The sequence below is a fragment of the Aythya fuligula genome, chromosome 13 (genome assembly GCF_009819795.1).
Source record: "Aythya fuligula isolate bAytFul2 chromosome 13, bAytFul2.pri, whole genome shotgun sequence".
Classification (NCBI taxonomy): Eukaryota; Metazoa; Chordata; class Aves; order Anseriformes; family Anatidae; genus Aythya; species Aythya fuligula.
This window is the reverse complement of record NC_045571.1, coordinates 11356173-11472334: the sequence shown is the minus strand read 5'-3', so window position 1 is coordinate 11472334 and position 116162 is coordinate 11356173. Positions and strand designations below refer to the sequence as shown.

Here is a 116162-nt window from a genome sequence, read left to right as displayed (position 1 = left end):
GGCTCTCCCCTACCCAGCTTCCCTGCCCTGGAGGGGGTACGGGGCTGGGGGTGGCGGTGTGTGGGGTTGGGGTTGTGTGTGGGGCTGTGTGTGGGGTTGGAGCTGTGTGTGGGGTGTGTGTGTGGGGGGGGTGGGGTGGGGTTGTGTTTTTGCTGGGGTTGTGGGGTTGGGTGTGTGTGTGAGGGGTGTGGAGGGTGTGTGGGGTTGGGGTTGCGTGGGGGATTGTCTGGGGGGTGTGTGGGGTTGGGGTTGTGTGGGGTGGTGTGTGGGATTGTCTGGGGGGTTGGGTGTGGGGTTGGGGCTGTGTGAGGTGGTGTGTGGGGTTGTTTCTGGGGCTGTGTGGAGGGTTGGGGCTGTGTTGGGGGGCTGTGTGTGGGGTTGGGTGTGTGTGGGGGGGGCTGTGTGGGGTTGAGGGTGTGTGTGTGGGGGTGTGTGGGGTTGGGGGTGTGTGTGTGGGGGTGTGTGGGGTTGGGGGTGTGTGTGTGGGGTTGGGGGTGTGTGTGTGGGGTTGTTTCTGGGGCTGTGTGTGGAGTTAGGGTTGTGTGGGGGGCCGTGTATGGGGTTGTTGATGGAGTTGTGTGTGGGGTTGGGGCTGTGTGGGGCGGTGTGTAGGGTGTCTGGGGCTGTGTGTGGGGTTGGGGCGGTGTGTGGGATTGTTTCTGGGTTTGTGTGTGGGGTTGTTTCTGGGCTGTGCTCGCTCCCGTTGGGGCCGCGCGGGGCCGCTGTGCCTCCCGCTCCCCTCAGCGCCCGGTTTCCGTTTCCGTCCCCGTCCCGGTGCCGCCACCGCCTCAGCGATGTCGGACTCGGAGAGCGAGGAGGAGGCGGATGGCGGCCGCGCCGAGCCCTTCTCGCTGGCCGGCTTCCTCTTCGGCAACATCAACGAGGCGGGGCAGCTGGAGGGGGACAGCGTCCTCGACAAGGTGCGGCGGGGAGCGGCGCTGAGGGGAGCGGGGCGGCGGGGGCCGGGGCGGCGGAGGGGCCGCTCCGAGCTGTGTGGCGGTGTCCCTCTGCTGTCCCCAGGAGTCCAAGAAGCACCTGGCCGGCCTGGGGGCCCTGGGGCTGGGCAACCTCATCACCGAGATCACCGCCAGCGAGGACGACAGCCCGGAGGCGGACGGAGCCCACCTGGACGAGGAAGGTCGGGCACCGGGCACCGGGGGGGCTGTGGGCTCAGGGCCCTGCTCGGAGGGGAGGAGGGCAGCGAGGTGGGCACTGCCTCGGGTCCTCTGCCAACGGGCTGGCCTTCCTGCGGGTACCTGAGCGAATCCCACATCATCTCCCAGCCCCTTGTGCACACATTGTCTTTTATAGTTAATATTTTAACTTCTCTTTGTCTCTTCTGGCTCATAAATATACGTATGTTTTCCCCTACATTCAACTCCTAAGCCTAATTGAGTAATTGGAAAGCATTTTCTTTGTTAAAGCTGGTTACTTACCAAATTCAAGGTGAAATTCAGAGCTCTTGGAGATTTTGGGTGGAATAAAGGGGAAATGTTCCCTTGGGAAAAGTTAATCAAATGTTTTTATTCCTCTAAGAAAAAGAAGCAGAGGGGGAGGATTCATAAGTACGTAGCAAAGTCAGGTGTTAGTAATATGCATTAAGATAAAGCTTTGTGTGACTAGATGTTTTTCTTCATAGGTTGGGTTAAGAGCACAGAAGATGCTGTTGATTATTCAGATATTAATGAAGTGGCAGAAGATGAGAGCCGTAGGTATAAGCAGGCAATGGGCAGCCTGCAACCAGTTCGAAGACCAGGTAAATGGCTTTAGCATTTAGCATGTACAGCTCTAGCTAGTACAGTGTGTTTTGGGCCAATTGGTTTAACACTGGTTCTGTTAAATGTGTGTTGTTGTGCCTTTTTGCTCATTGTTTCCAGAATCCAATATAAGCTTTTGTGAAACCGTATTCACTGGATAAAGCCACTGCTTAAGACTTCCTTTTTTAAGAAATGAGTTTTTCATCAGAGTTAAACTACACTCTGAAGAGAAACTAGCGCCCTTCTTTTGCCATGGGGTCTCCTGCAGAGAATGCTAATACCTGCTGATATTTCTTTAACCTGTGTTCTTAGGAAAAGAGTTATGTGGGAGGTCAGGTATTTCTCAGAGATAATCAACGAGTTGAGGTCCTGATCTCTTGGAGAGTAACTTCAACCATAACCTCTCTCTCTCCTTTTACCCCAATTTCTTTTTCTAAAGCGACTTTCTCCAAAAGGCACTTCAGTTCTTCTGTTGGTCCCAGAGATCTCTGTCTAACAGAAACAGGCTTTTCCCTTTTAGGAGCTGCTAGTGCAAATGCTAAATCTTTGCTTATTCCTGAAAGCTGCTTTACGCTTAACCTTTCTGTTGTCATATTGTGGCTGGTTGGGTGTAAGGTTGACCATGTTTTTCTTACATCTTTAGCAGCTGTTTTCTCTCTACAAAGTGTGAATAGCAGAATATATATACATATATGTATTACAAATACTGCAGCCTGCTTTCTGTCAACTTTTTCTCCCCTGTCCCACTCTTTCTTAAGTTCCAATATTGCAAATGAATGTGCTGAACTGGTAAGAGGTTTGCATCTAGTTATGAAATAAGAATGGTCTCCTTGCTAAGCTAATGAGGGGACGTGGTCTTCTCAACAGATTGGGACACATGTGAGATTGTACAGGTGGGGAGGTTGTCTGGTTCCCTTTTATTGTCAGCTTAATGTGCAGTCTTGTCTTCTGACTGGTTAGATGAAGATGAGGATGATTATGATGCCGACTGTGAAGATATCGATTCCAAGCTGATGCCACCGCCACCACCACCTCCAGTACCTGGAAAGAAAGAAGATGAAAAGGATGCAGCTTCCACTGGTGAGTGAGGACTTTCTTCTTCCCTCTGGCAATGTGAATGTCTGAAGGAAGCAAACGTTGCTGTGTAGCAGTTCATTCTGTGGCAAGGACCCATCTGTCTTCAAAATTCTGTCTGCAGACTGCGTCTGAAGGTGGGTCTTTGTCCTGTTACACAGTGTTATAGGACTGTCTGAGATGAGCTCATGTATAAAATACGGGGTAAGGTATTATATTTCTAATGACTGTTAAAATACTGATTTTTCACAATCAAATTGCTTTTTTTTTTTATCTCATCCTATCAGTTGTGGCTGGGAAATTCACCTGGAACGCTTAGGATAAAATGAAAGGTTATACCAGAATGGTACTCGTAACACCTACAGAGGCTTGATTTTTGCATAACTTGGTATAAAAAGTAGATGTGGCATTATGGGCTTGTACTAGGGGACAGGGAGGAAACCTGTTTGTTTATGAGGTGCTTGTTCTATTGTAGTATCTGAAGATGGAGACGGTATCATTTTGCCCTCCATCATTGCTCCTTCCTCTGCTGCCTCCGACAAGGTGGATTTCAGCAGCAGCTCTGATTCTGAGTCAGAGATGGGACCTCAAGAAGCCAGGCAGGCAGAATCCAAGGAAGGCAAACTCACACTTCCTCTTGCAGGAATCATGCAGCGAGATGCTACCAAACTGTTGCCAAGTGTTACAGAGCTCTTCCCGGAATTTCGGCCAGGCAAGGTATTGTAAAAAAATATATGAAAGTGACAGCAATTCTTATCATATGAGTCCTCTGAGAATAAATCGTATAGTATTAAGGGTATGTAGTAGGAAATTGCTTAGATGGTCTTGCTCATCTTGATAGTTTGTGTTTCAGTTTCTGTTTCTGTGTCATGCTGTTTCCAGATTGCTTAACACGTAATGCTTTTCCTGACATCTCAAAGAGCCTCTTTAAAAGTGTCAAATAAATCAGGGTGTGAAATAATGTTTGCTGCTCTCTAAGACCACAGTTCAGACCTGTTTGTGAAAAATGTTTTTCTGCTTTCTGGCATTTCTGCCAAATCTGTGCCTCCCTTCATGCTGTTCTGAACTTGTGGACTTCTTGAAAAAAATTTGCAAAGTCTGTATCCTTTACTTAATTCTCCCTCAAAACCTCTCTGAGTATGGAACAGAGATGAGAACAATATCAAGTTGGTTGAAAGAATGATTTTAACTCTTTGCTTTTAACTCTCAACTCTTTGCAAAATCTAAGCTCTTTCCTTTTATTACTAAGCAAATTTATTCCTATACTTTTAAAAATGCTCTCAAATAGCAAATGTAGTTGTTGTATTTCAATAATTATTTTTGAAACTTTTAAAGCTGTCAAGAGGAGAAGAAAAGTTGGAAGGAGAGTAAAGACAAGCTTATGATTGCCAAACAGATGGTTGTCAGCTGGGATAACTTGGATTTATGCATGCCTCCATTGTAGTCTTTGTATAAGACAAGCAACTTACATATTTAAATATCATGTTTTAATGAGTTAGATAACTAACCTCTGTCTATTAGAAATCCATGTGAATCTTGAACACAGAAGTTAGACCTTATCTTCCTCTGAAGCTCTTCATGCTGTCTTAGCTTTAGCATATTTGGTGTTTTCTGTTACCTTTTTTTTTTAAATCAGTTATTTGTATATTAATTTATTTGGTGCTCAGCATGTAATGTCGGGGGCTGATTCAATGTTGAACATGCCCAGTTGGTGCAGAAATCAGCGCGAGCTGGCAGTGTTGCAAAATTTTCGTAATTAATTCTTGATCACTACTAGGACCAGGAAAGCTTGAAATCCTATACATTTGTCTGTGAGGATTGGTTGATGTGTGAGAAGGTGTGTGTTGATGTATCACTGTTTTTCTTGATGAAACCACTTAAAATAGCGTGTGGACAGAGAAGCACACTTTGTTTCATTAAACTGTTGGCAGCTTACCTGTCTCTGAGATGTTAGCCCTTGGCTCTTTGAAACTGGCCAGAGGGTAAAGAAGTAATCTGGGGGAGTCTTGGAAAGACAGATAACAAAGATGTGGGCAGAGATGGACAGAATGGTCATATAATTAATAGGATGTGTTTTTACAAACCTTTGGTTCTAATTCCCATTTCCTAAATCTGTCAGTTAATTTGGTAATGATGTTTTCCCTCTTCACAAGAGTGCTCTGAAGAAAAAATTAATGGCGCTTAAAACCCAGCAGTCATAATCATAGCAGGAAAAAAAAGAGAGTTTATCATTATCATTGGTGCGGTTTATGGAGGTTCCTGTATGCATACAGGGAAGCTGCATTGTGATGGAAATAAAAATAAATGCATTTTTTCTGGAGTATCTGTTTGTATCTGGTTGCTTAAGAAATCTCTGCTTTATATAACTGCCTTGTAGCTTTACCTGTTTTGCTTATCGTTTTATCATGTCGTCTTCAATCTCCATATGTCTTTCTGAAGGTTGTGATTGTTAAAGATGAAAATCAGAATTTTCAGGTGGTACTGTACCACATGTCCAATATGTAAAGGCAATCATCACTGTGTTAACATTCCTTTGTGTCTGGAATTACCTTCATTTTCAAAAGTAATTGTTCTTAATGTCAAACAGATGGATCAGAAACTTATTTTCAAGTATGACAATGAGATTGTTGTTTGCAGTAGGAGCTGGAATTGTAGAACAGGCCAAGCCTCTGAATTTGAGTGCTTTCCTTCATTATTGGTTTTTCAGGTGGGGAAAAGAAAGACAAGCATTCCACACTGTTGTGTTGTTTTTTTTTCTCCTCTGACCCCCTTCTGTTTTTTTCCTATTCTAGGTGCTGCGTTTCCTCCGTCTCTTTGGCCCTGGAAAGAATGTTCCATCGGTGTGGCGTAGTGCCCGAAGGAAGCGCAAGAAGAAGCATCGGGAGTTGGCACAAGAAGTGCAGATACAGGAGGGTGAAGTTGTAGTTGAGAGTGGAATGGAAGGAAAATCTCCCTGGGAATATGAGTTTGCTGCTCCTCCCCCTCCTGAGCAGTGCCTTTCCGATGATGAGGTGGGATATCTGAGACTTAGGGAGGGTCGCCAGCTAGCACTGGGGGTAGTAGTGGATTGGACAGCAACTTCTAGTGTAAAGAGCTTTTCCTCCGAAATAAAACTGGAGGACAGGGTTGGCTTGTATTCCAGCTATGCAGAAGCTCCTCTCCAGATACTAGTCAGTGACTTCAGGTGATTGCTTCTTACTGAGAAGGCCGCGTCCATGGTAAAGGATCAATAGGAGAGCTTATCCTCTTTGTATCGAGAAGAAATCTGTGTTCTTGGAAGTCTAATTGCAGAACGTTCTTAAGGCAGCTAGTAAGTATGGAAAAGCACCTCTTAGAAATACTTTGCTCCGCTGAGAATGAGCTGGGAAACTTGGAAGGATAAACCTGTAACTGATACTTAGATAGACCATCAGTGTAACTGCTCCCTCCTTTGCTGTGCTTCAGATTACCATGATGGCACCTGTGGAATCCAAATTTTCCCAGTCAACTGGTGACACAGACAAAGTGACAGATACGAAGCCTAAAGTGGCAGAATGGCGCTATGGCCCCGCGCAGCTCTGGTATGACATGCTGGGAATCCCCGAGGATGGCAGCGGATTTGATTATGGTTTCAAGCTGAAAGAGAAGACAGAGCAGGAGGTTAAAGGACAGGCAGATGAGAGGGTAAGAGGGGAACTGTGAGGGAAGGAGGGGAGATGTGTGTGGCTCTGAGGATTTCTGATGTCAGAGCTTGGTGATGGGCTGGTGGATGGCTGTGCAGCATACAAAATGAGACTTCTATTTTTTCTCCTTTAAATTGAAAATATAAGGGCAATACAGGTCTTGAAGTATTCTTTTCTTGCAGGATGGAGAGTTGACAGATGAGAAGGATGATCTGTTAGCTGATGAGCACTTCCTTATGGTGACACAGCTCCAGTGGGAGGATGATGTTATCTGGAATGGAGAAGATGTCAAACACAAAGGAACTAAAACACAGCGAGCAAGTCTGGCAGGCTGGCTGCCATCAAGCATGACTAGAAATGCCACTGCATACAATGCCCAACAAGGTAAACAATGATCTGATACAAACTGTAACTGAGCTGTCTCATTGCATGCTTTCCTCTCGAGTACAGAATATAATTCTATCAGGAAACATTTTTGACAAAAGCACAGCTCTGCTCAGAATTCTGAGTCTCTCTTTCTTTCTTAAAACAGAGTAGGTCCCTACTGTTAAAGAAAATACCAACGCTGGCTTTTTTCTCTCCATTTGGAATACAACTCTTAAGTTCTGATTTAAGGCAATGCGGCACCCCTCTAACACTGATTCAAGCTAATGTTACTTTTGTTTTCCTCTTCTCTAGGGTTGAACCGCAGTGGCTCTTTGCTCAATCCACCTATTCCACTAGCACAGAAACCAAGCGTAGCAGGAGTTCTAGGTATAGCAAAGGGCAAAGAGAAGCAGGCCCCCGAGCAGCAAGGTAATGAAGATGTTCATCTTCACCCTATGAATAGGTGCATGTAACGTACTTCTCTGTAGAGCTGTTTCATGTAATAGTGGGGTACTTTTTTGGTAACAAGCTGTAGATAAAATGGGTTGCATGTTTGCTCTAAAACTTTGTAGAGGCCCTTCTATTTCATTCTTAGACATTTTGTGTTTCAGTGGAGCAAAATCTCTAAATATTGTAGTGTCTAAAACTATGACTTACGATTGTTGCAGTTTCCCTGGATGAAGACAAGCCCTGGTACTCCATTTTCCCAATTGATAATGAAGAGTTAGTGTATGGCCGTTGGGAAGATAATATCATCTGGGATGATCAGGCAATGGAAACCTATTTGGATCCCCCTGTCTTGACGCTTGATCCAAATGATGAAAACATAATTCTAGGTATGTCTATGGCATCCAGAAATTTGACTCATATGGGAAAATGCAAGGGGGAGGAATGTGGGAGGAGGATAGTCACCCCAGAAACTGAACAAAAAGGCTAACAGGCCTTGACCAAGCTCCAGTTTAGTATGAAGTTGTGGTGCTGAAAAGAGAACGCTAGGAAGAGCACCCTACAGTGTGTTTGCTTGTCTTTTAGAAATTCCTGATGAAAAGGAAGAAATGACTTTGAACTCTCCATCCAAGGAGAACAAGAAAGAATCTTCTTTAAAGAAGAGTCGAATCCTGTTGGGAAAAACTGGTGTCATCAAGGAAGAACCACAGCAGGTAGCATAAGCTTTAGCATTTTGCAGGTTGGGAATGACCTGGAAGGAGTGTGTTTCTTTGTTTTGGGGTTGTTCTGTTTTTTTTGTGGTTTTGTGTGTGTGTTTGTTTGTTTGTTTTTAAACTCTCTCTCTCTCTCTCTCTGTTTAATATTGAATTAGAACATGTCTCAGCCAGAGGTGAAGGATCCCTGGAACCTCTCCAACGATGAATTTTACTACCCCAAACAGCAGGGGCTTCGAGGAACTTTTGGAGGCAACATCATACAGGTAGTCACAGTATTACTGGATATAGAGTGAGAGGGGGAACGTCTTGGTAAGGAAGTTTCTAGCTGAAAGTGGGATTGAGGATTTGTAGAAAAAATAGAACTTAGATTACAGCAGGTCAGTTCAGTATTCATGTGAGATACTTTTTAATGTTAATCAAAATTTTTAGAAAGGAGTTTGAACTAACTTTTCTGGACTGCCCCATCAAAGTGAGGTATATATGCTGTATCTTGCTTTAACATACTTGTCTTACTTCTGTTTAGTGTTTCTTTCTGCACTATTCTTTCTGAAGCCTTTGTGGGAGGGAGAGAAGTGATGCAAATAGTCAAGAAGTGAAGCTGTGCTTCTTCTAGTGTGTTTTCTAATCTGGGTATTATAAAAATAATTCAGATAATGATGAATTTCAGCTACTGCTTACTAGCTTTTGGTGAAGAGGTCATGATATTTTCCTCCTTAATTGTGGTATTCAGGGAGGCTGTTCTGTAATGGAAAAAATGTATGTAATCCCAAATGCGCTTTTTTGCCACTGGTACAGATAATGGTTTGCAATCATCTCGCTGAGTATCCTTTAAAACAAAAGTAAAATAGTCTCTGCCCTGAAAGAAAAGATTGAATATATGGGCCTAAGCACTTCTTGTCAAAGGGTAACGTGATTTCAAGTGAATTTGAGTGCACTAGTATTAGTACTATTACTTCCCGCAGACCTACAAATATTGCTAGGTTCTGTTATAAAGGTCAACAGGATTAGAAGATGACCTTGGTTTTGCGATGATACGTGTCATTCTTAATACCTAATTTGTTCCTGTGCCAGCACTCTATCCCAGCAGTGGAACTTCGCCAGCCGTTCTTTCCCACCCATATGGGTCCTATGAAGCTCCGACAATTTCATCGGCCTCCCCTGAAGAAATACTCTTTTGGTGCCCTGTCCCAGCCAGGACCCCACGCTGTGCAACCTCTGCTGAAGCATATAAAAAAGAAAGCTAAGGTACGATTATTGCTCTTTGTATGGGATGTCTGCTGTGGCTCCATTTTCATGGCAGATCTAGTGAATGTGCTGTTTCCCTAATGCTGTGTTTTCACTGGCACAGATGAGAGAGCAGGAGCGTCAGGCTTCTGGCGGGGGTGAAATGTTCTTCATGCGCACACCACAGGACCTAACTGGCAAGGACGGAGATCTTATCCTTGCTGAATACAGTGAGGAAAACGCCCCTTTAATGATGCAGGTTGGCATGGCAACAAAGATTAAAAATTACTACAAAAGGGTAAGTATGTAAGTTTTGCTGTTGGACACAGATTTTCTTCTGCTTCTTACTGAGCACTAAATGCACTTTCACTGCATGTTGCAGAAACCTGGCAAAGATCCGGGAGCTCCAGACTGTAAATATGGAGAGACTGTTTATTGTCACACTTCCCCATTCCTGGGTTCTCTGCATCCAGGCCAGCTACTGCAGGTGAGAAATACAGGCATGCCAGATTGAATTTCATTTCCTGTTTTAAGTCTCCTTGTTTACTAATAATAATGCAGTTCTTCATTTTTATTTTTTCTCTCTGTGTTGTATGGTTTTCAAAATTTTATAGGAATGATAGGAGTTGCAAGAAATGAATCTTTCCTGTTTTTCTCAGTAGTGGCATTAGAAATGCTGCTGTTAGAGAGGCCTTAATAGAAGGCCAAAACTGTTTGAATGTTGGGGAGCTCAGTTAAGTCAGTCAGCGAGGGGACAGAAAAACATGGATTTATCATGGTCGAGGATGTGTAAGCAATACCTTGTGTGTTCTTTCTGAGAACTGCACTGTTAATTTTCTGCTTTATGCCAGTTGGATACTAATCAGGTGAGAATTCTGCTATCACGAGCCTTTCTGTGTTGTTGAAATGCATACAGTTGAGATGGGGAGACGAGTTAAAAATGTTTTAAGGACCACATCGTTACAAAATCCATGATAAATGTGAAAATAAATCAATTCCAGTTAATGCTAGCTGCTATTGCTGCAGGAATAATTCTGTCCACACTGTACCACAGGAAAAAAAAGAAGTGAAAGTTGGTGGTAGAGATTCATCACAGAACTGACAATGTTAATTGTTCAAGCCTAAGAGGACTTCATTGTGGATAAGCCAGGACTTCTTGAAGTCTCAGTCTGGTGCCTCCTTGGTGCCTGTTAAAGCTTTCTTACCTTTAAAGGCAGAAATCTGCTGCTCTCTGCTTTTCTGGTTAGGTTCTTACAACCTTGGTTTCTGAGCATACTCTTCAGTTTTGCTTCTATTGCCTTCTCATTTTCCCAGGTTGTAAGTGTATCTTGGGATATATTCCATGGTTATAGCGTTCTTCTGCATGTGTGTTCTTTCTGTCCTTTTTAAAAGGTCAGTCCAAAGAGCCCTTCAAACTCTTTCTGCATTTATTCTAGGTTTTATTATGCTTTCTTGCTTCATCTTTGGTTATTTGTTGAATAAGCAAGGAATGTTCTGACTGCATGTCTCTGTATATTGTGTTATAAACGATGGTGTACCATTAGAGTGATTGTGTATGTTTTTGAAATCTTTTTCATAGACGGTGTTAAAGAGAATTTGATCAAAACCCAACTTTCAAACCTTGATTTATTTCTCTTGTTAGGCATTTGAAAACAACCTTTTCCGGGCCCCTATCTATCTACATAAGATGCCTGAAACAGATTTCCTGATTATCCGGACACGGCAAGGCTATTATGTTCGAGAGCTAGTGGATATTTTTGTAGTTGGCCAGGAGTGCCCACTTTATGAAGTACCTGGTCCAAACTCTAAACGTGCCAACACCCATATCAGAGATTTTCTGCAGGTATGTGACAGGGACAGTTTGGGGGCTCTGGGGGGTCTTTGAAGAAAGCCCATAGCGTAAGCCTTACTTGGACAGCCTTTGTTTCAGAAACTCAGCCTGCTATGGCTGCTTTTTTTTCTGAGGTGAGAGATGTTAACCATACAGAGAATTTTCATTGTCTTTTAACTAACAATTTATAGCATAATTCTTCTGTTTGTGTCTGTTAAATATGTGATAGAGGCCTTTTATTAGCCAAGATAAAAGCTGATAACATTATATCAAAGTATAGGGAAGTGAAGAAATTAGAATAAACACTGAAATTGTTATGCTCTATAAAGTGACAATTACATGGATTTTTAAGGGGTGATTATGAGAGATTGTCGTGGTACTATCAGCACAGAATGAAAATTGCTTTGTCAGCCTTTGTTAAGGCAGTTAACAAAAGAAGTTAAGCTTTGAGACTGTTAGTGACCATTCAAATAAGTATCCCCAAATTTAGATGTTGGAAAAAAAAATCTAGTCATTTAGAGTTAATTAAATTAAAAATTACAACACAAGAGGTATTCTCAGAGCTGCAAAAACCCTGCTATTCTCAGAGTTCAAGTTTCTGTTCCAAAGCACGAACATTCCTAAAGGGATAATACAGAAAATTTCAAGACAAATATGTGTCTTGGAAAACTTTACTAGGTAAACTTATAGGAAACAATGGGTTTTAAGTAGGAATTCTGAAGTAGTCCCTGTAGAAATAGCATTGTCTTTGCAGCTTTATTGTCTTCTTTCTTCAGACTTTACGTTTTGTTCTGTAGGTTTTTATTTATCGCCTCTTTTGGAAAAGTAGAGACCGTCCTCGGAGAATTCGCATGGAGGATATCAAGAAAGCCTTTCCCTCACACTCGGAGAGTAGCATCCGAAAGCGGCTAAAGCTTTGTGCTGATTTCAAACGCACAGGTATTTCAAGATTTCATGTGGATGTTGCTAATTGCTTCCCAGCCAAGCCATTCTTTGCTGATCTTGGAGTTTCAAACAAAGCAGGAGGGGGCAACATGTCATGATAAACCATTTATGAAAATACCTATTTGAAGATCTAAAATGTAATCTGATTTTTTTTTTTTTGTTCCAGTTTATAAGAGTGCACTTTTGGCACAAGTGTGCTTGATAGTAAGAAATGAATACAGCTTGGACAGTTTTTGTAACCCCTTGGGTAATGATGTGTGCACTGAATGAACGTGAATGTATGAGAGTTTGGGGTAACAGCTGCTGAGCTAGGGGGAGTGTTGATTTGGACAAATGCAGAACAAATAAACCCAGCACTTTTTTTAGTTTAAGTGTCACAGATTTGTAATACTTGTTCCTTTTGCCAGCATCACAACAAGATAACAAATCTTGAAATACAGTAAGGATTATGATGGCATTTAACACTTACAGCAAACTATTCTGTTTGATCTCTGCATCTTTTCAGGGATGGACTCAAACTGGTGGGTTTTAAAGCCAGATTTCAGATTGCCAACAGAGGAAGAGATCAGAGCAATGGTATCCCCAGAGCAGTGCTGTGCTTATTACAGCATGATTGCAGCTGAGCAGCGCTTGAAGGTAAACATTCCTTGTAGGCTATAAGGCAAGTTACTGACAAGTAGTTCTGTGAAGGATGCTGCTAGGAAACACCTACCTAAAGCTAATTTTTGCTATGCAGTGGGCAAATTAGGCCCCAGCCGACTGTGCAACTTGCTGAAATTTCTGCTGCGTAAAAAGGAAGTTCTCAGTGAGCCATTGTGGTTTTATGCCTATTATTTAGATGTTGTGTTAGCTATGCTTAAAGGTAGGAAAAAGAAGTTGGGAGCACGGGCTTACTTTTCTATCTCTACAGCAGAAAGTAAACAATGTATGATGGGATTGGGAAAAAAATGTGTTTGTTTTTTGAAGTAAAGTATAATTAATTTCTTTCTCCAGTAACCTTTTTAAGACTTCGGGTTCTCTTTTTTTTCTAATATTTTTCTGTAGGATGCAGGTTATGGGGAGAAATCCTTCTTTGCACCAGAAGAAGAGAATGAAGAGGATTTCCAAATGAAGATTGATGATGAGGTCAGAACAATATAATAGGCATATGTGCTCATACATTAGTCTGCATGGCAGTAGAGAAATGAGGTATTTAAAGAACTAATTTCATGTAGGGTTTGGTATATCAAATGGTCGTGCAGCTCTCCTGGGAACTCATATTTGCGTAAGTTCACCTTTGCTTGGGTATCCTTCTTGCCATATCCTTTTAGGAGTAGGCTTTTTGCCTTAAATGCCTGTTAGGAATTATCTAGCACTTTGGTTCTCCATAAGGGCAGCTGAAGGATGAAGACATGATGAATTCATTCTCCTTATGTCAGTTGAAAAATTCTTAGTATGACTTGAGAAATCCAAGATAAAAAACTTAGGAATTATGCTTGGTGGTAGGATTGTGAGAGCATGTCTCTCTTCTTGCTGGCAGGTGCGCACAGCCCCGTGGAACACCACACGAGCCTTCATTGCTGCTATGAAGGGCAAGTGTCTTCTGGAAGTGACTGGTGTAGCAGATCCTACTGGCTGTGGGGAAGGATTTTCTTATGTGAAGATTCCAAACAAACCAACGCAGCAGAAGGTATCGTTCTCAAGCTTGGGTTGGACAAGAAGCAGTAAGTGAGAAGTCGTGCAAGATAAATATGGGGTATTGGGAAGAGAAAATATCTGAAAATGATCTTAGGAAAGATTATTATGTGAAGACATTCATAGGCTGTACCTTTCTCTGAACAGGATGACAAGGAACCCCAGCCAGTGAAAAAGACAGTGACTGGGACAGATGCTGATCTGCGTCGACTTTCACTGAAGAACGCTAAACAGCTGCTGCGTAAATTTGGAGTGCCTGAAGAGGAGGTGAGCACGACCCAGTAGTAAATAAATATGGGGTTCTCTTCATTGCTGGATTCAGCAGTAGATGGTGGAAGGGACATATACTTTTCTGCTCACATGGAAAGGAGTTGAAATCCACAGTCAGTTACCTCAGATGCATGCCTCTAAGGCCATTTCTGTTGTGTCTTCCTCTTTACAGATAAAGAAGCTGTCCCGGTGGGAAGTGATTGATGTGGTACGCACAATGTCTACGGAGCAGGCTCGTTCAGGGGAAGGTCCTATGAGCAAATTTGCACGTGGATCTCGGTTTTCTGTAGCAGAACATCAAGAGAGATACAAAGAGGAGTGTCAGCGCATTTTTGATTTGCAAAATAAGTAAGTTCTTATCTGATGCTTACAGCCTTGAACCCCACCCTGTCCCCACCTTAGAAGTCCAGAACTATGAATGCCTGGGGCTCTCTGATATGTAGTCGTATAGATGTTGATTCATCTGTTTGGGTTCACAAAACACAGAGAAAGAGGGCTTTGGTTGTTACTGTTAACGTAAGAGTTAGCTGTAATGTTTGGCTGTTACAGACCTTTTGAGAAGGTAGAATGCACAGCCTGCCACAGAAATTAGCATGAGATGTTCCACAAATCAGTTCACCAGTCATTTTCCTTTCTTTCTTCCCTACTTCTTTTTTCTTTTTCTTTTCTTTTTTGCCATAGCTCTGTTGGGTAACAACTACCAATTTTATGTCCTATTCCTTAGAACTGCCAGACAATTCATGCATTATTCCTTGCTCTGGCAAGCTAAGATTGTAGAGAGCATATAGTACTCTTGATGAAGAGATTGAGTTGGAACAATTGATCATTTGGACATGGAAATTACAAGAGGACTGAGAGGGGAATACATTATGCTTATTAGTGATTTGCAACATGAACTTTGAAACCTTTGTGTCACTTTTACTTTGTGTCCCTGATTTTTCTGGAGTAACTGACTTTCAAGGTGCCTCCTGTTCCAGGGTTCTGGAATCCACTGAGATCCTCTCAACAGACACAGACAGCAGCTCAGCCGAAGACAGTGACTTTGAAGAGATGGGAAAGAATATTGAGAATATGTTACAGAACAAGAAAACTAGTTCTCAGCTCTCTCGGGAAAGAGAAGAACAGGAACGCAAGGAATTGCAGAGGATGCTTTTGGGAGAAGACAGTGGGAATGACAAAGAGAGGGGCAAAAAGGACAGGAGAGACAAAAAGGGGCTGTGTAAGTAACTGCAACAACCAGAATATGTCTGAAAAGGATGTTGAATGCTGTCAGGCTGCAATGGGTGCTGATCCTGCCTCTCAGGAAAGTGTGGATTCCTCAGTATGAATGTACAGCCATGCATATCTAGGTCTTTTTGCTTTTCCTGAGCAGTTACTGTCTGAACATAAGTTTAAAGTGTTGTCCTTGTCTGGTAGCTTTGGTTATTTTGAAGTATAAGCTCACTCTGGTATTTCTTTAGGTATTTACTTCTGCTTGTTGTTGTTGTGTGTGTCCCCTCGTTTCCTCCCCCCCGCAACACTTATTTTTGAAGTAATTTTCCGAAGATGGGTTCAGAAGTAGAAGAGTGTTCTTGCAACCAGTCTGTGGTACTCTAATTGGATCTTGTGTATACGCAGCTGTATTTGTCAAACAGATAGGCACAGTACGTAGGCTGATAGCAATGTCTGTGATACTGTGTGCTGTAGCAGTGTGTAATTTGTTAATTGGAGGTAAATGAGGTAGTTGGACAGCTGCCAGACTTGGATCTGCTGTAGACTTGTGTATTTCGTGTGTTCTGAGAGACAACTTGACATGTCCCTAGCTGGCAGCAGAAGTGACCTGTGAGCGAGCTGTGTGAAGGTTGCTCATAACGTCAGTTCCTTTGCATGTGTGTGAGCAAAGTGGAGCTCTGCTGAATCTGGGTCAATGTTATTTTTGCCGTTGAAAACCCAGATTGGTAATTGTGATTTGTGGAAGATTGAAACACGTAGGTTTGCCTTAAGTTTTCTTGAATTTGTATCTTGGAAGTTTTTAAGCTAGAGCTGTCTTTACCATCTTTAATCAATAGTGTTTCTAAAGCATGGAAGAAATTAAAAGCAAATAAAACACTCTATTTTAACATCAGCTTCAGGAGCTTCAGCAAACTCTCACAAAGATGATGACACTGCCTCTGTAACCAGCCTTAATTCCTCTGCCACTGGCCGCCGCCTCAAAATCTATCGCACGTTTAGAGATGAGGATGGAAAGGAATATGTGAGGTGTGAGACAGTTCGAAAGCCCTCTGTTATTGATGCCTACTGCCGAATACGGACTACAAAGGATGAAGAGTTCATGTAAGACCTCTAAGATTTTTTTCTCCTTGCCTCACTTTTCTGTGTCTAAGTTTTAAAATACTGGAAATCTGATTTAGAAGCACATTCTCTTCTGTGTCTGAAGTCCTTGGAGTTTGCACTTTTGATATATGAAATTCAAAACACTGTGCAGAGTGGCACTAGGCATTCTATTTTTATGGCATCTAAAGCCATGCAGTTTTGGTTAAAGATTGAATAGCTGAAACAAGGAGATTATTTTATAACCTTAATGTTATTTATAGTATATTTATGCTAGAAAACTGTGTTTTATTGAAGTCCGAACAACTTGAATCATGTTGGAAGCTAAAGAACTTAACCTTAGATACCCTGGCTCCTCCAGTGTTCTGTGATAAAGATTTAAGTCCCAAGAAAATTCAGTACCAGGTGAAAGGAAAACACCTGGTAAATCATCAACTCAATTGAAAAACTTTTGTTTTTGGTTTTTGTTTTTCCTCAGACGAAAGTTTGCTCTATTTGATGAACAGCACCGTGAGGAAATGCGGAAGGAGCGGCGTAGGATCCAGGAACAATTAAGACGGTTAAAACGGAACCAAGAAAAAGAGAAACTGAAGGGCCCTCCAGAAAAGAAGCCCAAGAAAATGAAAGAGCGTCCAGACCTAAAAGTAAGCGTATCCACATGTTAAGCACGCTAACGAATCTTGGGTATTGGAGAAGTGTTTTGTTCTGACTAGGGGATTTTAATGATCCTCTCTGCCTCTAGACTGGGAGTCTGTGTATAAATTCTGATCTGTCACCTTTCCTATATCTTTGTAGCTGAAATGTGGAGCGTGTGGTGCAATTGGCCATATGAGGACTAATAAGTTCTGCCCTCTTTACTACCAAACAAATGCCCCACCTTCTAATCCTGTTGCAATGACAGAAGAGCAGGAGGAAGAGCTGGAAAAAACAGTCATTCACAATGATAATGAAGAACTCATCAAAGTAGAAGGAACAAAAATTGTCCTTGGAAAGCAACTGATTGAGAGGTAAGGGAAGAAAGTTACAGATAGGTAGTAAGAAAAAACAATTTAGAGCTTAGTGCAGAATATACACATGCATATTAATCACAGCATTTTGATTGTATTTTTGGTGTTGCAGCAGGTGGGATTTTGATTATGGTTTTGGTGTTATTTTGGTTGTGTCTTTGATGTTATGGCAGATGGGACCATGGCCACTACTAAGGGGGGGCTCATGGGTTTGATTCACAGCAGAGCTAGAGGAAGTTTTATACTGTTTTGTTTTTACCTAGTGCGGATGAGGTTCGCAGGAAATCACTGGTTCTGAAGTTTCCTAAACAGCAGCTTCCTCCAAAGAAGAAGCGGCGAGTAGGAACAACTGTTCACTGCGACTATCTGAATGTGAGTGAAGGTGTTCCTGAGCTGATTGTGGCATATCTGCTTCTGTTTGTATCAGCTGCTCAGTTCCTTTAATACTCCTGTGTGTCCTCAGCATGCAACTACAGACACTTACTAAATACAAAGATTTCTTTATATTAATGTTTTGCATTTTAGAGCTGCCTTAACAGTTCTGTCTCTGGTTTCTTTAGCGTCCTCATAAATCCATCCACCGACGGCGAACAGATCCCATGGTGACACTGTCATCCATCTTAGAGGGCATCATCAACGATATGAGGGATCTTCCTAATGTGAGTCTAAGTTAAGAGGCCAAAAACCTGCCTTAAGCAGCACAGCTGAAATGACACCAAACTTATGCTACCCTTTCCTCAGATGAGTGTGTCACCCCTTTTTCCCCTGCACTGACTGTGCTTCCTATGGGGACTCTAAACTAGTATTCCTTGATGGTTTTATTCCTGGTTTTCTATGTTACTCTATTGCAAGTGGTGGTTGGGAAAACTGAATCATGTAGGTTGTCTCAGTTGTTTGCTAGGTAAGGCCTCTGAGCTTTGCGAAAGTGGTTGTGGTGTTTTAGCACAGAAAGAATCATGTATTTGCTTTATCTTTCTGCGTCAATTGGATAGATTTGGGAAATAGCTTTTCCTCAGAACTTTGTACGTTTTTCAGATTGCTCTCGGCTATTATGAGCGTGTTGATTTCTCCTGCAGTCGACAGAAAATAGTTCTCAGTGTTGATTTACCACGTATGCTTAACAGGAACACTGTAAATCTTGTTCATAAATGCAACTCATGTTGTAGTCTTCCACCTACAGAAAAAACACTGATTTCTTAATGTCAGTAGATGGGCTTACGTTTGTTTCATATTAAGGGAGTTATTTTTTCATTTATAAGAACAAGGAAATTATTTTAAAATACAAGAATAAAGCTTGCTTACGTATGAGCAATTCACATTAAGGTAGCATAATCAATGAGAACAAATTGCTAAGAAACTAATGCATCTTTATGTCTGTTTATTGGAGGACAACTTTATTCCAGTTCTTTTGTGTTACTTTATAATTTATTTCAGTTCAGAATCTTTTTGAGATGCAAATGTCCATATCAGAAAATAACGTTGAATAGTTCTGTATGGATACATATTCAAAACCTGGGATGTGTTTTTTCAACAAAACTAGAAAAAAATCTACAGCACTCTTTGTAGCAATATGGACTTCTTTTTGTGTGTGGCAGTGGCAAAAGCTGTTAAGAGTGCTTCTCTGTTTCTTACTTCAAATTTTACCAGAAATTTGCAAAATCAAAAGGTTAAAGTGAAAATTTGTGTTGAAATGAGAATTTAAAGGTGCAGTTTCTTGACTACTGTTATGCATAACCAAAAATTTCATCTGAGTCATCCGAGAATACTTATCAGAATGGTATTAAAGAACATTTTTAAGAAAAAAATGATAGCCACCATGGAGCTGAGCGCATCCTATTTTCCTTGGTGCAATTAAAGAAGTGATTGCGTAAAAGCTTTATACGTTAGTACTTGTTAAACTATGCAAGTTAAACTGAGATTAACTGTGCTAGTACTATGTTAACAAGCGTTCCTTTTTCTCTTTTCATCCTCAGACATATCCCTTCCACACACCAGTAAATCCAAAAGTTGTCAAAGATTATTATAAGATCATTACTCGGCCTATGGATTTGCAGACACTGCGTGAAAATGTTCGTAAGCGGCAATACCCATCACGGGAAGAGTTCAGAGAACACCTGGAACTAATTGTGAAGAACAGTGCGACATACAATGGTAGGCTATTAACAACGTAGGGGAAGTCTGTTTCTGCTAATGCTTTTACTTTTAGAAATAATGAGAACAAGAGAAGAGCAGAATAAGGTAACTGTCAGATGACAACAGTAAATAACGTTTTCCAGATATACATGAAGGACTTCATAACTGTCAGTGGACTAAATCATAAATAAGAAAGTGGGCTCCATCACTGAAAAAAAAAATCTGAATTATGACTGTAATGTAGTAATTGAAGTTCAGTTAATAGACCTACAAATGGCTGAAGAAATTGGTGCATGCGTTAAGTCAAACTGCACTGAAGCAAGGTTCTGCATATCCCCTTAATATAGGGTGAAGCTAAAGAAAGCATCATTTTCAGTAGACTGTTATGAGCATCTTTTCTTTCTTCTTTCAAGATATGGATTGGTGGGGAGATACTTGTGAACTTATGTTCTCAATATTATGCTATATTGAAGCAAACGCTGAATCTTTCAATAGAAATGGGAATAATTCATGCTTTTTGGAGCCATTGCCTTAGAACATGCAGCTCTGAGTATAGCTTACTGTAATGATTTTGCATTTTTTAGTTCTTAGTTGCAATTTTTCCTTATTTGGGAAGGTCAGAAAACTAGCTTAAAAAAATTAGAAGCATAGATTCTGCAGTAGAGCATGAAGCTGCTGGGAAAAAGTGCTGATTCATTGAGCAACTATAGATCAACTGTATTCCAACTGCTAATAGAAAAGTCTTTGTCCAAAAAGTATTCATTTGGCAGCTAAAAATCTCCCAGCTGTGTTGAGTCTCTCTCTGGGCTGCACAGCAGTCAGAGTGATACTGACAACACTGGTTTTGTGCTTTTATTGCTTCCTTGTCATTATTTTTGACAGCTAAGTCCCTGTTTTATCCTAATTACAGAGATTTTTTCATAGCTCTGTTGCAAATACTTTTTTTTTTTGGTCTGAGGAATCATTAAATTATTTAAATATCTGTGGTTTTCTGAGTATTCCGTGAATGTCCATCTCACTTTCCTTAACAGTTCTGCTCTACTGACTGGTTTTAATGAAACAAACAGATATTTTAAGGTTTATACTCTGAAAGCTCAGAAGAGTTGGAGGGCTTAGTGGCCAGTCTTCCATAGCCACAGCTGCTTTCCCATATGGTTTCTAAAACTTAATAAAATGTATACCAGAAGTGTAAATATTTGCTACAAATAACTGTTTCCTGTCATAAAACCCATTCTGAACTTCGATAATTAAGCATATTGAGAATATATTTGAGAATAGACTGCTAACTGCAACAAAAATATAACCTTTATTCCTAAGCATTACTGGTTAATTCTTATTGTTGGTCTTTCTAATACTTTGAAATATTACACTGTCAGAATGTATTCATTGATGTGGTTTGGTGGTTTTTTTCTTACTTTTCTCCTTTTGGGTTCTAAAAGCTTCCATCGGGGCCAGAGTTGTCTCACTGGACTTGCTGTGTATTTGCAGGGCCGAAGCACTCGCTGACTCAAATATCTCAGTCCATGCTGGACCTGTGCGATGAGAAGCTAAAAGAGGCAAGTCCTGTGAATGAGTTGAGATCAGAGTGGAGAGGGAGGGGTGGTCAGTGTGTTTGAAGATAGAGGGCATGAGTAGGCAAAAAATGGGGCTTTAAAAAGGAGACAATAAGGGAACTTTGTTTTTCATAAGGCATATTTGAATTTTTACAATTTTAAACAGTTCATGTTGGAGTCTCTCTCAAAAAATAGTTGTTCGTTCGTTACTCTAGTTACTTTATCTTGTGTGCAGGCTTATATCTAGGCTGTTACCCTCTGTTAAGTACAAGGGTCTTTATAAAAAGGTGAAAGGGAATCTCTTTGTAACAGTGTTCTGATATTAACCGTTATTAATCTAGGGTCAGTCATTGGTATTCCGAATTTCTATTGCAGAAGGAAGATAAACTGGCTCGATTAGAAAAAGCAATTAATCCCCTCCTGGATGATGATGACCAAGTGGCCTTTTCCTTCATTTTGGATAACATTGTCACTCAAAAGATGATGGCAGTTCCAGATGTATGTAGCTTAACTAGAGAGAGAGTGTGTGTGTGTGTGTGCGCGTGTGATGTGCAAAATATTCTGATTATAGTCTACTGGCTGTGTAGTCTAGTGGCATATACATCTTGTGGCTGTTAATGCACTGAAAAAAAAAAAAAAAAAAAAAAGTGCTGCGTCAGGGTGCTGGCCTGTAATTTTCTGGCTGGCAGACATTCCTGTACTGACCCCATTCACTGGAGTAACGGAGCAGAAGTGAAAGCAGGGTTCCTGTCCTTTTTCCTGCGGCTCTTACTCCTTAATAATGCTTACTTCGGCCTCTCATTAGTAGAAAGTTACTGGCTTTCATTAACAGTTTTTATTGTAGAACACATTTTTCTCCTACTGATTTCAGCACTTTCTTTTGTCAATTGCAAAGTGCTCTGTGCAGTTTGCAGGTGCAAACCAAACACAAGCTGACTTCTCATTGATCAAGTCCACCCAGTGTTGTACCAAAAAAAACCCACTTTAACCAATAAAACTGATTTATCTATGATGTATACTCTGTATGGAGTAAAAAGCAAGAGACTGTAGTGATTAGTCTGAATGCCTGTTTCCTTTAATACTTTGGTTCCATTCTCTGTTCATTTCATTTCTGATGTTTAGAAAAATATTTTAGAATTTTCCTGTGCCATCATGCCATACTGAGCTGTACAAACTATTTATAGCCCCCCGTTGTGAGATTAGATCTGTTTGTTTACTGTACAATGATTTTTCTTGCTGAGTACTCTAGTTGTATTGTGAAAGAAACAGTGCTAGTAAATAGAAAAATCTCTTGTATGATTATTATTTTGTATTACATATTACACTATCAAACAGGTATCAACAGGCCTAGTTAAACTAGTTACTAGTTACAACTAGTACATTTTTATTCTCTGTCTCCCCTGAAGTTAATTTATTGGATTCAAGATGCCATGTGGTAAATACTTCCCGTATGCTTTGAATGTTAATCTATTCTGGAGACTTGCTTTATGAAATTTGTAGCTCAAACTGTAATAAATTTACATGGAAGCTTTCTAACCTTGTCTGTTTTCTTTCTTTCAGTCTTGGCCATTTCATCATCCAGTTAATAAAAAGTTTGTTCCTGATTATTACAAAGTCATTGCCAATCCAATGGATCTGGAGACCATCTGCAAGGTGTGTAGCATGAACTGAACAGGCACTTGAGAAATGTTTAGACTTGATTACTTACTGAGTGACGATCTCTTGCAGAATATCTCCAAACACAAGTACCAGAACAGGGAGACTTTCCTGGATGATGTTAACCTCATCCTTGCCAACAGCATTAAGTACAATGGTAGGTGGTGAAAATAAGGCTTCAGCCTTCTTCTGTCCTTAAATGAATATATCTGAGCACCTGTTTTCTAGTGTTGTCAAAGCCTGAAACTATAAATCCTGAGCTTGATTGCTTCTTTCCTTTCTTGGTGAGAAAGGAGATGCTTAAACAGTAATGTTTTTGCTGTCACATGGTGCCTTATTTACTATTTTGCTCTTTGGGGTAGTTACATTTCGGAAGGATTTCCTGCTTGTGCACTACACGTTTCTCTTTCAGTGATTTGTTTCTGGGAATTTACTTGAAGCTGACATGGTACAACTTTCCCAAATAATATTTTTAATGCTGGAACAAACTGGTTGCTCTTTGTTAGCGGAATGTGAACCCTGCCTTATGTTTCTCCTTAAATCAGAAAGTGGTGGGATTTAGGGACCTGTCTTATCAGAGCTGTGTAACCAAAAACAGTCTTTCTGTCTCACCAGCTGGCACTGAGCAAATGTCAGAATGCATAAAGAGATTTGTTTATTACTACAGGGCCAGACAGTCAGTACACAAAAACAGCCCAGGAGATCGTAAACATCTGTTATCAAACTTTAGCTGAGGTATGTGGACGAGTCTATTGTAATATTTTTGTATGTTTGAGTTTTCTGTTCTGTAACCTTAGCAAACTTCTTTGGTCTTAGTACGATGAGCACCTGACTCAACTTGAGAGAGACATCTCTACTGCTAAGGAAGCAGCGCTAGAGGAGGCAGATCTGGAAAGTCTTGATCCTATGACCCCTGGTCCCTACACTCCACAGGCAAGTGATCACACAAAGTTTTCTTTTTTTTTTTTTTTTTTTTTGTTTCTATGTTTTTAAGTTTCAGTTTCCTGGATATTTGATCTTGAGGTGCTTCTTGTTTACTGTTCTCAATCAGTCTGCAGTATATCTTTTAGGCTTTTTTTTTTTTTCCTTTAGTTTTTATTCTTGACTTGGGCTGTTTGGCCGTTTTTAATACCATCAGCAAAAATTTTCTTTCACTTGGAATGACAGACTCATTCCTGAAAAACAAAATTGCCTTTGTGGTATCAAGGTCAACTTAAATTCTTATTGCTGGAAATGCTTATTGCTTCTCTGATTTGGAATCTGCCTGATAAATTAGGAAACAGTTCAGGGAATGTCATCCTAGTGTCTGAGGCGTGTCTTTTGTTTCTTCAGAAAAACTATTGAAGTTCACAAGCCCTGGATGATTGGTTTGCTAATATCTGAATGATCAAAATCTGAATGTTGTATTCCCAGTGTAGGAAGGCAAAGCTTTTGTTGTAGTTATTCTGTATGTACCACCTGTGGATGACTAATTTTTCTATTCTGTGCATGTCTGATGCGATTGCATCTGGAAAGTTGCATTTAATTTTAGTTAAGTCAGAGCAGAAAAGAAGGTCTTGATGTTCAAGAACAATTTAAGGACCTATGAAGATTACGTTTAAGAAAAACAGGTTTAAAATTTTTATAGGCAATACATAAACAAAGGTTACATGGCTGGAGCCAGAATAGCAGTCTAAAAATTGTGGGTAATATTTAGTGTAACCAGCCTTTCCCACCAAAACAAACAACAAAAAATACAAACACAACCCATGTCACCAAAAAAAACAAACAAAATAAGTGCCATTCAAGAAGCTAGAAGGAAATTGCTAGGAATGATGATTTTATTTAATGGGGTGGGAATACTGAAACTGAGTGACGCAGAAAAGACCTCCTGGGCAGTGCGAAGTGCCAGGCAGCAACGGAGTCTTTGGAGATTAGTTGTTGGAGCAATACTGATGCATTTCAACCAAGATTAAACGGAATGGAGAACTATCCCGATGCCTCAGAGAAACAGGGGCTAAAATAGCATTCTCCTCTCCGTCTGATGGTTTCCTTCCCACGAGCAGTGTTATCTGTTCTGATTTTTTTCCAAGTTGGTGATCAGGAGAGAGGAAGAGAGGCCTGAGCAGTGAATTGCTTATTAGTTGTCTTTTCTCCTGCTCCATCTCTGAGAGCTCCTTCTCTCTGCTTGCTGAAACAAGCGCCTCCCCTGAACTTGTCATCTGATGGCCACCCTTTCCCCGTGCTTCTTGGCTGAAGGTACATTCTTGCTTCCCACACTCCCAAACTTGTCACAGATGGCAGGTCTGCTGATGGTTGCTTGGCTTTCGTTCAAGTGTAGTTGTGATGACTAATACTTATCTCCCCATATGTGTCTTCAGGAGATGGACTCCAGGATATAAAAAGCAAATACAGCAAGTAGAGAGCTGTCTATGGTTTACATGTCTGTTTAAATTCTTAGGAAGCCTGTTTTGCCTAATTTAAATGGTATTACTTCTGCTTTTAACATTTGTAGGGTTGTCATGATATTTAAACTGTGTATTTAAAAGGGCATTGCATCAAAATCCTAATCTGTACTTCCTCATTAACTGTTCGAAGGTCAAATTGCATGCAAACTCCAGGCTTTTGGAGCACTTTATCCAAACCTCTGGTTATCTCTCGTGTTAGTTTTAGGGAATCTTGAGACAGTGATTTACACAGAATCGATTGAAAGTTGAAGCTCTGCTATTTCAATATGTGATAAAGTATTTTTTTTCCAGTTCCGATAGCAGTGTTTGTGGTTACACCACTTCCATTGTAGACACATAAAAAGGGCCATACTGAGTCAAACCAAAGGTTGATGTAATCGAGTCTTCTGTCTCTGGCAGGGACCAGAAGTAAGTGGATGCAAAGGTACGGTGGTGATTCTTCTTACAGTGAGGCCCTTCTGGCAATTGGCAGCTCAGGCACCTTAAACTGGAGTTGTGTCTGGACCAGTCTTTATGAGCTGCAGAGAGGCCTATTCTCTATAAACCTGTCTAATCCTTCTGGAGTCCATTTACAATTCTGGCCTCTGCAGGACTGCACTGCATAGAAGTACTGCCTTCCATTTTAAAATCTGTTATTTGGCAAACTTCAAACCTGAGGTTGAGAGCCATGCGTTTTACCATCTTTGATCTTCTAAGGATAAATGTTTATTTTGTTGAACCAGTGTTTAGTAATATAAACACTGGAAAACAAACACACTTTGCATTTAGTTCTGAAATCCCGGTCTTGCCTCTCTAGATAGTATTTTAGTGCCACTTCAGTGCCTGAGAACATAATATGTCCTGTTTCCCTGTGTTGGCCACTTCATTTGTATGATACCAACCCTTTCCTCAGGATGCTTCAGTCTGTCAAGATGAGAGCAATTTGCCTGCTATGGACACTCCTTTCACAACCCCGGAGAAGCGAGGAACTCAGAATCCTCCATTTTTTCCTGTGCTTGGAGAGTTGGGTTGTATAAGCAAATTACTGAAAGGAGGCAACTACTTGGTAGGAAACAGGTGACAAAAATCATCAGGCTTCCTGAGCAGAAAAGGGAACCTGTTTCCAAAGCTGTGTAATTTCCTTCATTTTGAGTGCTCTGATGGGAAAGCAAACAAGTAAAGAGCACTGGGAAATTTGACACTGTAAAAGAATCTGCCTAAGGCCAGATATTTGTTTGCTTCACTACTTCTGGGAGTAGAAACCTGGTGACTCACACTGCGGAGTGCTAATATGCAATCCCTTATTGATTCTGAATAGGGAAATGGTGAAGTATATCCTACAGTTTTGGAGGACGATAATTAGCTTACTGTGGTTTCATCCTGTGGTGATTACAATCTGTACAAACACCTAGGAAGAGATAGGTGTAGGCTGCCACTATAGATACATTCTTGTTGTAAAATAAAAAAAAACCTGACAGGTTAAAGGTATTAAATCACCACACATGAACTGGTTACAGTAACCACAGAATATTTTTCTTAGTGTTTACTCTGTATTAAACAAGAAAAAAAAACAAAAAAGTATGTTAGAGGAGAAGGACTAGCAGAAGGAGATAAAGTAATACAGGCATGAAAATTAAATGATCCGGAGGAGAAAGGAGGTGAGGAGGGCCATGAGATTGAAGCTGGTACCATAAAGACTAGGGGAGCTGTTCTGAGCAATCCAGACCAATAGATATTGAATATGAATGGTTCCATTTATTATTTCAGTTGTCTGTGGCTTTGAGAATGCCTTCTAGATTCGGAAGTTCTTCAAGTGTTCTGTAGATTTCCAGTTTAAAGTCTTTAGGACAGAATCTGCATTTCCTTTCTACCTTGAACTCGTGGTGACTGGGGGAAGAATGGAAGAGAAGGGCAGGAGAAAAATTGTTGGAAACAGATGTTCGTTTTGAAAATATCCCACAAAAACATTCACTTTTTAAGATCTAGTGATCTTTTCCAAAAATAGGCTAGGTAAACAAAGAACTTGGACACTTTTAAGGCTGGAAACCTCCTTTTCGCAGATGAGCACATCAGGTAAAGGTGTGTGGAGACTGTGTGCTCTCTGATCTTGGAATAAAGAGAGAGGGTCCTTGCTCTGAGAGTGAGATAAATACATATTTCCCCCCACCTTCCCACCTCCCTTGTTTCCCTACCCATCACCGTGGTCTGGATGTCCGTCATACCCTTTGGCTTGTGTCGAATAGCACCTTCCTCAATGGTATTGCTATTTGTGTTCCCCATTCAGATGCGCCAGGGGCGAGGTAGGCTGGGCGAGGAAGACTCTGACGTAGATATTGAAGGGTTTGATGAGGATGATGATGGGAAACCTAAGACTCCAGCCCCAGTGAGTATATTTCCAGAAACCCAGCCAGTCTATGTGTTGACTTGTGTCCTTGTGGTGGAAGTCTCCATAGAATAAGGGTTGTCTTCTGTGTCTGGCACCCTGAAAGACAGCAGTATTCATAGCAATAGCTAGACACTTAACTGTAGTGTTAAATGTTAGCATTATGAAGTGAGAGAATACTTCGGAGGGAACTGTATGATAAATAGGAGGCATGTGCTGGAAGTGGCAGTAGTTTATATGTTGCTTGATCTTCACTGTCCCTGTGCTGTATGACCTAGGAAGTTGAAGATGCAGATGGTGACCTTGCTGATGAAGAAGAAGGATCAGCCCAGCAGCCTCAGGCCAGCGTCCTCTATGAAGACTTGCTCATGTCAGATGGAGAGGATGATGATGATGGGAGTGATGAAGAAGGAGATAATCCTTTCTCGTGTATGTGTCCTTTGCTATATAAAAAAGGTTGAATAGGAACTGGTCATTCACAAACCCAGCTAATCTTCTTTCCTTACCATCACAAAGACATACAGCAGAGGGCAGAAAGCAAAATAGGGATATGTAGGCTATGTGGTCTAGTAGGAAAATTATTATGGTTCTAGTAGTGAATATTATTAGGGGATGATGGTGGAGAATTGTTCGGAACTGACAAGTAGACCAGGCCTTTTGAGTAGTGGGGGTAATTAGGTTGTTTCTGAATGTCAGAAATGGGTATGACCTCCCAGATACCATTTCTAGTACATTTTCAATAAACTGCTTTGTATACATTCCTTACAGTCAATATTGGATCCTTTCCAGAAAGACGATGGGTATGTAACTGACAGAACAAACCTGTTGATTTATCACCAAATGTTGGTTTATTACACAGCTATCCAACTGAGTGAGAGTGGCAGTGATTCAGATGTGGAGACCAATCCAGTGAGACCAAAACAACCTCACGTTCTTCAAGAGAACACACGAATGGGCATGGACAACGAAGAAAGCATGATGTCTTATGAAGGTGATGGTGGGGAGACATCTCAGGTTATGGAGGACAGTAATATCAGGTAATTAAAGCTAAGAATCTTATTAAAGCAATTCTTTCTTCAAAACAAAATTGTTCTCTTAAAGGTTTCTGAAGTGTTTATTGTGAAAAGCTGAAGAATATCTTGTTGTTTAAGTGATTCCATTACTGGTTTTAATGTTGCAGCCATAATTGCAATTTACTACTTATTGACAGAACTTTGCTTTTGCTGTTAGACTCTAATGAAAAAACTTAGTTAATTAAAATAATAGTGTTTTTTTCTTGTAAGTTAAATAACTTCCATAGTGTTTTTTAAAAGCAGTGCAAAGAAAGCTTTTTATAGATCGTCTCAGAAACTGAGATGCCTTTGAAGTTAAAAGGTGATTTAGCTGATTAACTGATTAACTTCACGTTTGTTTTTTTCCTCTAAGAATAAGCATTTCCTTCCTTGAAAGGAATATGCATGTCCAAAAGAACAGGAATAACGCATATTCTGTAATTTGGAAGGAGTTCCACTCTTAGAAAATGACAAGGACAGCTTTATTTTCTGTGCTGTCTTGAGAAAGTACTGACTTACTCTTCCTTGTTTGGCTGTGCTGTAGCATATTAGCATTAGATTCTCTGTTCATTTTTTCACTCGTGGAATTCAGTACCTTCATGTTGTTATTGATATTTGCCTAAGATAATTATATGGGCAAGCTCTCTCATAACAGAGATGATCAAGACCTGCTCTTAAGAGTAGTTATGCTGGGTCAGGCAAATGATCTGTCCAGCCCAGTACCTTGACAACAGCCAGTAGAAGAGGCTGGAGAGGATGTGAACGTGCTCTGCTCTGGTGGCGCGTGTTATGCTGTCTGCCTTTTTGTCTCTAGTAACGGTGACAGATGGAAGGTTTTGGAGCAATCAGTTGCATTTCCTACCTTGAGTATATCAAAGTGGGGTGAGGATGCCAGGAGAGAATTGTTTCGTCAGAACTGGTTTTTATTTTTAAAAACTGGCCATTGACAGAATTAAAGTACGCAGTGGTTCCAGGTGTTTCACAAGGACCTGAGGCCAGGGACCTTTTACAGAAATTAGATAGAAGTTAAATGGAGAATTGCTGATATGAAATTATGGTGTAATAAGTGTATGTCGTTTCTTCTAGCTATGGCAGCTATGAAGAACCAGACCCAAAATCCAACACAAGAGATACTAGCTTCAGCAGTATCGGAGGATACGAGATCTCTGAAGAAGAGGAAGAAGAAGAGGAACAGCGTTGTGGACCAAGCGTATTAAGTCAGGTCCACCTGTCTGAGGATGAGGAAGACAGTGAAGATTTCCATTCCATTGCAGGAGACAGTGACTTGGACTCAGATGAATAACCTAAGGAAAATCCTTTTCCCTGAGATGATGGTCATCTTGGGCTGCTCTTAGCTCCAGTGTTTCTATTGTCCCAGTTTGGTACAAGGAGCAATGTGGTGCAGACTGTGTTAACAAGAAGTAGCCTTTTTATGTATTTTAATCAGTTACAGAACGTGAGGCTGAGTAAGTACATGGTGAAGAATGATCTTTATATAAGCACGTCCTGCTGAAGCACTGGGTTGTGCCCTTTCGTAGTTCCAGAATCCAGATGAAGACTTCATGAATTTGTTCTTCATTTTTAATAGATGTAAAATAATTTATCATAAAAACTAGCCTGTTGAATTCATGCATTGTTCATCGGGGGGGAAAAAAATGGTTGCTCTGAGTAAAATTCATGCTGTTGTTTTGATAAACAATTGTAAAACATTTCTTGTATCTTAAAGGGAAAGCTTTTGTTTGGGAGCACAATACGGACGCGCTAACAGCTTATCCCAGGCTGGTTTTGGTAATTGCTAAACCGCCTTGAGTGCTTCAGTGAACAGCTGCCCTATTTTTTTTTTTTTTTGTAAGTTGCAATTAGTCCCAGAAATCAGACTTTGCTAATTCGAGTCTTCAGCACTTCTTGGGCTACTTGCGTGCCCAAAATAGCTCTCATTACATGATTCCCGGGAGCCAGCCTCCTTATTTTTAGCCCTCCCAAAACAAAGACCGTGTACAGAGCCGGCTCGGGCCATGTAAATAAAAACTCCAGACGCTCTCAAGCTTTGCTCCTTTTATTATTGTGACACCTCCTAACGCCCCTCGCGGCTGCTGGGGCTGGGGCAGGGGCTCGGAGTCCCCCGGCTCCCCTCAAGGCTCCCCTCAGGGCGGGCGGCGTCCCTGAGGCGCCCCGGCCTCGCCTTCCCGGCGTGCCCCGCCCGCGCGCAGGCGCAGTGCGGCCGCGTTTGTCGCAATGGCCCCGCGCGGAAGGATACGCGAGCGCCCAAGCTCCTTTCGCGGCTCTCTCCCCGCCCTCCCCTCGCTGCCTGCCTGAGGGGCGGAAGGAGACGGAGGCGGTTCCTGCGGGATCCCTCCGCCGCGCCGCGCGCGGACTCTTTGAGGCGGGGAGCTAGGTCCGGCCGCCGCCATTCGGCTGGCCGCCGCCGCCAGCGCCATTTCGGGAGCCGCCGCCTCAGCGCGCCGCCCGCCCCCGGGGCGCAGCCCGGGCCCCGCTCCGCCCGGTGCCGCCTCACCGGCAACCCCCCTCTCCTCGCCAGAGCCTCGCCGCCAGAGCCTCGCCGCCATGGCGACCTCCGTGGGGAACGTGGCGGACAGCACAGGTACGGGCCGCGCTCGGGGCCGCCCCGCCGGGCCGGGCCCTGCCCTCAGCGGGCACCGCCGGGGCCGCTCCGCCTGCCCGGGGCCGCGCCTGCCTCGGCCGGAGCGCGGCGCTCCCTGCCCGCGGGGGCCGCTCCCGGCGGAACTTTCCAGAAGCGGCCGGCACCCGCCGCCTTTGTGGCCGGCTCGGCCCTCGGGGGGCTGTGGGGGCTCCTTGGGCTGTGCTTACCGGGGGGCTGTGGGGGGCAGGGACCCGCCCCGAGCTGCTCCCCCCCCGCCCGGGGGCCGCACGCGTGCTGCTGCTGGCGGAGCTGCCCCCTGCCCCCCTCCCAGCACACACAGCCCTGTGCTTCCTTGCTGAGGGGGTGAAAGGGCAGCACAGCTTCGCCCTGCGGGTTTTCAGGCTCTCCTCTGGCTGTAAGGGAAGGAAGAGCGAGGAAATCTGGGACAGCGTCTCGGAAAAGCGTGGGGGGGAGCAGGATGTGTGGGGAAAGGGCAGCGGTGCAGCGGCAGGGATGGGCAGCCAAAAAGAGGCAGGGAACGCGGGGTCAGCTCGGCCAGGGCTGCTGCTCCTGCAGCGTTGGGAGCCCCGAGCTCCTTGAGGAGCTGCGAAGGACAGGACGAGCGCCTGCCCGCCGCTGTCACCTGCTCCTTGTCACCAGCACCTCCCGGCTGGGGGCGGCCGCTGCTGCCTGCCTGCAGCTTGCACCCGAGCGCTGAGCACGAGTGGAGAGCTCAGGTGGCTGTGGGGGAGAAAAACCCTCCTGTGATTCTCCTCTGCGGGTGGTTCATCTGCTGGCCTTCTGTGCGGCTTGCACGCACCAGGCTTGGCCAAGGTCACGGTCAAAGCGTGTAGTGCAGGCTAGCATTGGTGCACAAATTCACGCCAGTAAGCCTTGCTAAAGGGTTTGTCTGCCTGTGGCTCTTTGCTGCTAGTGCTTTCTTTAGAAATGGGTTCGGTGAGCAGCCACGTTATGGATTCTTTGGGTGGCGTGACTCCTGCTCTGCAGCAGCCTCACTGAAAGTTCAGCTCCTTCAAACGCGGGGATTGCAGCTGTTTGCTTCCCAGCATCGACTGTGCTCCTCGAGGGGATTTCTGCTAAAATATTTATTCTGAGGTAGATGACTGGATGTTTTATGCCCATGGATTGATTAGCTTTATCTCCGCTCAGGGGAGCGAGGGAGGGATTGTTTTGGGAAGATATTGATAAAACGAGAGAGAGTTTTAGTACCCTCATTTTGTCACTTTAGCTAGTGATTGTTATTCCCGGGTGCTGGTGTGTTAAACACAGGATTTCTGCAGTGTCCTTGCGCTGTTGCCTGGGGAGCTGCAACTTCACTTTCACTCTGTGCTCGAGCAGGCCAGGCGTCCTGTTCAGGGAGCAGCTGGAAGTTTCTTTCCAAGTGTTCGTGAGACTCCCAGTCTAAACCTCTATGGGTTTTAGTATTTATTTTTTCGATTTCTTTTGCTTTAGCACTGAAATTTAATCCCACTATTGATACTTAAAGAAAAAATGATTCTTGCCCATGGGCCACGTGCTTCCTCTGTCCAGCCTTCCCCTGTCTGTGCTGTGGCTGCTGCCGCAGGAGGGAGCAGGAGCAGCAGGGCTGTGCGCTGTCAGCCGCCTGCGGCCCTCACAATGCTGCTGTCACATCCAGGCTGAGTACCAGTTACGGCTGTGCATTGCCCTGAAGGTTAACCAGGCTCTGAAGTCCGCTTTTCCCTTAGTCTGTGGTTCAGAAAGCTGTGAAGCAAGGTCCTAGAAAGCAGGGATTCACCTGTTTGCAGGTGCTTGGTTAGTAATGTCTCAAGTGTCTGACAGTCAGTAGTTTTGCTAGTTCCAGCTTAAAATGAGCCTTTAGTTTATAGCACAGAGACAGTATTATGTGCAAAAACAACTTCAGTTGGGTCATGTCATTTTTTTTTTTAATTTTCAAAACCAGATAGCACTAAAACAAAATAATGAAAATAATTGAAATAATTGCTGTCAATCCTGAGTTCATAAAATGAACACTAGGTGATAACTCTGAACCTGATGTCTTTGTGATCGTTTTGCCATCTTTAAGAATTCCCAAAAAGCGGTTTCAGAGGATTCGTGTAGTATGTAACTGCAGCGTTGTGTACTCAGATACTGAGGTATTTGCTTTCCTTTGGTAGGATTTATTTGTTTCATTGCATCAGAAACAGAGAACTCCCCAGGTGCAGGTGGGAAGTATTGAGGAAACGGAATTAAGTGTCTGCAGAGTACTGGAAATGCTGGACTTCAGAAGGAAAAATAGATACTTGCAGTAATAAAAGCTTTTAATAGCAAGACTAAGTGGTATAAAGGCAGAAATTGAAGGCACTTTCTAGGATGAACAGTTGAGGGTTTTTTTCCTCAGGCTGCAGTTGTCTGTATTCTAACACAGAGCTGTCTTGGTAAGACAGTTAACTTGCTTTTCGCACAGGAGGTTGTTATATCTAAAATGGGGTGTTTTATTGAAGTATTTTGTTCTTTGTGAATGTATCTTAAATATTAAAAACGTTTTGTCCCTCCCATTCCAGCTAAGCCTCCCGAAGTAGGAACTGCTTTCCTGTACCCTCTCCTTCTTGTGCTTCCTTCTGTAGGCCCGCTGCGTAACCACTGAAGCTTGTGTTTGTCTCTCACCTGATACCCTTCTCAGGCCAGCACTTTATTCGATGGAGGAATTGTTACTCGTTGTAGATAACGCAGGCAGTATAGAGGTTTAAGGGAATGTTATGCATTACACATTTGTCTTCAAGGGCTTTTACACGATACCGATCTACTGGCATAGCAAAACTTCCTTTTCAAGTCCTTTGAAGTCTTTGTCTGCTGTCCTTCATTTTCCTGTTAATTTTTCAGAACTTTTAATATTACAAAGCACTAGATTTACAGATTTTGGGGGGAGGGTAAGGAAATTCCTTGTTCTGTTGCTTGCACTGCTACTGTTATGAACCGAAGTAAAACATCAGGAATATCTTCAAATGTTTTTCAGGTTCATGGAATGTGGTTGATTTCTGTCTTGTAATAGCTGTGAATATTCGTGTTTCCAGATACTGATGAAGTCATGCGCTTGTACGCACACTGTTAGAAATACCATAGCAGTAGGTGGGAGCCTGAAGAGCTGAGAGCTCAAACTGTCACTTGCTGTAGTGTTTTATGTAATTTCAGACATCTTCATCCTTTAGTTCGAAACACTTTTTTTTTTTTCACATTTGTTTTGTTTTTGTTTTGTTTCTTTTGTTTGGTTTCCATTATCTAACTTTTTGTTTTCCCCCCTTAAATGTTTTGGTGATTCTCCAGAACCAACGAAACGTATGCTTTCCTTCCAAGGGTTAGCGGAGTTGGCTCATCGTGAATATCAGGCAGGAGACTTTGAAGCAGCAGAGAGACACTGCATGCAGCTTTGGAGACAAGAGCCTGATAATACTGGTGTGCTTTTATTACTATCATCCATTCACTTCCAGTGCCGCAGATTGGACAGGTAGGAGAACTGAGGGGTTCTGTCGAGTTTTCTTTTGAGTTTGTGCCTGGAATAGTATCGAGCGCAGCTGGAAAAAATGCTCATCTAACATTGGCTTTATCTCTGAATGCAAATGCTGACTAACCTCATGGTAGCAGTAAGGACTCGTCAAAAATAACCTGCTTTTTTGAATTCTTCAGGGTAAGAGGAATACCAATGGGAATTGCTAGCTTTGCAACAAACAACAGATCTTGCTGTTACTCTCATTTTTTTCATACTGTATGCTTTAACATCAGAGTATCAGCCACACTTGTATGTACCAGAGTTATTTGCACAAGTAAACAAAAGTCTTTATTCCTCTTGCAGCGTGGGGTTTGTTTGTTTATTTTAATTCTAAGACCGATTGTTTGCAGCAGAATGGTATTGCTTAGATAAGGATTCTGTCTTGTGAAGGTTGTCTCTGTGCTCTTTCTGCCTGCCTGCTCCTGACCTTGCATTTTGTCTGTCAAGCATTTTGAATTGTAACTGTTCTAGTGGTAAATCTGTGTGTGTGGGGAAGGAAGTAAAAACTTGAAATCAGGATTTATTCTAGGTAGATTTCTAGATGAGGTTGCAATAACAATTCAGATATTGTAAAATGAAAAGTAAAAGGGAAAGTAAAATGGAGGAGGACAGGACAGAATTTTACATCTACACCTGCCTGTTGTATCCTGTTTCTTAAAAAGACTGGCAAGTGAATGAAACATTGCTTAGAAAAGTAGCATGCAACTGTTGGAAGAGGCTTAGCAGAACATCTGCAATGCTTTCTCCAGCGGCATTGAGCTCAGGCTGGTGAGGAGACTCGAAGCCTACCAATTGCAGCTGAGTTCTCTTTCTTCAGTAGAATCTAAATGAGGAGTAGGAGAGAGGATAGTTTAAACTAGGAGAAGCTAAATCTGTAAATCCAGATTTGTTGGCTGTGGGTTTGGCTTGCTTAAGCATGAACGTTGACTAAATAACTAGGCAAGCAGGTGAGCACTGGAAGTCAGGTGTTTTGCTAACTTGTGTCATTTTTTCCAGGTCTGCTCACTTCAGCACTTTGGCTATTAAACAGAATCCGCTGTTGGCCGAAGCCTACTCGAATCTAGGCAATGTGTACAAGGAACGTGGACAGCTACAAGAAGCTATCGAACATTACAGACACGCACTACGCCTCAAACCAGATTTCATTGATGGATATATTAATCTGGCTGCTGCGCTGGTAGCCGCAGGAGATATGGAAGGAGCAGTACAGGCATATGTGTCTGCCCTTCAGTACAACCCTGTAAGTAGCACTTCAGACTTGGCTGCTGTGTCACTTTTATGTCTATAAGTGACTGCTACAAAATCATCTGCTGTTCAGATTTGGGGTTATAACTGTTTAAAACTATTTTTTTTTAGTGAAAATAGTGTTAGAGTGCTATCTTCTGATTATTTTGCATTGTGCTCAAATGGTCTCTGTAGTGGTACTCAGCATGATGGTGTCTGCTTGCTATTGCATCATGAGTACCTGTTTTGTCAAAAACCTTTAAGAGGCAGCACTGGTCTGGTGTATACATCCATTTTCCTTGCAAAAGCAAATGAAAAACCAGTTCAACAAGAGCTTGGGATCTTTTGCTGTGTTCTTCAGCCTATGTGAACTTGTCAAATTCACATTGAGCATTGTGACTAGTAGAGGATGCATTGGTTAGGAGTACTGTAATATGGTTTTTATTACAAAAAATAAAATTTACTTAGGTTAGAAACTTTCTTTGTTAATATTGACACAGCTGTTCTCATTCTCTGTGGTCTTACAATAGACTGCAACTGCAGTATCCAGCAGTATATGCTGTGGTTACAAATGAAAGAAAAAGAGCAAGTTGCAAGGCTTATGGATTAATGGGGGGAAAACAGGGAGGTAAAACTGTTGAGGATGCAGGAAGCAAGGTCATTATGTATAATTTGAGATCTAGGTAAAAGCCATAACGGTAACAGTGTAATTTAAGAATACAGGTTAGCGGTAGTGCTTTAAAAAATAAAATAAAACTGTCCCCCCAGAATAAATAATGACTAAAAAAGAGGCTTCAAATACTTAGCATAGGGCACAAGAATTTAAGCTGCTTGTGGGGTCACTTGAACTTCCTGTTCTTTCATATCTCTGTACAGACAAATTGTATGAACTGGTTCCTAATTCCTTTTCTTCTTCTTCTTGTATTTTTATGGTCCTAAAATCAGTCAGATCTGTTGGCTATAATGCTAGGTCATGAAAAAATATTTTGAGTGTGTAACGTATTTACTGGGAATTTACACTGAGCTGCAGGGGACTGGGGAGTTCTGTTGCAGGGCCTGTGTGAAGACCTTTGGGGCATCTGTGAAGTCCCGAAGCTGATGGTGTGACTTTGATTTTTCAGGACTTGTACTGTGTTCGTAGTGACCTGGGGAACCTGCTCAAAGCCCTGGGTCGCTTGGAAGAAGCCAAGGTAGGTGTTGAGTAGAATACATGTAAACGCCAGTGTTTTGAAAACTTGAACTTTGCACCAAGTCTTCAAATCTGCGTTGATCTACAGACAGTCTGAGAAACTGCTGAAAACTGAAGGCACTGAAACACCCCAGAGTAGTTGCAGGGCAAGATATGGCATGTCCATGTTTAAAAGTTGGTTTAAGTCAAGAAATGGAACATTACCAAGCCTTTCTGCTGAACTAGACTATCCGATACCATTCTGAAGTATTGGGCAGGGGCTCCACCATGCTCTTATCTGGAAATAAGTAACAGTCCTTCAAATCTGAGGCTTGCCTGCTGGTGCCAAGCAGAGAGCCTGTGGTTAGCTCGAGATCCCTGTACGATGCAGGTGCTATTGAAAATGCTGCTCTTCTAAAGTCCTTTGTGGCTTGTAAGTGGAGAAGAAACTTATCCAAATGTTACCTTGTAATATTGGCTTTTAAAGATTTTTATTCTTTTTAACTTTTCCCTTCCCTTGATAGTGGAAGAAAGGCTAGTAAATGATCAATAGCTGCAGTATGCGAACCCCCGAATAACTTTTCTTCATGTCTTCCCTTCTCCCCTCCCTAAAATAAAGAAATCAGAAGGACAAAGCTGGTTTGTTTGGAAATGAACTGATCGAAAGAAAACTTGCTGTAGTGGAAAGGTGGCTTCTAGCAGTCTTGCGTTTCCTAAACTGAGAATTTGAACACCAAGATGAGTTGAAAATTCTTGGCATGTTAAAACTCGGATTGCACAAAGAAATTGTCTTGTTACAAGCCACCTTACGCGTCCGCGCTGCAGGGGTGAGGAGTGTGGAGAAATCAGAAACACTCTGGACTCCACGTCTGTCGCTCCGAGCCCCACGCGCATGCTAAAAAGTGGAGTGTATGAACAGCGTAGCTGTCTGTTTGGCTGCAGCACCATCGGGGAGGGTCCGGGTCTTTACGGGGTAAGGGGAACCTAGGTTCAAAGTTGATGATTTTTTTGGATTTCTCCTACCAACTTGGATGCGCCTACCGTCCTAGCACAGCGTAACCGATTTGGTCAGATCCAGGTTGGAAACGATTCGTAGTAGCGCTAAGAGTTCGAACAGTCTTTGAGACACTTGGTTCTCAGCCCACCAAGCGGACAGCTAACATGAATTGCACTTCACTGCAGCTTTAGTGTGACTGGTATAGGCCAAGACACTGCGCCTGCCTTAGGTTGCTGACTTCTTTGTTTCAGAGCTCTGGAGACACCTAGTTTGAAAGTGTTATTCCGTTTTGTGAGAACTTAATAAACGAGGAAAAACATCTTGAGTAAATTGCAATGTGTTTCTTTGGTTATCAGTCCATTTGAAAGATCAAGCCAGCAAGTTCCTTACAGTTTGAACTAAAATTTAATTTCTTTGTAGATATTTCAGAGCCTTTCTTCCAAAAAAAAAAAGTCCCTGCTGTATGCAATTGCCCTGATTAACCCTCTCCCTTCTGCATGTCTCCCTTGTTACAGACAGATTGTCCTCATTCCCATGTGTTAAGACATATCCAAAAAAATTGCAATTGCTTTGTTGAACTTTTACTAATGATCTTGTTTTATTTTCTCTCTTGTTTTTGGTTTTTCACCACTGATATTGTATTTAGAAGGTTTCAGGTGGGTGAAACCTCCTATTCCATGCGTAAGGTGCCTCGCTGAAGGGAGCTCGAGGCCTGGATCTAGGGCAGACACACACCTCCTCCTCCTCTTCCAGCAAGGAACGCACCGAAAAGTCACATGATGAGAAATATGGTAACGGGTTTGTAACTGCCACAGCAAAACCATTTGCCTCCATGCCTGAATCTTCTGTCTTGTGGCTTCAGAAACAGCTTAAAATATTTAATTACAAGCAAGTAATGTAAGAATGTTTTATACTAGTAGCCACAAATTCTTTCAAAGAAATAAAGTAAAAGTAAATTAAAATATTTTTTTAAAGAAGTAATTGGAGATAGTTAATAGTAAAAGCTTCTAACTCTTCTGGTTGTTCATTTTTTTCCTTTTTTCTTCTTTGTTTGGATTGCAGCGTTCTGCTCTTCTGATGATGCGCTGTGATCCTGCAGTAGCGCAAAGGCTGCGCAGCGGTAACGCGCATTGCGTGCGATTAAGCCCTCGCGAACGGTTGACTGGATGATTAATCTCGGGTTGGGTGCCTGCCCAAGCTCCAGGCGCTGGCCTTTTGGACACAATTGGGTTGTAACGCTTTCAGACTCCAGACATCAAATTTAACGTGCGAGTTTTTGTGTGGGCCTGTCTGGTAGATTAATGATTCTGGTTGGCCGTTCGCTGCACCTAGGGCGATGAATCTAGCAAAGCAGTTCGCAGCGATAGCGTGGCGCCGTGCTGGTTAGGATGCGCAGCGACTTCTCGCGCTTGCATTACAGGGACCTAAACCTTCATGCAATCCTGTCATTTGAGGTTTTGAAGCTGTAGCTCATGGAATGTCTCCGGAGCACCTGGGATGGGGTGTGCCATCTCACTTAACAAGGACGGCTAAAACTGAAGATAAGCTACATCTTTTTCAGTAGTCTTTCTGATTTTCAGAGTGATTTCTATCCTGTTTAGGGTTCGTCACAATTTAATCATTTTATTTCTTAGCTGAGTAGTTTTTGCGTAGTAGTTTTTTTTGTTTTTGTGCACATCGAGAGAGACAGATACTTCTCTGAACTACATGAATTATTTTGAAGATGATTTCTCTGGTGACCTGGTGTCTAAAAGCATGTTAACCTGTTATCAGCATAACTGAAAAATGGTGGGCTTGCACCTGGGTTTTGGTTTGCGCTGGCGCAGGATCAACAGCAGTTTGCAGCGCATTAGTTTTGGCGCAAGCTAGCCTATACTGCAGGGTCACTTTTGGCTGGTTAGAGAATGCATACTAACAATTGTTTTCTCTCATTTTTTTCTTTTTACAAATATTCCCCTTCCCTTGTATCTCTCTTCTTTAACTGTTCCAAGGCCTGTTACTTAAAAGCAATTGAGACTCAACCAAACTTTGCAGTGGCATGGAGTAATCTTGGCTGTGTTTTCAATGCCCAAGGAGAAATCTGGCTTGCAATTCATCACTTTGAAAAGGTAACTGTCTAAGCCAGTCAGCTTCACTGCTAGATTTTAATGCACAGGCAGTTAATTGTCTGCTTATGGATGAATACTTTGGTAGGTGATAAAGATATTCTGATCAGCAGAATTTTTTATAGTCCTGTTGACGTCCTGTATTAATAATTTGTTTACTTCCTGATGTTTCAGACTGCCTGTATACCACTAAAGAGATATGTTTAGAATTGCCCTAAGGACGTCACACACATGTCAAAGATAAGAAATTCATTAAGTTGTTTTACAGTCCTTTACTGGAATAGAATTTTTACAAGTACAGTTTGGGAATAATGTTTTATGTGTTTTTTTTTGTTTTTCCTTTTGTATGTAAAAAGGAGAAACAATTCCTTTTAAAACCATTTTTTGTAGCAGTTTTTATTTCAGGTCTTCTTAACTTTCCTATGATTAACAGAGGAGAACAGTTTTAAGTGACACTCATTCTTCTCCAGGATTATTTTTCACCACTTGTTTCAGATTTTTCTAGATCTTTGTCATTAGACAACGATTTAGAGTAAGATCTAATACCTTTTAGTTAGCATCTGAATTCAATTTGTATTCCTCTGAAGTTCTAACATGACCTAAAACCACATTTAAGATGTGGTGGACAGTTTCTTCCTGGTATTCTTGACTCGGATCTACAAAACTAATTTTAACTGCTTGTTTTTTGTTCCTGTATCTAGTAAATGATAATTAACAAGTATCTTAATCTGGAAATAATGGTTCCCGTGGGAAAGACTGTAGGAGTGTGGCTTTCCAAATACACATCTGTAGCTTATTACTGCAGAGTGAAAATGTTTTTTGTTAGTCAAATGGTTACATTTTTTTTCCCTATACACACAATGTATTTGCTTTCTTGCTCCTGTGAAATTGGCTCTGTTTTTCCCTTAGGATCTATTTCCTAAATTTTAAAAATAGGTTTCATTTTGCAGTAGATAAGGGACATAGATAATTTTTTTTTTTTTAAGGTTTTTCTTTCCTAAAAATAAATAGCAGCATAGCAAGGGTGGGCAGGAGACTTAAGTATGATCAACTTAACATGAAATAAATGTTTAACATTTTATTCTGCAGTAGTCACAACTGATTTTACAACAGTTACTTTCTATTCTAATACACATGAATTTGGAGGGAACTAGGTCATGGCTTAGGTAAGCAAATGAATGATCTGAAGGTAGTGTATTTTGTCCCTTCTTCAGATAAGTAACTTCAGTGTTCTGTGATTGATTTGTATAACTTAAGTTTTCCTTACTAGGTTGTTGATCGTCTTAGGTGCTTACAGATTAAGTATGACAGGCTTTAAAAATAAATCATGTGTATATACATAAACAAAAAATAACTTCAGGTATCATAGAGAGAGCTTTTGTGCTAATGCTCAAAACTTTAAAAATACTTCCAGGCTGTAACGCTTGACCCAAACTTTTTGGATGCTTATATCAATCTGGGAAATGTCCTGAAGGAAGCAAGGATATTTGACAGGTAAGCAGATAAGTAGAATCACTCTGTCAGCGGTGTACATATCATACATGCCAAGTGTCAGACATACCAAGATACAAGTTAGGTTCCTGATGTAAAATCTCTTTGGGCAGACATAGTGAAAACATGTGCCATGAGCTGAGAAAGTAAATGCCTTTGGAAAGCTGGATACTGGAATTAAGAATAAATAATCCCTGTGGAATGTATTCCCTCGTTACTTTCCTGTACTTAATTCTAATTTTTAAGACTTTACTACCAAAGGTGTAGATAAAAATAGATCTGAAATAAAGTCAGGAGAAGAGGGAGGAGAAGGTATGTGAGAAAGGCATGAAACTACCATTTTTCACTATGTGTTTCTAGACCTCTGGTCTGCATGTGTTTCTAAAATTTCCCTTTGTGTAGGACAAGCTAAAATGCTGAATTCCAGTTTAGCATCTGACTGAATATTCTGTATCTGTTGTGTCCACATTGTGTTATTGCATGCGGTTGTAGTAGTATGTTTGCTGTTGTTTGGAGTAACTTGTTTTGAGACGTCTAATCTGTTCAATGAATCTTACTTCTGTTTCTGGAAGAAGATCCAGGCTGTGGTGTTTCTATGCAGTGTACAGTATTGCATCTGTTGACTTGTTTGAGTAGCAGCCTGGGAAAAGTACAGGATCAGTTCCTTGGACTGCTCCAAAAAAGCATTGTAAACACATGAAATTCTTGCTTTTCATGTTCCTCTATAGAATAAATAATTGCAGAATATTTTTTGAATAAAACTTTAATTTTGCAAATGAAGAAAAGGTCACAAACATTCTAGTAATACAAGCCATATTAAAATAGTTCTGAAGAGGAGTACTGCACATCTCTTCGGCTGAAGTCTGTTTCAGACAGTGGCTGTCTCGTGTGGAGCAGTGAATGTTGATTATTAACACAGTTTTGGAACTCAGGTTGTTTAACTAAAAAGAACAAAGTCTGTCTTCTAGCCTGCCAGTCATTACAAAATTGAGCATAGTTTTAAAATGTCATGCATAATAATTCATTTCTTGATTGGCTTTTTGATTCAGGCAGTACTTATCTGTGTTTCCAGGAACATCTTGCAGAACAGGGGCGTGGGTTTTGTGTACATGGTGGTATCTATCCCTTGAAGGTTTTCATTGTGTATGTTTTTATGACGAGATAAATATGACTGCTGCTCTGTGGATGATTGTTTACCTTCTTTTTCTTGTTACAGAGCCGTAGCAGCTTATCTACGAGCCTTGAGTTTGAGTCCAAATCATGCAGTTGTGCACGGCAACCTTGCTTGTGTGTATTATGAGCAAGGACTGATAGACCTAGCAATAGACACCTACAGGAGGGCTATTGAACTACAACCCCACTTCCCTGATGCCTATTGTAACTTGGCCAATGCCTTGAAGGAGAAAGGCAGTGTAAGGAGTGCTTTTTTTTCTTTTTTTTTTTTTTTTTTTTTTTAATTTATTTAATATCCATCAGGATAATATCCAGGAAATATCCACCTTGAAACTGTTCAAGTGATTGTATAATAACTTCTTATAAACAGTGCTGTTACAAGAAATTTTACAGTATCAACAGTTCCTTTTTTATTCTTTTCCCCTTTGAAGGTGGCTGAAGCAGAAGAATGCTACAATACAGCTCTTCGACTTTGTCCCACTCATGCAGATTCTCTCAACAACCTAGCAAACATCAAACGGGAGCAGGGGAACATTGAGGAAGCTGTCCGCCTGTACCGCAAGGCTCTTGAGGTACAGTTGAATGTGGTCAGGAGGTGGGGAATTAAAGCTGAGAACATGTAATATGACATGAGTTTTAGGTATTTATTTATTTTTTTTCCATCTCTTAATCATAAGCAGAGGAAATTCTGCTCAGAGACCTGAGTCCTAAAATGAAGAGTAAAAAATGCACAGGAATTTCCTCTGTTATGGTAGAATTTGGGGATTTGAAAGAGTGATTATGCTTTTATTTTTTTCCCCTCCAGGTGTTTCCAGAGTTTGCTGCTGCACATTCAAATTTAGCAAGTGTTCTGCAACAGCAAGGAAAGTTACAGGAAGCTCTGATGCATTACAAAGAGGCTATTCGGTAAATGGATACTTCTTGTAATAGTCCCAGTGTTCCATAACAGGAAAGTGCCATAGATCTGTACAGGATGTGGCTTACAGCAGCGTATTTAAATTCAGATAGTTGCTTTGCAAACCCGAAAGTGTGGCTATGAGTATGTTTCCTCAATGGAGGAGAAGCTTTTATTGTTCATAACGTATGTTATCTTGATTTCTCAGAATCAGCCCCACATTTGCAGATGCTTATTCTAATATGGGAAATACTTTGAAGGAAATGCAGGATGTTCAAGGAGCTCTACAGTGCTATACCCGTGCCATTCAGATAAACCCAGCTTTTGCTGATGCCCATAGCAACCTGGCATCTATTCACAAGGTAACACATGTGAATGAATCACTCTTAGAATACGGTGGGGCATTGTGGGTACTTACCCTGAACGTGTTGGTATCTACTGACTCATGCCTTTGTCTTTACAGGATTCAGGGAATATACCAGAAGCCATTGCCTCCTACCGCACTGCTCTGAAACTGAAACCTGACTTCCCTGATGCCTACTGTAACTTAGCCCACTGTTTGCAGGTGAGAGAGGGGAGACATCGGTTGTAATTCTCGAGATTCCTTTTTGTCAAATACAAAGCTTGATCACTTTGACCAAAGACTACATAAGCATAGCGAAAGAGTAAACAAGTCTTAAATCAGAAGACTGTCCAGTTACCAACAGTAATTACTGAAGGTGTTGCTTCCATTTTGGGGAGAAGCATTGGTCTCAGCTTCTTGAAATAATCTTTTTTAATTTTACCTTTTCTAGATCGTGTGTGACTGGACAGATTATGATGAAAGAATGAAGAAGCTGGTTAGCATTGTGGCTGATCAGCTGGAGAAAAACAGACTGCCTTCTGTCCACCCTCATCACAGCATGCTGTATCCCCTTTCTCACAGTTTTAGGAAGGCTATTGCTGAGAGACATGGAAATCTGTGCTTGGACAAGGTAGGAGGTGTTATAAAGGCCTGTTGTGACTGGAGTACTTTTGTCTGTTCTTATCAAAAATCTAATACTCACCTAGTTAATATTAGCCTTTGTAAGGCTTTCTAGTCACTGACCTGTGGAGATGCAGAGTGAGTAAATGTTTCCCTAACAGTAAAATAATAGATCCAGGCAGCTGTGCGGTAGTATTTCCTGAAATCTGCTCCTTCCCAGCATCTGTAGCGCTTGGTACCTGACCTTGCCTCATATGTTCCTCGCTGGAACATGCAAGCTTTTTGTTTGCTTGGCTCTGAGATTTCCAAATGCACTCACCTTTGTGGTGGCAGCAGTGTTCCGGGGTCGATGCATCTCAAATAGAAGTATTAGATTTTTTTCATTTTTTTATTCTGCTCTGGGGTACTTTGTGTACAGTAACATATTTTTTTCCAAAGTTTCTTTCATTAAACGTCTTCTTTTCTTGTAAAGACTTAACTATGCTATTTCCACAAAACTGCACAGCACCTCAAGCTGCCAAGAGTGTCATTGCAGTTGATGGCAAATTCTTTGACTAAAATAATGTAGCTTGTTTTCCCTTTGAATCAGAGGGTCACAGCTGTTGGCAGTTTTGATTGTTGAAACAGACTGTGTGAGCAGGTTGGCAGTTATAATTGAAAATGCTGTTAACCAGTGGAAGGATCCAGTTAGCATGAGAGATTGTATGGATATGAAACCTTAGAAGATACTGTACTTTTAAACTGGCTTGAATTTAGGGTCTCTGCAGCCTCATAATCTTGCCAGAGATAGTGGTTACAAGCTGATGCCTGGGGAAGATGGTGAGCATAGCAAAAAGCTTGCCGTGATGTTTCACAGGAACGCTGTTCTGGTTACAAGTGGTTTGTGGTTCAAGAGCGAAATGATAGTAGTGGTGTGGCATCATTATGTTTAATAATCAGGGATGGAGTACTTCAGAATGCGCAGAGGGTAGAAAGGCAGAAATGTTAATAATTTTCAGCAGTCGTGTCTGTCTTTATTTGCCTAAACATAGGCACATGACATCTTGTAACCCAGTTTGTGAAAATTGCACTTGGCTGCAGTGGAACATACGTAATGCAGGTTTGAAATAGCAGATGCTCATAGCCCACTTAAATGCTGGATAAAAATAATTTTAAAAACTCTTTTTTTTTTGTTTGTTTGTTTGTTTGTTTTTGTCTGTGTTTAGCATTTGGGTTTTATTCCTGGGTTTATAAACATTTGTGTTACGTTTTCTTGACAGATTAATGTTCTTCACAAGCCGCCATATGAGCATCCTAAGGATCTGAAGGCCAGTGAAGGTCGACTTCGTATTGGCTATGTGAGCTCTGATTTTGGAAACCATCCAACATCACACCTAATGCAGTCAATCCCAGGCATGCATAACCCAGACAAATTTGAGGTAAAAATCTAAATGCTGAAGCTTTTAAAATGCAGCTGAAATAGGCACCTTATTTTCCTTGGTGCAGGCAGATAAATTAGGGAAGGGCAAATCTTTTGTTGCTAGTATGTGTTGGTTAGTGATCATCCTTTTTTATGGGATGGGAGAGTTCTGCAGCCTAAGAATTCTTCTTTTTACAAGATAATATGTTATTTAGAAGGTAGGAATTACCCATCCATAGAATTACTGCGGGTAGGATTCAAAGGCCATGGGAAATTATTTTTTATTTTCTTTTTATTTAAGCTTCATCTATTGTTCTTTTAATAGATGTGTTTCAACATCAAGCTACTGCCTTGTTACTTCAGAGTTACAGACATGCATCCATTTTGTGTTAACTCTGCATTGCAAATACTTTACAAGCCATGTTTTTTCTCCTTTTCCTTCTTCCCTGTGTCCTCTCTACTTTTTCCTGGTCACACAGTCTTTGTAGTCTGAGATCCTTGTGATGCAGCCGCATGCTTGATTTATCAGAAGTGTCACTATGAAGCAGTTTTCTTCCATGAAACAATCAAATTAGCGGTCTGAGTTATCTGTGGGGCGGAGGGAATGTACCACTTCCCCTTCAATTAGCCTGAGAGCAGCCTTTTTTGTTCCAGATTTTTAAAGCTCTGCAGACCTTAATATAAATAATAAAAGCTTATCTACTGTCTTAGTAAAACCATGCTTTTGTCTTTCAAGGTAACCAACTCTCTGCATGTTGGTTCTGTTTTGTCTATAGCTTATAAAGATTTAAGATTAAAGATTTTGAATTTCTCAGATACATTTGCAATTTCTTAAATGGAGAGGACTATTCACTTTTAAATAATCTGTTAAAAAACTTTCCCACAACTTAACTTTCCTGTTCAAACTGAGTTATAATTACATGATTCTCACTGGTTACAAATTCAAAGATGTCTTGTAAAAGGCATTTTTAGAGAATTGAATGCTCAAATTCATGTATTAAAATTGCTTGATTTGGCATTGGTGAGAACTTTGTATCTTTGTTTATGCAAGATGTAGTGCATTATACTTGTCCCAGAACTAGGTAGAGCTGAGGCCTGGTGCTAATATGTTCAATGCCCTTTTTTTCTTTACTTCTTTCTCAACTGGTAACTGCCACACAAATATAATGTAGTTTGTCTGGAACTAGATACAATTTTACTTACATAATTAAAAACTACAATACCATATGTTTATAGCAAAATTATTTTGTTGTGAAATAACTTTCCAATAAGAGCTTTATAGCAAAGGTATAAATTATTGCAGGTACTCAATTTGTGATGCCTTCTCTTCTAGGTATTCTGTTATGCCCTGAGTCCTGATGATGGTACAAACTTCCGTGTAAAAGTGATGGCTGAAGCAAATCATTTCATTGACTTATCTCAGGTGAGCTTTCTGATGCTCTTAGCAAACCAAAAGGAAGAGAGATCAGCCTACAGGTTAACATTTTAGCAGCAAGGACTTCTTGAACTAGGCCAACGCTAGTTTTAAGAATTTGGGGGTTTGTAGATGTATTGGCATTATGCTTAACCTGGGATACAGTGATACAGGGATACAGCCTTATCACCTGTGTTATATTATTAAAAATTAATATTAAACAATATTGAGTAGCTTTTACATTAGGTCTTAAAATAATGGTCATACCTGAATGTCATGGATAAATCAAGACACCACAACTGCAAATATATTTAAGCTTGCATAAGGTTACTTTACCCGTGTAAAGTGGGGCAGAGGCTTGCCTGATGGAGGGACTTTTATCCCCCTGTATAAAAAGCTTGTTCGGTTGGTTGTTTTTTTTGTTTAGGTTTTTGTGAAAAATGTGATAGGGATTTCAGTATACACAGAAGTTGTTACGTTATCTCAAGAAAACTGACAGTAACCTAAAGCAACTTGGGATTTGTGTATATGAAATAATACATATAAATTAGATGATCGTTAAAACCTGTACATAGTTTTTAAGCACTTCATGTTGTTCAGGATCTGCTCTCATAAATAAAAATGCTACATGGATGTTAGCAGAACCGTTTTTTTGAGATGGGGTTGGCAGAGTTGAGATTTTCCTGTTTGTTGTTTGTCTATAGCAAAATCGTGTTTTGCCTTGTTACAACAGTTTTGGTGTTTAGTTTTGTTTAGAATGAGTTGAGGATTTATGCCTCTGTAAAACTAAGAGTGACAAAACTTACGTCTCACCAAATTACGCATTTGACATTTATCCGTCCGTACACCAATGACTAATTGCATTTGTTATTGAAAGCACAAATAAGTTTGTTTATTTATTCTTCAGATACCGTGTAATGGAAAAGCAGCAGACCGCATCCATCAGGATGGGATACACATTCTCATTAACATGAATGGCTACACCAAAGGAGCCCGAAATGAATTATTCGCTTTGAGACCAGCACCTATTCAGGTAATTAAGTTGAAGAGGACTGTATCTCCAAAAACAAACAAACAAACAAAAACACCGATTCTTAGTAGGAGTGTCTCTCTTTTTTTTTTTTTTTTTTTTTTTTTTTTTTTTTTTATTCCTTCATTTCTCTCCTCTGTGGCAGAGTGGAAAAAATGAAAGCTCATGTTTGATCACTGTCAGAGATCTGGGGACGCTCAAGTTTGTAATAATGCAAGTACAATTTAGAACAGGTCGGACGGAGGCTTTGTTAATTGTAATCACAGTGAGAGAATATTCAGACAGCATCTACCCATTCTGTTTCCCTGTTCTCTACAAAGTGAATGCAGAGATGCAACCTTTATACTCTTTCCTCACTTTTTTCCCCCCTGAAAAACGTTAATATTTTGATGTCAAGTTGAATAAAATGTTAACAAGGCCAGGTATTCATCCCTCCTGCGTGTTACAGGATGTGGACTTAAGGATGGTCTCCCTAAGTAGCTTGCTAATCACCACAGTTCCAAAAGGGATTCAAATAGTGAATACGACAATATGGAGAGATGTCTCTTGGAGTCTAAAGGAGTGGTATTATCACAGAAGTGGGGAGTTGGAGTCAATCACAGACTGTTTGCTTTCTAGTTGAAAGAAGTGTTGTTTTAGTTAGGATAAAATTCTTAGCTAGACCTCTTGAATATTAATAATTTGAATATTGCGTTATTAAAGGAGAGAGACTTTTTGAGGATTAGCAGATGTGAGACAAATAGGATTGTTTGTGTTGAAGTGGTGTGATTTGTTTTTTTTCCCTGTGCTTCACGTGCAGTTGACTGTGTCCTGAAAGAGAACTCATTCTGTAAGGTTCCTGTTTACAGCTTTCTTGTATTGATGAAAACAAGGAAAAAGGTGTCTGAAACATTTGCAAAAATGAGTTGAGATCTGAGCTTAACTTACCATGTGGTGATTTTAACTTGCTTTATTTTGGCAGTGCACCTGGGACTGAAGTCTTGCTTTTTTTTTTTTTTTTTTTTTTTTTTTTTTGGCAATGTGGTTAGGGTATCCTGGAACCAGTGGGGCATTGTTCATGGATTACATCATTACGGATAAAGAAACTTCTCCAGTTGAGGTAGCTGAGCAGTATTCAGAGAAACTAGCTTACATGCCAAACACTTTCTTCATTGGAGACCATGCCAACATGTTCCCCCATCTGAAGGTATGTAGGAAAGTAGAGAGGGCAAGAAAAGCTGGTGTTGATAGCTGTTCTTTTCTGTCAGCTGTTGTGATAAAATGACATATTTGGTAAGGGATCCTGTAACTGTTTTATTTTTTTTTTTGTTTTCAACAGAAAAAAGCAGTCATTGATTTCAAGTCCAATGGTCACATTTACGATAACAGAATTGTTTTGAATGGTATTGACTTGAAGGCTTTCCTTGACAGCCTCCCTGATGTCAAGATTGTTAAGGTGAGAGCTACGCCTTTGTGTGTTCTGTCTTAGACACTGAAGCTATTATTTTCTCTGATGCTAACGGGTTTTTTCTCGTAGATGAAGTGTCCTGATAGTGGAGACAATGCAGACAGCAATGCTGCCCTCAGTATGCCAGTCATTCCTATGAATACAATTGCAGAAGCTGTGATTGAGATGATTAATCGTGGACAAATTCAGATAACTATCAATGGATTCAACATTAGTAATGGACTAGCAACTACTCAGGTGAGGCACTTCAAGACATTCCTCTTGGGTTTTATAATACCATCTGCGTATTTTAACATAACAAGGAACAAAAAACCTCCAAGCAAATGCCTGTCTTCTGTCATGTCGATTTGTTTAGTTCTCATACTGAAGGAAAGTCCAGATGTGTTTAAGCCACAGATGTTCTGGAAGATGATCTTTCCCCAAAAATAGAGGGGTTATATCAACAGGTATCTGAAGTCCAAAACAATTTAATTTTGTTGTGTAGAAGAGATTAAAGATTGTCAGTTGTATAGAACTTGAAGGCAAGACGTGATCATTCCCTGCAGCTTAAAGGGTGTTTACAAGGCGTTGTTCAGTTTTGTTTTTCCTATCAAAAGATTTTGTTTGGTTATATAGGCCAAGTTATTTCATTGTAATTCAACAGTGCTTATTGAGCTGCTACTTATATCTTTCTGAACTATGCACTGTGCCACCACCTCTCAGCGCTTACAGCTCCTGGGATTTGAGTGAAAGTGACAATTGTTATTTTTGTTCAAAATTTCTAACCTTGTAGAGCGGTTTTTCTTCTTTTTAAAAACACCAAGGTTGGACATTGACATAACTTCTTTTGATTTGTGAATTTCCTTCAGTTTAGTTTTTTGGTACTGGAAGGAACGAGCTATAAGCTTCCTAGTGCGGTCACAAGCGTTCTATATAAGCATACAGCTGAAATGTGGCTCCTTGTATGTTTTTGCGGCAAAATGCACCTTTATCCATCCTGGCTAATCAGAACTAAGTCCAAAGGAGCTGGTTGTTTCCTTGTCAGCCAGTTCCTTACAGTCTCAGTTACATACTATCCTGCATCTTTGATCTTAATTGTCTTTTTTCTATCTGTTCTATTGTGCCTATTGTCTTATTCAAAACAAAAAGTCTTTTGCTTCTTAAATACTGTTTTCTTCTTCTTCCTTGAAGTCTTGATTTCATTTTTAGTCTCAAGGCAGTGAAGGGACCTTAAGGAGGGGAAGAGTCCATGTGTAATGCCTCTTTAGATGCTGGTTCTTTACAATTACTTGGAATTTCAGAGAGACATAGCCAGGGCATGAAAATGCCAAGCGTTTTATTCCTTGGTGGTTGCAACATCATGGCAGTCACAAGCATGTTACATGTACCAGTTAAATTCTTGTTCTGGGTAAGTAGACAATTTTGTTTTCATAGAAGAAGCCAAAGATATGCTTGTAGTAAGTTATGATGCCAACACATTGCACTGTGCCTCAGAAAGATTCCATAGAGCATAAGCTTGTTTCTTGTGATTTCAGCGTTCAAGTAGCCTTTTCTCTTTTCCAATTTAGATTAACAACAAAGCAGCAACTGGAGAAGAAGTTCCACGAACTATAATTGTTACTACCCGTTCTCAATATGGCTTGCCAGAGGATGCTGTTGTATACTGCAACTTTAATCAGCTGTATAAGATTGACCCTTCCACTTTACAGATGTGGGCTAATGTGAGTGTCTGTGTATCTGATATGAAGATTGAGGTTGGACCTCTGGAACATAGCAGTTCTGTTGTTTAAATCAAGAGAAATGTCATGCAAGTTAAAAGTTCAACTGTTCTGTGGAAAATACTGACCTGGAGCCATTTGAATCCTTAAAAAATGCTCATGCTACAGGGCTTGGCATTAACAGGATATAGATATTTTTTATTTTTATTTTTTAGTTTGATTTAAAATCACATCTGTTCTTCTAGTCAGTGAGAATTAAATCTTGGACAGCGTAAGTGTGCTGGTACTCCACTGAGAAATAAGCCTGGTCTTTGCTAGCCTACACACTTAAGTTAGAGCTGGCCTTGGCAATTGGTAGTGTGGAAGTACATTGCAGAGATCTTTGAGGGGTATTATTTTATATTCCAGAGTGTGAGCCTATGAATAAATGGTATCACCAATTTCAAGACTTATTCTTCAAGTACTACTTTGTGAAGTATTGCTCAGAGTTGCTGTATCTTTCAGCAGTATTTGGAATAGAATGCCACTCCACTCCAAATTGTAATTTGTTTTTTCCTTGCTCTGTTATCTCAGATTCAAATATTGAATGATTGTGTCTTTTGCTTCATTTTGATACGTGGCAATTTATTGCCATTACCCAGGAAGAGAAAGGTCTCTGACAGAACTGTTTGTATTTTCTTCTTGGTTATTTTTACAGATCCTAAAAAGAGTTCCAAACAGTGTGCTGTGGCTGCTACGTTTCCCGGCTGTAGGAGAACCCAATATTCAGCAGTATGCACAAAACTTGGGTCTTTCCCAAAATCGAATCATCTTTTCTCCTGTTGCCCCCAAAGAAGAACACGTGAGGAGGGGGCAATTGGCTGATGTTTGTCTAGACACTCCGCTTTGCAACGGGCACACAACTGGGATGGATGTCCTGTGGGCTGGGACTCCTATGGTCACTATGCCAGGTAATGCGAGGGGGAACCTAGACAGAGCAGATAAATTTGATTGTGATTTATGCTTTAACAATAACAGCTAGCTGGCCTGATGGATTTTCTCATTTCCTCTTCTGGAGGCAGAAGGAAAGTAATACTCAGTAGTGTGTTACTTGATAAGCTGATTCCTTTCATCTTTTTTGTTTGTTTGTTTTTACAGGTGAAACACTTGCATCCCGAGTTGCTGCCTCCCAGCTTACTTGCCTTGGTTGTCTTGAGCTCATTGCAAAAAGTAGGCAGGAATATGAAGATATTGCTGTGAAACTGGGAACTGATCTGGAATAGTAAGTGACCTTGTACCTTTACCTTGTAACATGGTAACATCAGGAATATGAAGTGCTGTCGTTGGGCACAGTGCTGAGCCTTACTAATAATCTTGCAGGTACTTTGAAATAACAAGGCAGTTCTCATCCAGAGGTCTCTTGTGCAGTTAACTCCGCTTCTGCCGTTACAGTAAATTCAATAGTGCTCCAGTTAGGCTGAGGAACAGTGCTGCCTACTCTGAAGAAATTGCGCAAGTGCAGGCTCTTACCTGATAAGAAGTGCAAGAGTTCACTTATTGTTCTTTTTAAATTGAAGATTAGGCAGTCTGAAGATTAGTCAGTTTGTCATTTAAAGGTAAAATTGTGCAGTAAAAAGTTCCTGCAGTATAGATAATGCGACAGGTTAATCTGTTAATGTCGCAGCTCTTTTGAAGTGGTAATGCCGGCGTGTATCAGAGGCAGTGAGGGGGTGAAACGGCGGCGTGAACTTGGTGGAAGTTGGAGAGTAGGTATTTTTGAAACAGTTGTACTGGCAGTTCTGGGTTTGCTGAAATAGATTTAAAAATAGTGTTTGAAACTGCTCATGACTGCCTTTAACTCTTTTTGCAGCCTGAAAAAAATCCGTGGCAAAGTCTGGAAGCAGAGAATATCCAGTCCTTTGTTCAACACCAAGCAGTACACAATGGACCTGGAGCGGCTTTATCTTCAGATGTGGGATCACTATGCTGCCGGCAACAAACCAGACCACATGATAAAGCCAGTAGAGGCCAGTGAATCTGCATGAAGAGACTGTCTGTACGCCCACCCAGAACTCTCCAGGAACTGAGCCTCTCAAACACTTCTACAGAGATGATGAGCTAAAAACTGTGCATTTCTACTTAATCTGCCTGGTACTCTGTGGCTGAAGTGATACATGATGGTGATTAGAGCACAGCCAGACTTACTTCTTGCATGATAGGGAAAGACTCTATAGAGCCTGGGATCCTTTTATTCCATGAGGAATTTGAGTGGGATTGAGCCGTGTACATGTGAACCTTTATGTATGAGAGATGTAGTGATTGGTGGGGAAGCTTGAACTGCCCGACCAGTTATGATTTCAGGGATTGATTCAATCTGCTGATGAATCTCTCCTCTGATGCGGATTGGGAACTGGAGCTTTTTAACATTTGATTTTGGGGTACTCCTGTTGGTATACGTGTGGTTCTCCCATGACAAGATTTCCAGCTAGCGAGTGTTGCTCCCTGCGTTAAATTCTAAACTGTGCGGACTGAAAGGGCATATTTGCTGGTGTAGTCTTTTTTTATAGGTTTTATAAACCACTTGAGCCTATATCAGCCTTTTAATGTTTGACCTCTGTTTTGGAGCTCTCTGTAATGTGTTGGTTTAGATAAGGACTTCGGGTTTTTTGTTTCGTTTTTAAGCTTCTCCAATAACTCAGCTAATTGGCTTCATGATGGCAGCTCCTGTTCTGTTTGAAAACCAAATTCGATTTGAAATTAATCCTCCCCACAAGTGTTTGAGGTAAACACAAACTGGTGCCAAATACAGATCTTTCAGGAATGATGTTTAATTATGTATAGAGGCGCAGTCCTAGGTACTGTAGCAAAGACTTTAAACAAAAAATAAAGCTTTGGTTTGCCAGTTTGACTGATTTGACCAGCGTTTGGCATTCTCTGCTACCCTTCCTGTGCCACTGTCAGGAAAGTATCCTGGATTTCTGGCCTTTTACGTGCATTCCTGCAGCTTTGTTGTAAAGAATGCTGTTGATTTCAGCAGAAATAATTGCAGGTAAGTATAGATCGCGCTGTCGGCAGTGAGGAAGCCCTGAAGGGCTGTGTACACATCCATGAAGCGTTCCGGCCCCCTGCTCTTCTCTCTCATGGTGCCTCCACCCCGAGGGGCCGCAGCCCCAAGTGCAGCAGCGGCCGGGGCCGGGAGGGGGAGCCCGGCTCGGGGCTGGCGCTGGCGGCGCGCATGCGGCCGGGGCCGTGCCCCGGAAGGGAAGCGGGGGCCGCGGGGCCGGGCCGGGCGCCATGGCGGAGCCCAGGGGCCGGGGGGGCCGGGCCGGGCCCTCCGTGTCCGTCGCCACCCCGCTGGGGCCGGCCCGGGGCCGCCGCTCCCCCGGCGGCAGGTGAGGGGGGACCGGGGGGTGGGGGAAAGCGGGCCCGGCCCGAGCACGGCGTGCGCTGGTTTGGGGGGGGGGGAGGGGGTCCTAAACGCGTTGCATGGAGTTTATAAGGGGTGAGTAACTTTAATGTAATTAAAAGAAGCCATCTGAATGTTTTTAGGCAGTCTTTTAAGTAGCCACGTTGTGTGTTTTCAGGTTCTTGGTTTTTGCTTTTTGTCCCCAAATGAGTTAAGGCATTTGGTAAGGCGGAGCATTGCAGCTTGCGCCTACGTTTGCGTGGCAATTGCAGTCCAGTTTTAAAATATCTTTACTAAAAACTACTGCTGCTAAATATTCATAGCAACCACATTAAAGTGCACTTCATACAAAATTAACGTTTCTCATTGTGTGTTCAGAGGTTTCACACCTAGTTCTGTTCGGTGTTTTCTGCCTGATTGCATACCATGTATAAGACAAGAAACAACCTTTTGTCCTTTTAGAGGTCCGTTACCCAACCTGAGCTTAAACCAGAATAACGGCCTAAGCTTGTGTCACCAAATGGTTCAGCCTCAGATTTTGACAGCGATTGATCATTATTTGAATATCAAACATATTGATACAAACTTAAATATACGAATTCTAATGTTTGTTTTAAACAATTTAAAACTTTGCAGCCTGATTGAGATGTTCACTGTGTTTTTTTTTTCCAGTATAGATTTGGTATGTGTTCAGTATACATCTGGTATTTCAGGGCGCTAGCGATGCAGGTTTGCTTGCTGATGACCTGATGTTCTTAATGATATTCCACTTTTTTTTTTCAGCCTTGCCCTGTACTTTTCATCAAGCAGTGATGATGAATTTGAAACGTGTAAGTAATAGCACACATTCGTATTCTAAATGAATGTGAAAAGGTCATATTTTTATCTGCATATAATGAAATAGTTTTTCAGCATGATTTTCTTCCATAGTGTTAGTCTTAAATTGTTTCTGCTTCATTGCTCCTGTACAGTGCACTGTTGGTAGCTACGTGCCACAGTGAGAGCTCTTGAATTTTGTGTCTCAGTCTTGGATGTGCCTTTTGCCTTGCATTGTATATGAGGCTCTCTCTGTTCTTCTCAATTATGTTTGCTAGTAATGCTTCCAGACATGACAAAGAGTTTCTTGTTGCTGCAATTCTGTCTGGTCCCTGCTACCTTCTCAGCCTACCGTGTATCTTTCAGTCAGCATTTTCTCTCAACGTTATCTCTTCCAAACACATCTAAACTGATCAGAATTCCCTCATGTCTCATAACTTCTGTTACTGTTAACCAGTTGGAGGGACGTTTTTGGCTAGAGATGTGTTTTGACATATATTGGATTCTGCAAGGTTCAAAACAGTAGTACTTCTTTCCCATTTCTGATATGGGTGAGGACTGAAGAGTGAAGGAAATGCTATTGTGAGCTTTGAGGATTCAAGAATTGGAGCTACTTTTAAAAGATACTTGTGTTGTTGTTTTTTTTTTTAAAGTCTAAGTTAAATTTTTATTGGTCGCAAGTTTTTCCTCAAAAAAACATGTAATAAAATGATCGTTAGAACTTTGTTCTTAATCTTCTTTTTGATTCAGTTTTATCTAGAATGAAAACTCCCAAACCAGTCTCCAGAAAGGAGCATGCAAGGTGGGTGCTGTAATTAATGACTTCTCTAGTCTTTATGTATTAGCCTTCAAACTAGTAATTTATGTGTTAGCTTCAATTAGTATCGTATCTACTGTTCTGAATACTGAAAAATGATCAGAAGTTTTAGTGATTCGTACGCTGATAGTGTATGGAAGTGAGTGTGAACAGAGGAACTGGTATGTGTTTGGTCTGTGTACGTTCGGGTCACATGAAATGCAACGTTTAGAGGCGTATGTATTGTATTGTCATTTCTGTTAGTGGATGTAGTTGGTAACACTTGTGAGCAACTGCTACATGTTACGGTAGATGGTTTATTTTGGAGGTTATTTTTTTTTAATATGGCAATCTTACTCCTTAATTTTCCTGTTTATTGCCTTTGTTTTACTGCTTGTTTTGCAGTTTAAAGGACTTCATCGATGACTCGGATGATTTCTTCTTGGACTGTGAAGTGAGAAGGAGCACAACAAAGAAGGGTAAGTAATCATCCAACAGCAAATATAAAGCAGAAATTCTCTTGGGTCAAAAGCTAACCTTTGTTGCTGACCTCATGAATACCGTCTGCAGACTGCAAAAAGCTAATTAATTATTTCTGGAGGAATTATCGGGGTGGGGAAGAAGGCAGGGGGAAGTGACATGGACCAGAAAAGTGAACAGTCATCACTGTAAGATCTGATGTGACCTGTTGATTGTGACAGATCACATCTCAGATGTCAGAAGCCTTGTTGGCAAGTGTGTGCTTTATGCTGTAGGCTATGTTCTAATCAGCTAAGGCTGAGTGTTTTTTCAATTATCTTTCACTTGTTAATTTCGTAAGACTTTAATATTAAATGTTCAGCTATATTCCCACATGTGTGTAGCTTTTCTTACCAGGAATAAAGCTTATGATAGTACATCTTTCAATGACTGTCCATTCAGTATGACAGTAAATGGGCAGCGTGTAACACAGAAAGTGCAAAGATGCCTTTCTATCTTTCGTGTTTCCCCATCCTGTTTCAAGGAATCATTTTGTGTTAAGACGAATTTGAATCTCCTAAGTGAAATTACCAAAACTTTAAGCTGTTTCCTTTGAATTACAGTACCTAAGGATCTTCAGACCCCAAAGAAGTTGACGACTCCTGGAAAGGAAAACGCTTGCTCCCAAAAATTGAAGTATTCAGAGGTTTTAAGTGACAGCGAAGATTGTGTCTTTGTGGAAAGTTCATGGCAAGACTACCGAAATGGGGGAGTGAAAGGCTCGGAAGAGAGTCAGAGGTGCATGAAACTCCCACCCCCACAAAATCGGAAAGAGTCAGTTGCCACAGGTAGTCCAGACTTCCTCGTTGGAAGGAAAGAAAGAAGTTGTGAAAAGAGTACAGAAAAGAAAACACCAACCGTTCCGCTACGACCGAGTGCAGGGTTAGAATCAGACAGCTCAGACAGTGAATTTGAATCATTGATAGAACGGGTAAGGAAACGAAGTGTACCCCGAAAACCGCTCCTAAACACAAGTAAAACTGTCTACCACCCAAGCACAACAGGTAAGAAATAGTTCTTAGCTAACTTGCAAATTAAATTTTAGAAGCAATGGTAGTGCTAATTACCTAATTCTGTTCATGTACATGGTACAAGCTTTGCAAGTGCCACCCAGCATTTTGCAATTTTGGACTCTGCTGCTCCATCAGCAGAGTGGTGATTTTTATAGTATAGCAACAGCAAATTATCTCTCAGTTGTAAAGGCCTTTGTATGTACAGAAAAAGTGTGCTGAAGTGGAACATGAGGCTTTTTTCATCATCTGTTACCTGATTGTTTATGTCTATGGTCCCGACTCTTTCACAGCATGTAATATTGTGACTTTTTCTGTTGAACTAGAAAACATCAAGCCACCCTGTGAAGGTGCCCAGTCCTCAGAAGGGAACGGAATCAAGACACCAAAATCAAACTCCATTTCATGTCAAGAAACACCTTCCAGGATAACAGCTTCTGTGAGAATTCCTAGTAGTGAGTCAGTCAGTTGCTCAGGCTCGGCACAGACAGAGAAAAAGTAAGTATTCCTCCATCTTTACTAGGACCATCACAGGTAGATGAAGAGATGCTAAGTGTTTTGCCTAGGGTCAGGTTCTGATTTTTTTTACTACTTGGAAAGGTCTGCTACCAGTTCAATAGTTGTTAATGGTTAAGTAGCTGGAAGTGTGGGCTTTTAGTCTCTGGTATGACAGGTTCTGCCCTTCACACAGTTCTCAGGTTCTGCCATTCACACCCCTGACGAGGCAAGGAGACAGTATAAGCATGGGGACCTCACTGGCCTCATGAGGCCAGGGCAGTGAAAATAGCCAGGAGGGGTTTATGCCAATGGCAGCATCCCAGGGATCTTTATTGGCTATGACCGTTATTGTTCAATGAGTTATCTGAACTTCAGTAAACTGCTTTATGTCTTTCCTTGTAGGCTTAATGTGTGTTCAGTGCCTGGCTGTTTCTTGCAAGATCTCTCAAATCCAGCTTCCAAGTATGTGAAGTATTTCAAGAAAAGTAAAGAGGAGCTGACACAGAAGCTCTACGCTCTCTATAACAGCACCATCTTTGAGCAGAAGGTAGGCTTTACAAATAAAAGAACTCAAACACAAAGCAACTCACATTTTTACAGTTATAAAAACCTAGTTAGTACGTTGCTCCTCACTTTTTGATGTTTTTGCCTCTTTATTTTCTTCAGTTAGTAGAAGTTACCTGTTATAATAATGGTTTCTGTTTCTGTTAGCTCAAGCAATTTCTTTGAAAGGGATTTTTCACCACTGTGATGCAGCAGTTTTCAGCTTGGCTTGCTTTCCCAGCTGTAATGCTGTACCATCCTTAAGTGAGCAGTTTGGATGGTGTCCAGCAGAGTCCTTGATGAGATTAAACTGCTATATGAGGTTGCCTTGGATCAGTTTCATCTTAGAAGAGGTGACTGATGTTTATCTTTGTGTATTTTCCAGCACCTGCATGGTCATGAGCTCAGCAAGCCGTGAGTGTTTCTGTAGCTGCCTGTGCAGTGGCAGGCCTCAGTGAAGGCAGCTACGGTTTTCTGCTGCTGAAAGAAGCTTGAGGCTGTTTACCATCACTGCTCAGCCAGCCTTACGGAAGCAGCATGTGCTAGCAGACTGCAGCATTGCCACAAGCTGCTCGTGGTAGCACAAGCGGATCTGCTGGCTGTCGTATCTGGTTTGGTTGTTGTGTTCCCAGCTTCTTGCCACATACTTGCAAGTAGTTCAGGAGCTGAGCTGAGTTGCTGCAATCTGCTCATAAAATTAATGAGTTGGAAACTGGGAGACGCATCCACAGCAGACAACGCTTCACTCAGCTCAGACTGCTTTAGAACTGTGGCTTTTTTTTTTTTTTTTTTAATTCTTGTGTAACCTTGTTCTGACAGTTCACAGCCACCAAAGGGCGGTAATGCTGTTTTCCTGTTTGCAGCTGCAAAAGGCAAGTGGTGGTGAATGAACATGGAGATCAGGGAGCTGAAGGATAAAAGCACTTCCCTTTGGTATTAGGAGCTACAGCCTCATGCCTAGTCATGCTATGTGCAGTCTTCATGCTTTCCTACTGCATGTTCCTGTCTGCTATTGCTAAACAGATTAAGAAGCTGCTTATTCTTTTAATAACAGTTTGGGATGAATTTTAGCTTTATATTGTGTTTCAAACGGAAAGTTCAACTTCAGAGAACCACTGTCCTGATCTTTGCATCTTCTGGGATGCTGGAAGCCCTCCTCTTGGGGGAAAAGCCCATGAAAGGAAGGGTGCTGTCCTCAGTAATTCCAACAGAACTTCCTTCAGGAAGGAAAGTGTCTCTATCTGAGAAAAATGTTGTTGAGCTAACCAAGCACAGGCTAAGGTCATGATTTCATATAAAACTGAGCTGAACAGGCTGAAAGATCATGCAATCCGGTACTTCAGCCCTGTACATGTGCTGGCACTTAACACTGTTGGAACAATTACTTAAACTCGTTCAATTAATTCAAATGAGATAAAACTGGCAGAAGAACAAAAGGTAACTGAGATGTGATGAAGGCTTATAAAATCAGGAGCAGCACAGAGAATAAGCAGAAGGTGATTATTCATCCTCTCACAATGCGAACGTACATGAAGCAAAAATGGCAAATTGCAAGTTCAGAACAATCAGAAGCAGATGGTACTTGACATGTAAATGATTAAGCTGTAGAACTTCTGATCAGAGACTACTGTGGATGCTAGAAATTCATATGCATTTTAAAAGGCGATAAAAAATGGGAAGCTATTTCTTGCAAAGAAGTCATCTCTGTCTCAGCGAGGCATTGTCTTGCAAATGGCTAGCAGTTGGGAAGAGTATGTTGAAGAGGCAGATCTGTTGTGTTCCTCACCTGTCCTTGTATTTCCTCTTAAGCAGCGCTGTTAGCTACTGTTGGAGGCCGAACAGAGGACCTAAGGGACTCTGTCTCATCCTGCATTGTGAAACTCCACAGTTGGTTATGGAAATACAGAGGGTGGGAGTAAGAAGCCCTGGAGAGGGTTTGCTGGTGATGGCGATGTTAAAGGCACAAATAGAGACGTACAGTACTGACTGCAGTATGTAGCGGGGAAGCCAGAAGGCCTGAGGAACATAAGGGAGGGACAGGAGAGGGTAGATGACGTGTACTGTTTTGTTTTTCAGTTACCAGAGAATATGGTAATAATCTGGAACAAGAAAATGAGGAAAACAGCAGGATATTGTGTAACGGGGCAAACAAAAGGTCCTGAAGCACAGCGTTACGCTCGCATAGAGCTTTCTGAGAAAGTCTGTGATTCTGCAGGTTGGTACAAGAAAATCTGTGTTGATTCTTCTGTGAGAAAGCATGTTCCAGAGGTTAAAAACATGGACAGGAGGAGTAAGAGATTTGGAGCTGGGTCCTGCTCTGAAACTTTGTATTACCTTAAACAAATAAATCCATTGATTATAGCACCTGTCCTCATAACCCTTCTAAGAGGCTGGGCAAACTTACAAGATGCGAGAACAAAGGTCTGTTCATGTCAACCTTGTTATTTTGTTTGCATTACTGATTTGAAGACATATTTCACAGAGAGTTTATTCTGGGTTTATTCTTGTTAACTACTCCTGGCAGCTACCAGATGATATCTGTCTGCAAATTAAACATCAGAAAGCTGCTGTGTAGGGCCTTGATGTGCTTGCAGTTTTCCTGTACTGAATTGTGTTTTTGTTGGGGGGGGTTGGGGGTAGATAAGAAAGGCAGCATCAGAGGTGTGAAGTAGTGAGCTAAGGATGGGGGTTTGTGCTTCCCCATGTGTTTGATCTTAATGTCTTTGGTTTGTTTTGCCCGCAGATCGCCTTCGAGACACGCTGATCCACGAGGTTTGCCATGCAGCCACCTGGCTGATCAACGGTGTTCGCGATGGGCATGGGCGATTCTGGAGATTCTACGCCAGGAAATCAGCTATGATTCACCCAGAACTGCCAATGGTAACACGATGCCACAACTATGAGATTAAATACAAATTCATCTATGAGTGTGTGCTGTGCAAAACCACGTGAGTAATGTTTTCATCTTGTATATGATTATGTATTCTGTCTCCTAATTTGTCAGTTTCCTGCCCCTATAAGTTAGGAGTCTCTTAAGCTGTGCTAGTATCGAGTGAACTTGGGATTTTTTTTTCCTGTTATCCCTATCTCATGATCAACACTGATCCTATTACAAGCCTTGTGGTAGAGGATGGTACTTACCAGTTATATTTGTTGTTATTTATAAATTTATTTATATTAGTAGTAGCAGTTTTTCCCCTTTATAGTAAGGGGGTAAATGCATGCTCTGAAAGCATGAATGGAATTTTTTTCTCACAATCATCTGTGCTGATCTATTTTAAAAAAACTCATATCATGACAATCTTCCTGAAGTATTTACTTTGACTATGTAATGCATTAATTGCTTAGATGCAACAAAGCACTGAAAATACAATGCCTCTGAGTGGAAACTCTGAAGGGCTGTGGAGGTGCTTCTAAATGGTGTACCACTTCATACTACCAGGCTGAAAGTAAGAGACAGAGGAAGGAGCTAAGCTAAAAAGCGGAGAAAGTTCTAGGGTAGAGAAATGCTTAATATAGATTTGATCATGTCACTCTGTGAAGGCTGTAGTCTGTTTCCCGTTCTATAATGCTAGCTTAAACATCTGACCAAGGGAGCCCTTTCCCACCACAAGTGTGAAATTAAAGTAATTACTTCTCCCTTTCAGGATTGGACGTCATTCCAAGTCTCTGGACACGGAGCGCTTCGTGTGTGCATTCTGCGGGGGGCGGCTGGTCCTGAGTCAGCCCACTCAGAAGGATGGCACTCCTGCAAGGACACAGCTCACACCCTTTGCTAAGTATGTGAAAGAGAATTACGGACTTACTAGAAAAGAGCAGCAGGGGTTGAGCCATGCAGAAGTTATGAGGAAACTCAGTGCTGATTTTGCCTTAAAAACTCGGCTTGAAGATTTCTTCTAATAGCTAGATGCACTTAATTTCTTGATGCCATTCAATGTTTGTATGGAGCGGTAAGGTAGATGGGCTATCATGGAATCTGTGAGGTGTTTTGGAGGATTCCAGACAATTTTAATACTTCAATATATTTTTTTTAAACTTTAGTTTTGAAGTACTTTAAATAAAGAAGACCATAAGGCCCAAGTAAGCAAAAGTAATGATGATGATAGAACGTCTGTAGCAAATCAATCAGCCAGGCTATTCCTCTTAGAAGATGCAGTTCTGGACCCTTCCTGCGCTAGGCTTGGTGTGTTTGTCTGGAATTGTCTGATCTGTATTTACACAAAGTGCTTTGGAGCACGTGTTCAGTGACTCCAGTGAGCTATTAATTTACTGTTCCTTCTGAGGAGCTGATCTGCTCAGTACATTCCTGTGTGTGCTATGTGTACGTCTGACTGGGACTGCCAGCTGTGAGAAAAATCCAGGCACGTGAGCAAAGTCCTCTGATTCTGTCTGGATCACTTTCAAGTGATCCAGGAAGACCTTGGTATGAATTCAGGCATTCTCTCAATGTTTAAGTAAGCCTTGGCTGTTTTTCTTAAAAGCAGTAGCTAAACAGTGCCTCAACTTTGTTATAGTAAATGTGAATTTTTGCAAAGCTCTCTGGTTCCGATTAATTTTTGACTGCAGTTGTGCCTCTGTCACTGAGACTTTGTTGAAGCTACAATAGATGCAAAAGGAAAGGTAGAAAAAAAACAACTTCAAATGCTTTTTTTGACCATAGAGTGACAAGATGTATCTAATGTATTTTTTCGTGTAGAACATGATTCAATGCATGTTTGCCTGCTGTGAACAACTTTGCTCAGGTGGTTATTAAGTTTTGAATGATCAATAAATTTTTATACCATTTGTCATAACAAAACAGGCTATTGTGTTGCAATTTAATCATGGCTGTGTACCTTTGGTTTGTGAAGGCTTCTGCTTTCTTCTTTTTGTCAGTGGGTCACCTATGCTGGTCTGCCTCCTTCTTGTGAGGTCCAATCCTGGCTGCCAGGAGAGCTGCAGGGTCCATTTTGTAAGGAATCTCAATGCTGAATATGCAACACCACCACATGAAATAGGACAGAAGTGTCTAAAAAGTGCAGGTACTGACTGATATTTAATTTAGTATAGCATCCATTTCAGTTCTACTCCAAGTAGTTCTTACTTTGGAATTTATTTGGTTTGAAGTACACTGAGCACAGGCCCTGTGTCAGAGCTCTTCCAGGTCTCCCTCCCACCGCTTACCTGCCTGGGTGGGTAATCCAGAACATGATTAGATACAAGATCATGGTCAACTGAAGCTACTAAAAGGCAGAAGTTGGCAGCATCAGATACGACTGTGGGGACACTAACTCCTTCCCCCCTAATCCTCCTGTTCTAGGCTCCTGGAATACAAGTAAAGCAAAAGGCCTTCTGTCACAATATGGGGGAGACAACACCTTCCCTAGGTGTACATCCTCCACAACTGAAGTCTCTTCTACCAAGAGATGCTGCCTAACCCCAACGCTGAGCTAGAATTACACTGCATCATGCAGCACTTAAAAATCCCTGCTTCCCATTAAGCTGGGGCTGATGGGAGCCTTTATCCCACAGCAGTGCTCTGCTGCATGGGGCCAGACGAGGCACAGCCTAATATCTTCATGGGAAGGCAGTGCAGGGCCACCCTTCAGCCACAGGTAGGTCCTGCAGAGTTTTTCAAAGTCTTTTCTGAAGGGTCTGCCTTTCCCCCTTCACTCTAAAGCAGCGAGTTCCTCCAGGAGCCGCTCCTTCTCCTGCTGCAGCTCCTGTACCCGCTGCTTGTTCTGCTCCAGCCTGTCCTCCAGCCACTGCAGGAGGGGCCCGCTGATGGCAGACATCTGGCTGCAGAGATTCTTTGTGAACACTGCAAAGAACAAGAACATGTCAGTGCAAACACAGGACTGCGCACTACACGGAACACAATGGGGAATGTTCTAGGGCAGAGAAAGAGGATTAGGATTCACCCAAGCCCCCTGGCAAAAGCTGAGATGCCGTATGCTTCCTGTACATCACGTGCAGGAGATACGAGCACGCATGGATCAGACACACACACTACTTGAAGACTCACAACTACATACACATAGCCCTTGCTCTTCTAACAGGAAAAAAAAACAACAACACAAAAAGTTTATTGCGATTTTAGCTGACTGATCGAGGGTCCTTCAGGAATCCACAAGGATAGAACGGCATTTATAAAGCCCAGGATTAAGTTATTTTACAAGCCTTGTCATTTTCCTTTGAAGTATTACAAAGTCTAGCAGAGGAAAAGCAATGCAACAGGGAAGCCTTTTGGTTACATGGCATCTGTGAATGAAACTGAACTGCCCAACAAATAAAAAAAACAAGAAGTTGGTGCTTTCACAGTTATTTCCAACTACTCTTCATAGCAAAGGCAGCGCTGGGGCTTACAGGGGCTGTTACACAACTGTGCTCTGTCCCCTGAAAGCAGCACCATCCAGCCACTGCTCAAGGCTCCAGTGTCCCAGCTCCCAGAACAGCACCTGGTGCTCACACAGACAGGACGAATCCTTACCTGAGCCATTGTGAATCTTGGTCACGGAGTCTAGGTGGGTGAGGCTGAAAGAAGAAACAGAAAGCAAATGAGTGACAACAGCAGTGAAGTGCTTATCAGGCAGGTCCAGGCTCTAGAACTTGCTACCTACAGCTGGCAGTGCAGGTACCCCTAAACCTCATCGTTTGGTAGAAGCCGCGTACGTTCACAAGGATGACAGACCTTCCTGCACAGAAATGGCACTCTGTGGGGAGCACCAGAGGCAGGAGAACGAAAAAAAAAAAAACAACCTTATTTAATCTAATTTCTGACCTCTCAGCACTCTTACCCTGGTTAAACACTGGTTATTCACACACAGACACATCAGCAAAGCACCACCACTCGCCCACACATGCGTTAGCAGTCACTGTATCGGAGGAGCCGTTCCCTTAGCTCACATGCAAGTCACACGCAGGAGTACAAGGTCAACACTGTAACATGAGAGTGCTCCCTCAGTGCTCCTACAAAGGCACACCAGGTGCTGATCCTTCTCACTTCTATATCCCTGCTGAGGCACTTGAGGTACAGCGACAGCAGAACGTCTCAGTGAAGAGCCCTGCAGAGGGCTGCAGCCCTCGGTCGTTACCTGTGAATCCTCCTGTAGGCATCCTGCTCCTCTTGGCACAGGATCTTGGGCAGCTCAACAGCTGACTCCAGACACACCTTCCCGATGGTCTCATGCGGGACAACGTGAATGGGAATTTCAATCCTTTCGTACCTACAAGGGTATCAGACACAATTAACTGCAAAGCAGCAGAGAAGGAATAATAATAATAAATAAAAAAAAAACCTTTACAAACCTACAGTGGGCTGTCTGGCTCATGGGCTGACTGCAGGTTTACTTCTGAGAACATGTGCCACAACTGACAGGCAAATAGAAGCCTGTACAGCCCCACTCTTACTTCAAATTCTACTGATAAAAATACTGAAGCAGCTGGAGGGCCAGCACTGACAACATGACGCACAGCACGCGTACAGCTGGCAGGGCCTGACCCCTTGGAGCTTTGAATTCTGGAGCTGGGCCTTCACATGACAAAGTACAGCACAAATTCATATGCAAACTACAGTGTTCTACATCATGTTTTAAGTTAAATTAATAAATTATCTTGGCTAAATCAGTCAAATTCAAATTCTCTTTGAGCAGCCTGCGTTAGCAGAGATAAGGAGACCTCATTCAGGCATCTCTGTACCTAGTTGTTGCTCACCGTGAACCCAAAAACCACTTATTTGAGACAATCCAGAAAGGAGAAATGAAATCCCACCTAAACATAATATTCTTGTTGTACTCACTCTGAGCTCTTCTGGGCCTGAATGGACTGGAAACAGGTGTAGAGAATCCTTCCTGTCTAAGAGAGGCAGCAGGAAGTCAGATGTCAAGTACCAAAACATCACCTAGAACCCCCGAATCCTTCAGGGAGCAGAGTATTTTCAAATATCGTTTAACAGTTCACAGAAGTGTATACTATACACTTGGATTGGTCTGCTGGAACTGTTTGCAAACATTGATAGACCCACTAAGTATGAAAAAAAATAATCTTAGACCGGAGCTGCTAGGAAAGCCTGGCCAAGACACGGCTGTCAGCTCACCCTGTGCTGCAACAGCATCTTGGGAGGCTGCACTAGGCTGCGCCCGCTGGCCTGAAGGACACTGAAACCTCTCGGTGAGCGCACTGCGGCCAGCTGATGCGGTCCCAGAGCCCTGACACCAGCACAACTGCTGGCTAGAGAGCTGCCCCTGCTCAGCACACAGTAATTAACAGCACCTTCCTTTGCCATCAGGAGTAGGATCCAAACGCCACCGCCCAGCCCTGCTTTGACTCTGCTCCAAGCAGAGCTCGGCCCTTGCTGCAGGGTGCACCCAAGGCCAAGCGCAGGATTTCAGCTTTGCCCTGAGGCCCATGTTTCTCCTGAGCACCTGGAGGGTTTAATCACCGTTCTTAGGTTGCCTACCTTTGTGTTTTTGTCCTCAATGAAGCAGGAGAAGATGAGCCCTACAAAGCCCTGGTCCATCATCTGATACATGGCTTGTGTGCGGACGTCTACAAAGAAATGAGAGAAGGAGAATTGCACTGCTCACCTGAAGGGCTGGAAAAGGTTTTCCAGGTTCTGAAGGGTGACCCTGGAGTTTGATAACAGTCCTGTGCTTTATCTAAAAGCATTTACTCCAGGATATTAAGTAAAAATGTTGATCTCATTTAAAATATAATTAAATGTAAGTCTTAAAAACACAAGATGAGTTAATGAGACAAGAAAGGATCATAACATAAGCCTGGTGCTGCAGATCAGCCATATAACCCCAGCGTCCAGCAGGTTTAAGATACATCTTTCTTTAAAAAAAAGCGTTAGTTTTTGCAGTAACACTGGGAGATGTCAAAAAGCATTACAGCAGGACTAGGATTCCCACAGCTTTTTGCTATTACCCAGCCCCAGCTCTAGCTCTGCTGCCTGGAAGAGCAGCAGCACCAGCACCAGCTTCTCTGGGGCTGCTGGGGCTTGGGCAGCTCGAGCACCAGAGTACAACCCCAGTGCTCTGGACATCTGGGAAACCAAACACTGACAGCTGGGACGTGCAGCTCTCAAAGCCCACTATTAATTAAGACAATTAGCCAGCTGGGAGCTTTCACACAGAACTGAGACTGAGCCTGCTCTTACCAACGTGCGACGGCCAGACGGTGATGTGGGGGTGGGAGTGGTACCAGCCCACCACCCTCATGGGGCGCCCCGTCATCTCAGCCAACCTGTGTGTGCGTCAAGGCGCTTTTTGGAAGCAACAGAGTGAGGGGGAGAAAAAAAAAACTTTGCACGAGCAGGGCAGAGCTTAAACCATCCCTACAGAGGGGACAAGGAGCCGATGGAATCCTCTCCCCCAGGACTAGCAGGGGGTGTATTTGGTTTGTAGGTGGCGGTGAGGGGCGGGTGGGGAGGCTGCCGAGGACGATGCAGGGGGGCAGCTCTGCAGGGGGGCACCCAGGCACAGCACCCCGCAGGTCAGCCCAGCCCTTGGTGAGAGGGGGTGGGGGCAGCACCCAAGGATATCTCCGCCTCGGTGGAGGCCGCCGAGAGCTGCTCGGGCGAGATCTCGACGCGGTCCTTCCTCTTGTCGGAGCGCCGCAGGATGATGACGGACTGCACGTGCACCACGCGGCCCGCGTCCACCTGAGGGGAGAGACAGGAGGGGAGGGGAGGGGGGGGAGGGGCAGGGCGCTGTGCTACCCGCCCCCCACAACCCCCACAACCCCCACAACCCCCACAACGCCCCCGCCGCCCCCCAGGCGCCCCCCGCGGTACCTGCCCGATGCAGAGCCCCATCACCTCCTCCTTCTCGGTGCTGAGCGCGTGGTTCAGGCACACGAGGAACGCGTCGGCCTCCAGGTGCACCGCCTGCACCGCCATCTTGCCTCCTCGCCGCCCACACCGGAAGTAGCCCCTTCCCCTCAGGAGGAGCCAATCGCCGCGCTCCTCGCCGGCTCCGCCGACCAATCAGCGCGGGGCGGTGCGCCCGCCGCGGAGATTCCGTGTCGCCCCCGCGGGTGCGGCTCCGGGGTTCCGGGCTCTTGCCGCCGCCGCCATCCCGTACCGGGGCCGGGGCGGGGCGGGGCGGGGCCGGTGGGAGGCGGGGGGGGGGGGCGGGGGGGGCGTGGCCGTCCTGGCGGAGGCGCTCACGGCGCGGGGCTGGCAGCGGCTCGGGCTGCAGGTAGGTCACGGGCGGGCGGGCGGCGCGGGGCGGGCTGCGCGCACCCAAAATACCCCCGGCCGGGAACGGCACCGGCACCGGGACCGGGACCCCGCCCTGCCCCCCCCCCCCCCCCCCCCCAGCCATGGCCGGGCCCCTCCGAGCCGCCACTGCCCCGCCGGAGGGCCCGGAGCCGGCTGCTGGAGGAGCGGGGGGGGGGGGACAGCGCCACGGGCAGGGCAGGGCAGGGGCCGAGCCTCAGGGAGCGCAAAGCCCAAGAACCCAAAGCCCAAAGCGTCCGAGCCCCAAAAGTCCAAACCCCAAAAGTCCATACCCCAAAAGCCCAAGCCCCCAAAGCCCAAATCCCACAGGTCCAAACCCCCAGGGGTCCAAGCCCCAAAGAGTCCAAACCCCCAAAGCCAATAGCCCAGAAGCCCAAACCCCAAAAGCCCAAGCCCCAAAGAGTCCAAGCCCCAAAAGTCAACACCCCAATAGTCCAAACCCCGCAAGTCCATACCACAAAAGTCCAAGCCCCAAAGCATCCAAACCCCAAAAGAGTCCAAACCCCAAAAGCCCAAACTCCAAAAGCCCAAGCCCCAAAGCGTCCAAACCCCCAGGAGTCCAAACCCCAAAAGCCCAAGCCCCAAAGAGTCCAGACCCCATGAAGAAGCTCCAGCACGAGTCAGTGCGCCCTCAGCCCCGCACACCGCTCGTCCCATCCCCGTCTCACTGCACGACCCAGGCTGGGTTTTTGGGGAGGATCGGCTCCTGTTTAGCTCCCCGGGAGCCACGCACAAACTGGGCAGCTTTGGTGCGGAACCGTGGAGCCAGTTAGCACAGCTGTGCCCCGTGCACTGAGCCCCAGCATCGCTGCTTCCCTTGGTGCCCACATGGCAGCTGAGCTCCTCTACCAGTCCCACCCCGTCCCCTCCTAAAACACAACCGGGGGCTGGCCAGCACGCTGAGCTCCAGCTCCGGGGATGGCCCGAGCTGCAGCTGGAGCAATTTCTTTCATTGTTTTGGTAAAATCTTCTAATATATCCACTTTACAAGCAAATAAATTAACCTCGTCACAAGGTTCGGTCCTCCCACTGGCCATCTTCACATTTGTTCATGTTTGTGTGGCTCAGAAGCCACCCAGGTCCCAGAACAGCATCAAACTTCAAGGTCCGATACCGAGGAGGACAGAAAACCTGCAGGTCTTGGGGGTGTCCATGGGGCTGGGCTTTAAATCTCCCCAGCCCCAAACCTCAGTCTGCTCAGTCTTATGCAATTATGTTGATGGCAACACTGAAATCAGCATCAAAGCATGACACTGCAATCCTGCAAATTTAAGATGATTGGTTTTTGTTGGATGGGTTTTCCAGGGCGTAGATAACGAGTCGAGCAGTATAAGGAACAGTTTTTACAACTTGCTTTCAATGTAAGTAAGCTTACTTCTCTCAACTCTGTCTTCCTTCAGGCTCCTTTATTGCTTTCTGATAAAAATCAGCAAAAAGTAGGAAGCGTGTAAGTTTTTCCCGTCTTGATGTTTTAGGTGCAAATGTCTAAGCGCATGCTTTTTCAAAGCTGTTCCTCTCGGATGTCCGAGTTCCAAGGACAGACCTGCCGTGCTTCACACCCAAGTGACTGTTTTGCCTGACCTCGAGATTTTAGTCGTGGCTCTGACTGGGCACCCTCGCAGCAGTCTTAGAGACTGGAGAAAAGCGAGGCCAGAGCGAGCCTCTGAACTCTGGCAACTGAGCTCAGGGCTGTGGAGCTCGGAGGAAGTTTGGGTCAAATTTCTGGGGCAAAGAGTGAAAAGGCGATGTTGTTAACCGCTGCCCATTCTGCACGGTGTCCTCTGCATGAGACCCTGTTCTGTCGGCCCTGTGCCTCTCATTGCCACCATGCTCGTGCACAGGAAACACAGAGATCCGTGTGGTGCTTTAGTCCTCCTGCCTGAAGTTCAGCAGGGCTGGACCAGGTTAGTATTTGGATAGGAGACCTTCTGGGAGAGCTTACTTGCTGTAGGAGCAGTGGTGTTCACTTACGGAGCGATATTTTTCCAAACCTGAATCAATATTGAGCTGACAGCATCTTCTTGTCCTGGAGATGATGAGCTGTAGAAATTCCAGCTCTGAGTGGGGCACGAAAGCAAGTTGGTGAGCATTTTTGGACATGATGGAGCTTTTGGCATCAGACCACAGAGTAGGAGAGTGTCCTGGCCAAATTCCAGCCTGGGTAATTACATCCTGCTGACTGAAAGTGAGCAGTGGCGATTGCTGCACTTCACTGTTGGGCAAAGTGATTTCCACACGTGGGCTTAAATTTGTAAAGCAACTTAGCATAAAGCAGAACGAATAGGACTTCCAGGGGTGTCACTTTAACCCTCACAGCTCATTCTTGAAGACTTCGTGAGGCTTGTCAGTCTGCTGTCAGGTTCCTTTCAGTGCCTGAGAGGGCCGTAACACACCATGGGATGGTCTTCAGAGCTTTCAGTAACACACACACACATTGCCACACGTCAAGCAAGGAAACAAACAGAATGGGAGAAAAAGAAATAATGAAAGAACGATCAAAGTTTTCATTGTAAATTACAATGCTGTGAGAGCGCTGTTCAGGCTGACCCGTGGTTGGTGTTTTGTGTTCAAAAACGCTCGGTGCTCCTGTGGTTGGGAAAGGCAGAGAACCGCTGGGGTAAGACAGAGGAGGCAACGTGGACGTGTGTGTCCTGCTGTGTTTGTACCCCAATGTATAACGATATTTTTCTCTCCCTGACCTTCCCTGCTTTATTTTGTACCCAGATTTTCTTGCTTCTGTCCGAAACATGCCTTATAACTCCGCGAGTTTTCGGAAGATCACTGTGTTTCACTGGGATAGGAGTATTGCATCTGCTTCATAGCAGGAAGATGTTACATGTATCGCAGCCTAATTCTGTTCTACTTTAAACCTAGATAAAGGATGAAGACTGTCTGTACCGTTCTGATTACCTCTTCTAGGGTTCAAAGAGAGAATCACTTGCCCTGACCTCCATTTGCTAATGGCTCAGCTTGCTCTAACTGGCATACAGACAAACTTGCCGTTAAGCAAACGTTCTGGTAGGAAGAACCGCCTCCATGTCCAAAATTCCTTTGCCCCTGCTGCTATTGCTGGCTCTCAGTAAGCACCCAAAGTCTGAACCACGCAGAGCTGCAAGAGCTGTCCACGAGAAGCCTGTGTGTGAATGGACAATGCTGCTACCCTCTTAAGGGATGAGACGAAGGCCCCTGCACAATGACAGCTCTGCGAGATCCAAATGTGAGAGTCAAGCGTACGGAGTCTCGTGCTTTGTCTCCAGAGTGATCCTCCTTGTTGTTAAGCTAATTCCACCCGTTGTCACAAGTTTTTGGGATTTAGACCATCATTAGCCACGGAACTCCTGCGTAAATCACTTTTTTTTTCTTTTCTCCTTTTTTTTTTTCCCTCCCTATTTTACACGAAGACTGTTACTAGGACTGTTAGCGGAATAAGCAAAGCCAATATCCACAGGGTTTAACCGTGTACCTATAGCACCTTTTGCCCCAGAATGCCTTACAGACGCCACACAGCGCGCACGTCCCAGCGCCCAACCCGCCGTGCGACCTCCTCTCCCGCAGCCATCACCTTAGCCCCCCAGGCTGCCTTCTAGGGACCCTTCAGCACACAGCATCCCTCCCAGCACGGCAGCCGCCGCCCCGAGGTGCCTTTCGGAGAGCTTTCTCCGCCAGCGTGCTCGGAGCTCAGGAGCCCGCGCGCCCGCCGATGCCGCGCGCCTGAGGAGGGAGCGGCGAGGAGCGGCGAGGGCATGGCAGAAGGAGGGCACGCGGGGGCTCCTCCCGTCCGCCTCTGGGTGCGCCGCGTGGGGGTTTACTGCGATGAGCACCGCAAAACGTGGCTCGTGGCTGCGGAAGAGGCAAGTGTGCTTCGGGCTTCGCCGTGGTCGTGGCTTTGCTGTCGCGGGTGCCTCTGCTGCACTGCCAGTAACTGCCTCCTCTCTCTGTTGCTCTCCCCCAGGAGGAAGGTATGCTGAGGGCTCGGATCCAAAGAGTTCAGGTTCCCCTGGGTGAGGCGCTGCGACCCAGCCAGCTCCCCCCATCCCGGCTGCCTCATATGTGGCAGCTGTCCCAGGGTGAGCAGTACAGGGATAGTAACTCTCGCGTTTGGGAGATAGAGCACCATCTCATGGTAAGGATGGTGGCGACACTAGACCATAGTCATTCCTGTTTGTGAAGTCATTTGAGATCCTTGAGGGACGGCAAAGGACTGTTGTTTTATTGACGTCCGTTAGCTCAGCCCCGGTAACTGTAGACGTATTGAACTTTTCCTTGTCGCTTACAGCTCGGTGGTGTTGAAGAACTGCTGCTTAAACTCGTGCCTGGTGATTAATCTGGTACGTGGAGACATTACCCCTGCTTTGTGCTGTGCTCTGTTTATTCCCGGTCATCCTTTAATGCCAATTTTTGTCTTTCAGGAGCAGTCGCTCTAGGAAGATGTCCTTGTATGTTTTGTCCAATAAATGATTCTCTCTCCACTGAAATGCAGCCACCCCTGGGGTGGAGGCACTTAAACAACACACAGCAACATCACACAAGAGTTAGGACAGGCAGTGAAGAGGAGTATCGTGTCCCATTGAAACATCAGGGGGACTTCTAGGTAGGCAGAATGGAATTGCCCTAAGTGGAGTTTGGCCAGGATGCTGGAAGTAATGTCCTCGCGGTACTGCCAAGTGCTGCGGGTGCTGAATGAGCTGAGGTTTGAAGGCAGCACCTCCCTAGCTCTGGGCAGGGGCAAGAGCTGAACTGTGGCCCTGAGGGAGCACGAGTCCCACCACCGCTTTCAGCCACAGCCATGCTTTCCCTTAGAGGTCTCTCATCCAACTGCTGCTCCACCAGCTTCTGCTTCTCTTTTGATTTGAGATCACGCTTACAGGTGTCACAGCTGCAGAAAGTCACATTGATTGTCTGAAATCCTGCTTTTCGGGGATGTGATCGTGGTTGATTGTGGTTTCTTTTGGGGGGAATTCTGAGAGGATTTCTCCTGCAACAAAAAAGCCCCTTCATTGTTGTTGTTTTTACTGTACACACGTAATTATGTTGTTTTGTTCTTTTTTTTTTTTTTTTTTTCCTTCCCTAAGCTCCTCCTCCAGATGCAGTTACATGAGTAACCAAACTCCTGGATGTGTAGAGCTCACAGAGAGGGCTTTTACACAAACACATGTTTTAGCATAAGGTTTAGGGGCACAGAACTGTTAAAAAAAGACAGGAGAGTTCATTGGAGTCGTGGTTGGAGTCTTTGTGCTTCCAGGTGGAGCAGGACATGTTCTGACCAGAGAAAAGGAAAAGGCCTCCACGCACAGCACTGTAAAACCTCCCTGTACTCACTGCCCACATCCTTTAGCCAGACCCAGAGCTGTCATTAACAAGGCCACTAACGAGTTGCCCCTGGGAGAGGTGTGCAGTGAAGGTTGTGTGTGCACTGGCAGGCTGGGGAGCCCCTGTCCGTGTCGGCAGGCACCTGCAGGCAGCAGTAGGCACTTGCTGAACTGTCTGTGGTAGAGAGGGAAATCGGGAACTCTTTAAAGCCCTGGCTCTAAGACAGTGTCTTTCCCTCCCACGCCCAAACATTATTTCTACAGTAACGTTTTCCTATCATTTTAGTTCTCTGAACATGTCCCAGAAGGATCCCTGCCAGAAGCAAGCCTGTGAAATACAGAAATGCTTGCAAGGTACCAAATGTCATTTTGTCTTTTTGGTGTCTTGAGTTTTGGTGGAACTTGATTCTTTTAACCTAACCCAGCTCTCCCTTCACCTTGAGGAGGAAGCAAGCAAGCACTTTAGTGTGACCTGGTTGCAAAGTGAAACAAATTATAAAGAAGTCTGGTTTTAAGAGAGTTCTGTTGTGCTTGGTTGTAAGTAACGAGACACCATTAGTACAAAACAGAGCGCTTGTAACAGCAAAGTGTTTATTTCTGACGGAGCGTTCTCCTTGCCAGTAGTGAGAGCCTGTGTGTAGACTTGGGACCGAGCTGTAGGCGGGGAGAGCTAGACATTATAATAAGCTCCCTTGCAGAGTGGGTAGCGAGGCTGTGGGCGGATTGCAGAAGACTGCGGAGTGTTTAGCTCGAGGCGTATCTTAAGAGCAGGTCAGACAGATGTCTGGCAGGAAGAGATGTGGTATATGTGATCTGGCCTCAAGGTAGGAGATGGGCTGGTGTCCTCTGGAGACCTTTCACAGCTGTTTTGTAATAGCTTAGCCAAATATTTGTAGCGAAGGGGGAGATTACCTGATAACGTGCTTCGGGAGCCCGAGTTGGGGAGAGCAGCTTTGTTACTTGCAGAGAAAAATATTTCTTAAAAAAAAATGGTTGCTTCTTGGAAAACAACTTGCCCCATAGAACAAATAAGAGAAAATGTTCCCGTGTGCCAAGGCAGCTCCACCACGTGGGAAAGAGTTCTTCCTAACTCACCTGGCAGAGCCCTTAGCGTGCGCTGAGCCTCTCAGGAACTCACTGCAGTAGCCCAGGGCAGCCAAGGCAGTTCCACAACTCATTTCTGCCTTTAATTTGTGTGAAGACCGCAGGCAGGTTAGCTGAAATGCAGAGAGTTGGGTAGGAGACCTGTGGGGAAGCAGAGGGATGGCCTTGCGGCCTGCTGCAGACACGGAGATCGCAACCAGTGCAGGTGCCACAACAGCCCCTGCTGGCTGGGGGAATGGCACGGGGAAGGCAGCAGTCAGCCAGGTAGATATCCGTTTTTCCCAGGATTGTTTTTGGGAAGCTGTGTTCAGCTCAAAGCAAGGGCTCAAATAATCCCCTCCCCATGTGAATAGATTGCCTGATTTGCTCTTACTGTCCTGATAGTTTGAAGTGTTCTTGTGGGAAGAGCAACCTTCACTCCCCATAGTAACTGCACTTAAAAGCTGATGTTGAACAGTGTTGTGGGCCCAGCTATGACAATGTTATTTTCATAACACTCGTGGAGGTTACTCCAAGTGTTTTACCTGCGTAGGTTTGTGTACGGATTTGATCTGACCGGTTAAGTGTTAGCAGAGAAGCTTCTAGAGGCTGCTACACGCACGCCCCCATCCTCCACTTCTTCAGCTAACATTCTGGAGCACTGTTGTTGTGCGTGCGTTGCCCTGCTGGGATATTGTCTGAGCTGCACAGATGAAGCAGCTGAGCTGACAGACAGCGAAGCAATTTTTCCTGCAAGAATTAATTTAATAGAGGATGTGCACAGAACATTAGCTGACTAATACCCACAGTGTGTGCCGTGCGGAGGATGAGGGCAGGAGCAGGAGCACTGGGAGCTGCTGGCTTTTCCGAGCCTGCTGGTTTGCAGCGGGTCATTGTTTCAAAAGATCTTGCCTGCTTCCTCTGTGAGACTGAATGCCCACTGTAAATGTTTTTTTTTTTTTTTTTTGTGTGTGTTTTGCTGTCCACTGTATAACTAACCCTTGTGCTTTACAGGAATGCATCCCTGACGGATAGCAGGGTGTGCCTGAACGTAGTGCTAGAAACAAACCTGCACAGGAACAATTAGGAGAGCCCCTGGAGCACCCATCGTAGGAACGTTATGGCACAGAGCTTAGCTTTCCTTTTCCAGACCTCCCACACTGTTTAGGTTGCCAGCTTCTTCCTCTCAAACCCAAGGGAGAGCAGCAGGGCCTTTGAGCAGGCGGATGGGGCTGCAGGTGGCCTTCCCGAGCCACCTGGATCCATCAGTCTTGGTTTCCTAGGGCCTGGCAGAACCCTGCTGGGCCTGAGCCCCAGCTGCTGCAGGTAACTGATGAGGGCCAGTCACTGGTGAGGCTGGGCACTGAGACCAAAGCACCTCTGCTGTAAGTTCAGGGCAACCTGGAGGTGACAGTGGCTGGCCAGGCCTGCAAAGGGCTCGCCTTTGGGAGCCTGGGCAGGCTCAAGCCTTTTGTTGTACAAGAGGGGGACCCTTGTGTGGAAGGGGGCCATGTCGCTGGCTCCCTGCTAACTGCATGCTGCCCCTGGCAGGCCGCAGGAGGAGGGCTGCAGCCACACACCGCACCCCTTCCTTTTGCCAGCCCTACAGGGATGACGGGCCCACTCGTCCCTGTTTATACCAGCCCCTCTTGGGGTGCCCTTAAATGTTGTAAACTTGATTGTGATGAGGCAGCAAAGTGGAAGAACAGGGATCACCCGATCCAGCTTGGAAGCACACAGGCTAAGGGAAGTAGGGAGCAGAGGGCAGTCATTAGGGAAGCCTCATTCCTACTGGAGTGGTAAGGCAGCCACAAACCTGGGGGGCAGAAGGTGCTCTGTCCAGACCAGCAAGGCTGATTAGCACTTTGTTAGGCAGCTGACACTCAGGAGAGACTTTTTAGTAGAGCAGGAACGTGACAAAATGCCAGTCAGCAGCTCTTGCCCCTCAGAGCAGCACACTACCCAGCACCCAAAGGCTACACACAGCCCCTCGGGGGCAGCACCAGTTCCCCTGTGTGGACTTTGTGTCTCCTTTCTATTTTCCAGCGAACAACTACGTGGAGTCTAAGTGCGCAGCCGTGCTCCAGGAGATGCGGAAATGCTGCGCCCGGTACCCCAAGGGCCGCTCCATCTGTTGTTCAGGTTTTGAGAGAGAAGAAAGAGAGAGAGAAAAGCTTAAGACTACTTCAGACAGAATTCCTCCACCACCTCAGTAACACATTGCAGCTCCGGCAGGTGCGAGAGCACGGACTCACCTGCAGAGCCCATGTGTGGTTTTTTCCGAGCCTTCTCTAGACTTTCAGGAAAGCCAGAAGGCTCCCAGAACACACCATCCCGTGCACCAAAAAGTATAACAGTACCAAGAGATGGCCTGGTTAACAGACTGCATTTTCTGTACCAAAACATCATCTACATTGTCTTCGCATTGCAACTGTGTCTGTGAAAAATCGGTTCGATGTTTTTAGAATGCTTACCTTACTCTAACCCATCCTCGCTCTCAAAATGGAGGGCTGGAACCAAGTTACTCTGGCTTCTAGAGCGGGAGGTACAGGAAATGTGCTCATCAGAGTGAGTTTAAGTGTGACACATAAAACAAAGTCCATCTTGACACCGCAGAGGTATTGCTGCCATCACGCAGTAGTTCCAGACAACGTTCACCTGTCCAGTGGTTCAAGCTCAAGAACGGGAATCAGGTCCGGGGTTCGTTCCTAGGTTTTGCATAGCTCATGAGTGGCAACACGCCACTTTGCCTAAGTGCCTCACTTTCCCACTGGACAGGGTTTTGATTACTATATTTGAATTGCCTACACGCTGCTATTTGCATGACAATAAAGATGTTACAGGAACATTATTTCAGGGATTGCTACAGGAATAGGATTTTTTTAAAAAAAGCAATATTCATTTGGAAAAATCTGACTGTTGATATAAAATTTATAAATTTCTGTATAATTGAAGACCTTTAAGCAATATGTTATAAACCCAGCGTAATTCAGCGCGCTGGTACCCAGGGGCCTATCACAAAGCCCTGGGCTAGATCCAAGAACCGACTTAGGTGCCACTTACTGAGCAAGCAGTTGTAGGCACCCACTTCTGGTACAGCACTTCAGACTCACACACAAACCGTCTGTGTCTGGACCCCAGGGAGAGATGGCTTTTCAGAAGCTCTCACCTGTGCAGCAGAATTTCCTGTGACCTGTAGAAGAGCTTGGTAGACAGGTTCCTGCATCACCCTTTAGAGCTGCCCACGTCTCTCCGTCCACTGTAGCAGGAGTCCAGGCACCTCAGTGGGTGCCAAGCCAGGGCACCCACATACCAGTCTTTGAACCCACTAGGCCACTAACTCTGTCATTAGATCTAGCCGTAAGGACTTTTGTGCTGTGATCAAGTACAATTAATTATGAAATACAGCTTCTATAAAAATACCACTGTAGTCTAGGCACAATAGCTGAGTGTATTGAAGCCTAGAAGAGCAAACCATCTGTATTCACTGCTCTGAAATACCATAATACAAAATAAATGACTGGAACAAATTGCAGTCTCAGTGTGGTTGTTTATTGAGAACCCAGCATAGCTGTAAGCTGGGCAGCTTGGCTGTTCTCTATCCAGAGCTCCACGTGACATTATCATGTTTAAATAGAAGCTGCTTGGTATTTTCACAGCCTGGGCTCGGAATATTTCAGAGCTGGCCTTACTGGACAACAAAGCAGAGGGGTGGCAGGGTGGCCAATTCTCTTGAAAAGCAGCAGAGAATCATGACAATGATGTGAAGCAGCTCAATCACTTCACAGGTGGATCATTTTTCCCTCTTGCCCGATCTGAGCATGAGAAAGAAAATCACCAACACATGATCAAAAAAATATTTAGGCTTCTGTCACACCTAATTAAAGTCTTTGCTCTACCTGAATAGAATGGGCATGAAGACAAACTCCGTGAGCAAGGAACCTAAGGCCACGCTGGCAGCAGAATCACCTCCTGCCCCCGAGGCATCCCAGCTTCTGGGAGCGTGGGCAATGGGTGCCAGGATCACCAAGGAGAGGGATTTGTTAAGGCAGCTCACCCTCAGCCACGGTCACCTGCAGAGGAGGGGAGGCTGGGTGTCCTGTGCCACTGCACCAGCTGCAACTGCTCCCACCAGTAAAATACAACAGGCAGGGCGAGGCGAAGGCACAACGTGCTGGTTCCTGAGAAGCCACCAGACCTCACACGGAAATTAGAGCAAAACTGTTTAATAAAATATCACTTCAACAAGCATTTACATACAATATATAAAAAGACTTCAAAAGCCTAGTGTGTTTTAAACCTTTCCATACTGGTACAGATGCCAGAAGTTGTTGAAACGAGACCAAAAGGAGCAAGTGTGTTGGGGAGTGTGGGGGGGAACACCTCATCTTGGCACCTGCAGCAATGAAAATGCATTCCCACAGAGCATCAAACCTTCCAGTGTGGGCACACAGCATCAAACAGCGCCAGCCATGAGCCCGACACTGGCACAGCAGGATTTGCCAGATGCTGATGTCCTTGTCCACTCCCTGCCTGTGCTCACACTAAACAAAATGAATTTGTCTCAACCACTTGCTTCCTGCAGGAACTGAGACGTTTTGGCTCCCTCTCCGGGCCACTGCTCTCCATAGCAGCAAGTCGGGACCCTGTGGAGCAGAATCCAGTACACCCCTCCCAGGAAAGGGCAGAAAGCGACTTATCTGAGCTGGAAAAACAGCCCTCAGGTCTGCTCGTGATTTACTTTGAGCTTTGCCGCTGGGAAAGATTTGTGATGCACCTCGGTAGAAGCGGGGTTATGCAGCACACCAGGCAGGGGGGAAGCAGGGCTGTTTCCCTACAGGAACAAGAGATACTCCACAATGCAAATGTGTTAATGCAGCCACATCCAGCTGTGCGGGGTTACTAAAAAAAGAAAACGCTTCTGTCACTCCACTCCCAGACACCGACTTATCAAGGACCTATTTGCTGCATCACATCCCTCCTGCAGCCTCTGATGGCTTTCCTAAAAGTCATCGTTAAAAGGCTGTGAGCCCAGCTGCTCCTTTATTCTCCCTGGCCACATAGGGTAGGACAGAAGCAAAGACACCGATTCATGTTTCTTGATTACCTGCAGCCTCTCTTCATATCCAGAAGGTGAGAAACCCTCACCTAAATCAAAGCATTGCCATTCTGATACTTCAATCAGAACTGAAGCAAAAGGAACAAGAGCCTGTGCCAAGCCCAAAACCTCTGGTGGCAGAACCCCCAGTGCCAGCCCTTCCAGCAGCTCTTTGAGGAAGAATCCCCATTGTACCCACACCCAGAGCCAACAACCTATGTTCAGAAGGGCATCACACGATGTGGGAGGTGGGGTGCAGCTGCCAACCTGTGTCCCGGGCACCCACGTGCATCACCGTTCTCTAGTGTGCTCCCCACAAAAGGTGGGCTGCACATCAACGTCCTGGGCAAGGACACCTGCGTGTACCTGCTGGAGGACATCACCCTACATCTTGCAAGTCCCCACACTCTGGAAAGTGCTAGTGCCAACCAAGCACAGCCAATGCAGAACACCTCTAAGATTTTTTTTTTTTAATCTTTTTTTTTTCATTTTTCTTGTAGGTTAGAGTTCTGCTCTGCACACAACTGCACCGGGCCAGACATCACATGAACACCTGAGCTCTGCATCTGGGCTGCCTCATCACCTGCAGAAGGGCTATGGCTGTTGGAAATAAGCAAGGGGATTAAGCAAGCAGATGGTGTTTTTTTGTGTGTGTGTGTGTGTAAATGGTAAAGTCAAAGAAGAAACAAAACCAAGGCAAAGAGCATGGAAATGGTCTACTCCTACAAGGGCACGCCCATTTTTTCCCCACCCTTTTTGTTATGTACAGTACCCTGTTTTTGTACGCAGTGACAGGTAGGCAGGCAGGCTGAGCTGCTCCGCACAGCATCTTCGTAACCACAGCCTCAGGTTAGGGAAGAAACACATGGGAGTTGTTGCCAAATGCACTCAAAGGATTCTGTGAGTCCCAGGAGCTGCTGCAGAAAGGCAGCTGGCCCCCTGCCCACGGCAGCCACCAGGGTGCAGACAGATGCTGGAAGCACGGAAGAGTCCAGGTGGAGTCTGTACCCCACAGCAGGTAGGGGACTGCGCTCAGAGTAGTTCTAACCACATTTCACCTTCTCCTTCCTCCCCAGACACACCACAATGGAGCTGACCACGGGGATCCTGGATCAGTGCAACTTCCCTAAACACTTGCCATCTACAATCCCACCCCACGTGGTTACATCTGTAAAGGCATCACCAACCCCAGTGTGGCCAGAGAAGGCCACGGCGGGCTTACAACCACCACTCCAAGCCCCGGGGTGCTTTGCAGAGAGTGGCACAGCTGAAATGCTGCCCAGGGCAGGCAGGCTGACACGGACAGGGCGAGCACCCCGTGAGCCTGCTCAGCACAACGAGAGTGCCTCAGCACAGGGCTGACAGCCAGCAAGCGAGAAAGGAGCTCTGCTTTCAGAACACGGGATAAGGGGAGAGTCTGGAGAGCCACCCGTGGTGCTCAGTTTCCATCTGCAGTGCCAGAGCTGCACTTCCAGTAAGGGCTATAAATAACAGCAGGCAAGGAGCCAAACAGCCACCCACGTGCAGGGCAGGGGGAGGGCAGGACCCCACTGCCACACACAGCACAAACGTGCTCCTTACCCACAGCCCAAGCTGCCCCCGACTCCTCTGCAGCCACCCCAGGACATGCAGGAGTGTCTGCATTTCACACCCAGCTCTGCACAGAGGGAGGCACAGGCTTTCCAGGTACCGGAGCAGAGAAAGTGAAAGCTAAATAACAGCCAACAGCTGGCAGCTGTTGTGCACATGTACTGGCAGACAAACACGCAGGTCCTGGACACCTGAAAAGAAGCACATTTAAGAGATTTCTCTGCCACTACATGGTCAGGAGGCTGCACATCATCTGAGAACGTGGGACTGGGTGCGTGTGGAGGGGAAAGAAATCACAATGATGCATTGCAAGGCAAAAACTTTCAGGCCAATCCCAGCACCCAGACAGGTAAAAGCTGGAAGTCAGAAGCAGTGTTGGAAGAAATAAGGGCTGGAACCTGTGAGCAGGGGGCTGAGCCTGTTGGAAACATCCATGGAAACATGACTTCTATGTTAAAGGGAACGGGAAGGAGAGGAGGGCAAGGGAGGCTGGGCACGAAGAGGGAGTCAACTGTAGTTCCTAGGAGGCCATTCCGAGCAGAAATCCTCCAGCAAAGCCTCCAGTCAGGATAACGTTCTTCTTCAGAAATATGATCACCTAAGCATGGGAGAGAAGAGCCAAGAGTGTTCTCCAACAGCCGCAGCCACTCACCCCCTCCCCACAGTGAGGCCCCTCTCAGGCTGTTCTTTTAGGTGGGCAACACTGGGAGCGTGGCCACTGCTCAGCACCAGCTCCTCATCCTCCCTAACGGCCTCCCCGCCCTATCTGTGGCACCTGAACTGTGGAACAATCCCAGCACAGCCCGGATCCTGTGACAGAAGGGCTGCTGATGGCACGTGGGAGTCAGATCACGCTGTGGCAGAGCCCGGAGTAACCAGGCCACTCTGCCACCAGACCTGCTCAGCTTTCCTGCTCAGCCTTCTCGAGCTCCCCACAACCCCAGCACGTTTTCTTCCAACCCCAAGGACTCTGCCACAACAAACGGTGAGTAGGTGTCGCGCCTAGAAGACGCCCTGTCTGCCTCAAATTCACGTGGGCAGCTTTGCCATCTCACTAGTTTTGCTTTTACACAAGCACTCCCTCCTGGTATTTGCATGGCGGAGGATCCACGGGAGCCCAGAATTCAATCCCGTTTCCCGCCGTACCTCCAGCAGGGCACCTGCACACCCCCTGGGAGAACTGTCTCACCTCATCCACTCTGCTTTTCACTTCTGGAGACATTTTGTTGCCGCTGCTGTGAAATTTCAGCTGCTGCTTGGCTTTGTTCACATCCCGTTCTACTAGCTTCCAGTCCACTTTGATGTATCCCGTGTGGTTTGCGATCTGGAATGTTGAGGGGTGGAAAGAAAGCTCCTGGAGTGAAATCCTGGCTAAACAGAATCCCCTCCCCTCCCACCCCTTCCCTGACCAACGCCGCCCCCACACCCTGGACCAGCAGGCTGAGAGAAGATGAGCACACAAGGTCAGGAACTGGACAAAGCACCGTGCCCATGGTTCCATTTGTCCTGCAACATCTGCCTCCCGCAGTAATCCTCTAACAGAAGGGCACACGCTGCAGCTTAGCCTGTGTCAGCCTCTGCAGTGTAAAGCTGCCTCCCCTTCCCCCTCACAACTGCCACATATTCGCTGGGACGCTCCGCAGCTCTCCTGCTGCTGCGGGTAGACTGGACGCTGCTATTAATAGCCTGCTCCTCCCTGAGTATTTTATCTGGTCAGGATGATTCAACGGGGCGAAAGCCTTTGGCTTTCAGCTGAACGAGTGGAACCAGAAGAGTGAGAACGAGTCACCCGAGATGCAGCGCCTCGGGAGCAAACCAGCAAAGACTGCTGCGTGAGGTCAGAGAGCTTTCTGCCTCCTGCAGGACGTACGGACCAGATTTCAGCATCTGAGAGGCTCCCCTCGGTTTCTGAATTCTTAGAAATCAGAAGAAAAGGCTGGAGGAAATAGCCTAGCTACAGCAGCCAGCTGACCAGCCCCTCCTGCAGCAGCTGTGCAGATCGCCATGGCCCAAGCTTGCTTCCACTTCACTCAGGTGGCTCTGCAGCAACAGCGCCCGTGTGCCTTGGCCTGGCCTTTGTTAGCCAGCCCCAAGCAAACAGCACCTTTTGGCAATCCTGAAGCTAATGCTCCTGCTTTGCTGCTACTAAAACGGGGTGGAAATTTATTCAGGGATTTGAATTGGCCCTCTAAGACGTCAGCAGCAATCAGCCACAAAACTTTAACAAGTCTTTGCAGACCAACAGACTTGATCAGCCCTGGCTATTAAAAGCTGAGACATACCCCTGAGGTGATCTAGGGCGTTTCTACGATGTTCTAAAGTAACTCCATGAGCAGCATCTGAGCATGTCTCCAGTTCTAACATGCTTTATTTATGCTACCTGTGAAAACGGGGCATTGACCTGTGCCAGGGAACATACGCCCATGGCATCTGCAGGCACACAGAGCTGACCCCACACGTCCCAACAAGTAAGGAGCACTAAGACAACCCCTGCTCCCCACCAACAGCGTTCTCACAAAGCCTGGCCCGCTCTTCATACACACCTGAAGCAGGAAAAAGCCGCCTCCCACAGCTGTTGCTGCCAACTTTCCAACCTTCTGGAAGATGAATCCAGTGCACCTGCAAATCAACCAGGATCCAGTGAGGAGAATGTGACACCAAACACATGCACATAACACATCCTATCCTACAGACAGGCCTGCCTTCTGTGCTGATTGCTCGAGGCCCGCAGACAGGCGGGCTGACAGCAGAAGGCCACAGGCAAGCAGAGAAAAAGGAGGAGAATTTGTGCCTGGCCAGATGTGGCACTTTGCAGCTCTCTACTTCTCACCACAGCATCTCAGGCTTTCTCAGCTTTGATTCTTATCTCTTCAACATCGTGATCTCCCAAAAGCGCAGTCGGAAACACGTGGTTTAACCAAAATCAGCACGCGATTTCGGTGGGGTACCTTTAACAGGGATCACCTCCAGGAGGAGACTGGGCAGCACAAATAACCTTACTCCAGGAGGGAGCACGGGAGGCAGACCACGGGGGTAGCTCCTTTGCGGCCCAAACAAGCAGCACTTTTACCCCTTATTCCCTTTTTAAGCAGGCAGGAGCGGCCCCAGCAGGGCCGTGCGTTACGAAGGGCACCACGGCAGCCGCCAGCGCCCCGGCCCTGCTCAGCCCTGCGTGCAGGCAACCGGCCCGGGGCTGGGGCCGGCCCCGGGAGGGTCCCCCCGCCGCCTGCCGCCCCCCGGTGCCGCTCACCAGCCGGTGAGGCCGCCGATGACGAGCTGCGTGGCCACGTTGTACTTCTCGGCGCTCGACCCCGAGCTGGGCGCGAACACCCTGCGCCACCACGGCCGGCTCTTGGCGTACTCGGACAGCTCCAGCACGGTGAACGCGTCCTCCGGCCGGCCTGCGGGCACACAAAGCACCCCGGCACCGTCACGGGCCGGGCCGGGCCTAACCGGGCCGGACCAGACCTCACCCTCGCCCCCCCGGCCCCGCCGTTGCCATGGCAACGCGCCCGCCCCGCGCCCCGCCGCCCACCTCCGCCCGCCGCCGCCATCTTCCCGCTCCGCCTGCCACTGCGCATGCGCAGCGCCCCGCCCCGCTGAGGGCCGTGAGGCGCTGGAGGGGCGGGCGCCCCCGTCAGTGCCCGTGTGTGTGTGCGTGTGGGGGCTCCCGCCCTAATAACCGTGTGGAGAAGGAATGAGCACGCTCTGAACGTTTATTTATTCTCTGCCCAGTGTGAAGTCCCCGTGTTTGCACTGCTGAGCCCCAAAGCACCGTGGCACCAGTCAGCATCCATGCCCACCCCAAGCCCCCCATCAGTCCGCGTTGTCCCGTCGCCGCTCAGGGCGGGTGTGGTGGTGCCGGCCCGTTGGTGACCCAGTAATCAGATGTAGCTGTTAGCGGGACGGTCGCACAGATCCTACACCGACTACTGGGCGGCCAACGGCACCGTGTCTCCGCTGGGTCTTGGCCTCGGCTCCGGGCAGGGCTGGCGGCGAGCAGAGCGGCTTCCCCTGGGAAAATAAGATGTGGCGGCCGGGTCCCAGCACGCCTTTTCCTTGTGTCTTTCCCCCCATGGTGCCAGCTAGTTCAGCCCCACACGCTGCCCCAGCATGGCCCCGTCCTTCCCAGCCCACGTGCAGCATCCTGCGGGCGCTCGGCTTCCTCCCGCAGCAAGGCAGGGGCTGTGCCGCCGGGGGCTGCTGTGTTCCTGCTCGGTACCGGGGGTGTTACGGGGCTGGGGGGCAGCTGCAGAGCCCAGCACTGGCACCCGAGCACCCCACAGCCATCGGGGCTCCCCGCAAGTTACCAGCCTGTTTGGGTCAGGGGGTGCGAGCCCCAAATGCCTTTCCCCATCTCGAATGTTTCCCATCCCTCCCAGCCAGCGTGGCCGGTGACTCCCTGCTCGCCAGCCCACGTGGGCTCTGCAACGGCCACGTGCAGCAGCACCGGGCAGTAACGCACCCAGCAAACCCATCTGCTCCCAGCAAGTCCTCCCAAAACGCCCCGACCCGCTGACAGAGGCACCGTACCTGGCCGTCTCCACCAGCTGCCAGGGTCCCCTGTTGAAAGCACATGTCCCCAGCACACGGGGACCTGGGGGGCTCCCAGGCTGCTACCCCGGTGGCTCGGGGTGAAGTCCAGGCGCCGCCAGCCTCGTGGTCCTGGTCCACATGCTCTGCCGAGGCTGTGATGGAGCCGCTGCTTTTAGTACGGCGAGAAGCAACGCCTGAATTCCCCTTCCCCTGGCTGGGACATCCGCGCTGGTGTCACGCAGACGCACAGGGACAGCCCCGGCACTGCGGCCGGCCGGGGGCACACTGAAGCTCGCGGATAGGAAATTTGCAGCTCAGCCCTGTCAAAGCAAGAGCGCGGGGATTTTCAGCGGGGTTTCTCTCTCTGCCCATGCCTCTCTCTCTCTTCTCATTTTCTGGAAATGAAACCAACCATGGGCTCCAGCTTTTCATGCCACTCGATTGCTTTGGGTGGGGGCGACAGCCCTTTTCCTTTGCTCTCCCCCGATGCTGGGGGGACTTTTCAGCTCTGCCCCAGCCTCCTTGACTTCCACACTGCAGAGGAAGGGGCTTTGTTATCCCTCCAGCCAGCAGCTGGGATCTCTGGCTGCAGATGGGAGCTGAGCAGCCTGGGCACAGCAGAGCACTGTGCTGAGCTGCAGCGAGCCCTGGCCACCCCTCAGTCCATCCCTCCCGCAGAGAAGTGCTGGTTTGGGTGCCGCCAGCCCGGTGCGCAGCAAATGGCACCAAAGTGGCTGCCTGGGCGATGCAGACATTCTCCTTCCCCCTTGCCACTGTAGTCCAGGCGACCAAGTCCTGCATCAGTTTCTCCATCTGTAGAAGGCAAATAACAATAGCTGGATGCACAACACTCTGCTCATTCGGCTCTTGCGTGTTTTCTGCCTCTTTGGCCAGCACCTTGCCCTGGTCCATCTCCCTCTTCATCTCGTGGGGCTGCTTCCCAGCCAGCAGACACCCTGCCAGCCCCGAGATATGCGGCTGGTGCTGGGGGCACCCGTGGGTGCTGGGTGCGGTGGCATCCCCTGGCTCAGGGCAGCATCCCAGTGATGGGAGCCAGCAGGGCAGGGGGTTCAGGATCTGCTCCGTGCATCAGCTTCTTCTCTGCGAGAATCGAGAGAGGATTTTTCTGGGACAGTGCTTCCCTTACCCAGCCATCCCCATGGAGTGACGCTAAATTCCTGTTGTTAAATTTAGCCCTTTTTGTGGCTCACCAGGAGCCGTGCTGGTGCGGGGATGCCCGAGTTGAGCAACACTGAGCACTGGGGGACGGGGAGGAAGGGCAGCGCCGGGCCCTTCCCCGTGCCCTGAGCACAGCAGTCATGGGGCAGAGCCACATCCTGGGCAGAGGGGACGTGTGCCTGAATCTCAGCAGCCACAGGGGTTTGGGGCTTACTCCAGGAGCCTTCTGTTTTGGCAGCTGGGTTGTGGCAGCTGGGCTGAGCCAAGCATCAAAAACTGGACAACCCAGAGGGAACGTGACCCCTTCTCCAGGCTGACCCAGCAGCAACAAGCGGCACAGCAATTGCTCTGAGCTTAATTTAATCAGCCAAGGGTAATTAGGTGACTTACGAAGGACTTGTGTGCCTGGAGGCTGCTCTGCTTTTCCCTGGGCTGCTCTGAAATGAGGAGCTGAGCTCCTTCAGCAGCACCCCTGCGAAGACAGCGGCATCGGGAGCACCCTCCAGCCACGAGCACCCCAATGTGCAGCCCCCCGGCTCCCCCAGGTGCGGCCCCATGGGTCCCGTAGCCGGGAGCGCGGCCGTTGCGCTCCCACAGCCTGAGTCATTCAGAGACACCTCCAGCGTGAGAAACGAGAGAGAAAGGAGAAACGCTGCGCTGACCCACTTATGCGGGGAAGCGAGAGGGGAGGACAGCCGGCTGCTTTTTCGGACCTGCTCCACGGTGGCATTTCTGCTCTGGGGCCGTGCCGAGGGTGCTCAGAGCTGGATTTGCTGCCGTTTCTGCCCCCGGCACCACTCAGCTGCTGCTGCATGGGCTCCCACAGCCACAGGTTGGGTGCTCTGGGCGCTGCACAGGGCTCTGGCCCCTCATTTGGGGGGGACCCTGCGAGCCCATGCGGCACTGACCAGCCCCGGGCACGTCCATGGAAGAGCAGGGATGCATCTCACCAGCCCTTGGGCAGGCAGGTCCTGGCAGGACGTGGGCAGCAGCAGGAGATGCTGTGTCCTGAACGCACTGATACAAGTGGCCATGCCCTGTCCTTCTGCCAGCTCGCCACCGCCGGTGGCACGGCCGTGTCCCGGTGCCCTCTGCCCATGTGAGTGCTGGGAAGGGCGCACACGGGGGCGGCCGCTGCTTCTGAGCCACGCTGTATTCCCGAGAAGCCACCGTGAGTCACTCTTGCTCTCTCTCTCGCGCACACACACATGCACATAAAAAGTCCCAGGAGAGATTAGACACTGCTCACTTTGTTCTGAGTCATTCTTACCCGCCCCAGCCCGGCGTCGAGCTGAGAAGCGCACGGTGCAGGGAAACAACCAGTGTTTTCTGCTCGCACGTGGGTCCTTGGCTCACGCCAGGCAGGTTTCTCCAGGGTGGCAGGAGCCCGTCCCGGCTTCCCCATCCCATCTGCACCGACAGATCTGTCTGCTGGGGAGGGCTGGGGCTGGCTGGATGTGCCCAAGCTGTGCCTGGGGTGGGATGGGGATGCCGAAGCCTCCTCTGAAGGTGCAGCCAGCAGCCGCTGCCCAGCCCAGCCTCGTGCGTGGTGCTGACAGGTGGCAATGGCATTCGCGTGGCAATTCACCAGCACCTGCCCGTGTCAAAAACTTTAATTTCTGGCTGCGTCTGGGCTCTTGGCACCGCAGCCCCCAAGGGAAGCTTCGCTCTACTCCCCTCTGTGATCCCGGGGTGTTGCTGTCCCCAGTGCCCAGAGTGTCTCTCCCTGTCCCTGACCCCAACCCGCGCTCTGCCCTCCTCGTGGTAGCTTCGTCTGCACGGGGACATTTTCCCTGTCTGCCTGTTTCTGGAACACCTTTCCCAGCCTTTCCGGGTGCGCGCGGTCCAGCGACACCGGGAGATTCCCAGGCGGGCTGACTGGAATAAAGTCACGTCCGTGCGGCGGGGGGAGCGCTGCCAGAAGCACGGCTGGATCTGCCGTCTGCCCCGGACCCGAGGGTGACCCTTTCCCCTCCAGCTCTGAACAACGCCCTCGACATGTCCCTGCACGGAGCAGTGGCAGGGCCCCCGTGCTGTTGTTGTGTCCCGTCAGCAGCCGCGGGATGGATGCGTGCAGGCGGTGGTGGCTCAGACAGATGGATGGGAAGGGTTTGTCACGGGAAGCGAGAGCGGCAGCCTCTCCCCGCTCTAAAACACAGCCGGGGGCCAGGTGCAAAGCAGCCAGGGCATCCCCGCCTGTGACACACCGCTTGTTTTGTCCCACAGCATTGGCTGGGCTGTTGCTCATCTTCCTTGCGGAGAAAAGGAGTCCCGAGCTGGGCAAGGAGCCAGCCACTGGCTCGGGAGCTGGAGGAAGCGTGCTCCTCGCTGGCGTTTCAGCTCCCGGGGAGCTCTTCCCACCCCAGCCCCATCAGCCAGCCCCCGGTGAGCGCAGGAAGCAGCGGGCAGCCCCTCGCTGCAGGGGTTTTACAGCGGTCCCAGGGAGAGTCCCCCCCCTTTGGGTGCTCCCCACCTGCCGACGGGGCCCCGGGGGTGGTTTTCCCCTTGGGCTGAGGCTGCTGTAGAGAATGAGTGGGAAGAGAGAGGGTGTCCCCAGCGAGGTGGCGAGGGATGGCCCCACTCTGAGGGTGAGGATGGGGAGGTGTCCCTGCCCCCGTGGCCATGGGGTGCGCTGGCACGGTGGGGTGCTGGAGGTCTTTCCCAGGTGATGTGTGCCAAGAATTCACACCCAGGATCCCAAAACACCCATCCAGACCCATCACACGGACACTTCTGCACGTGCCGGGGCAGCCCCCGGAGGGGTCACCGCTGCCCTTGCACTCCTGTTGCCCTCCTGCATGATTTATGGGGTGCTTCCCACCCCGCGGACGCCGGGACGGCGCAGGGCGTTCCTCCTCATCTTCCTGCCGTCGTGAGCAGAGCCGCGTGCAGGCGTGTGTGTGCATGAGCACACGTGTGTGCGTCTGGGAGGAATTTCCTGGGCTTGGAAAGAGAAAACGAAAACAAAATATGCGAGTTTAAAAACAGGGGGGACATGGCAAAAACACTGCAGTGCGTCTGCTCCGAGCTGCTGCTTCTACCCTAGGAGAAGACGAGAGGGTGAGGAGCTGCTGGGAAGGGGCATCCCAAGGAGTCTCCCCACCAGTTCCCTCCCACATGGCTCGAAGCGAGGTTGTGTGGCTAAATCCTGGCTGCTGGGGGTGCAGATGCCTGGGGCACAGGGGGACAGCCCCGTTTGCACACACATCCCTCACCTGCGCAGCCGCCAGCCACTCTGCCAGCTCCCAGCGCCTCTCCTGCTCCTTAGCAATAAGCCACCTTATCCAACTCAGCCTTCCTGAACTGTCCTTTAAAATTTTGCCCGAAATTGCCATTTTCTCACACTGCAGGAGCCTGCAGGTGAGGCAGCTGCTGGTCCCTGGGGGCTGCCCGAGGCAGAAGCAGCAGCTCCAGCCCCAAAATGAGCCCAGGCTGACCTGTGGAGGATACAGAGGCTCCCAGGACTCGGTGCTGGCCCGAAACCTTCTTTCCTCTCTGCCCTGAGTGGTGAGAGGGAAGGTGGGACCAGGCAGGGACCGCACCTAACTTTCCCTTCCTCTGCAACCCTCCCTTTCCTCACCTCACTGCCAGACACGGGCCGGGACGCAGAGCCAGCTGGGTCCTGCAGCCGAGCTTAATGCCGTGTTTGCCCTCCCTTTCCCTTTGTTTTTTCCTCTCCTCCTGTCACTGCCACCCAGGAGGAAGAGAGGGAGAGGCCGTCGCTCACACGCTCCTCTCTGCATTAACCCGCCTGAGTGATTCCTCCTGATGCCTTTGGGAAACTCTCCAGCGCTCTGACGGAGGCTGCGGGTGCTGGCTTTAAATCACCTTCTCCTGTGGATTACGACAGCTGGCTGCGAAGATAAAAGCTTTTCTCTCCCCTTCCCTTCCTCTTCACTTTTCCTCCTAAAGCCGCAGCGGTTCCCAGCCGCAGGCGCGATGCTGGCGGGAGCCCTGCGCTGCCTCGTGCTCCTCTGCCTGCTTGAGGAGAGCATCAGCAAAGTCCGGAGGTACTACATCGGGGCCGTGGAGACCGCCTGGGACTACACACACAGCGACCTGCTCTCCGGGCTGCCAACACCTGCGGGGTAAAGCTCTTTCTGTTATAATTCCAGCGCGCTGCTAGGGCTGCTCTCCCACCCCGCATACGTGGTGCTGGGTCTGGGGGCACATAGGGCAGCAAACAGAGCACGCTAAGTGCAACCCCAATCATGCACAGGTGGGGTAAACTTAGAGGGAGAGCAGCAGAGCTGTGCTGCTTTATCTGAACACCATTCCTTGGTGAACCTTTAAAGTCTGTGTGGGGAGCCTGGGGCTGGTTCTCCAGCCAGTGCTCTCTCCGTGGGGAGCAGAGGGGGAGCCCCGTGCCTCCCTGCCTGGGGAGCTGTGCTGGGAAAACTTCTCTTTCAGCTCTCTATATCTTTGCCTGCATGATGTTGGCTGGGGCCAGACTTTTCCCTTTAGTGAATGAATGTAACTTTTATTGTCTGAACAAAAAACGGTGTTGGTAGGCAGCACGAGGAGGGAGGAAAGCACGCTGGCTTTGTCTGAATGCTTTGGAGAGGGAAGGAAAAGTGGCTGTTGTGTTGCTGGGGCACGGGGATGAGATGTAAAGCTGTCTGTGGATGCCCTGAGCCCAGCGTGGGGAGCAGGGCTGGGTGGCTGTGCCCCTGTGGATGTAGCTGTGCCCCTTTGTGTGGCCCTGCTGCTACCTGCACCCTCTTATCTGTCCCAGGCTGTTCCACCAGCATCCCTGCATTGCTAAAAACCACTTCTAGGGCACGAGTCTCGCCCCACCAGCATGCCTAAAAGACGTGACATTTGCTCTCTGCCTTCCCCCCACCCCGAGCCACTGTGAATCTCCCTCTGCTCAGCCACGTTACCACTGGCAGCCCCTTGTGGGACCACCCTGTGGGCCCCGTCAGGTGGATGAGGCTGTTTGCCCCTTCCTAACCAGGGCAGAAGACAACCTCAGCCCTCTCAGAGGGCACCGGCCTGCCCATGGGCACAGCTCCCGGGGGAGCCAGGAGCGGGGCTGGCTGGGCAGCGTGGTTCCAGCAGGGTGACAGAGGTGCCTTGTTCCTGCAGCCTCAGCCCTGCTCCTCCCGCTTGGGGAGGACGCAGGAAAATGGCCAAGCTGCAGAGAAAGGGCATGGAGAGGTGAGCCAAGTGCCTCCGAGCCGTGCCTGGGGCACCTCCTGCTCCGCTGGTTCTCCCTCATGGCACCACAGACACCGCTGGGCAGCCCCAGGGGTGCACCTCTGAAAGCCTTGGGGCTGCTGCAGCACGTTCCCCATGATTTCAGTTTCTCCTCTCCCCAGACACAACCTGCAGTGTGTCCTAAAACAGCCCCGGGGGGCTCGGCGCTGGCGGCCACGTAGCCCCGAGCTGCCTGAGTGCTCTGGTGGCGCGGGGTGTTGGCCTTGGCCGTCTCCTGGCTCTGGGAGATGAACAGATATTGCTGCTAACAATGCTGATCGGCCGCCGCCAGGAACTTTGCTCCTCGGGGTAGGAAGTCGGTAGGGACCCTGCGTGCAGCGGAGCTGCCAGGAGCTCTCAGACCAGAACCCTCGAGGGCTCTGTCACCGTGCCTGGGCCCCACGCTCAGCCCCACGTGTGGAGAGGGGCTGGGTTTTGTGCCAGCAGAATCCCCCGGCTCCAGAGGGCTTCTCCCTTGTTTACTGCAAAGTCAGCAGGACTGGACCCTGGTGTCTCAGATACGCCTCCATGCTGGGCTTGCTGCGAGTTAGAGATTAAGGACTCCAGCCCTGCTCTGCCCACGGTTCTCTGGCCCTGGGGTGAGCAAAGCAAGGGCTCCCGACGTGCTTTCCTCAACTTGTTAGTCACGCTGGCTCCTTCCTCTTCCCCTCGAGGAAGACTCAGGCGGAGAGCTGCTGCCTGGATTTAGTCAGAGCGGGAGAGCAGCCCTTGCTGTTTCTTCAGGGGGGGAAAAATACCACCTGGCTCCTGCTCCAAACAAAGCAGGGCTGGAGGCGCTCTGTCTGCTTACTGGAAATGGGCTCAGTCCTGGGGCTGGGGCTGATAAGCGGGCCTCTGAAATCCCTGGAGAAATTAATGGCTTTGTTATCCTGATAAACGTGCTGGATCCCTTATGGAAAAGGAATTAGCTGGGCTGCTTACAGATCAAAAATGGCCAGCAGAGATAAGTGGGGTGTGAAATACGTCCAAGCCTCCTTTATCCTCCTGCTTCAAGGAGTGTTTTCGTAGGGGCTGGCTGTAAATCCCAGTTCAGCCAGAAAAGAAATGAATGTGGAGACATCGTTTGGGCCGCAGTGCAGACGGGAGTGCGCTGCCATGCCTCCTGGCACAGCTTTTCCAGGGGGAGCAGGGGAGGAAGAAGAGGTTACGGGTGATGTCTGCCATGCTCACGGGTGCTGGGGACAGGGCAGGCGGCACAGAGCAGCCGCGTGTGGCACCGTGCTGCCTGCTGCTGTGTCTTCTTCCATCGTGACTAATGCCATGACATTAATCACGGCCACGTCAGCATCCGTGAGCTGAGGAAAACCTCTCCAAACACACCTGGTGTCTGTCAGCAAACAGAGGATGCGAGGGTGAGCGATCCCGGGCTGGCACGGCGTGCTGGCGGGCAGGGGAGGAAGAGGATGGCTGCAGCCCGTCTGTGCAATCAGCCTCGGCTTTTCCTTCCTCTTACAGCGTGTCAGAGCCGCCGGGACCTCAGCCCCCCGCACCCGGTGCCCTTCCACGTTACAGGAAGGCCGTGTTTGTGGAGTTCCCCGATGCCTCCTTCGCACAGCCCAAGCCCAAGCCGGCATGGATGGGTAAGAACCACGTAGGGAGCGGTGAGCCCGGTGGCCAAACCCATCCTGGGCTGGTGCTGGTGAAGGCCAGCCGCTCCTCAACCAGGAGTGGGAAATACGTAAAACCTGGGCAGAGCTACTGAGGGTGCAGGGAGCCTTGCTGGTGCTGGAGCACTTGATGCTGCCGTGCTGTGTGAGGGACCAGCACCGACTGTGCAGGTGGAAAGCCAGCCCCTCAGGGCCCGTGGTGGGTGTGAGCAGCTGTGGCAGCCCCACTGCTGACCGCCCGGCTGCCTGACCTCGCCACCTTCCCCCTCCAGGTCTCCTGGGCCCCACCATCCGAGCAGAAGTCTATGACACGGTGGTCATCACCTTCAAGAACCTGGCCTCCCGCCCGTACAACCTCCACGCCATCGGGGTGTCCTACTGGAAGGCGTCAGAGGGTGAGTGGGGCCACGGCCACATGCTGTGATTCCCTGTGCTGCGCCTCCTGCTCCCAGGAGAAGGCAAATCCCTCCCCGACCCTGGTGTCGGCTCACCAAGGGGCTTGGTGTGGGGAGGAGGCATTTCTGTATCCACCATGTGCTGGGGATAAAGTGAAACCAGGCTGTTCCTCTGGCTGCAGGTGCAGGGTACGAGGATGAGACCAGCCAGCTGGAGAAGGAGGGCGACAGGGTGGATCCGGGGAAGACGCACACCTACATCTGGGAAATCCAGCAAAACCAGGGCCCCACAGACGGCGACTCACAGTGCCTGACCCACTCCTACTCCTCCAACATCGACAGCGTGAAGGACACCAACTCCGGTTTGATTGGAGCCCTGCTCGTGTGCCGGCCTGGTAAGAGCAACCCAGGGTGGGGACAGGTCAGCTGCAGTCATGGGCTGAGAGGCAGAGGAGTCAAAGACACCTCCCAGAGGCTCACCATGGCAGTGGGCTCAGCACTTTTGGGGTTTGGCCCTTTCCCCAAAGAGTTCCTTCCCAGTGTGGGAGGCAAACACCCCTGGATTTCCCTGCAGGAAAGAGAACTTGGTTAATTTTTGCCTTTGCAGAATTTCAGACGACGAATGAAATCCTTTTCCTTGTAGCTGAACCTTATCTACTGATAAGGTGAATTTCTGGGGAAGCATAAACGTCTTCCTTCAGAGCTTCACTAAGCTACAATCATTCAGTGTCTGCCAGGGCACTTTGCCAAACAGGATTTTGTTGGAAGACATAAAGGAAAGTTTTTTTTATGAGCAAGGGCAGAAACAGGACACCTGGGGCACTGCCTCACCCACAGTACCTGTGCCTTCCCTCTTCCTTTGGTGGACGTGGAGATGAGGAAACCTTGACTGCTAACCACCTCTGGGGTGCACGGCATCAAGAAGTGAAGCCGGGGCAGGACTGGTCTCCCCTGGCTGAGCCTGGAGGTGGTTGTCCAGCCCCCGGTGGAGTCACCGGAGAGGAATGGGCACCTGTGGGTGCGACTCACCCGGGGCTCTGTCTGCAGGCCCCGATGACTCGCCACGAACACTTCTCCACTGACAAGCACAGTCTAGACGAGGAGTGCAGACAATGGTGCCGGTGAGGGGCTGGCTGAAATGGGCCCTTCCAGGTGACTAAGTGAATCCTGAGAGGCTGCGAGGGAGAGGCAGGGCAGGCTGCCCCTTCGGTGCGTGCTGGGGCAGCTGCCTCTCAGCCGGGGTGTTTTAGGGATGCAAGGCTGGGAATGGGGCTGTGACAGTCATTGACCTATTGGGATGTGGCAAAACCAATCCACAGCCTGGCCTTGATTTGTGGAGGGCAGAAAGGGGCTTCCCTGGGAAGATGGGCATGGCACTTGCTGATCCTAAAATGCCCCATTCTGTGGCCTCTTGCAGGGACCCTGGCGAGTGATGGGATCCAGGACACGCAGCAAGATGTTGTGATGCTGTTTGCAGTGTTTGATGAAGGTATCTGCCCCAAATGAGCTGACCACATTGGTGCCAGACCCTGAATTCAGCCTGATCTGGGGTGCGTGCTTTGGCCATGGTGTGGGCACAGCTGCTCAGCTCCCTCCGAAGGGTTCGAGCCCTGCACAGCCCCTGGCCCACGTGCTCCTGGTACTGCACTGCAGCTCCTGCCTCCGTGCCCCAGATGCAGGGAGCTTGCAGCCCCCAGCTCCCACCCCAGTTCCCTTCACACGGGCTGAAACAGGGGGCAGAAATGCCTTGTCACGCGCAACAGTCACCACCACGTTGACGTGGAGTGGACAGATCTCCGAGCATTTCCAAAAAGCACTGAGCAACTGACCTCCCTGGGTTCTGGCTTTCATACTGCGTCCTCCTCTGTCCCCAGGGAGAAGCTGGTACTCTCAGCCCGACCCCCCAGCAGCTCCTCAGTCCCTGCCCCACACGAGGGGGGAGCTGCACACCATCAACGGCTACGTCAACGGCTCGCTGCCCGGTGAGCACCGGTCTGTCGGGGCGGGGATGGAGGTGGTGGGAGGCAAGAGGGGTCTAGCCACGTCTGCAAACCTTTCTCCAATAAAAGGCAAAAGCAAAAGTCCCGTGAATTCCCTGGGCTGGTGGATCCATGGAGCTCAGCAGACGTGCTCCATGCACAGCAGGTTTCCCCTCGTGAAGGTTCTCACCCACACCAGCACCCCCCATGTGGCTGTGGGACCTGGCCTGAGAGGTGTCTGATGGGCAGGTTCTGGTGGAGAGGTGACAACGGAGAGCCGAGACCCTCAGCACAGAGCCTGCGCCCTGTCTCCTCCCTGGCTTTAAGGATCTATTCCAGTCACTTTTGGCACTCTGTGCTAAAAACAAGTGCTTGACTCTGTATTTGACTTTGTTTGGCTTCAGTTTCCAGGAACTTGTTATTCCCTTCCCCACTTAATTGCAGAGCCCTTTGGCACACACTGATTTCTCCTCAGGAAAATATTTTTACAAGGCACTCAAGTTTTCTCCCATTTCCTAAGCACACTGAACTCTTTGAAACTCTCCAACGAAGGAATTTTCTCCAGCCTTTAAATAAGCCTGGTGACCTCTCTCTGCCCTTCCTGGGGTATTTCAGCTCCTGCTGAAGACGTGCTGCAGCCCTGCCCCTGATGCAGTGTTTGGGCGTGAGGCTTGCCAGCGCCGTGATCAGACAAACGCTTCCCCTTCCCAGCTCCCTGTTCCTGTTTTATAGAGCCAGGGAGTGCGTCTGCTCATCTTGCACCACGCTGTGAGCTCCCATAGCACGCTTCTCTCAGCTTTTTCCAAAGCACTTTCAGGGGCTAGACCACCGTTCTGTAAGCCTGGCCTTATTCCAGCTGGGTGATGCGACCTGCCCCTCTGCTGTGCTCAGACAGGCCACATTTACGTGTGACCTCTCCTGCGGAAGCCTGTGGGGCAGGGGACCGTGTCCGTGACACCAAGAGCAGAGACAAGGGATGGACACAGGGATGTCCTGACTCCCGGGTGCTTTCCTCCCCTCCCGGCAGGTCTCACGCTGTGCCTCAAGAAGCAGGTCAACTGGCACGTGATAGGCTTGGGCACCGGGCCAGAAGTGCACTCCGTCTTCTTTGAGGGACACACGTTTCTGGTGAGGGGCCACCGTCTCAGCAGCCTGGAGATCTCCCCTGCCACGTATCTCACAGCTCAGACCATGCCAGGAACAGCCGGCCAGTTTCGGATGTTCTGCCAGATACCATCCCACCAGCAAGGTAACCTGAGCCTGCAGGAGCCCGGGGGAAAAGAGGTTCGGGGGATGGCCCAGGCTCTGAGTGGTGCTGCAGCTCCAAGGCCATCCCTGTTCAATCACCCTATAACCACGTGCAACCTGGCCTGTGACTGGGATGGCATGTGTTGGCCTGCCTGGGGACACATTTGGTGGGGATGGCAGTGGAGAGGTCGTCTTCCAGCAGAGCCTGGGGGAGCCAGAACCCATGCAGGTAAGTCAGCATGGCCCTTCCTGCCCCTTGTCTGAACGCAGCCGGCATGGAGGCCCTTGTGAGGGTGGAGCAGTGCCCCGAGGAGCGCCTGCTGAAGATGGGGCAGCTGTCAGATGAGCCAGAGGAGGTGGACGACCCTGGGGAAGAAGAAGAAGAAGAAGAGGAAGCTTACCATGTGATCCAAGTGCGCTCTTTTGCCAAGAAGGACCCTGTGACCTGGACCCATTACATCGCGGCTGAGGAAATGGACTGGGACTATGCCCCTATGAAGCCGGCATCTCTGGATAGGTGAGAGTGAGCTCCCGAGGCCACGGGGTTGCCCTGAGGCAGCTCTGCCAGGTCTTCCCCTTCTCCCCAGCAGTTTATTTTCCTTCTGCCCAGCCTGGGCAGCTTTGTCCCAGCTAAGGACGCAGCACAAGGATAGGTCTGGGGAGCTGTGGGAAGGCAGGAACTGGTGTTTACCAAATTTTACCAAACGCCACCATTGGTGGCCCACTGGGGCAGCTCCACCGTGCAGATCTGCAGGGTCAGCCCCTGCAGGCAGCAGTCCCTGGTGGGTTCCTGCCCCAGGGCTGGGAGACGTGCCCGCAGCCTGAGGTGTGGGTGGCTGTCCGTGCAGAAGGACCTGCTCCAAAGGGCACACTCTGTTAGTCTCTGTGCCTTAGCACCACATGGCAGTGACGCCTGTCACCTGCCCCGGTGCCACTCTGCTGACACAGGGGGTGTGGGCTGGGGCTGTCTCAGCAGCGGGGTCACCGGGTTCTGCCCTAGGTGGAGATCCCGGCCCCCAGAGCCACCTGCAGCCCCTCGTGGGGTAAGGGAGGGCTGGCAGGGGGCACCAGAGGGGATGTCCTCTCCAGCTCGGGTCTGGCTCCTGCGGAAGAGCTGGGATGCTGAGAACAGACAGCTGCTCTGCTGCATTATATCCACATACCACACATGTCCCCTGACAAGGGACAGCCCGCCAAGCTCTCAGCTCCCCCAGTCACCACTCGCAGGATGTCCTGCGAGGATGAGAATATTTTTATTTTGCCTCTGTGCAGCAGTTGGCTGGGCCATCCCTGGGCTGCCAGGGATGCATGTGGATGCCATCCTGCATGTGGCCACTTGCTCTTTGTTGCCTGCAGAAACACCACGAGCCTGTTCCTGGAGGCTGGCCCTCAGCGGATTGGTTCAAAGTATAAGAAAGTGGTGTTTGTGGAGTATAAGGATGCATCCTTCAAGACGCGCAAGATGTCCCAAGAAGATAAGGGAATTCTGGGACCTGTCCTGAAGGGGGAGGTTGGAGATCAGTTTAAGGTAAGAGAGTGATTATTCTCCACAGAGAAAGACTGGAAGGGGAAAGCTTAAAAGCTTGATGCTGTTCCTCCTAATAGCTCTTGGTTCGTGGCTGTGGTCTGACATAGATCCTTGGGGAGATCTATCATGTCTGATAATGTCCGAAGTTCAACAGAAAGGGAGATGCTATTGAAAGACAAAACTCTTGCTGAGTTCAGCAGGAATGAACATCATTTTGCTCAGCCCCCTTGATTTGACTTCATTGTAGGCATCTTATTTGAGTTAATCCATGACCCATGGCACCTAGCACCATCTCCTGAGGCAGAAGTGCCTTCTCGTTCTCCACTCCTCTCCATCTGAGTGTTCTCACCACGCAGTACTGGGGGCTGCTCACATGCCCAGTTGCCCGCTCGATTTGTTTGCTGCTGGGAGGAAAGGGATGGTTTCCAGGAGAAGTGGCGAAGCTCTGACAGAGCTATTTGGGGACGTAAATGAAAGGCTGTTAAGTGGGGAGCACTTTCAAGCTGTTGATGGCTGTGCACACTCAGTGTTTTGTCCCTCCAAGGCCTCCTGGATTGAAAGAGCTCTTCTGTTTCATACGGAAAGGTAGTTTAAAGATAGCAACCCACTCTTTCATAAATCTGACATTTTTGTGCCCTCCCAAAATGTACCCGAAGTGGGCACCTCCCGGAAAGATGGTCAGCATAGACTTGGTGGAGAAACAAGCAGTCATTTCTTCTGCACTGCCTCTCTCTTTGTGGTCCTGGATGTGTCCGGGTTCCTCCCTTTCGGATGTGGGCAGTGCCAATACCACAGCCCAGCAATTTCGCCCTGCATGGACACCCTGAGGGCAGCCTTGAGGGCTCACAGTGGTCTGGCAGTGCTAAATGTCCTGTTGGCTGTCCTTGTTTCAGATTGTGTTCAGGAATCTGGCGAGCCGACCGTACAACATCTACCCTCACGGCCTCACCAGTGTAAGGCCGTACCACGCCATGAGGTCCTCTCAAGGTAAGGCCGCGGGCAGGCCATGGGTGTTTAGGATGTCAGGTGGCCAGTGCCATTTTCCTGAGCCAGGAGAGCTTCCCGCAGCCTGTGGTAAATTTAGCTGCCCAACTCATCCATCCGAGCACCTGAGACCCACAGCTTCTGCAGACGATTCTTGGTTCATGTCCCCGTTGGTGCCATGTAACTCTGGCTCGAAGGAAGGCTCGGGTGATGGCTGGAAGAAGGGACTTTGTCAGCCGAGGAGCTGGGCTGGGTTTGGTTCACCCTGGAGGCCTCCACTCTCTGATATGGCTGCAGTGAGCAGTTCCTATCGCACCCATCCCTGGTGAACGCTGCCAGGAGCACCTCGTGCCGAGCTCAGGTCCAATTGCAGGGACTGGAGCCAAGTGGCAGAAGAGGGATGGCAGCTGCTAAGGAGCTCAGAGCTGGTCCGGGTCTGGGACACGTTATTGTCCCAATTCAAGTTTTCTTTCAGGAGAGTCAAAAGAGCAAAGTGGCCCACCAGCCCTTTTGGGTACCAAAACTACCAGTTTGGGTAGTTTTCTGTGTGACTCCTTCTATCAGAAATCCTCCTTTCTGAGCTCTGTTATAAAGCAGGATGACCCCTTGCAGGAGCAGTCCAGACCTAACAGTCCAGACTAACCCTTGGGCTGTGTGTTGGCAGCTAAGGACGTGAAGGACATTCCTATTGCCCCTGGCCAGTCCTTCACCTACAGCTGGAGGGTCACGACAGAGGATGGGCCAACGCAAGCAGATCCTCGCTGCCTCACTCGCTTCTACTACAGCTCCGTCAACCCGGAACGGGACACAGCCTCGGGCCTGATCGGGCCCCTCCTGATCTGCTTCAAGAAGTCCATGGACCAGAGGGGAAATCAGGTAGGTCCTCCAGGTGTGGCAAAGAAAGGCAAAGGGGATGCTTTGCCACCTTAACTGCCAGGCTGAAAGGCTGGAATAACTGTGGTGGGCGAAATATCTGGGTAAAACCAAATTTGGTTGTCCCGTTGTCTTCAACCCTACAGTCAGTCCCACCCCCCTGTCTTCCCCATTCCCCCTTTGCATGCTCCCTTCCCTCTAAGACTGCACCCCACCTTATGTGCAAAGCAGCAAACTGCTCCCCGTGCACCCAGGCTAAGGGCTGGCAGCCATCCTGCACCCCGGGGGCTGCTCTGGCCAGGCCAGCAACCTGCCCTTCCCTCTCTGCCTCCCAGATAATGTCGGACGAGACAAGGCTGGTGCTGTTTTCAGTCTTTGATGAGAACCGCAGCTGGTACCTGGAGGAGAACATCAGGCGGTTCTGCACCGATGCAGCCCACGTGGATACCCAGGACCCCCAGTTTTATGCCTCCAACGTGATGCACAGTAAGTGCCCAGCGGGAGGCTCCCCACAAATCCCAGGCAGAAACTGGCTGGTCCCTGCCCCAGGGAACGGGCAATGGCTTGGCAGCCCCTGGGGAGCCAGGTCCTGATGAAATGTCTCGCACCCTGCTCTCTTCCAGCTGTTAATGGCTTTGTCTTTGACAACCTGAAACTGAACGTCTGCCTGCACGAAGTCGTGTACTGGTATGTGCTGAGCGTTGGGGCCCAGACAGATTTCCTCTCCATCTTCTTCTCTGGAAACACGTTCAAGCGCAACATGGTCTTTGAGGACGTGCTTACCCTTTTCCCATTTTCTGGAGAAACTGTCTTCATGAGCGTGGAAAAGCCAGGTTAGTGGCACGGGCTATTCCATAACCACGGGCTGGGCATCACAGCAGGGCAAAGTGAGCATCTCCAGGCAGGGCAATGCTGGGGTCTGGGGCCTGATCACGTGTTGGCAACCCCAAGGGCAAAGGGATGCTCAGCCTCTTGGAGCAGCAAAGTCATGATTATATCTCCCCAAAGCTTAACGCCAAGAAATGGTTTAAATTACTGTATCTTACTTCACGAATAGGGTGCATTAATGTCACGTGCATGCTGCCAAGACAGTAAGCTGGCTGCAGTGATGTGGTGGCAGTGGCAATGCTGTCCCTGCTGCAGTTCCAGTGCTGCTCATGGCATCAAATTTACCCACACATCTCTGCAAGGACAGGCACACCGGATGCAGAGAAGTCTTAGGAAGGATTTGGTTTTTATTTCCTCCTACTCAGCTTTTTTTTTTTTTTTTTTCCCTTAGCATTTGCAAAAGCAGAGCCATTACACATTTCCTCCCTAATGAAGGAAACACAGAATTTAGCCAACACTGATACACTGGTCATGAGTATACATGAGTATTTCTGGGTATCCAGATACCCAGGAAGCTTTCTAAATTCCAGCCAAACATTGCATCCCTCTGAGGTCTGCGTTCCGCCTGCTTATCTGAGGAAGGCAAGCAGCCGGCCAGCAGCAGATGACAGCTCTCTCCAGCGTCAGAGCTGGGTTATTACACACTTGTTTGGCGGGGAGCGAGTGCGTTGGCTGGGGATGTGAGCAAGAGGCAGCCTTTTCATTTTTCTCCTCGAGTGGGAGAGACATGACGGCTGCGTCTGGGCTGGGAGAGAGGTGTATCTGCCAGCACCAGCACGTCTTTGGGGGTGGATAATGGTGATTGCTCTGCTGCTGGCGATAATCCTGGAGGTGTTGTGGTTTCTCACTACATTAACTCCTCTCACCAAGCGGCTGGTGGGGCCTCATGGGTGCATGCAGCTCGCTGAGCTCTGGCAGGAAGCACCAGCCCTGCTGGTGATGCTTGTCAGGATCACCTCTGATGTTACCAGCAACCCTGATGTCTTGTGAGCCTGGCTGTAAGATGCTCTAGGGATTGTGGAAATGGTGAAATCACTAGCATGAGCTAGAGGCTGTCTGAAAATAGAGGTTACACTAGCAAGGGAGTGGCGTGGGGATGGCAGTTCTGATTTCCCACTGCGGTGGGCTGATGGTGTCCTCCTGTCTTTTCCCGAGACAGGCACTTGGACACTGGGGTGCCTGAATCCTGATTTCAGAGAACGAGGGATGCACGCCAAGTTCACAGTCTCTCAATGCCAGCATGACGAATACCTTGATGAGGACGATTATGTGGCTTATGAAGAAGATAGCTATGACCCCCAACCAAGGGGCTTCTCTAAGAGGAGGAGATGGCGCAGACCATGTGTGAGTGAGCAGCTGAACAATGTCACCTCTTCCAAAAATGAGACGGGGAAGCCAAGATTGTGCTTGACAGAACCCAGCCACGGAGCCCTCCCGAGCAATGGCAGTATTTCTGGTCCCTCTTCCAATGGCACGTCAACATTTTCGGGTAACCTACATCCAGCTGATATTTCCCCATCTCTGCCGGAGACAAACTATGATCTAGTGTCCTATGAATCCTTCCTAGAAGATGAAGAAGAATTGTCAAAAAACATCAGCCAGGGCCAAGGGGCTCTCCCCCCTGGGGAACACTTGGCAAGTGTCAGCGAACAGGTCCGTGGGGCTGCTAGCTCCGAAGCAGGCCAGAAACTGCTGCACCAAGCTCCATCAGCTCCAGATGATACAGTGGGAAATAAGGTGACAAATATCTTAGAAGTACAGGAGCCAGTAAAAGAGATGATGGTCCAGTCTGGTGGTACGTTAGAGATCCTGGAAGCAGAGCCTCAGAAGACAACAGCTCACACAGTGGGCCTGCAGGACTCAGCTGCCTTTGCTGCTGGGGAAGGTTCTCCTCAAGGAACCTGGAGCTCGTTTCACCAGAACGACCTGGAGCACGGTCTGGGACTTCAAGACACATCTTCACAGAGTGCTGATGAAATGCCCTTACATCTCCATGAGTCAAGGGAGACAATAAATACGGAGCTGGCTTTAAGCACCGACCCGAACTCCTCCCTCACACTGGCCAGTTCTTCAGCACCCTCGGACAAGCCAGGGGACAACAGGACTTCCCGTGCTGGGTCTCAGAGCCACACAGGAGAAGGCAGTCATTCCTCAATTGCTAGGCTGGAGAAAAGACCTCACAAAGTGGTTTCACAAGGCTTTAATGAATCTTTTGAAGGGGAAAATACTTCTTTCCTAGACCTAGGACCCCGAAGGTCTGTAGAAGAACAAATCCTTACAGATGTGAGTAACTCCTTGCCTGAAAAAACTGGCACAGAAGAAGCTGGTGAGCTTGCCAAAGGCACGAGCCTTCTTGGAGACACCTTTGCACACAGCAATGACCTTGAACCTTCCAGCTACGTAACGACAGAAGAGAGGGATGAGTTAATCCTGGAGGCTGTGTTTCAGGGTGCTACGGCCACTAAGGAACTGACGGAGACAGACAGTCTTGTCATTCCTGAACCTAACCTTGTGGCCAATGACACAAGGCAGCACCCAAATGGTTTCTTAAACAGCCCTGAGCAGTTTCAGGGACCTGGGGCTCCTGCCCCGGGCACGAACAGCCCCGGCTGGAGGCCCCGACAAGCCAGATCACTGCAGAGCAGGGGCTTGGTGCAGGGTCTGGGCCTTCCCAGCACCACTGCTGGCAGCAGGGCATCCCCCTCTGCGGGGAGCAGAGCAGAGCAGGATCTGGCCAGCCAGACCCCTGAGCCAGCAGTGGGAAGGAGAGGGTGCGGGCCTCGTTCCCCTTTTTGCAGCACTCGCTTCAAGAAGAGGTCCCTGGAATTGCACAGTTCTGGGGCTGAGGTGGAGGTGACCCAGCCAAGCCTGGAAGAAACGGGGAACTCGACTGAAGGGAGGCAGCGCCCGGGCAGGGGTGATCCACAGGCTGTGCCTGCAGACGGAGCTGAGGAGAGGCTTGCTGAGGGGGGGCCAGCCCTGAACAGCAGCGGGGGGGCTCAGCACAGCACCAGCTCCCTTCCCACACAGGCAGTGCCAGAAGCCAGCAGCTCAGGACCGCAGGATGGTGCTGTGGCCGCAGACCTGGCCTCAAACTGGGACCCGGTCTCAGCGGTGGCAGCAGAGCACGCAGGGGGCTTGCAGAGCCCAGCTTTGTCTGAGCTACAGCCGGGCAGAGGGGCTGCCTGGGGGGCTCCATGGGGCGAGCAGGCTCAGGGGAGAAGCCAGCTGGAGGAGGAGACGAATGCCGTGGAGCAGCCGGGTCTGGAGAGGGCCCGGTTCAGTCCCCGGCCTCAGCAGCTGGAGGCCAATGCCACAAAGGGCTCTGTGCCAGAGATCACCTCTGGGCAAAGCCCGGAGGAAATCCCCGTGAAACTGGCCTCTGAGGAGGACTATTCCCTGCCTCTGAGCAGTCCTGAGCTCGGCCACAGCACCACCGAGAAACCAGCCCAGCATGTGCAAGCCAGTCCGGATGAACGGCAGGTGCTCGGGGGGGAAACTGCCCTTGGAGAAACCAGGAAGCGGGGACACCCTGAGGAGGACGGGGAAAGCAGCAGCATGGTGGGGGAGAGGAGCCGTGCCCCAGGACACGGGGAGAACCTGACACTGAACAACTTGAGGCCAGAGGCTGACAGACTGGACTACGATGACTATGGTGAAACAGAGCAGGCCATGGAGGATTTTGACATTTACGAAGATGGGGAGCACGATCCGCGCTCCTTCCAGGGGCGGATACGGCAGTACTTCATTGCAGCAGTGGAGGTGATGTGGGAATACGGGAACCAGAGACCCCAGCACTTCCTAAAAGCCATGTAAGTGTTGCTGCCCCTCACGTGTTGCCCTGGCACGGCGTGGCATGGCTCCATGCGTGGTTGGCACTTTGGGACAGGCAGGATCACGGGGCTGTGACTGTGTGGCCCAGCCAGGCACTGTGCCAAGCAGCCCAGGGGAAGGATGCTGCCAGCACTGCACCTCCACCCAGGGAGCTCAGTACCTCTAAGGTCTTTGAGCATCCTTGCAAGTGCATAAGGGATACTCTAGGCTCTGCATCACCCAGCTGGTGGTGCAGATCTGCCCCCTCTCCCCCCACATAGCTCAGCATAGGTGCCTGTGGCTGTGCCCTTGGGCCCCGCAGCAGCCCTGCCCCTGCTGCTGTCTGCAAGGGGCAGTCTCACCTGAGCTGCTTCACCGCCCTCACCCCCGCAGGGACCCCCGGAGCGGCCGGAGGAAGCCTTTCCGACAGTACCGCAAGGTGGTTTTCCGAGAGTACTTGGACAGTTCCTTCACTCAGCCACTGATACGGGGAGAGCTGGACGAACACTTGGGCATCCTCGGGCCGTACATCAGGGCAGAAGTTGAAGATGTGATCATGGTGAGTTGAAAGTCCCTGTTTCCTGTAATCCCTGACATCCCGACCCCCCTTGCTGGCTCTGCTCAGCCTGAGCGAAGAGCCTGAGCTGTGCCTGCAGGCTCTGCAGTGCCCGTTGGGGCACTCAGCACTGCTTCCATCCCCTCCCTACCCTCCCTTTGCTTCTCCTCCACTCCAACACAGGTCAAGTTCAAGAACATGGCCTCGCGGCCCTTCTCCTTCCACTCCACGCTGCAAGGCTACGAGGAGCTGCGGGACGCGGTGTCGGGCGAGGAGGCGGTGCAGCCCGGCGGGCTGCGGGACTACTCCTGGAAAGTCCTGCCCGAGATGGCACCCACCACGCAGGAGTTCGACTGCAAGGCCTGGGCTTACTTCTCCAACGTGGACCTGGTGGGTGGCAGCCTGGGAAGGTGGTGAGCCGTGGGTGGCACAGCCCTGGCTGTGTGCTCAAGGCTTTTCCTCTGGTGCTGTGCTTAGCGCAGCCGATGGTGTTGTAGTTCTCAGGTGTCTAATACAGCGATGAATGTGTGCTGCTGCTTCATCTTCTCTTGGCTGCCCCCCTCTTCCCAGTTCTACATTTTTGTGAGACTTGTAGGGAATTTACCTTCTGGGACCCTGTAATCTTCTGCCAAATATGGCTGAATTTGGCCCCTAGGTTGTGATGCTAGTCAAGCACAGCTGGACAGAGGGACACCACTTCCCTTAAAAGCATGTACAAGCACTTGCCGTGCAGCCTTCCTTAGCTGGGGACAGAGGGGTTCCTGGTGTGTCCCTCCCCCCCCATGCGTGCCAAGCCTTGTATATGGGTGGGAGCCAGGCCAGGGATGCAGGCAGGGCCACCACTTTCCTTGCTGCTGTGATGTTTGTGAGCATCAGTGTTACATCCTGCTCCAACTTCTTTCCTGGCTCCCCGGCAGGAGAAGGACCTGCACTCAGGCCTCATCGGGCCACTCATCATCTGTCGCCAAAACGTGGTGAACACTGTTTCCAGACGGCAGCTGGCTGTGCAGGAGTTCTCCCTGCTCTTCACCATTTTTGACGAGACCAAGAGCTGGTACTTCAGGGAGAACATGAAGAGGAACTGCCGCCCGCCTTGCCGCATCCAGCTGGACAACCCTGACTTTAGGAGAAACCATTCCTTCCATGGTGAGGACTTTGCCCTTGCCTTTTCCATCTCCCAGTCTATACTGGAATGGGAAAACTCGGGGCCTTGAGGCACCCTGTGATCCAGCTGCTCCTGACCAATGCCTTCCCCAGCCATCAACGGCTACGTGAGGGACACGCTGCCCGGGCTGGTGATGGCTCAGCAGCAATGGGTCCGATGGCACCTCCTGAACATGGGCAGCACCGAGGACATCCACTCCGTCCACTTTCACGGGCAGACGTTCAGCGTCAGGACTAGCCAGGAGTACCACATGGGAGTCTACAACCTTTACCCTGGTGAGATACAGCACGAGCACTGCGCACAGCCCAGCTGCGTGGCTTCGTGTCCGTGCCTGTTAGGGTGTGCCAAGCCTGTGGGGGATAGCGAGAATGGGGAACGGGTCTGGAAGAGTCAGGCTGTGTGTCTGCACAGCGCTTGGCACCACGGTACCATGCTATGGCTGGTAACTCCCCTCTGCTCTCCATTCCTGCCCAGGTGTCTTCGGGACAGTGGAGATGTGGCCCTCGCACGCTGGGATCTGGCAGGTGGAGTGCAAAGTGGGGGAGCACCAGCAAGCTGGGATGAGTGCCCTCTTCCTCGTGTACAACCTGGGTGAGTGACCGGAGCAGCAGGGCTGGGTGCTGCTGTACAGCATGCTTTGAGCTGCCTGTCCCCCAGGGCTCTCAGCTTTCTCTGTGGGTTGTCTAAGTGAGGTCCCCTGGGTCTCACTGAAGTCCTGACTCCAGCCCTTGCCACCTTACCCATCCCTAGCAGAGCCAGGGATGCAGTGAAGGTTGGGGACCAGCTTCAGTGGGCTGCAAATATTGGCCCCAAAGGCACATTTTCCAAAATTGAGCTTCCCTAGACCCCTGTAAAATGCACTGACGCCAGTGACTGAAGCCCATGCTGTCAGGAGGGTGATGTGCCCAGTGCCTGACCCCATGCCAAGAGGTAAACTGAGGCACAGAGTGCAACACTGCCCAATGGCAGGTCGCGCTGATGAAAACATCCCTGAGAGCAACTGCCAAAAACGCACAGGAAATCTGTCTCTGTTTCCCCCAGAACAACACATTTCTCCCTCACCGTAAATAGCGCTGGGGGAAGTGGTTTGTGAGGCTGGGTGTTTTATCACATCATGACAGCCCCTCTCCTCTTTCTAAAGGAGCAGTAAATGTCAGCCAGAAAGTGTTTCCATCAGTTAAAAATCTGCTTAAGATTTCATCTTTCATCTGCTTAAGATTTCATCTTTTCATTCGCATTTTCCCCCAGAAGCATTTGCCATGCAGCAGTGATGCCAAGAAATGACAAGTAGCTAATAATAGGAGTTATTGTACAAGGCAAACAGCCCTGTGCTCAGCAGACCAGAAGAGAGACGTGGACAGACAGGGGTGCCAGGCAGGTTTCCCTTTAGCGACGTGATATTTGTTTTTAAATGGTGCTGCCTGGCAACAAAAAGCCCCGGGAGCAAGACACGGGTGTAAGGAAGAGCCACTTGTCAGCATTGCTGGGAGATAGGGACGTGGGGATGGGAGGTCAGGGGCCTGGGGAGCACAGCACCGGCTTGGCTGGAGATTGGTGATGGGAACTTTGCTCTGGACATTGAGGTCAGGAGCAAGAACTTACTGGACCCTGAAAATTCAGGGGTGGATGCGGAGACGCATGAGATTTCCCACTTGGTGTGAGATAAATGAGTCTGGGGGCTCCTGGAGGCTTGAGAACACTTTGCTGAACCTGCAGGTGGCTCCCCATGTTGGGAGAGACTTAAAAGCCTCTCTATCTAACCAACTCTCTGTTTTTCTCTGTTTTTCTCCTTCTCCCCCCTCCCTGTTGGGCTGCAGATTGCCAAAATGCCCTGGGGCTGGCCTCAGGCCACATTGCAGACTCTCAGATCACGGCGTCGGGGCAGTACGGTGAGTAGGGGGCACTGCTGGCGAGGGGCAGCTTCAGCCAGCACAGCCCACGCGTGTGCCCTGGCCAAGGCTTGGCTGGAGCAGGTCCCCTCCACCCATGCCTACGCTGGGGTCCCACCTGGGACCTTGGGGTGCCCTCCCATCGTGTCAGGGCTCTGCCACCCTGCACATGGCCACCGACCCCCTGAGAGATCGGCGTTGCTCAGGCCCTACCCCGCAGGTGGACATTGCTTTGCCTCGTGCTCCTCATACCTGTGCACTCTCCCTGCAGGGCAGTGGGCCCCTTACCTGGCCAGGCTGGACAACACCGGTTCCATCAACGCTTGGAGCACCGCTCATGGCAATGCCTGGATCCAGGTGAGAGGGGCCCCGGGGCTGGGGACACTGCTGGGGACACTGCAAGGGCACGCCGGTGGCTGGTGCACCAGCAGAAGGACACACAGGCACAGCCATCAAAAATTAACCCCCACATTTTGTTTGCAGGTGGACCTTTTGCACGTCATGATCATTCACGGCATAAAAACCCAAGGGGCTCGACAAAAGCTCTCCAGTCTCTACGTCTCCCAGTTTGTTGTCTTCTACAGCCTCGACGGGCAAAGGTGGAGGCAATACAAGGGGAACGCCACCAGCACCCAGATGGTGAGGAGGAGAGTGGCTTCCCAGGATGGGGCCTCTTGCGGTGGTGAGGGCTGGGGAGCTCTGCACACAAGACAGATATCTCCTGAGCCCCCAGATATTTAGTTAGGGCAGGAAGAGTGATCCTTCACTGAACTGCAGCTCAGAGATCTGCAAGCACTCTGTGTCCATCTGTCTCACTATAAATTATTTCCACCATCCTACGTGGCTGTGAGATCAACACTAGGATTATGTTTGATGTTAGAGGTAGGCAAAAGATTTTTCCTGAATATCTCTTTTGACCCTCAAAGGCAAATTTGGCTTTCTAAAAACAGTGTGCAAATGCAGATGATTTGGTGGATCTCTATTAGAAAACCCACAACCTAAATACACATAGGCTGGCCATTCCAGTGGGTGAAGAAAAGTACCCAGAAAAGCCTCCATCGAGTATACCAGCTGTGGCCAAAACTCTTCCCAAGTTCAAAAGTCACAGGAACGTTTTTTTTTATTATTATTATTACTATTTTTGTTTGGTAAAAATATAAAAAGTTTATTTGTATGGACCCCAAGTTTCTCCCAGTCCTGTTTCTCAGTGTTTTGCCCTGACTTGCCCTGTTCGCATTCCCTTAGTCTGAGTCACATCTCAAAATACTTCCCTGAGCTGTTGTCCTCTTGTAAGGATGGTGATAAGATACAAAGTGCCAGACTGAAATGGCCTTGTCCGTGCTAATCCTTGTCCTGCCTAGCTCTCTTTCCACCAGTATGACAGCCCCTTGTTTTACCCTTTCCCTGCAGCTCTTCTTTGCAAACGTGGATGGAACGGCGGTGAAAGAAAATCACTTCAGCCCCCCGATCATAGCCCGGTACATCCGCATCAACCCCACTCACTACAGCATCCGGACCACGCTGCGCATGGAGCTCCTCGGCTGCGACCTGAACAGTACGTCCTGCCTCTGGGCACCGGGTGCTGAGGCTGGGGCAGGATCCAGCGGGGTGCTGAGTGCTCCAGCTCTGCGTGTTTCAGGATTCCTTGTGTTTTGGGGCTCCCCTGGCAGTTGTGGAGGGAGAAAAAGGTGGCATTAAGGTGTTGGGGGAACGAAGGTGGAAAACCTCATTGCGGTCTAAGAGGCAGCAGCACCAGAAGGAGCGCAGGGCTTTGTCCTGAACCACTGGAAACCTCAGGCAGCAGCGAGAAAAGAAGGTGGAGGAGTGGCAGGTGTAATTCAGCTAGAATTACAGCCAGAGCCATGCTGCAGACAAGGGCACCGAGCAGTGCAGGGCCCACGATGCTGCAGCGAGGCACAGGGAAATGCACAGAGGGCAGCTGGAGGAGGGAGCAGCCAGGAGGCATCTCCACGATGGGCCCACTCTGACAAGCACTGCTTCTCTCTTCCAGGCTGCTCCATGCCCCTAGGCATGGAGAGCAGAAGGATCCCCGACCAGCGCATCTCCGCGTCCTCCCACAGCACCAATGTCTTCTCCACCTGGTCCCCCTCCCAGGCCCGCCTCAACCTTCAGGGGAGGACCAACGCGTGGAGACCACAGGTAGCCCACGCAGGGAGACCCCAGGCAGGCAGGCTGGGTGCTTGCTGTGTCTGCTGGCCAAGGCATGATGAATGGTGGTTCAACCGCATGCACCATGCAGGCTGCCAGCATGCAGGCAGGGGATTTGCCCCCAGCAGCTACAGCCAGGTGCCTGATGGGGCGGGTGAAGCCTGGGGTGATGTGCAGGGCCAGCTTGACTTCAGCTGCATCGAGTGTGTCTTCTCATTGCTGCTGGCAGTGCTGCTGAGGGGTTAACGGGAGTCTGTCTGTCTGCCCCCAGAGCAACAGCCCCAACGAGTGGCTGCAGGTGGACTTTGAAGCAACCAAGAAGGTGACGGCAATCATAACCCAAGGTGCCAAGGCTGTGTTCACCCACATGTTCGTGAAGGAGTTTGCTGTCTCCAGCAGCCAGAATGGCGTGCACTGGAGCCCAGTCCTGCAGGATGGCAAGGAGAAGGTAGGCAGAGCCGCCCCACAGCCATCCCGCAGCAGCCCTGGGGCAGCAAGCTCAGCCCTTTGCAGCAAACGTGCTCACAGCATTTTTGCAATAGCAGTGAGCTGAGCTGTGCTTTTCTTCATCCTAAAGAGTTCCCAACAGCTGCTTGTCCATGTTGATCGTGTCCCCAAGTCACGGGCTCACTGCTCCAGAGCCCAGCACAGCAGACAGCACCCCAGATTTCTCTCCCTTTTCCAGATTTTCAAGGCAAACAAAGACCACACCGGCACAGTGATGAACACCCTGGAGCCACCCCTCTTTGCCCGCTACGTGAGGATACACCCCCGCCAGTGGCACAACCACATCGCCCTGCGGATAGAGTTCCTTGGCTGTGACACTCAGCAGGAGTACTGATGGCTGCAGGGCCGGGCACGGGCAGTGCCAGCCCACGGACCCACGTCCTGCTGGACACTGAACTCTCATGGAGCTGGCCCCGCAGGGCTGTGCTCGCTCCTTGTGTCCAGGAGGTGTTGGTGGCATCAGCAGAGGTTTTTTCTTCTGCTCCAGGAGCCCTGGCCATGCTGGTGGCTCCTGCTGATGGGGCGGATGGTTTGTCATCAGTCTACCTGCCCCTCGTCTACCACATGCCATGTAGTCAGGCATAATGCTGAAGAATTAAACAGTAATTTTCCAGTATCTTTGCGCTTTCTCCTCTTCCCCAACCTTAGCGTCCCCAGGGGCTCAGTCAGCATTACCAGCAGCTAGTAATTAATTAGCCCCGGAGATCCTTCCTCAGCTTTGTTTTCCACAAGCACAGCCCTGCAGGAGGCGGTGGCAGAGATAAGGGCTGGGGGCGGAGGCCCTGCTCCCCTCCCCAGGACACATTTCACAACCAGTGGGGATTTCGGATCTTGCCTGGAGGCAGCGCTTGCACAACCTGACTCAGCACTGGGCTTCGGTCCTCCAGTTCCTTCCCTTAATCTCCATCCCATAATGTGCTGGCTGGCATGGCCCGATGCCACCACGATGCCACCACGGGGCTTTTTGGGGCTGCCTCCAGCAACGCCCTCCTTGCTGCTCCCTGGAGCAGCTGTCGGTGCAGTGACTCTGTGGGGTTCTTGGATTGCTTCTGCCCCACGCCCAGCCCCGTGGCTGACCTTCTGGAACGATGGCCACCTCAGAAAGGCCCGGGGTGCTGCGGGCAGGGGGGGGCCATGGCTGCCAGGGGGTGCGCCTCTCCTCCGCGGCGGCAGCGGCATCGCCACCACCGGCACGGCAGAGCCTGCGCCCGCCCGCACCCGGTGCTGTGAGTCCCAGGGTGGGGAGAGGGGCTGGGCTGTCCCACAACGCTTCCCTGGTCTCTCCTGGAGGCCGGAAAGGTTGTCACTGGGGAAGTGTTTGGCACCTGAGCCTGTTTAGGTGCCGCTGATTCGGTCTGAAACCACAACAAGGCTACTGATGCGTCTTGAGAGCCAGGATGTCCTCGTGGCCAAACAAAACGGAGCTTGAGGTCGGCCTTCCCCGCAGGCAACCCTTCCTCCTGGCAGCTGTGAGCAGGGTGCAAGAGAGGCAACGGTTCCCCAAAATCTCAGCCAGGCTTGGTGTCCTGTGGGAGCAGGAAAGCCAAGCGCAGGGTGTCCCAGCCACGGCACCCTCCTGCCCACCCTCGGGTGCAGCAGGCAGGGGACAGTGGTGCACACAAACACTCCCCTCCACGGCCTGTGCCAGAAGGAAGTAGAGACACGTGCTGCAGCTCAGCCCGGCGGCGTGACCCATCCAGGAACCCACACCCAGCGGAGATCAGAAGCTGATGGTTTGATTGAAGCAGGGCTGAAAACCTCGTTGGCTCCGCATTGCTGTACAAGGAGCCTTTGCTGTGGCCCTGGCGGTGATTACATTACAGCCCCAGGCAGGAGATGCAATTACCCTTTGGCTTAATTGCATTCTGACAATAATCAGGCACGGATGTGAGCAGACGCTGCCTGGCCGTGAGCTGGCCTTGAGGCAGGAGCTGGGACCATAAGCTGCCCAACAGGGAGCACCCAGCAAGCAGCCAAGGGGCCGTGCTGAGCAGGAGCCCTGTGTTGGGGCCTGCCAAGCCCCGGCATCCAGTACTGGCAGCGTCCCTTGACATTTATCCTGTGGGGAATGGAGACCAGACGCTGCTTCCTCCTGGCGTGACGCAGCTCTGGGATGCACCACAGCCTCCCCCGAGACACAGAGGTTTCTGTGCAGGGGAAGGGCTGGAGCAGCACAAATCCCTTCCTAGTGTGGCCCGAGCAGAAATTATTTCCCCCCTGCCTCAGTTTCCCCGTGTGGAAGCAGGAGGGAGTGACCAGAGCTGCCTTTTCTGTCTGTCAGCTGCCTCCTGCCACACTTCTCCCTCCCACCACCTTTTCCAAGACTGGCTGCAAGGCTTCAGTTTGCTCTCCGGATTTCTTGCCTCCCACCCTGTGTTGGTACCAACTGGCCTCGCAGGCTGCGGGTGCAAGAGCCTGGAGCCCTTGTGCTGCCTGGAGCACGGTGGCCTCACACTGCTCACCCCAGCACATGCCACAGCCCTGACCCACCATCCCATGACGTTCATTCTCCCCCCAGCCCAGATGAGGGTTGCTCTGGCCGCGCTCTCCTCCTCCCAGCACCAAGTGCTCTGCAGATCCCTCCTGGATAGGGGGCGGACGGTCCCAGCAGTGTCCTCTGGCCTCCCGGGCACATCTGGCAGTGCTGCATGCCGTCAGGCACCTGGGGCCGCAGCCTAGTTCGTTATTTTCTCACTATACTCCGATTTTGCAGGCTTCCCAGGGAGCCCCGCAGACGAAGACTGGGCCTCCGGGCCCGCCTGAAAATCATCGCGCAGCTGCAAGAGGCCATGGCCCTGCGTGCTGTCCTCCTCCTGCTCCTTGTGCTGACCGCCCTCATCTCCCAGCATCTCTCCAAGGCCACCTCCTCCCAGCTGGGCAGGGTGAGGCTGAGGAGGAGGCTGGTGGCAGACCAGGGGAGATACTTGGATCATGCAGGCAAAGCCTCTCCTCACACACGGGAGAGGGAAGGCTCCAACCAGTTGATCCAACGTGAGTACGTGGCGGGTATTCAAAACACGCTCAAACCCCAAAATATTCCAACCCAGGAAGAAAAGGCGCTGGTGTTCCTAGCATTTCCCTGGTGTCCTCCTCACCTTCACCAGGACATGCTTCTTCTGCAGGTGCCCGCCGGTCCTGG

The 116162-nt window shown here is 47.9% G+C and overlaps 7 protein-coding genes across 13 annotated transcripts; 5 read left to right on the top strand and 2 right to left on the bottom strand.

The window, feature by feature from the left end:
• Positions 1 to 779: 779 nt before the first annotated feature.
• On the top strand, positions 780 to 30530 carry TAF1 (TATA-box binding protein associated factor 1). 2 transcript variants are annotated; one of them, XM_032196037.1, is made up of 39 exons: positions 780 to 920; positions 1021 to 1138; positions 1640 to 1756; positions 2718 to 2837; positions 3475 to 3548; positions 5624 to 5842; positions 6276 to 6494; positions 6676 to 6877; positions 7172 to 7288; positions 7528 to 7695; positions 7892 to 8019; positions 8178 to 8285; positions 9094 to 9267; positions 9371 to 9544; positions 9629 to 9733; positions 10889 to 11089; positions 11875 to 12016; positions 12528 to 12658; positions 13067 to 13147; positions 13542 to 13691; positions 13844 to 13963; positions 14139 to 14314; positions 14944 to 15185; positions 16072 to 16279; positions 16755 to 16920; positions 17072 to 17283; positions 17547 to 17655; positions 17844 to 17942; positions 19257 to 19434; positions 20905 to 20972; positions 21345 to 21467; positions 22530 to 22622; positions 22698 to 22782; positions 23293 to 23360; positions 23442 to 23558; positions 27336 to 27434; positions 27713 to 27863; positions 28294 to 28471; positions 29573 to 30530. In XM_032196037.1, the coding sequence occupies exons 1-39, from the start codon at positions 795 to 797 to the stop codon at positions 29787 to 29789; spliced, it is 5583 nt and encodes a 1860-aa protein (XP_032051928.1). In that variant the 5' UTR covers positions 780 to 794; the 3' UTR covers positions 29790 to 30530. The 2 variants fall into 2 exon arrangements, with proteins under 2 accessions (XP_032051928.1, XP_032051927.1); XM_032196036.1 differs by having other exon boundaries at positions 3307 to 3548.
• A 441-nt stretch (positions 30531 to 30971) lies between these two features.
• OGT (O-linked N-acetylglucosamine (GlcNAc) transferase) lies at positions 30972 to 54509 on the top strand. 2 transcript variants are annotated; one of them, XM_032196565.1, is made up of 22 exons: positions 30972 to 31088; positions 34422 to 34572; positions 35611 to 35854; positions 36960 to 37028; positions 39995 to 40111; positions 41523 to 41602; positions 42816 to 43011; positions 43204 to 43344; positions 43578 to 43678; positions 43876 to 44029; positions 44131 to 44232; positions 44462 to 44641; positions 45891 to 46049; positions 47364 to 47453; positions 48352 to 48477; positions 49490 to 49660; positions 49793 to 49909; positions 49991 to 50158; positions 51469 to 51621; positions 52316 to 52568; positions 52756 to 52879; positions 53468 to 54509. In XM_032196565.1, the coding sequence occupies exons 1-22, from the start codon at positions 31052 to 31054 to the stop codon at positions 53640 to 53642; spliced, it is 3108 nt and encodes a 1035-aa protein (XP_032052456.1). In that variant the 5' UTR covers positions 30972 to 31051; the 3' UTR covers positions 53643 to 54509. The 2 variants fall into 2 exon arrangements, with proteins under 2 accessions (XP_032052456.1, XP_032052455.1); XM_032196564.1 differs by having other exon boundaries at positions 34392 to 34572.
• Positions 54510 to 54886: 377 nt separating this feature from the next.
• On the top strand, positions 54887 to 63983 carry GCNA (germ cell nuclear acidic peptidase). The gene is made up of 10 exons (XM_032196485.1): positions 54887 to 54989; positions 55787 to 55833; positions 56570 to 56621; positions 57021 to 57094; positions 57698 to 58138; positions 58471 to 58642; positions 59045 to 59189; positions 61262 to 61400; positions 61929 to 62133; positions 62833 to 63983. Exons 1-10 carry the CDS (start codon positions 54892 to 54894, stop codon positions 63083 to 63085), a joined length of 1626 nt encoding a protein of 541 aa, XP_032052376.1. The 5' UTR covers positions 54887 to 54891; the 3' UTR covers positions 63086 to 63983.
• A 211-nt stretch (positions 63984 to 64194) lies between these two features.
• On the bottom strand, positions 64195 to 69075 carry BRCC3 (BRCA1/BRCA2-containing complex subunit 3). The gene is made up of 8 exons (XM_032196220.1): positions 68961 to 69075; positions 68709 to 68828; positions 68325 to 68412; positions 67623 to 67711; positions 66963 to 67018; positions 66259 to 66390; positions 65655 to 65698; positions 64195 to 64985 (listed from the first exon to the last, which is right to left on the bottom strand). The coding sequence occupies exons 1-8, from the start codon at positions 69063 to 69065 to the stop codon at positions 64834 to 64836; spliced, it is 786 nt and encodes a 261-aa protein (XP_032052111.1). The 5' UTR covers positions 69066 to 69075; the 3' UTR covers positions 64195 to 64833.
• A 274-nt stretch (positions 69076 to 69349) lies between these two features.
• CMC4 (C-X9-C motif containing 4) lies at positions 69350 to 79320 on the top strand. 5 transcript variants are annotated; one of them, XM_032196533.1, is made up of 5 exons: positions 73380 to 73474; positions 73684 to 73735; positions 73817 to 73998; positions 75003 to 75070; positions 77846 to 79320. In XM_032196533.1, exons 4-5 carry the CDS (start codon positions 75013 to 75015, stop codon positions 78013 to 78015), a joined length of 228 nt encoding a protein of 75 aa, XP_032052424.1. In that variant the 5' UTR covers positions 73380 to 73474; positions 73684 to 73735; positions 73817 to 73998; positions 75003 to 75012; the 3' UTR covers positions 78016 to 79320. The 5 variants fall into 5 exon arrangements, with proteins under 5 accessions (XP_032052426.1, XP_032052427.1, XP_032052424.1 ...); XM_032196535.1 differs by lacking the exons at positions 73380 to 73474; positions 73684 to 73735; positions 73817 to 73998 and adding exons at positions 69350 to 69366; positions 70808 to 70854; XM_032196531.1 differs by having other exon boundaries at positions 73380 to 73735.
• Positions 79321 to 80009: 689 nt separating this feature from the next.
• On the bottom strand, positions 80010 to 86049 carry FUNDC2 (FUN14 domain containing 2). Its single transcript, XM_032196260.1, has 5 exons — positions 86023 to 86049; positions 85738 to 85888; positions 85031 to 85106; positions 83677 to 83811; positions 80010 to 83085 (listed from the first exon to the last, which is right to left on the bottom strand). Exons 1-5 carry the CDS (start codon positions 86039 to 86041, stop codon positions 83008 to 83010), a joined length of 459 nt encoding a protein of 152 aa, XP_032052151.1. The 5' UTR covers positions 86042 to 86049; the 3' UTR covers positions 80010 to 83007.
• Positions 86050 to 92141: 6092 nt separating this feature from the next.
• On the top strand, positions 92142 to 113357 carry F8 (coagulation factor VIII). Its single transcript, XM_032196431.1, is given in 26 exon segments — positions 92142 to 92329; positions 94935 to 95002; positions 95302 to 95424; positions 95607 to 95819; positions 96842 to 96913; positions 97299 to 97406; positions 98431 to 98652; positions 98922 to 99168; positions 100008 to 100179; positions 101073 to 101174; positions 101833 to 102039; positions 102372 to 102522; positions 102660 to 102869; positions 104084 to 106736; positions 107131 to 107296; positions 107477 to 107683; positions 108211 to 108439; positions 108551 to 108733; positions 108933 to 109049; positions 110276 to 110347; positions 110619 to 110704; positions 110831 to 110986; positions 111758 to 111902; positions 112359 to 112507; positions 112788 to 112964; positions 113202 to 113357. Coding segments are annotated over 26 exon segments (6579 nt in total).
• Positions 113358 to 116162: the final 2805 nt, after the last annotated feature.

Excerpts from the sequence above, each read along its gene's own strand:
- BRCC3 (XM_032196220.1), bottom strand. The coding sequence starts at position 69,065 with ATGGCGGTGCAGGCGGTGCACCTGGAGGCCGACGCGTTCCTCGTGTGC. Across the intron at positions 68,829-68,960 it reads TGGGGCTCTGCATCGGGCAG|GTGGACGCGGGCCGCGTGGT; the intron begins GTACCGCGGGGG and ends CTCTCCCCTCAG. Across the intron at positions 67,712-68,324 it reads CGTCTGGCCGTCGCACGTTG|ACGTCCGCACACAAGCCATG; the intron begins GTAAGAGCAGGC and ends ATTTCTTTGTAG.
- GCNA (XM_032196485.1), top strand. The coding sequence starts at position 54,892 with ATGGCGGAGCCCAGGGGCCGGGGGGGCCGGGCCGGGCCCTCCGTGTCC. Across the intron at positions 58,139-58,470 it reads CTACCACCCAAGCACAACAG|AAAACATCAAGCCACCCTGT; the intron begins GTAAGAAATAGT and ends CTGTTGAACTAG. Across the intron at positions 59,190-61,261 it reads GCACCATCTTTGAGCAGAAG|TTACCAGAGAATATGGTAAT; the intron begins GTAGGCTTTACA and ends TTTGTTTTTCAG.
- OGT (XM_032196564.1), top strand. The coding sequence starts at position 31,052 with ATGGCGACCTCCGTGGGGAACGTGGCGGACAGCACAG. Across the intron at positions 44,233-44,461 it reads ACTTAGCCCACTGTTTGCAG|ATCGTGTGTGACTGGACAGA; the intron begins GTGAGAGAGGGG and ends TACCTTTTCTAG. Across the intron at positions 52,880-53,467 it reads CTGGGAACTGATCTGGAATA|CCTGAAAAAAATCCGTGGCA; the intron begins GTAAGTGACCTT and ends CTCTTTTTGCAG.
- TAF1 (XM_032196036.1), top strand. The coding sequence starts at position 795 with ATGTCGGACTCGGAGAGCGAGGAGGAGGCGGATGGCGGCCGCGCCGAG. Across the intron at positions 2,838-3,306 it reads AAAGGATGCAGCTTCCACTG|TATCTGAAGATGGAGACGGT; the intron begins GTGAGTGAGGAC and ends GTTCTATTGTAG. Across the intron at positions 12,659-13,066 it reads CAGCTGAGCAGCGCTTGAAG|GATGCAGGTTATGGGGAGAA; the intron begins GTAAACATTCCT and ends ATTTTTCTGTAG.
- FUNDC2 (XM_032196260.1), bottom strand. Across the intron at positions 85,107-85,737 it reads ATCGGCGGCCTCACCGGCTG|GTGCACTGGATTCATCTTCC; the intron begins GTGAGCGGCACC and ends GTTGATTTGCAG. Across the intron at positions 83,812-85,030 it reads GCGGCTTTTTCCTGCTTCAG|ATCGCAAACCACACGGGATA; the intron begins GTGTGTATGAAG and ends TCAACATTCCAG.
- CMC4 (XM_032196535.1), top strand. The coding sequence starts at position 75,013 with ATGTCCCAGAAGGATCCCTGCCAGAAGCAAGCCTGTGAAATACAGAAA. Across the intron at positions 75,071-77,845 it reads AATACAGAAATGCTTGCAAG|CGAACAACTACGTGGAGTCT; the intron begins GTACCAAATGTC and ends TCTATTTTCCAG.